This window comes from the organism of the source record quoted next, unplaced genomic scaffold (assembly GCF_019419815.1).
Source record: "Pyrus x bretschneideri cultivar Hongxiangsu unplaced genomic scaffold, Pyrus_bretschneideri_v1 Contig38, whole genome shotgun sequence".
Lineage (NCBI taxonomy): Eukaryota > Viridiplantae > Streptophyta > Magnoliopsida > Rosales > Rosaceae > Pyrus > Pyrus x bretschneideri.
The window spans coordinates 223,406-332,315 of NW_025999701.1; the positions used below are offsets into that span (position 1 = coordinate 223,406).

Here is a 108,910-nt window from a genome sequence, read left to right on the forward strand (position 1 = left end):
TCAACACCATTATATTGTTATTGTGTCATTTTCGTGCATTGTAAGTTGCTTCCCCTTTATATATCATGTAAGTCACTTCCTTTTTGTACATCAATCGAAAGTATAAACAAAACCATCGAGAAAACTTTAATGATGTCTAAACTTTAAACATTGTTTCACTTTGTTCTTTGAACTTCCAATTTGAATTTCTGATCTCTAGACTTTCAATTCATGTATGTAAATTCTAATATCCGAAAATTCCATCTCGTGCTATGCACATCACCAAAATTTCAAGGGCATATATGTCAACAACACGCTACATTTACAACGAATGTTATTAAAAGTATACATTTACATACTACAGTAAATTCAAAGGTTTTTAATGTACAAAACAGACAAAAATAACCCTCAAATTGACAAGATAATTAACAAAAACCGCATGAAGTGTTGGCACAAATTGAAAGGTCAAGGCGCATAGTGAAACAAGGTCTATGATTAATGGGACATAACTAAATTTCCCAATGTTCTTTTGGGAAAAAATTTTGCTTAATAATTTGAGTGTTATACCCACCAAATCATGGGACAATATTTCATTTTATTGAAATTTAAGCTCATTCTGAATTTCATTTATTATTAATCCATATTGTACTTACATTTGCGTAGATATATCATTTGATCAACAAAATTAGCAAATAAATTTAGTATAACAATGTTGTTGATATGTAAAACTTATGTTTCAGAAAAGCAAATGTATACACCACAACAATTTTGAGAAATTGATGGATCAAGTTGTCAAAGGAGTTGCTCCAAAAATACTAACACAGGTCAAGTTCATAAACATTCATATCATACAGAACAAATCTCACTTCAGAATGAAATGGTATTTTAAATTTACTAAGTAATGGATGCTTGGTAAAATATGATTTATCCCCAATACTATATCACATTGCATTTGGTCATTAACATTAAATCTCGTTCTAAAGACGCGAACGAATGAAGATCCTTTTCTTATTGTCCTGCAGAAGATCTGAACCCTGAACGCCTTCATCCGGCATCTTCTTTGGATGCCCTTATGTCTTACATTGTTGCTTCACAATATCCGTGCCTTCCTGCATCTGCTCCATGTTCGCGTGCATTTCCTCCAACACCAACTTAAGATCTTCCGGTTTCTTCTTGTCATCAGGAGATGCTGAAAGGGGTGGTTGATCCTTTAATCCTTCCTGTAGAATCTGATGCACTTGCTTCCTACCTGCAGCGATAGAAAACAATGAAAAAAATGGAGAACGAGAAACAATCACGAGTGCGTGTACCAAGAACTCAACCAATTTTCTGTCCAAAATATCCACCGTCGTTAAATGTTATTTGATAGTTATTATTTGTAATCCTGTTGACACGCTCATCCATCCGAGTTCACAAAGAACGTAGTTAGGATCTAAATTAACAGCTCAGGCATTGCGAAGAAGGAAAGAGCAATGAAATTATGAAGGCAATTTTTCTTTTCCAATCCAAGGAATATATACAGAGAATGAACTGTGAAGAATTGAAAAATATCAAATCCAGGACACACATTATCAATCTGTTGAATTTTATAGAGGGTGCAACATAAATATATAGAGTTCAGTTCCAGTAACCTATTAAACTCACTTCCCAAATTATATGTGGGGATTTGTTAACATGGAAATATCAAGGGAAGAGCCCTCCCTTTTCAGTGTATCCAGATACTCAGCTGAAGGTTGTGCCCTTGCAACTTTGGCAATAGCCTTGTTTTCTGCATCTGTCCCTCCCTCCAAAAACGCTCCCACAATCCTCCCGTCCTTGATCCATGCTGCTCCAAACTTCGGTTGGTTTGATGCCGGATTGGGGTCCCCAAACAGCAACAGATCGCCCACATTGTCTCCATAAAACGTCCACGACAAATCAAAGGCACGGGAGTAGAAGTACGGAACATAGTCATACTTTTCAATGCATTTCCCTTCCTCGCTTGCCCTGATAGCTCTCACAGCATGCTCAGCTGATTTTCTGGCATGGTCAACATGCTCAATTCTTCTCATGTCGTCATACAATTTTATAGGGAAAGTAGCAATGTCCCCCACGGCGTATACATCAGGGACATCTGTTTCGAACATTCCATCAGTTTGGATTCCGCCTTTCTCTTCACCGACTTGCCCTTCAAACAAATCAATTAGAGGCTTTGCGCCAACACCAACAACAACAATGTCAGCTTGCAGCACCCTGCCATCCTTGAGTTTCACTGCCTTTACCTCTCCGTTCGTGTCAGCATCGAACCCTACTGCAGTGGTGCCCTTGATCATTTGAACTCCTTTATTGGCGTAGTAACCCTCGTAGAAAGCGGCTATCTCTTTAGTGAAAAGCCGAGGCATGCACCACGGTTTCGGAAAAACCATGGTGACATTGAACTTGTTGATTCTAATAGCTGCTCCGACTTCAAGACCAATGTACCCTCCTCCAACAATCACTACGTTTCCGTTTTTCTTGGTTCTAATTGCCTCCACAAGTTTATCGGCATCGCTGATTTCCCTCAAGTAGAAAATGTTTTTGGCATCATCTCCTTGCACACCAAATTCTGTCAACCTTATTACTCTGGAACCAGTTGCAATGATCAAAGTTTCGAATTCAAACATTCCCCCGGTTGCACTAGTGAGTATCTTTGAATGAAGATCTGCTTCGACTATTTCTGTGCTCAGAAGTAACTCAATGCCTTTCTCCGCATACCACTCTGGAAGCAGCTTCTCTCCTCCACTTCCGACACAGGCGTGGAACCCCGGAAGCCTTGCAGCTCCCTCAGGAAGCAGATAGCCCTTACTAAGTGCCGGACGTTCATAAGGTGCAACGGCTTCTTTGGATATGATCGCTAACTCACCTGGTTCAAGCCCTTGCTTGACAAACTCCCTTGCTGCGTATCCAGCTGCAACTCCACCACCGATGATCACATACTTAAACAACTTCTTACTGGAAATCTCACTAAAGAGACTACCCTTTTCGAGCAATTCTTCAACTTCTCCAATTTTTTCATCAACAAGCTTTGCAAGATGTGCAATCGAGAGAAATTTCCGTTCGCCGAGTTTTTCAATAGTTAGTATTTGAGTTTTGATCCTTTCCACATTCTCTAACCACTCATAGACTTCATCGCGTTGCAGTTTACTTGGAAGGAGAGGCTCGGCCTCTATTTTTTCGATTATATCTTCACCTTGGCTAATTAGATCTTCCAACATTCCTCTTAGAGTGTTCATATTATTAACTTCAAAGTTTTGTTGATACTTTAACCATCGTGTAATCAGAGCCCATATGAACATTATTGGTTCACAAATCGGTGTCAGAAATCCCATAGCTTCCTGCACATCACCAGAACAATGCAAGATAATTTTACTCTGAATATACGGTACCTCGATGCATATATTTTTCAACAAGCAATTCGATATATAGATGATCATTAATCTGGTTTTCGAAACTGTGGTTAAACATTTTGTACCATATCATATACAGGTCGAAGCAACATCTTCGTCTACTTATGTATTGAGGTTTAATCACTTTTAGTGAAAGTCGTATTAACTTCATTAGCACCAGCCTTTTATCTTTTTTTCATTTCCACATGATTTTCCCGATATTTGTCAAGATTTTTGTCGAAATTATACTCTTCCCGATTCTCATTTGAAGAGCGGGGAACTAGCAGTAATTGTATCTGTGTACGATGGCTAGCTCTTGGTTGTTTGGGTTTGATCTAAAATTAGTTGTTAACTGTTATCTGATTAATTAACTAAACTATCCGAAATTTGTGACATATAAGAAACTAGCAGTCGATAATTTTCAGAAAAGAGAGCGTACCTGGCTTCAGTGACTGCTAAAACAGGTAAAGGTCGCGTCTTCTGTGAAAAGAAACCGAAAACCAGAGCAAATTAAAAGTAACTTATGTGTGCGAAGGATTGCCTTGAAAGGCTAAGCCCTTTATAAGAGAACTGAAAACTCAAAAGCATAGAGTTACTGAAGCAAAGTATCTGCTGGTCTTGGTGCTAAGGGAAGCAAAGAATGTCTTTAGAAGCACCGGATAAAATGGCACTCTAAATCTTGGATAAGCACTTTCTGAAGTTCAAGTACTTTTAAAAATTACAATCTGATGCTAAGCCTTTTCTTGAAACAAGGGCAAGAACAATTATGTACAGTACAACCTTTCAACACTGCCATATGACACGAACACCCTCACATCAGATTTGCTTCGGACAAACGCAACTGTTGTGGAAAACTCACATCCCAACTATTTCGAGCTACACTAATCAACCAAATAAAAAGCTTTTGGCGAAATTTTAAGTCTAGGCCCCTCAATAAAACAGATGGAACTGCAAAAGCACTTAGAGACACACAGCAGAGCCGGCCCTGAGGGTGTGCAAAAGGTGCCACCGCACAGGGCCCCGATTCGGAAGGGCCCCCAAATTTTCATTACATGTATACAAATGCATATAAAATAGATCAGATGCAAAAGACAGCCATATTTGTGATTCTAGAGCTAGCGGTTTAGCTCTTCTTCCTTTTGGGTTAACAAATAGGCATCCAACATGTATCGAACCTAGGACCTTTAAACGTAAGGAAAAAAATCTGGCCGATCAAACAACTTATTTTTGTTGCAGTAACTTGTAATATTTTAATTTTATAGACGAAAAAATTGAAAAAAACATAATAAAGAAATACAACGTTAAAAAAAAAAAAGAGCCTCCATTTAAGTTTTGCATAGAACCCTGAAAAACTCGGGTCCGGCCCTGATACACAGTACAAATTCATGACTAATAGTGATCATGGCTCCACCTATCTTCACTCGGCACCTGGCGTTGCCTTCTATTTCCTATGGTCTTCTTAGGTTTCCCGGCGAAAAAACAATTAGATCGTCGAAGAAATGCCCGCCCATAAACTCCTCCATCACATCTTCGAATGAATCTTATCAGCTGGCTTCAAATCTGCACATGGCTTATCTATCTCCTCTTGTTTGTGTAATTTCCTGTTTTCACTGAATTCCTTCTTCAATCCGTCTAGATCAAACTGTACCGCCTTCAAATAATGATGTGAAAAAATACACCATTCCATGAAAGAAATTAGAAAATACATTGAAAATTGATAGGGTAGGTATGAATCCGACCGACCTGATTAAACCAGCGATCCGAACTCTAGTCGACAATTTGGAGGGAAATATTCAGGTCCAATCTATTTCAGTTGACTTCATCATCACAACTCACTCTTTTAACTAGACTGTTTTTTACGGAACCGGATTTACTTCGGATCCAAATAAACTGAGCCTAGGGCCTCTTTAAGTTATAATAATTGTAGTCGTTGGATCAAATTTCAATAGTCCGAATCTTTTACTCAGAGGGCTTGGTTTATTTGGATTCGGAGGAGACCCGGTTTTGTTTTTTACTTTCAATACTATCACACATGGCAGGCATAGTGCTACATAAGTTTCTCTCGGTTTGATGGAATGCGACTTTTTATGTTAGTACAAGCAATATTATTACTTTATTTACGTTAAGAAAAGGGAAAAGATTTAAACTCGAAATGCAGTGAGTCAAAGAAGAAGATTCTAATCATTAAGACAATTTATGAAAGTCAGTCTCAAAATTTAATAGAATTTGGCAGATTCATTTTTCCATCAATTTAAGGGATTAAACAATACAAAGTACAACTTAAACTACTACATTGGCACATATGATCAAATCTCGAAGTCTAGGCATCCCAACCAAAAGAGATGCAGAAGCAGAGAGAAAAAACAATTACATAGAGAAAGCAAGACCTAATATTTAAATCCGCACTTGCCTTATTTATCCTATACTCGCAGAGTTGTTTCTCCAATCTGAGTTGATCAGCAGCCAATGCCTTCACTTCCACTTGTAGCTCAGCTACTTCCTTCTTGTATTCCTTGAACTCTTTCTCCAACCGGCGTACATCTGCCCGCAGTGCCTTCACGTCCACTTCTGTTTCATCAGACCCGTTTAAGAAGCGGAGTGATCTCGCAACAATTTTGTAACCTACACGTCCACTTGCAAAATCAGTAGAAAAGCAACCGAGACTACAGACTAGAGTAACAAATTCTGTATTCATGCATTACTATACTGATGCTGGTGTAACAAACATATAGATAAGAAGAGTGCGATGAGGAAGTAAAACCTGGAATACCATTAAGGCCCTCCTCAATTGCGTGTTTTACGATGCTGGTGCCCAACCGGACCATCTTGGCCTGGGCATCCTCGTCCTGAAATAAGTGGTTCAAGTTGCCCCTGACGGCGCGATCCATTTCGATTGGTAACGAGCGGTGGAGCACAGTGTTACCTCTCATCTGTAGGGCTCCTCTCTTAGCTCAAGCACAGGCGTTTCTCTTTGTAGTAATTGGTATAGCAAGAGATTATTTGGAAGGGTAAACAACCTTGTGTCTGATATGGGTACGTAGGTCGATGATGCATGGGTCATATGAATAGCTAGGCGGCCTTGTGTTTATTGCAACGATACTCATTGGTTCGCCTTGGTAAGCACATGCTAGGAAATGAATTCCGCTTTGCTCTTTAGTATTCCCATTCTTGCATTGGTACATGCATTGTGAGTGGTGGTTTAAATTCCATTCTCTTCAATGAATTACCATAAAGAGCTAGTTTGAAAATGTTTTTTGTAAAAAATAATTATGTTTGTATACGCTTATATTAGAGAGGAAAATGGTAGAACGATCATTTTTTAGATTATATTATGTAAATCATGTGGCTGTTGTTGGTTAATTTTTTTTTTTTTAACAGTGTTCTAAAAAGCCTTGCTTAAGCGCTAGGCGGTTGAGTTGGGTCTTTCATGTTGAACGGACCACACCTTAAATCATAAGATTGCATCTCTTGTGCTAGCCTTAGACCATCTTCAAAGGAGATGTCAATTTGTAAACCTAAAATTTAAATTTGAAGGCTTACATGGCACTTTGACATCTTTTAAACTTTTGCTCTCCAACCAATGTGTCAAATTTTAAACATAAAATAATAATTCATGTACTTTCGTTGCATTGGGAATGAAAAAAAACAAAAGGATAATGCTTTAAACTAACAAAAAATTAATAAAAAGCATTTAATAATTAATTAAAAAAAATTGAAGGTGCTGTCAAATTTAGCAGCAAGGGGGAGAGATATCAATTCATGTCATGCCGTATCAAATTTGGCTTCTCGGTTGGAAAACATTAATGCTGTCTTTTGTTACCGTTATTGCTGATTTGGATAATTTGACATTTCCTTTGAAAATGCTCTTATGCACTAAACTTTGTGAGCCATAGATTCTAGTGATATAGATTTGGAAGTTAGTGTTGTCGATTCATTTGATATATATTTCAAACTAGACTTGAGAATCGAGGCCAAAAGTGGGTAAGAATGAAACGTAGAAAGTTGAAAATTAATGAGAAGTTGTCAATGGTACCCAGCTAGTCATGGAGACAAGTATATATTCCAATAGAGAAAGCAAAATGTTGGTATAATCTTTGGTTCTGGTGATGGCATATGTTCTGCACTGAGTTGAGTGCATATGTTCTAGAACGATCATTTTTTAGATTATATTTTGTAAATCATGTGGTAGTTAATGGTTATTTATTTATTTATTTTAACAGTGTTCTAAAAGCTCTACTTAGGTGCTAGGCGGTTGAGTTGGATCTTTCATGTTGAACGGACCATACCTTAAATAATAAGATTGCATCTCTTGTCCGCGAGCCTTATGTGCTAAACTTTGTGAGCCATCGATTCTAGTGACATAGATTTGGAAGTTAGTGTCGTCGATTCATCTGATATAGATTTCAAACTAGACGAGAGAATCAGGGGCAAAAGTGGGTAAGAAAGAAACTTAAAAAGTCGAATAATAATGAGAAGTTGCAAATGGTACGTAGCTAATCATGGAGACAAGTATATATATTCCAATAGAGAAAGCAAAATGTTGGTATGGTTAATATTTTTTTTTAACAGTGTTCTAAAAAGCCCTGCTTAGGCGTTAGGCGGTTGAGTTGGGTCTTTCATGTTGAACGGACCACACCTTAAAGAATAAGACTGCATCTCTTGTGCGCTAGCCTTATGCGCTAAACTTTGTGAGTCATCGATTCTAGTGATATAGAGTTGTCGTCGATTCATCTGATGTAGATTTCAATCTAGACGAGGGAATCGAGGGCAAAAGTTGGTAAGAAAGAATCTTAAAAAGTTGAAAAATAATGAGAAGTTGCAAATGGTACCTAGCTAATCATGGAGACAAGTATATATTCCAATAGAGAAAGCAAAATGTTGGTATAATCTTTGCTTCTGATAAGGGCATATATGTTCTGCATTGAGTTGAGTGCATTTCGTTACCACAAGTAAGAATACCCGCACTTCGTTGCAGGTTTTAAAAACGTTAAAGTTGATAAATGAATAGCTAGAAACATGAGACCGGTTTTGTTCATTACTTAAATAGTAGACTATGTACATGGTAAATTTGTATCTATTCCACAATAAAAACCTATGTACAACCAAAAAGGCCTATACTCAATTTCAAGATTGAGTTTAAAATCCTAATACAGCAGTAGCAAAGAAATCTGACATTTTAGTAGATGGGGGTTTGTTCAAAAGAATAAAAATTCTTCCTCGGTTTTTTAAATTAGACACTAAATTCTTCAAGAGGCATAATTAGATAGTATCCTTGTATATATTGATTACGTAATACATATTATTGACTATTTATGATTCAATATTTAGTTCTCCACAATACATAGTTAATATACGATAATTACATAGAGATCAATAAACCATAAATATGAGATAATTTTGTAGAACTCATTAGAGTTTCTTATTGTGCCCCCATTGTGATTTAATCCTAGCTCCACTGCACAGAACAAATTTAATAAAAAAAATTGAGTTTAAATCCTTTCACATCACCTCCTTGATGAATAGTCTCAATGGATGAAGTAGCAAGATGAATATTATGAGAAACACAGAAAAACCGAAGATGAAAAGTACCAAAATCAGGGACGTCAAGAAAAGAGGTCCAACTCCTTCATCAGTTTCTGATTTGCAACTGAATGAATGTTGGCTGTGTTTGGTGACTTCAAATCCACACTTGGCTTATCTAGCTGAACTTGCTTATGTCGTTTCCTGAGTTCACTGAACTCTTTCTTCAATTTGCGTAGATCAGCCTGCATTGCCTTCACATCCACTTCCTGTTTATCGGACTCATTTAAGTCACGGATTGATCTCGCAACAATTTTGTAACCTACACATTCCGCTTGCAAATTAATAGAAAACAACTGCTGGTAGACTAGTCAAGAAACCCAAATCAATATGCTACACCATAGTTCTGAAGCTTTATGAAAACCAAACTTCACAAATTTTGAACAAAAGTTATGTTGGCACAATTCTATACAGCAAACCTACACAAAACAGATACGTGAACCGTTATCCGCACCAACTCGTGCATGAAAAATTATCCAAAATAATGAATTATGGCTTATGACTAAATGGGTGTGGATTTAGGCTAAGCCACGCACAATGGACAACCAAAATAATTAGGTATTGAACATGTCATTCAAGTGAGTTAGAACCTCCTCACTTAGTAGAGATGAATGTTACATGACCGTAGTTTAGCGGCACATCCATCGTGTTTTAAGACAACATCAACATCGAGTGTGTTCAAAAATCAACAATGTAGTCTATGTAGAGTAACTAGGACATATGTGGTATATGTATGTAGAGTAACTATGACATATGTGGTATATGTTCGGGTTTCGCAAAACATCGTTGGCGCAAGGAGTACCGGTCGTCAAGTAAATTTCAAGCAAATTCTTTCTGGATTTTTTCCCCAATTTTATAATAAAGATATCAGCACACCAAATAATATAAATACTTGCTTGGCAAAAATAAATATATCAATTTTTGTACATAAATATAGCAGTATTCAGACACTTACCTAAGGCTATATCTATTGAAGTATCTATTATTATTGGTGGTAGGGTTGTCTAGTTGTCATTGTACTCATTGTCATCTTACTTTCTTACTTTCGGCTAGGTTCCCTCATCATGTAAAGCTAGGTATTAGTTTAAGTTAGAGATAGTGCTTCAATTATGCTTGCTGAGCTGCCATCTCAATGCTTGCTGAGCTGCCATCTCAGTCCGCACCTTTCCTCTACTTTCTGTCTAGTATTCCACTTCTATTTATGGTTGATCTTGTAAACCATTTTCATACATGAAATATACATCAGATTTTCCACATGGTATCAGAGCAGTGATTCCACTTGGACCTGCTTCTGTGTTCCTCCGAAAATCCCACCAAACCAGTTGAGTCATTATGGCCATACCAGCAGAAAAAACTTCAAAAAACGAAACCATGGATACCAATCCAATTCAACGTTTGAGCTCAGTGCTTCTAAACGAATTCAACTACCTGCCCTGGTCACGAGCCATTTCTCTCGCTCTTGGAGGACGTGGAAAGCTTCCATTCATTCAAAGGGATGACATCATCCCCGAAACAACTGCACCAGATTATGCAGCATGGGTATCCCAAGATCAACTTATCATGTCTTGGCTGTTAAACTCTATGGAACCAAAGATGGCTGAGATTTTCAGCTACTCAGTATCATCTCACCAACTTTGGAACTCCGTACGAGACATGTATGGAGATCTAAACAATGCTGCGAGAGTCTTTCAGCTGAAGAAAGATCTTACGGAATTACAACAGGGAAATCTCTCTTTTGTTCAACATCTTGGCAACTTGAAGGCAAAATGGAATGAATTGGATCTCTACAGACCTCACACCACGGACACAATCATTCTTTTAAAGCGTGCAGAAGAAGACAAAGTGTTCCAGTTGCTTGCCAGCATTGGACCAGATTATGAAGATCTTAGAAGCCATCTCTTAATGACACCTGAACTTCCCACTTTACAGATGGTCTGCAACGTTATTCAACGTGAAGAAGTAAGAAAGAAGGTCATGAACGCAGACATGGTCGTTGGAGAATCAACTTTTAGGCCATCAGAAGCAAGAGCCTTCACCTTCTCCAGACCATACAAGGGGAAACGACCAGACTTAAAATGTTCTCACTGTGTGAAGATCGGTCGTACAGGTATTGGACACATAAAAGAGAAGTGCTGGATTCTTTATCCAGAACTTAAACCTAAGTTCAATGACGATGGAAGAGCACCAAGAAACCAAATGAAGCCTGCCTACACCCCTAGAGGAAATCTTGTTTGCGAGAATGTCTCCAATAATGTGATAAACTCTTCCTCTAGTCCCATTGCTCTCATAAATGAATTCGCTAACTTCTTGCAACAGAAACAAGGAGCAACAAATCATGAAACTCCTTCAGCCATGCTCGGCAAGTTTGCTGGCTTCCTCGAACAATCAAACTCAGTGTCACAAAATGACATGCCAGGTATTATTGCAACTATCTCCACTGCTTTGGATCTTAGTAGTAGTTGTGATTTTTGGATAGTTGACTCAGGAGCTACAGATCACATGACTAACGATGCATCTTTACTAAATGATTTTCAAAAATTTTCCACCCCTTCTTTTGTCTCCGTAGCTAATGGCACCAAAGTTCATATAGTAGGCAGAGGGAAACTCAAAATCTTCTCAAGTCAAAAAGAGTCCCTTGTCATGCATGTCCCGTCTTTTCCTTTCAAACTATTGTCAGTAGGAAAAATAACACATTCGCTAAATTGTCTTGCAATATTTTCAACTCACTCTGTGATTTTCCAGGACCAAGTTTCGAAGGAAACGATTGGTAAAGGGTTCTTCCTCAATGGACTGTACTATGTCAAATTCTCTTCAAGTTTCCCAAAAAGTTTCTACGTAAACTCAAGCACTGTAAACAAGGAGCAGCTGTGGCACATGAGATTAGCTCACCCTTCTTCACATGTTATGTCTTTTCTTTTCCTTAGTTTCTGTAAAATGATTCCAGATTGTGAAGTTTGTCAAAAATCTAAGTTCACCAGGTTACCCTTTCCTCACTCTCTCTCTAGAGCTACCAAAGCTTTTGAAATAATCCATTCTGACATTTGGGGACCTGCCACCTTAGAGTCCTTTGATGGTTACAGATTTTACATATCGTTCATTGATGATTTCTCTAGAACTACTTTTGTGTATTTACTTAAATTCAAGCATGAAGCTTTCCAGTGTTTCAAAAGTTTTCATAAGTTAATTCAAAATCATTTTAACTCTAAAATTGGCATCTTAAGGTCTGATAATGGGTCTGAGTACACTTCCAAAATCATGACAACTTACTTAAGTGAGCATGGAATTTTGCAACAAACAAGTTGTGTAGGAACGCCACAACAGAATGGCATTTCAGAAAGAAAGAACCGAGATTTGCTTGAAAAAACACGATCACTAATGTTACAAGCAAAAGTTCCAAAGAAGTTCTGGTCTCAAGCTGTACAAACCGCTGCATACATCATCAATCGCCTTCCTAGCAGAATCTTGAAGTTCAAATCTCCCTACCAAATTCTCAAGGGGAGAGAAATTGACATAAGTCATCTCCGTGTGTTTGGATGTGTATGCTATGTGCACATTCAAACTATTCACCGAGATAAACTTGATCCAAGGGCTATCAAATGTGCATTCATAGGTTACTCAACGTCCCAAAAAGGATACAAATGCTACGATCCTAAGACCAGAAAGGTATGTGTATCCAGGGATGTGCGTTTTGATGAAACTCACTCTTTTTTTCAAATGCATGATGATGAATCTCAGGGGGAGTCCTCATATGAAGTGTTTCCTACTCCTCTCTTCCTTGGTGATACAAGGCTGTCAACACCACAAAATGAAGATGTTGAAGTAGAGCCAGCTTCTGAAAATATAGAAGCAGATAATGAAGAAGTCATTCTCGAAAGGAGCGAGCCTCAACTTGAACAACCTCCTCCTCCACGAAGGAATCCTTCTCGAAACAGACAACCTCCAGCCAGGCTTGATGATTTTGAAATCTACACGCCTAGACATCCTATTGGACAAATGGTTTTTCATAGCAAGAGCTCTTCATCTCATGCTGCCTTTGTGACCAGGTTGTCCCAAAATTCTGAGCCTCGATCCTTCGAAGAGGCACACCAATCTCCTGTATGGAGGCAAGCCATGCTTGAAGAACTGAAGGCACTTGATGAAAATCAAACTTGGAGCATTGTTTCTCTGCCAAAAGGTCAACATGTGGTTGGGGCAAGATGGATTTATAAGACCAAATTTCACTCAGATGGAAACATAGAGCGGCACAAGGCAAGGTTAGTTGCAAGGGGCTTCACACAAACCTTCGGAGTAGATTACAAAGAAACCTTTGCACCTGTGGCAAAGATGAACACAGTTAGAGTGCTTCTTTCGGTGGCTATCAATTCAAACTGGTCTCTACATCAAATGGATGTAAAAAATGCCTTCCTACATGGAGAGTTAGAAGAAGAGGTATACATGCGACTACCACCTGGTCATGAACGAGAAAAGGAACAAGGAATAGCCTGCAAGCTTCACAAGGCTATTTATGGTCTCAAGCAATCTCCAAGGGCTTGGTACTCAAAACTTAGTTCTGTTCTTATGTCATCTGGCTTTAAACGAAGCAATGCAGATTCTTCAATGTTCACTAGGATTGGTATGCATGGAAGATTGGTGGTACTTGTTTATGTGGATGATCTTATTGTCACGGGAGATAATCCAGAAGAAATAACTGCCCTCAAAGCCACACTACATTCAACATTCAAAATCAAAGATCTTGGCAGACTTCGATACTTTCTTGGAATCGAAATGGATCAATCTCCAACTGGTTTGTTTCTAAATCAACAAAAGTACGTTCTAGATCTTTTAGAAGAAGCAAATATGTTGCATTGCAAGCCTGCCAAAACACCACTACCAACAAATTTCAAGGATGAAACCTCAGGCATCCAGTTTGAAAATGTATCGGAGTATCAAAGGTTGGTAGGAAAACTTATCTATTTGACTATAACCCGACCTGACATTGCTTATGCTGTTAGCTTTGTCAGCCAGTTCATGCATTCTCCCTCATCTCATCATTTGCAACTAGTTAAAAGGATCCTTCGATACTTGAAAAGCTCAATATCTACTGGGATTTTCATGCAAAACAACGGACACTTCACCATTGAAGGATACACAGACTCTGATTGGGCAGGCAATGTTCTTGATCGCAAATCCACAACTGGTTACTGCACTCTTGTTGGTGGTAATCTCGTTACGTGGAAAAGCAAAAAGCAATCTGTTGTAGCTCGGTCAAGCGCAGAAGCTGAGTACCGTGCAATGGCATCGACTGCATGCGAACTTATTTGGCTAAAGAGGTTGCTACGTGATCTTGAAATCATCTCCTCCAAACCAATTCTTCTTCACTGTGACAATCAGGCAGCAATGCATATTGCTGCCAACCCCGTCTTCCATGAACGCACAAAGCACATCGAGGTTGACTGTCATTTCGTTCGCAACCAAGTTCAGTCCAAGCTATTACAAACTGTATTTGTTCGCTCCAGTGATCAACTTGCCGATGTGTTCACCAAGCTTCTGCCTTCTGCACAACTTGATCGTCTTCTCTTCAAGCTTGGATCCAGAAGAACTCTCGATCCAGCTTGAGGGGGAGTATTGAAGTATCTATTATTATTGGTGGTAGGGTTGTCTAGTTGTCATTGTACTCATTGTCATCTTACTTTCTTACTTTCGGCTAGGTTCCCTCATCATGTAAAGCTAGGTATTAGTTTAAGTTAGAGATAGTGCTTCAATTATGCTTGCTGAGCTGCCATCTCAATGCTTGCTGAGCTGCCATCTCAGTCCGCACCTTTCCTCTACTTTCTGTCTAGTATTCCACTTCTATTTATGGTTGATCTTGTAAACCATTTTCATACATGAAATATACATCAGATTTTCCACAATATCGACGCGATTTAATTTTCCAAAAAATGAGAAAATGACGAGGAAACAAAACCTGGGACGGTTTTGAGGCTCTCATGCGCTGTGTGTTTAACGATGCTGGAGCTGAACCGGACGATCTTTGCCCGGCCTTCCGTGTCCCCCAAATAATAATTCAAGTTACCCCGGACGGCCTTGTCGATTTGGGTAACGGCACCCGCACCGTACCCGTAAGCGGTGGAGCACAAGTTCTTGGCAGATGTTACATCGGGTGTGATTCGTTTGACCGAATCGGGTGTCGGCCACCGAGGTCCGAAGCTTTTCCGTTTCAGCGAATCGGTTGTCCCGGAGATGTAATCCCAAATCCCCATTTTGTCTCTGTAGCTCAAAGCTTCAGGCTTTCCTCTTTGTCTTGGTCGCTTTATGAATAAGTGGGGAAGTTTGTGACTTGACTTTAACGCTATTATGTTTTAAGATGTAAAGAACTCTATTTTTATTTTTTTGTTTGTTCGGGACTTACGATTGTGTATTTCTTAAGCCTCAAGCTGCTGTTGTTTTGAAAAAAAAAAAATGGCTTAAAGTAATAGTGCAAGGGGTTTGTGTGTTCGAGTTGTATTCCCTTAATATCGCTTGTATAAAACCATATGCAACTATACTCTCTGTTAGAAGTGTTTTTTAATATTTTTAAGGGTTTTGAATTTGTAAAAGCATTTTAGTCAAACAGTTGTTTTTTTTTTTTTTTTAATCAAGAAGAATAAATTAAGAGGAAAAACCACGAGTACAACTGTTCCTTACATAATCAAACTGAAGGGCATGAAGAGCAAATGAATGAGTACAATGATCCAAAATATGACAATCAGTAATAATAAGGTCATGGCGAGCGAAGACATCCACTACAAAGTTAGCCTCTCAATTAATATAAAAAACAGTTTTTTCTTGTTACATCTGGTGTGATTCACCGCTTACGTATTTCGTTTTCAAATGAATCACACCCGATGTAACATCTGCCAAGAACTTGTGCTCCACCGCTTACGGGTACGGGGCGGGTGCCGTTACCCAAATCGACAAGGCCGTCCGGGGTAACTTGAATTATTATTTGGGGGACACGGAAGGCCGGGCAAAGATCGTCCGGTTCAGCTCTAGCATCGTTAAACACACAGCGCATGAGAGCCTCAAAACCGTCCCAGGTTTTGTTTCCTCGTCATTTTCTCATTTTTTGGAAAATTAAATTGCGTCGATATAGCCTTAGGTAAGTGTCTGAATACTGCTATATTTATGTACAAGAATTTATATATTTATTTTTGCCAAGCAAGTATTTATATTATTTGGTTTGCTGATATCTTTATCGTCTTTCCTTCACCTGTAAATATGTTGCTTAAACTTTATAAAGTCTGGGTTCCATGAGTTTCCAAAGTGTTGGTGTCATGCATTGATGCGGAGTTTGCTACAAGCCTAGCCGGCATTTGTTTTCTACTAACTTTTAGGTGGATTTTAGGTTACAAAATTCTTTCCAAATCACTTCGTGACGTTAAAGAGTCCGATAACCAAACTTCTCAAAAGGAGTCTGATAAAGAAAAAGTGCATTTGAAGGCGGTACAGGTTGATCTAGATGGATTGAAGAAGGAATTCAGTGAAAACAGGAAATTACACAAGCAAGAGGAGATAGATAAGCCATGTGCAGATTTGAAGTCAGCTGATGAGATTCGTTCGAAGATGTGATGGAGGAGTTTATGGGCGGGCATTTCTTGGATGATCTAATTGTTTTTTTGCCGGGAAACGTAAGAAGACCATTGGAAATAGAAGGCAACGCCAGGTACCGAGTGAAGATAGGTGGAGCCATGATCACTATTAGTCATGAATTTATACTGTGTATCAGGGCCGGACCTGAGTTTTACAGGGTTCTGTGCAAAACTTAAATAGAGGCCCTTTATTTTTTTAATGTTATATTTCTTTATTATTTTTTTTCCAATTTTTTCATCTATAAAATTAAAATATTACAAGTTACTGCAACAAAAATAAGTTGTTTGATCGGCTAGGTTTTTTTCCTTACCTTCAAAGGTCCTAGTTTCGATACACGTTGGATGCATTTTTGTTAACTCAGCACATGGGCAATCAGGAAGAAGAGCTAAACCGCTAGCTCTAGAACCACAAATATAAATATGATTGAATGAAAATTTGGGGGCCCCGTGCGGTGGCACCTTTTGCACACCCTCAGGGCCGGCTCTGCTGTGTATCTCTAAGTGCTTTTGCAATTCCATCTGTTTTATTGAGGGGCCTAGACTTAAGATTTCGCCAAAAGCTTTTTATTTGGTTGATTAGTGTAGCTCGAAATAGTTGGGATGCGAGTTTTCCACAACAATTGCGTTTGTCCGAAACAAATCTTATGTGAGGGTGTTCGTGTCATATGGCAGTGTTGAAAAGTTGTACTGTACATAATTGTTCTTGCCCTTGTTTCAAGAAAAGGCTTAGCATCAGATTGTAATTTTTAAAAGTACTTGAACTTCAGAAAGTGCTTATCCAAGATTTAGAGTGCCATTTTATCCGGTGCTTCTAAAGACATTCTTTGCTTCCACCAAGACCAGCAGATACTTTGCTTCAGTAACTCTATGCTTTTAAGTTTTCAGTTCTCTTATAAAGGGCTTAGCCTTTCAAGGCAATCCCTCGCACACATAAGTTACTTTTAATTTGCTCTGGTTTTCGGTTTCTTTTCATAGAGGACGCGACCTTTACCTGTTTTAGCAGTCAGTGAAGCCAGGTACGCTCTCTTTTCTGAAAATTATCGACTGCTAGTTTCTTATATGTTACAAATTTCTGATAGTTTAGTTAATTAATCAGATAACAGTTAACAACTAATTTTAGATCAAACCCAAACAACCAAGAGCTAGCCATCGTAAACAGATACAATTACTGCTAGTTCCCCGCTCTTCAAATGAGAATCATGTTAAAAGTACAACACCAGCCCAAATAATAAAGATTGGCCCATGATGAAGAAACAAAGGAGACAGCATTCATATGCTAGAATCTTCTAGCATAAGTGTGTAGGTGGGAACAAGCTAGAATTGTCTAGCTATTATAACAAATGTGTGTATGTGTGTGTAATAATATGCTAGAGAATTCTAGCATCATTTAAGTCGGCAAGGCTGATATGCAAAGCCTAGGTTGGTGTAGTGTGTGCATGATCATGCACTAGAAAATTCTAGTGAGGCCATATGTCGGCAAACATGCCTATAAATATGTATGCATGTGTGTTGGTAAGAAAAACAAATCAACAAGCAAGCTTGTAAGCAAGCAAGCAAGTGAGAGTGAGAAGAAAGAATAGTCTTGTAAGAGTGTGAGTGCTCTAGAGTTTGTCTCTAGAAAGTGAATGAGTGTCTTTGATAGTTTGTGTTGTAATATTTTGTTTGTGTAATATAAGTAATTTGTTTACTTGTATTGTCTCTCCAACACTTGTGCTAGAGTTGTGTACTCTAAGTTTTTTTACCCTAACAATTGGTATCAGAGCGGTACGATCAGGGACCGTCTCTATTAAAGCTTTTGAGAATCGTGAGAAGTTTAGTACTTCGTAAGATTATTCGTTAATCTTGTTCGGCTTATCGAAGCTCTGCCGACACGATGGGAGACCTTCAAGTTGTTGGAGGAATCAAGAAGTTGAACAACAAAAATTACAACACGTGGGCGACGTGTATGGAGTCTTACCTACAAGGCCAAGATCTTTGGGATGTAGTCAGCGGTAATGAAGTTACGCAGCCAGAAGAAGACACTAGCAGCGCTTTGAGGAAGTGGAAGATCAAGGCAGGTAAGGCCATGTTTGCCTTAAAAACCACAGTTGAAGATGACATGTTAGAGCACATACAGAAGGCCAAGACACCAAAAGAAGCATGGGACACCTTCGCCACACTCTTTTCAAAGAGGAACGATACAAGACTGCAGCTTCTCGAGAACGAGCTATTATCAGTGGCCCAAAGGGACATGACGATTGCGCAGTATTTCCACAAGGTAAAGTCTATTTGCCGTGAAATTTCTGAATTAGATCCTAGTGCTGCTATTGTAGAATCCAGGATAAAAAGAATAATTATCCATGGATTGAGACCCGAATATCGAGGCTTCGTTGCCGCTGTACAAGGATGGCCGACCCAACCATCACTTGTTGAGTTTGAGAATTTGCTTGCCGATCAAGAAGCTTTGTCAAAGCAAATGGGAGGGATCTCGTTAAAAGGTGAGGAGGAAGCGCTCTACACCAAAAGTAAAGGCAACTTTAAGTAGCGTGCTGGTGGTGGATCTAAAAGAAATGGTGACAAGGAAAAAGGTCATCAAGGAGGAGGGAGTTCTCGACCAGGGGGAGCTCCGAAGTATCACGGCAACCGTGGTCAGTCCCAGAATAATAAAAGATTTGAGGGCAAGTGTTACAATTGTGGAAAGAATGGCCACATGGCGAAGGATTGCTGGTTCAAAAGGCCTGCAGAAAGTAACGTCGCCAACTCAGAGAAGAAAATTGAAGATGATTGGGATGTCGTTGCGTCTCTAGCTGTGGAGGAAGAATGTGACGCAGAAGCATCATTTTGTTGGTGCTCAGAAAATGAGGCGTCGCTTGACCCAAAAGAGTTTGAAGATACGTTGCAAGGGAAACTGGGAGACCAAGCTGCCCAAATCCAATCAAGTCCAGATGAGCCTGAAGATTTGCTTGCTGGAGACGATGTTGAGCAAGAAGTACCTAAGAGTCCTGGGCAAACAGGTGTGTACCAACAACCACAAGAAGTTAGACCTAGTAGAGTAGAAGTATCAACTCCACAATCACAACTAAGAAGGTTAACAAGAGTACGAAAGCCAAATCCTAAATATGCTAATGTTGCCATAATTGATGGAGCACCAAAAGAACCTGAGGTGTTTGAAGAAGCATCACAGAGTTCTGAATGGATAAAAGCTATGGAAGAAGAAATCACTGCGCTTAAGCAGAATCAGACTTGGGATTTGGTGCCAAAGCCAAGGGATGTGAAACCCATATCCTGCAAATGGGTGTACAAGATAAAGCGTCGTCCTGATGGTTCAGTTGAAAGGTACAAGGCTCGGTTGGTGGCTCGAGGCTTCTCTCAGCAATATGGACTAGACTATGATGAAACGTTTAGTCCAGTAGCAAAGCTTACAACCGTACGAGTCCTACTTGCACTTGCAGCTAACAAAAATTGGAATCTATACTAGATGGATGTGAAGAATGCTTTCTTGCATGGAGAGTTAGATCGGGAAATCTACATGATGCAACCAATGGGCTTTGAAAGTAAAGTTCATCCTGAGTACGTGTGCAAGTTGAGGAAAGCACTCTACGGTCTAAAACAAGCACCAAGGGCGTGGTACGGTAAAATTGCAGAATTTCTAACGCAAAGTGGTTACTCAGTGGCGCATGCAGATTCCAGCTTATTTGTTAAAGCTAATGGAGGAAAGTTAGCTATCGTGCTGGTGTACGTGGATGACCTAATCATCACTGGCGATGATGAGGTTGAAATTTGTCGAACAAAAGAAAATTTGTCAGTTCAGTTCAAGATGAAAGAGCTTGGACAACTCAAGCACTTTCTTGGATTAGAGGTTGATCGCACACAAGAAGGCATATTTCTGTGTTAACAAAAGTATGCAAAAGACTTGTTGCAGAAGTTTGGGATGCTTGAATGCAAGCCAATCTCAACACCGGTGGAACCTAATGCCAAGATGTGTGCACATGAAGGCAGAGACTTGGAAGATGCAACAATGTATCGACAATTGGTAGGTAGTCTGATCTATCTGACTTTGACTCGACCTGACATTTCCTATGCAGTTGGTGTTATGAGTCGATACATGCAAAATCCAAAGAAGCCTCATCTAGAAGCGGTTCGACGAATATTAAGATATGTAAAGAGTACAATTGACTATGGTCTCGTGTACAAGAAAGGAGAAGATGGTAAGTTGGTTGGCTATTGTGATGCAGATTTTGCAGGAGATCACGACACCAGGAGATCGACCACTGGGTATGTCTTCAAAATTGGTTCTGGAGTAGTTTCGTGGTGCAGCAAGAGACAACCAATGGTGTCTTTGTCAACCACAGAAGCAGAGTATAGAGCAGCAGCAATGGCAGCTCAAGAGAATGCATGGCTGGTACAGTTGATGAGTGATCTACATCAACCAGTAGATTATCCAGTACCATTGTACTGTGATAACCAATCGGCAATTCGCTTGGCGGAAAATCCAGTCTTTCATGCAAGAACTAAACATGTGAAGGTACATTATCATTTCATTAGAGAAAAGGTCTTGCAAGAAGAGATTGAGATAAGACAAATCAATACAGATGAACAAGTTGCGGACTTGTTCACTAAAGGTTTAAGTACCGGCAAGTTTGAAAAGTTTCGTCATCAACTCAGCATGGAGAGAAGAATGAGCTGGTGTTGAGGGGGAGTGTTAAAAGTACAACACCAGCCCAAATAATAAAGATTGGCCCATGATGAAGAAACAAAGGAGACAGCATTCATATGCTAGAATCTTCTCGCATAAGTGTGTCGGTGGGAACAAGCTAGAATTGTCTAGCTATTATAACAAATGTGTGTATGTGTGTGTAATAATATGCTAGAGAATTCTAGCATCATTTAAGTCGGCAAGGCTGATATGCAAAGCCTAGGTTGGTGTAGTGTGTGCATGATCATGCACTAGAAAATTCTAGTGAGGCCATATGTCGGCAAACATGCCTATAAATATGTATGCATGTGTGTTGGTAAGAAAAACAAATCAACAAGCAAGCTTGTAAGCAAGCAAGCGAGAGTGAGAAGAAAGAATAGTCTTGTAAGAGTGTGAGTGCTCTAGAGTTTGTCTCTAGAAAGTAAATGAGTGTCTTTGATAGTTTGTGTTGTAATATTTTGTTTGTGTAATATAAGTAATTTGTTTACTTGTATTGTCTCTCCAACACTTGTGCTAGAGTTGTGTACTCTAAGTTTTTTCATCCCAACAAATCAGGAAGAGTATAATTTCGACAAAAATCTCGACAAATATCTGGAAAATCATGTGGAAATGAAAAAGATAAAGGCTGGTGCTAATGAAGTTAATAGGACTTTCACTAAAAGAGATTAAAACTCAATACATAAATAGACGAAGATGTTGCTAGGACCTGTATATGATATGGTACAAAATGTTAACCACAGTTTCGAAAACCAGATTAATGATCCTCTATATATCGAATTGCTTGTTGAAAAATATATGGATCGAGGTACCGTATATTCAGAGTAAAATTATCTTGCATTGTTCTGGTGATGTGCAGGAAGCTATGGGATTTCTGACACGGATTTGTGAACCAATAATGTTCATATGGGCTCTGATTACACGATGGTTAAAGTATCAACAAAACTTTGATTAGCCAAAGTCAAGATATAATCGAGAAAATAGAGGCCGAGCCTCTCCTTCCAAGTAAACCGCAACGCGATGAAGTCTATGAGTGGTTAGAGAATGTGGAAAGGATCAAAACTCAAATACTAACTATTGAAAAACTCGGCGAACGGAAATTTCTCTCGATTGCACATCTTGCAAAGCTTGTTGATGAAAAAATTGGAGAAGTTGAAGAATTGCTTGAAAAGGGTAGTCTCTTTAGTGAGATTTCCAGTAAGAAGTCGTTTAGGTACGTGATCATCGGTGGTGGAGTTGCAGCTGGATACGCAGCAAGGGAGTTTGTCAAGCAAGGGCTTGAACCTGGTGAGTTAGCGATCATATCCAAAGAAGCCGTTGCACCTTATGAACGTCCGGCACTTAGTAAGGGCTATCTGCTTCCTGAGGGAGCTGCAAGGCTTCCGGGGTTCCATGTCTGTGTCGGAAGTGGAGGAGAGAAGCTGCTTCCGGAGTGGTATGCGGAGAAAGGCATTGAGTTACTTCTTAGCACACAAATAGTCGAAGCAGATCTTCAATCAAAGATCCTCACTAGTGCAACTGGGGGAATGTTTGAATTCGAAACTTTGATCATTGCAACTGGTTCCAGAGTTATAAGGTTGACGGAATTTGGTGTGCAAGGAGATGATGCCAAAAACATTTTCTACTTGAGGGAAATCAGCAATGCCGATAAACTTGTGGAGGCAATTAGAGCCAAGAAAAACGGAAAGGTAGTGATTGTTGGAGGAGGGTACATTGGTCTTGAAGTCGGAGCAGCTATTAGAATCAACAAGTTCAATGTCACCATGGTTTTTCCGGAACCGTGGTGCATGCCTCGGCTTTTCACTAAAGAGATAGCCGCTTTCTACGAGGGTTACTACGCCAATAAAGGAGTTCAAATGATCAAGGGCACCACTGCAGTAGGGTTCGATGCTGACACGAACGGAGAGGTAAAGGCAGTGAAACTCAAGGATGGCAGGGTGCTGCAAGCTGACATTGTTGTTGTTGGTGTCAGCGCAAAGCCTCTAATTGATTTGTTCGAAGGGCAAGTCAGTGAAGAGAAAGGCGGAATCCAAACTGATGGAATGTTCGAAACAGATGTCCCTCATGTATACGCCGTGGGGGACATTGCTACTTTCCCTATGAAATTGTATGACGACATGAGAAGAGTTGAGCATGTTGACCATGCCAGAAAATCAGCTGAGCATGCTGTGAGAGCTATCAGGGCAAGCGAGGAAGGGAAGTGCATTGAAGTGTATGACTATGTTCCGTACTTCTACTCCCGTGCCTTTGATTTGTCGTGGACATTTTATGAATATAATGTGGGCGATCTGTTGCTGTTTGGGGACCCCAATCCGGCATCAAACCAACCGAAGTTTGGAGCAGCATGGATCAAGGACGGGAGGATTGTGGGAGCGTTTTTGGATGGAGGGACAGATGCAGAAAACAAGGCTATTGCCAAAGTTGCAAGGGCACAACCTTCAGCTGAGTATCTGGATACACTGAAAAGGGAGGGCTCTTCCCTTGATATTTCCATGTCAACAAATTCCCACATATAATTTGGGAAGTGAGTTTAATAGGTTACTGGAACTGAACTCTAGCCCCGTACCCGTAAGCGGCGGAGCACAAGTTCTTGGCAGATGTTACTGTAGACATCGAAATTTCAAATCTTTCGTGTTCACAGTTACATCGGGTGTAATTCGTTTGACCGAATTGGGTGTTGGCCACCGAGGTCCGAAGCTTTTCCGTTTCAGCGAATCGGTTGTCCCGGAGATGTAATCCCAAATCCCCGTTTTTTCTCTGTAGCTCAAAGCTTCAGGGTTTCCTCTTTGTCTTGGTCGCTTTATGAATAAGTGGGGAAGTTTGTGACTTGACTTTAACGCCATTGTGAGACTCTGAGATTGGGACGTTTGGCGCCAATAATAATAATAATACGTGTTTTGTGTATATTGCGTTTGTATCATTATTATGAAACGATATGGATACCGTATATTTGTTCCAAGTAAATGATTATAGAGATGAAGGCATGCTTAAAACTGCCCTTATAAGAGGTGGAGATGCCAAATTGTCCACATAAGGTATAACAGTAAAAAAAGACATCCACTATTGTTTCCAACCGAAATGTCAAATCTTATGCAGCATGACATGGAATAGCAGCAAAAGGGTTTGCTGTCAAATTTGACAGCAGCTTCAAATACATTTTAATTTATTATTAAATGCTTTTTATTAATATTTTATAGTTTTAAAACATTTATTACTTGTTGATGATGATGAAGAGTCAGTCTCAGCTGATGATGATGAATCGGAACTACAAGGCTTGGCCTCAGCCGATGCCTTAATTCGCCGCCCAAAAGCCGTCGCCGTTGAATCTTAGCCTCATTGGGTTCACCTTGTGCGATGACTCCGACTATTCTGCCCATGCCCATGTTTCACCTTTGAGGGAGATCTTAAGAGATATGGCGAAAGCGGAGTGGGTATTGATGGGTATGGGTCAATGAAAGAGTTGATTTGGCTTCCTTCACCTGGAAATGATGACGAGGAGGGTGGTTGCTGATCAAGTGAGAGGGATGTGGAGGACCATGTGGAGGTGGAAAGGAGGTTGGATCATGATTTGAGTCGGTTCGACATGGTGTACCCAAACTACAGTGGGGTTGCTTGTAACAATGCTTTTGGATAGGGTGGATGATCAGGAAACCCATATTGTTCAATTGGAGGAAGAGAATCTGACATTGAAGGAGAGGCTTTTCTTGATGAAGAGGGAGTTGGTGGATTTGAGAAGGATGATGCAGTTCATTGCAAGAGGGGACCATGTGATGGGCGAGGTCAACAAAGAGGTGGTGGAAAAAAGATCTAGATAATGTCAAAACAAAAATTATGAAAAATAAAATAATAATTTAATTTGACATATCAGATGAAGAGTAAAATTTTAAAATATGTCAAAATGCAACATAAGCTGTCAAATTTAAATTTTTTGTTTAAAATCTGACATCTTCTTTGAAGATGGTCTAGGAAGCACTTTTTGTCCATAATTGCTTTTTTCAAATTTGGAGGCACTTATATTTAGAAGAGCTTTCACGCTTTTCTCTGTTAGAAGTGTTTTTAATATTTTTAAGGGTTTTGAATTTGTAAAAGCATTTTAGTCAAACAGTTCTTTTCTTTTCTTTTTTTTAAATCAAGAAGAATAGATTAAAAGGAAAAACCACGAGTACAACCGTTCCCTACAGAATCAAACTGAAGGGCATGAAGAGCAAATGAAGGAGTACAGTGATCCAAAATATGACAATTAGTACTAATAAGGCCATGGCGAGCAAAGGCATCCACCACAAAGTTAGTCTCTCAATTAATATGAAAAACAGTTTTTTCTTGTTGCATATAGTTTTATACAAGCGATTTTAAGGGAATACAACTCGAACACACAAACCCCTGCACTATTACTTTAAGCCATTTTTCGTTTTCAAAACGACAGCAGAAATACACAATCGTAAGAGTCCCGAACAAACAAAAAATAAAGCTTGGTTTAAGATGTAAAGAACTCTAAAGTACAGTTCTTCAGAATCACACAACAAAAACAAACAAAAAATGAGTTCAAATCCTTTCTCATCAACTCCTTGATGATGAACAGTCTCAATGGATGAAGTAACAAGATGAATATTATGAGAAACACAGAAAAACCGACAATGAAGTTACCGAACTCGGGGACGTCAAGAAAAGAGGTCCAAAGTTCATCATGCCGATTCTGCTTTCGTAGAATTGCATCCATATGAAACCAAGGAATGCTCCAAGTCATTAACTCCAAAGTGGCAAATGGAATGCCAAGTTGATGATATAATCTCCAGGATCACTACCATACACAGATTTCTACATCACAAAAACATACACTAGCACCACGTCAAGAGGCAAGGATATTACAAGAGTAAGATGTTATTAGTGTGCCAAAAACGTACATTGGTATAGCATATATGGGCACAGTATTAAGTGATCCGAAAAGGCAAGGAAGGTCGTAACATGATCATGTCTTCCAACTAAGATAATTACAGTATCACTGCCGAGAAAGGTTTAGTTCAGATAGACAGCCCAGCAAAAACCAACCCCAACACAACATTTCTCTTCTAATTTTAAACAGAATCATATACAAAAAACAACATTCCATATTTCATTAACCAAAAAAATTAGTAAATTAAGAGCCCAATAGACAACCATAAATAAATAAATTAGGTAGCTAGGCAATTTGGAATTTTAGTTTCCATGTCGTGTCGATCATCTAGAATACCAAATTGAGCAAAGGAAATTCAAATCCCTCCGTTAAAAATAAATAAATTAAAACATTCGAATTAAAACAAAAACTACCCTAATGAAAAGCAAAAAAAATGTTGGTTCAATTGGAACAGTCCAGCGGGACATAGTGGATCCGGGTGGCACCGACCCGTTATCCTTCCACTGCCGAGAGCGGGAGGTAATCGTTGCTCTGTGAAGCCAGCCTTACGCGGTGCCCTCCACTCTAGGAACCGTGGAGCCTGAGCCTTCGCTCAAGCCACACAGCCCAACTCCCAGCTTGGAATGGGCGGACCAGAAGAGAGCCACGACGGATCCGACCCGCTGAGACTGAACCAGCGTCCCAACATCTTGTTGCCCCCACTTGGGTTATAAGCTTTCGTTAGTAAGCTCGGCGATGGGACCTACATGCACAATCTATATAAAGGGTTATGTTTATCTGTCCGTGGTCGATGTGGGACAAATTCTGTTCTGAACTATGACCGTGTTCAAATTAAATTGCAGTTTTAAATGGAAATTTCTGAACATAATAGTTTAAATCCATTGGGTAGCGGGCGAGAGTTAATGGTTAAACTACGCTTTATACAGTAAACTGAAAATTCGACGTTTGTGCACCTGAATGGACAAAAGCTGGAGAATTTTGTTGAGAACCCGCAACCGGTGAGTGACGTAAGTGCTGTGTGCAGGCAGCTTCTGCATTCTCTTCACTTGTTCGTGCACTGGCGCCTCCTTCTCCCCATGCCCTGTTTGCTTCCATGGAGCTTCCGGCCAACTTTCCAGAAAACCTCGAAATTGTTATTATTTGGAAAGCAAAGGTAGGCGTCTCTCAGATTTGCACAGGGAGAAGCGAAAGAAGAAGAAGAAGGTAGAGAGCGGGTGGTCGATAGCTTATCCGGCGTTTGACAGTGACAGAAGGCAAGTTGAGAGCAACGGAAGCAGAGATTTTCGAAAGGGAGAACTGAAACGGATGGACAAATCGAGAAACTGCAGCCAAAGTAGAGGTTTCACACGATGATGGACTCGTGGCCAACGCGGACAAATGCGTAATTTCACTGTGCCAAGATGGAAAAACAACGGGTCAAGGAAAGCTGATTGGGGGCGATTCCACCATTTTACTGTTGATAAACAGTACTTTTCCACTGGATTTTAGTATATAAATAATTTCTTAAGTTTAACTATAAAAGCACAATTTAAACAACGTAGGTAAATAAAAGTAATTGGCAATAAGAGTTTTGAAAACGATGTTTGAACGGTTAGGACTTTGACTTTCATCTCTAACTTTTTTCGCCAAAGCAACTGATACATACTATCATATAAAACAGATTTTTTATGCTTTACGTTTGTCTACCTAAAGGCATGGTATTTACTCTTTAAGCTATTGATTTCCCTAAACAACAAATTAGGCATGGGCGTCTACACTAACTCCTTTCATTCTCGAAGTATTTCGCATGGTATCTATTTAATTGCACTCCAAGAAAGCATAATACAATGGAAATCGACAAACACACGAATCCTAGAACATGGTATCTATTCCGGTTATTCGTGATAATTAATTCCAAGAACCGTAACTAGTTCTCTTGTCACTCGGCATAGGTACAAGAATCGATCATCCAAATTTACCTATGTAACAAACTCAATTACAAAGCTATTCTATGATGATCAATCATAAAATAACTCAATAAGATTGGAATTAAAACAAGAATTTATCACTAAAGCATCAACAAATTGTCTTATAACAAGATGTATCGAAAATTCTCAAGGAAACATGATTAGACTTCAACGAAGTCCCAACTATGAAATTTAGTTACTCATAATGTAAATGGGCAGCAAAGACAAACAAAACAGAAAGTAAAAGGAGAAGAAGAAACTCTTCAATGACGAATTGCAGAACGGTGCTCTGGTCCTTCCTTTTTCTCCCTTCTGTCGTGGCTGCCTCCTCTTTTTTAGTGGCTGTTGCTTACACAAGTGAAAATGAATACTATTAAACTGTAGTACTAAGTAGCACTGCAACTTGAGGCTTAAGAAAAACACAATCGTAAGACCCAAACAAACAAAAATAAAGCATGGTTTAAGATATGAAGATACTTAAAGTACAACTCTTCACATTCACATAACCAGTAGTGGAGTCGAATTGGGGTCAACGGATGCAAGTGACCCCAATAAGCTCTTATTTTCACACAACCAATAATAGTCCCGACCCCATAATCAATCCAAACCCAGCAAAGTAAAATCCCTTACCGATCAGCCAAGCATAACCCCTGTATGAAGCTTTCTTGACCGCTGGTTCATTCCCAAGGCAAAGCCAGCTATAAAGCCATGGGAGAAAGGTCTCATACACAAACTGAATAAATGGAATAACTTATGTTCCATTTTAATATTTCCTGGAGAACTTATTGAGTTTCTTATTGTGCCCACATTGTGATTTAATCCTGGCTCTCCCACTACACAGAACAAATAAAAAAACCTCCTTGATGAACAGTCTCAATGGATGAATATTATGAGAAACACAGAAAAACCGACAATGAAGTTACCAAAATCGGGGACTTCAAGAAATGAGGTCCAAGTTCATGCTGATTCTGCTTTCAGAAAGTAGCATCCATATGAAACCAAGGAATGCTCCAAGTCATTAACTCCAAAGGAATTGCATCCATACACATATTTCTACATCACAAAAACATACACTTCCACCATGTCAAGAGGCAAGGATACCAGAGCAACAAAAAGAATATTACAAGCTTGGTTCACAAAAAAAAAAAAAAAAAAAAAATTATAGAGAGACGCATACAAAAGATAGTCACAAGAGTAAGATGTTATTAGTGTGCCAAAAACGTACAATCTTCAGTGTCCTGGAAAAGACCCAAACTCGTGTCTTCTCATAAACACAAATATAAAATATAATTGGTATAGCACATATGGACACAGTATTAAGTGATCCGAAAAGGTAAGGAAGGTCGTAACATGATCATGTCTTCCAACTAAGATAATTACAGCATCTAATTCCAGGAACCGGATCCCCTCCTAAGCATAGGGTGGGGATCCTCCTGACCGGGTTATCTGGATCCTTGAATTTTGATCAAACGGCTACAAACAAGGAGATCCATTAAAAGTTATAATTATTGTAGCCGTTGGATCAAATTTTAAAGGCTCAGATAGCCAAGTCAGGAGGATTTTCACCCTATGCTCAGGAGGGGATCCGGTTCCTGGAATTAAAACATTCGAATTAAAACAAAAACTAACCTAATGAAAGCAAAAAAGATGTTGGTTCAATTGGAACAGTCCGGCGGGCCATAGTGGATCCGGATGGCACCGACCCGTTATCCTTCCACTGCCGAGAGCGGGAGGTAATCGTTGCTCTGTGAAGCCAGCCTTACGCGGTGCCCTCCGCTCTAGGAACCATGAAGCCTGAGCCTTCGCCCAAACCACACAGCCCAACTCCCAGCTTGGAATGGGCGGGCCAGAATAGAGCCACGACAGACCCAACCCGCTGAGACTGAACCAGCGTCCCAACATCTTGTTGCCCCCACTTTGGGTTATAAGCTTTCGTTAGTAAGCTCGGCGATGGGAGCTCCATGCACAATCTATATAAAGGGTTATGTTTATCTGTCCGTGGTCGATGTGGGACAAGTTCTGTTCCGAACTATGGCCGTGTTTAAATTAAATTGCAGTTTTAAATGGAAATTTCTGAACATAATAGTTTAAATCCATTGGGTAGCAGGCGAGAGTTAATGGTTAAACTACGCTTTATACAGTAAACTGAAAATTCGACGTTTGTGCACCTGAATGGACAAAAGCTGGAGAATTTTGTTGAGAACCCGCAACCGGTGAGTGACGTAAGTGCTGTGTGCAGAAAGCTTCTGCATTCTCTTCACTTGTTCGGGCACTGGCGCCTCCTTCTCCCCAGGCCCTGTTTGCTTCCATGGAGCTTCCGGTTGAGCGCCGCCGCCATCTTCCGTAGTCACATCAAGCGTACTCCTGGCCTTACAAGGATCAACTTTCAAGAAAACCTCGAAATTGTTATTATTTGGAAATCAAAGGTAGGGTTTTGGGCGGAGTCACAAAATTGAAAACTCAAATGCAAAACCCCAACATCTCACTGTTTGTCCAATAGTATTTCGCTCATTTTCTCGGCAACCAAACAAGACCGCGATTTGGAAAAAGATGTAGGACAAAGAGAAGAAAACGTAAAACCCTACAACAAAGGGGGACTTACAGACTTTTTGTAGTTATAGATTCCTCGTTAGAAGCAATTTCGCGCTGGGGAAGAAGAAGCGGTGGAGATATTGCGGGCTGGTTTGGAAGTTAAATTAAAATGTTTGAGAGTTTTTTTTTTTTTTTTTTTGGTTGAAAATGATTTTGGAAATAATTTTTGATAAAAAATAACTTTAAAAGAAAAATTATAGTGCATTTACAAGAAGCACACAACGGAATATTCTTGAAATAAAGCACTAATTATTTTGGGAATTTAAAAATATCTTCTTTAAAAACGTTTTTAGATATTTTGAAAGAACACTTGATTTTATTTGAATTGGAGAAATCAGACAACCAAGTTATAAAAATAGATTGTTGGGGAGAGATAACAGAATTATTTTGAAGATGACATCAAACTACCTGGTACTGTGTTCCATGGAACTAACCATAATGCTAACCTATTGGCACCTGGTAAAAGGAAAGGGATTCTCTCTAGATTCCTTCCATCAAATCCACCCAATCAATCAATTTGGGTTCTTGAAATTCGATCTAACGGTTACAAACAAAGGGCCTCTTTAAAAGTTGTAATAACTTTAGCCGTTGAATCAAATTTCAAATAGCCGGATTAGGTGATTGGGTGGATTGGATGGATTTGATGGAAGGGAAACGGAGAGAATCCCTTTCCCTGCTAAAAGGCTACTCTCGTTCTAATATGAGCATTGGGTTAAAATGTAAGTTGAAATGAAATGCAAAATTTTTTTATGAAATAAGTTTGTTAACAGGTTGAGTTTAAGTGACCTATTAACTTAACAGATCGGGTTGAAACCGATCCAAACCCAATAAAAATAACTAGTTACATGGTCAGCCCCAAAATGTTTGATAATTCCGACTTTATTAAGTGGGATGGATTCCCACTAAATAATTCTTCCACCTTTTGTGATCACTCAACACAACTCATTACCTGCAAGACTCAAACCAGCTCCCCCCAAATAACAATTGACATTTGCAAATTGATTTGTTAAATTGTTTTGTCTGCCAACAATTTCACTTTCCCATTCTCATTCATAGGTTTGGGTAGTGGTTAAGTCACATTCACACTCTCATTGTCTTCTGCACATCTTTTTTTATTTCGTTTAAGTTAGTCAATTCAATAGTTTTTTTTTTAATTACAAGCGATATTACTACTTTAAACTAAATTAAGAAAATAAAGAAGATTGGGACTAAAACGTAATGGGTTGAAAATAACGATCTATCTACTAAGACAATCTATCACTTGGTATTAAATTCAAAAACTAGAAAGAACAAAAAAATTGCCCATAAAAAAAGTACTACGAAAATCGCTTCTCATTTTCGAGAATCTTATACCATCGGATCTCTTAGTTTTACCATTTTTTTTTTGTTTGTCCAAAACAATAAAGAAGTAGTAGTTATTGTGGAGCTGTTATTGCTTGTTTAGTTATGTTGAAGTTGGGTGAACCGCACAGCAAGCATTGTCTGCTACTACCCAACCAATTCCACTAACTTGGAAGCCACCTTGAAAGGATGAATTATGCTTTTCTTCTCACCTTTTTCAAATCAAATCACTTTTATTGTATGATTAGATTAATACCGGCAACGATCACATAATATGATGATTTTGCCACTTAGTACTACGGTCTAATGATATTATTTTTTATTTGTAAGTGAGAGGTCTTAAGTTATATTATTACCAAAAGCGAATTTGAACCATATTATTACTAATCCATTGAAAGGCTTAGCTCACTCTCCTACCTTTTAATATAGATAATATCGTATGTTTACGAAAAATACAATGGTCTTAGGCCATCTCTAACCGATGGCTGGCTAGAGGACTCATTTTAGCCCTCTGGTTCTCCAAGATTCTCTAAGATATTAATATTTTAATGAACAGTCACAAGGCCATATTTGCTTCCGTCTCCAACCGAGAGCCAAGGGCCAGAAAGCTCATTTTAGCCCTATCACAAAAAACCATCTCCAACCGAGGGCCATAGGGCCAAACATAATTTATTATTTAAAAACTACAACTTAAATGTTGTATAAGTTTCATGTTGCTAAATGTTTTTTTTTAACAAATATGAAAAACTAGAAATGTTTTTTAATAATTTGTTAAATGTTGTTAAAACTACAAATTTTGTAAAATGAAAGTTATAGGAAAAAAATAGAACTTAAAAAAATTGAAAAATAGAAGTTATAGGAAAATTTTCGTAAATAAAAAAAATAATAAAACTGTAAAAAAAAAAATTTCAAATCAATCTTGTCGATTAAAACCGACAGTAATACATTTATATTAGTAATACAAACATAAGCAAAAAACAGATGGCCGACCCGGGGTTGGCTGGCTGGCCGGAAGTGGCCAACCTTCTAGCCCTTTAGCCCTTTGGGATTCCGTGGGGCCCTCTCAGATACCAGAGCCTTTTGGCCTAGCCCTTGGTTGGAGACGTTTTTTAGACTGTTTTTGGCCCTCTGGACCTTAGGCCATCTCCAACCCAGGGCTGGCTAGAGGGCTCGTTTTAGCCCTCTGGCCATTTAAGATATTAATATTTTAATGAACGGTTCAGGGTTATATTTGCTTCCATGTCCAACCGAGGGCCAAAGGGTCATAAGGCCAAACATAATTTATTATTTAAATTTAAAAACTACAACAACTTAAATGTAAAAAACTATAGCTTAAATTTTTGTTGTATAATTTTTATGTTGGTTAATGTTATTTAATGTTGTTTCATATTGTTTAATGTTGTTTCATGTTACTTAATTTGATTTAATGTTACATAATGGCTTCAGAATTTATATGAAAAAAATAGAATTTAAAAAAAATGAAACAAATTTTGTAAAATATAAGTTATATGAAAAAAAATTTGTAAATAAAAATAAATAAATAAAAATGTGACATCCTACATCGCCCCAGGGGAGTGATCCTTAAATGTATATTCTCATCCCTACCTAGCACGAGGCCTTTTGGAAGCTCACTGGGTTTGGGTTCCATGAGAACTTCAAAGTTAAGCGAGTAGCACGCGAGAGCATTCCTAGGATGGGTGATCCATCGGGAAATTCTCGTGTGAGTTCCCAAAAACAAAACTGTGAGGACGTGGTTGGGGCCCAAAGTGGACAATATCGTGCTACGGTGGAGTTGGGCCTATGAAGTGGTCCCGCCTGGACGGGAATGTGACAAAAAATGTAAAAAATAAAAAATAAAAAAAAAATTCAAAAATAACAGCTAGCTGACGTCGGCTAGTCGTTGGATTCAAAATTTTCTTTAAGCAATCTTGTCGATTATAACCGACAAGAATATATTTTATATTAAATATACTTTGTCGGTTATAATCAACAAGATTGCTCTAATCTTCTGGCCAGCCCGAGTTGGCTGGTTGCCTGCATGCGTCCAACGCTTTGGGCCTTTCAGATTCCATGGGGCCCACGAGTCATCTATCCTAACCCTCGGTTGAAGACGATTTTCGGGTTATTTTCGACCCTTTGGACCTTTCGGTTGGAAATGACCTTAATTTCATAATTTGAGCCAATATCAAACCACAATTTTGTTCTCTCTCCTACCATCCTGTTCTCTTTCTCCCATTTCTCTCTCATTTCTCGCTCTTTCGATCCTCCCTTTGAATTTCTATGTCTAGCCAATTAAATTTAGTAGTAATTTGCAAATTCACGAGGAGTTGTAGTAGACATATTTGTTTTTTTAATTATTAAAATTTAAAAATAATTTTAAATCTCATATCAAACAAATTTTTTAATTTAAAAAAAAATGTTCTTAAAAGATGTTCTTAAGAAATTATAATTTTTTTTTAATACGATACCGAATAGATCTTTATATTTTTATTCTCACCTTGATTTTTCAAATCAAATCACTTTTATTGTATGACTAAATTAATATTGAGAAATGCGATCTGATATGGTGGACTTAATTTCATAATTTAAGCCAATACCGACCACATATTTTTTTTATTCTAGACTAGTACTTGCTAGAGGAGCCAAAAGCTTCACACCATCTTATGTCATTTCTAGCTTTCACATCAACATTACCATCCAACAAAGTGGAAACAATGATACAATGTGCTAATGTGGAATTATGTATTGTTTTACCATTTTTACTAGGGATATAACTTGTTTAAGCTAAAGCATTTGCAAATTCAGTAATGTTATTTCAAAATAGAAAATTGACCATATTCTTATCGTACATGAGACTTATCTTGATTAGAAAATATGTTAGCAATAGAGGTGGAATTTTTTGCCAAATTACTATAGCAATCGTACCATATCAAAATTGTGGCAAAAAATTTGTACCATTGGTAATGGTACAGTATTTATACCGTACTATACATTTTTGGTACAGTAATGGTATTTAAAATCATTACCAGTGGTATACCGTACCGTACTACTACTATTAATATTATATCATTTATTTATTCTTTTCTATATAATTAGGTATTATTATCATTATATATGCACTTTATATTTTTTTCCTAGTCATTTATCCAATTATCTCACCCTTTAACCTCCACTTTCTCAATTAAAAAAACCTAAGCCTTCTTACACTGCAACTTTTCATCTTTTCACTCATCTAGCCACCTACTTTATATTTGTTGCTCCATTTCCAGCGACTCTCTCTCCAAAGTACATCTCATCTTCTCCTTCATCAAATTGGGATGTCTTTCTCTCTGGCTTCGTCTATTAAGTTAATTTTTGTACAATTTTAAAGAATATAGATATGAAATTTAATAATCTTTGTACTACTTTTTTTAGAAATATTGGGTTCTTTCAACAATTCTTCCATCTATTTACTTCTTGTTTCTTAAATGAATCTCTATAAAATTCTCATAATTATATAAAAAAGTTTTAGAAACCCAAAGGGAGTGGTCAAAACATGTTTGGATCTTGAATTGGGTTGAAAAAAAAAATCAAATTACCATTACCATACCATACCAACCGAACTATTTGGCATGCCGAAATTCAGTATGCCGAAAGTTTAGCACGATAATGGTAATAGATTTTGTCATACCAAAAGTTTTGTATGGTAATTGGTACATGAGTTTTGGTACGGTAATCATACCAATACCTCCCCTAGTAAGCAATATAGAAAATTTGATTGTTGATTAGTAGAAGAGCTTCGAAGAGTTGAGATGATGTAGAGTGAATCCCTCTCAAATTGAAATTTAGAAAATCACATGACACCGCCATTGTCACACCTTCATGAGCAGCCAACAACGCTTCTACGTGTTAGGTTCAAGAAAATGTTATCAAAATAGTTAGCAAGTCTAAGAGCATTGTAAAGTAGATGTCAAATTTTAAATACAAAATTTAAATTTAAAAGCCCATGCGGCACTTTTGATATTTTTTAAAGTTTTGTTCTCACCTAATTTACATTAATTACATTTTATAATTGTAATAAATATTTTCAGAACAAAAACAATAATAAAAATAATGAAGCCATTTATTAATATTTTTTAAAATTTTGTTCTCCACCTGATTTACATTAAGTACTTTTAATAGAAATAATAAAATTTTGTTCTCCATGTCAGGCTACATAAGAATTGGCGGTTAGAAAACACTAATTTTTTTTCCACTATTATTTCTGATACATACTTTGTGTTTGTGATATTCATTTGGAAATGTTCTAATTTTTAAGATTGAGGAAGAGTTCCTCTTCAGTTTATTTTGTATTTATAATTAAAATCGTTTATATTAAAATCATTTTGTAAAAATTTCCAAAAAAAATAGTTAAAATCAATGTTGTTTAATCAATGATAATAAATAAATAGATGGTTGATAATGTTTTTACTGAATTTGTGCATTTTTTTTGTAGGATTATATGATTTCATATTTTATCGATTTTTTTGCAGAGATATCCTTATAGAATGGTTTATAATATTAACAGTTTCAATCATAAACTTGAAGTTTCTTGAATCAGCCCCCCAAAGTTAATCAAGGAGGAACTCCTCCTCAGCTAATGAGGAACCAAATTAATTCTTAAAAATATTACTTGACTTATCACACACACATTTTTAAATGTCAGTTCGGTTTAGACTAGTTTACAATAATATAAAATCAAATTTGATCATATCACTATAAATTGATTTGATTTATGACCAATCGAATTTCTTATTCAAAATTAAATGATTTCTAACCAATCGAATTTCTTATTCAAAATTAAATCAAACCATTCAAAACGGTTCAAACCGGTCGGTTTGATCGGTTCGGTTGAGCTTGACGTCTCCTCCACTCCTAGTATGTGATTTTGGGTCTTAAAAATGGGAAAATCAGGAGGATCCTGTGATCGTGTCATTTCATCGTACATCGTGCGGTCAATTTTTATTAGGTATTATTTATATTTCATTTTAAATTTTAAATTTCAAATAATTTCTAACCGCACGATGTACGATAAACGGACACGATCACGGAAAAATCTCTAGAAAAAGGATCCTTTTCCTTAAAAATGAAAGGGGGGGAAAAAAAAAATGTGAACAGGGAAAAAACAGGGGGAGTTAATAGCAAAGACTCAAAAATAAAAGTCGAGAGCGAATCTGCTTCGACCTCTCTCCTCTCTTACTTTCATTTCTCTTTGGTGGTCGCATAATAATCCAGAGAGAGAAAGGAGAGGGAGAAAGAGCGCAAAAAGACCAATTTGACCTTCGTCCGCCCGCGGAGCTGCAGCTGCTTTTTCTTCTTCGTCTTTCCTCGCGTCTGCTAGTTTTGCTGCTGTACGGTCGCCTCACCATGAACGAGAAGGCCAGCGTCACCAAGGAGCTCAACGCCAAGCACAGAAAGGTCTCGTTTTTTTTTTCCCGTTTTCAAATTTTGGAAATTACAATTTATGCACCCAGAATTTCGAATTTGCCCCCCCCGGCCCCCCAATCCTGTTCATTTCCGTGCAAATTGTTTCGGATCCTCGACTATGAATTGTGGAATTGGATTTCTGTTTTTGGGTGTAATTATCCCTTTTGTTTGGTTGCTGAGAATTGAGGGGAAAACGTTTGAGAATCTGTGCATGGTTGGAGTTTGATTGGATTTGATTAGATTTGTACATTTCAATTTGGATTCGTGGATATGAATTGCAATATTGAAGTGGTAGATTTGACTGGATTTGATGAGATTTGATCTATAGTTATGGGTCATGATTCGATTTATCTGAATTTGTTTCGATTCACCAGTACCTCTACTGTTTTTCCTATGTGTATGAAATTTGGTCATAGGTTTAGATGATGAACTATCGAAATGGGCAATAATGGTAGTTTGCATTTGTGCTTTAACAGTTATCTGTAATTATCCGTGTATGCTGTTATTTGTTAATATGTGAATTTTGAAGCTTGGAGAAATTATTCTTGAAGAAGATCCTTTCGAAGCATTTATTGTCAATTCTGTTTATGTGTGATTTCCAAATCATTTTCTGCTTTGATTTCTTTTATAAAAATGAAAATCGAATTTGCCTTATTGACATTCCATGTAAGCTGTTGCAGATCGTTTGCAACATTATGATTGTCATCCTACTGAGTGTTAAATCACCCAGTGCGCTATTTGTGCGACTAGTCATTGGTCTCTCTTTAAATAGTTACACTTTCTTTTTATTATTATATTCAGTGGTTGCATGTATTTATAATTTTCGCATATTTGTTTTATGATGTGCAGATACTGGAAGGACTTCTTAAATTGCCAGAGAATAGGGAATGTGCTGACTGCAAAGCTAAGTACGTAAGCATTCAAAAGAGATGATTTGCATTTCATGATACTGAATAACCAAGCATTGAGAATGAAAAATGATTTAAGTCATAACAGCCATGCATCTTAATCCACGCATAACAAGTGTTGTAATAAGCTTTCTAAATTGGTGAACGTATAATATCAATTTTAAATGATGAATTGTCTTCTTCACAGGGGTCCAAGATGGGCTAGCGTGAATTTAGGTATCTTTATATGCATGCAATGTTCTGGGATCCACAGAAGTCTTGGCGTACACATATCGAAGGTGATTTTCATCTTTTATGTGGCTCATGACAAGAATACTTGGTGAACTAATTGTTAGGGCCGTTTACATTTCTCTTGGTATGCCTCTTCGAATTTTTGTTGACAGTAATATTAAGGTCCAGCAAATTATAATAACGGGTGAATAAACCTAACATTAGGTCTTGGTTTTTGAAAAATATCCTGAAAATGGATTTCATTAACTGCCCCTTGTTGGTGGCAAACGGCACTGTTGTGTCTTTTCATGCCTTCCATTCTTATCCATATATTTACATGGACAGGCTCCAAAAAACCGTAAAAAACCCATAAAATCCCCTTGGTTAATAAGATTTCTAATAAACGATAATTTAATATCATGAGGGTAGAACGGTAAACAACTAATTTTTTAAATTAACAGAATTTGATATAAAATCCAAGAACAACCCATGTAGTACAGTTGTAATGCGCTGATTTGAGTGTTATTGACTTTTTCTGCAGGTGCGGTCTGCTACTTTGGACACATGGCTTCCAGAGCAGGTTGCTTTTATTCAATGTAAGTTGGTCTTAGGACCTGGGCTTCTAGTTTGTTTCTCTGTTGATTGATGTCAATTTTCTTATGTTTAGAAAGATTGTTTGATTTTATACAGCAATGGGAAATGAGAAGTCAAATAGTTACTGGGAAGCAGAACTACCTCCAAACTATGACAGAGTTGGAATTGAGAATTTTATTCGTGCAAAGTGCGTGTCTGGCGGTACCCCTTAGAACTAGCATCTATTTGTCGAGATACAGTTATTGTCTATCATTAGTTTTTATTATGATTTAGGTAAACTCTTTAAAACTGCTTCTGGCATTCTTTTCAGGTATGAAGATAAGAGATGGGTTCCTAGGGACGGACAACCAAAGCCACCTTCTAAAGTGTGGGAAGAAAGGACTAACTTACATTGGCCTCAACCTGCAGAAAAAAGTGGGCATGGTTATGTTGGAAATTCTGAAAAGAAGGTTGAGGAAAGGAAGAACATTCTAGCGACTCGTACAAAAGAAAGTGTTCCTGCTGCAAGAATTAGTCTTCCTGTTCCTCCGAAAGGTCCTGAACAGGTATTTAATATGGTGTTTCCCTGTAAGCTTATGTTTTTTCTGTTTGTTTTCATGTTGTTGCGCCTGATTGATTTCTTATTGTAGATTGGGGTTCTTGTTGACAAACTCAGTGTTAATGATTTTTATGTCAGATCTACCAATTGTTTTGCATGAACTGTATTGTTTAAGAAACAAGAAAATATATGATGGGCAGATATTCTTAGTAAGAGAGTTTTTTTTTTTTGGTCAACAGTAAGAGAGTTAGTAAAGCAACAAACATGACAAAAGAAAGGGAAATAGTAAAATTAAAAATGGAAAGTTTTATTTAAGGGGTGTGCTACCATGTTACCATGTTTTCATGGAAATCATCTTCCTTTAAAAGAAAAGAGCATTGTTGAACGAACTTGCGTTTGATAATTGGTAGCAAGAATGGACAAAAACATGTGATATGTTGGAGATAATGCATCATTCCGTTGCTGGCATGCAGAAAGCTTGCAAAAATTAAGTATCAATGGTGTCATAGAAATATTGAATTGCCTTTGGCATTTGGTAACCCAGAGTGTGAATATTGGTGGGTCACTAAAGTGGTAATTAGAGCGTAGAGGTTCAAGTAGGTGTCATAGAGAGACGTTTCTCAGGGACTTGTTGAGTTATTTTTTAACCTTTGTTCCACATCATGTAGTAGGGAGAAGATTCATTTCTGGAAGGATTTCTGGTATGAGGATTCCTCTTTCTGCGTTCCTTTCCCCTGATCATACTAGCTTCCCTTGTCTCATAATGCATTAATAGCTAGTTCGGTGCTTCCTCTGCTTCATCTTTTGTGGTGGAACTTCAATTTCTTTGGGAATCTGAGAGATCAGGAAATTGTCCAGATTTCTGCTCTTCTTTTCGATTGAGACCATATCCCTTTCCCCTTGAAGAATAGCCTGGATGGCCATGCTTGGAGTTCAGTCACCTTTTTGTGTAGATCACACTGTCCATGATTTTTATCCCTTGCTTACTATGGAAGGCTAAAGTACCTATATTAATGAAAGGTTGTTTTCCCTTCAATGGTGTCCCATGTGCAAAGGAGCAATTGACAGTATCAACCGCCTTTTCCTTCTTTGTGCTGTTTTGAGTTCGGTGTCATCTGAATTCAGAAAATGTCATTTTCTTCATTCTAAACTTGGATTGTGAAGCTGCTATCTCTTCGGGTGGGATGTTTTACATGGTCATTTTTAATTTGCTTGTTGCTTGGTTCCTTTTGGTTTGACCTTTTCCATTTAAAGTGTATTGATTGATGCGCTTTGTCTTTTTTTTTTTTTTATTTCTTCTCTCAGTATGTTTCAAGTCCTGTAAAAAAAATTGCATACTTTGATTTTATTGGCCCATTTCCTTTTTTTTTTTCCATAGTATTTGTTACCTCGTTTATTTTAGAAAGAGTAGTAGACCTAAAAGTTTTGTCATGGTGTATCCAAATTTTGACAGTTTGTACATGACTCAAGACCACAAGATGTTCAGAAAATAGAACCAGCTGTTGAGCCAGCTGAAGCAACAAAGCATGCTGTTGATGCTGCTCCTACTGCCCCTCCAAAAGTTGATTATGCTACTGACCTTTTCAACATGCTTTCAGTGGATGGTCCAAGTGAGAATGGATCGGATGTAGCATCAGCTGAGGATAATGATTGGGCTGGTTTTCAGTGTATGTCTTTACTCCCCTCCCATCATTCCAACACGTTTTCCTTTACTGGGATCATCCTATATAAGTTTGATTCTGGGGGTTAAGAGATATGGTTGCCTTTATCTGCAGCTGCTGAAAAGGCATCGACAGCTGAGAAAACTGGTCCATCAAATGCAGCAGAGAACAATGTCAAATCTTCATCAGGAATTGAGGATCTATTTAAAGATGCACCTTCGTTAACACCTGTTTCAGGGAAACCCCAGAAAGACGTAAAAACTGACATTATGAGTCTTTTTGAGAAGGTATGTGCTGGATTATCATGAGAATCCGAATTATTGTTTGGAGAATATTTAAATGGTTTGATAAATTCTTTTTGTTAGTTGGACAAAAATGGATCTGGCTTTTGCCCCATAATCCATTATAAATTTTGTACAAGGTTGATTTATTTAATTTAAAATTAAGCCTTACAAAATTAAGTAAAATAATCTTTTTAAAAATTACTTTGGTTTTGACTAAATCGAATTATCGTTTTCTTGTTCCGTTGCATAACATCGTTTGTAAATGCACGTTATATTATTTAAAGATTTGAATATCTGCAGTCGAACATGGTGTCACCCTTCTCAATGCATCAGCAGCAACTAGCAATGCTGGCTCAGCACCAGTCTCTTCTCATGGCTGCAGCTAAATCTGGCACAGATCAAAAGTTTCCTGGTATTATTCAACAACCTGTGTCCAACGGAAGCAATTTACCTTCCCAAGGTTGGTCAAACGTTGGCTACCAATATCCTGGATTGGTGATGCCTGTAGATGGGCAGGCTGATCTACAGAAAGTTCCACAGGTAGAGTCCACAATAAGGCTTCATTACGGTATAGTTTTTTCATTCATCAACGTTGAGTGACATTCTCATTGTGTATATTTCCTTTTGAGTCAGAGTCAGACAAAGACCATGGGGCAGGCACATCCACTGGGGACCTCTGTTCCGTATTCAGCATCTAGGTATGTCATAAATCTCTGCCTGTCCTAGTTTTAGTTGGCACATTTGTGATGGGATTTTCTCTCTGTTATTTGGGTGTGTAAATGGTTAGCAAATGAAAAAAATTCCAAAGCAAATTGAGCTCATATTGGTCCTTGTGGTTCATGTTTCACAACCTTGATTGCTGCTGTTATGCAATAGGCTCCTTCTTGAACTGAATTGGTGGTGAATCATTGACTGCCATGTCAAACCCAACCCCCCAAAACCAACACTGACAGGAAGTGAGCATGATGTGAACATTGAGCGTAAAACCTTAAGAAGATTTACCATGATTTTTTTTTTTCTCAATTTCCGTTATGAATCTAAGGCCGTACCTTTTCTTTGTGGAATATAATGAATCCGTCTCTTTGCAAGCACTGTTCTTAAAACATATGGGCTTAAGTTAGTTTACCAATTAGACGAGCTTACACTGGAGAAATGGGGATGTAATGCATCAAATATTCATCATTTCGTGCTAATGTTACATTTAGTTTTGCTTCATTAGCATAATAACACACCTCTTATCTGGTTCCCAAAGGTTTTCGGAGTTTCTAATTGGATTCTATACAGCTAATATTAATGAATGAAACGTTTTACCCCTAGTATTTTCTTTCATCCATACTACTGCTTCTATTTTGTAGCTTTTACGGTATGGCCCAAGTTAACCCAGTTAATGGCGTGACAAACGATGGGGCGAAGAAGACTCAATCACCATCTCCAGTATCATCTTCAACTTCTGCACAATCAGGAAAAGATTATGATTTCTCTTCTTTAACACAATTGATGTTCGCAAAACCCTGAAAAGTCTTTGGTCCCAGCCTTGTTATACCATACAAAAACAGTCGAATTACGGAAGGATATGACTTCTTTTCTTCCCATCGTCTGTTCCACCTGTACTGGGGTTCGTAAACTATTTTGTAGAGGGAGTACCACTTTTTAGCTTTTCTCTGGGTGGTCACTTCATTTGTATGATTAGGGCTATTTGATTAATAAGATGGGTTTAGATTGATCAAAACTATTTTGTTCCCAGTTTAATTTGTGTTCTTTGGATGAATATTTTTTACCTAGGGAACCTCAAGAACAATGTCTGTCGATACATCGTGTTTGTAATCCCGGAATTCTTACATCGTTCCGTTTCTCGTTATTATTTTCGTTCGTTTTTCGGTAACAAGGATGGGTAACATCCCAAACACCAGCAAGTTCTAGCCAAAACTCAGGGCAAGTCCTCTTGAAGTCCACTGTTTTATGCTCAATAACATGAACTATAAATCTCGAATAAGCACGCTAAATGGTCATGGTTTTGCCACAAGCAATGAAATCATGCTGCAATTGGGATAGGATGGTGGTTTGAAACCTCACCTACGTGAGAGAAACTTCAATACGCTACATGATTAGGACAACTCTCATATTGAGCTAAATTTTCGTGGGAGTTGAATGAGATTAATACAAGAAAGATCCAACGCTTTCCTGAGAGAATCATGATAGGATGGTAGTTTGAGGTCTTCCCTATGCTAAGGAGAGACTTCAATAAAGCTGCTTGATTAGGGCAACTTTTACACTAGGTCATAATAGCTGGAGTTGAATGAGATTAAAATACAAGAGAGAACCATTGCTTTTATGAGAGTGATATCATCGTTCACATGATCAAGTTGCCCTACTAAAGTGTTTCTCTAAGAGCCACAATAATGTTAAAGACTTTAAGGGAATCTCAACTTCATCTACCAAACTCCAAATGTAAAGATAACCTAACCTTTGTAATAAAAAGAAAAATAGAAAAGGAAAGGCCAATTTCAAGCAATGAGTAGTATTACGAAGTCACGGAATACAATAATTCATGGACAATTTGTCACCCAACGTTTTCAATATTTTTTTAATTTCTTATTCTTATGAAGATGTTCAAGGTCATGCCTGGTGAACAATGATGAAATAAAGTTCAGACAACTATGACCATCATAGCACAACTCTCTTTTTCAAAATACTTTGATAGACTGTTTCAAAAAAATATTATTGTTTGTAACCAAGAATATTTTACATAATATCTCTCTCATAACGTAACACATAATGAAATAAACCCAAAATACTAATACGAGGACAATTTTTATTTTTTTGATAGAATATAAGGACGACGTGCCAAAAAAAGAGCAAAAAAAACTCAAAATACACATGACAACATGTCTTGTTCTTGCCAATCGGTCATCAGAGCTTTGGTGTACTTAGCCAAGTGAGCCAACATCTTTACGAATTTGGGTACATCTTGAAATTTCCCTACCAAAATTAGGTACAAAATGTTGAACTTGGAAAATACCAAATCGAAGTCCCCTGCAATGGTTGTAAAATTTGTAGTATTAGTTGTTCTAACTGATAACCCATCAGAATACAGTACCGGTAGATGGCTAACACTTGTCAATCACCCAACAAGTGGACGGTGGCATGAGAACACAGATGAATTTGTGGTAGTACAAGGCCATAAGCTACAGCTCCAAACCCTCCCAAATATTATCATCTTTGACTCACTTGTGCCAACTTGGTGTCCAAGTGTATTAGGTCATCACCGGCCAATGGGAAACCACCACGTGTCGACTGCAAGCATGGGTTTTGAGAGAGGCCGACTGAAGATGATGAGCTGAATGACATGCATGCATGCATATATGCTCCATACTTTGCTTGATGCAATATAAGATCATGATAATGTCTTAAAGTTCTAACTCTGTGTGTGTGTGTGTATATATCATTATATTATATATTGTTGACGTAAGCTCCTGGAGATTGAGAGCCTGGTGTGGGGATTTTGTTTCTGCTTCGGTGGGGCTTTCATCAGAGGAAGGGGACAAGTCAAAAAAAGCTAGGACCAATGAGATTGCAAAAAATGAATCATCGGGAGTTTTAGAGAAAATTGGAGCGGAGCGTGAACGATTTTTACTTCGAAAAGTGTTTTAAGTTGAAATGCGTTGAAATTTTACTAAGAGTTTTTTTTTTTCAAAAATACTTGAAAGTACTTCTTGAGCATCTGTATAGAAAACACTTTTACATATAGGCACTTCTAATTAATTTGCAATTAAAATTGCTTTAATTATCAGAACACTCTTTTTTCATTTTCAGAAGCAATCTGAAACACGTCTGAAATCTATGCATGACCTACAAATTTGTACTTGGAAAAAGAAACAATTACGCAATTGTAGTTCATGAGATTTAAACTTAATAACTTTGCTAATAAAATAAAAATAACTGTCACTGGACTAAATAATAGTCAGATAAAATTGTTGAAATAACCTTACGCACAGTTGATATTCAAGCTATCTAGTTGTTGGCGCCTAACTGTTCCTGTAGTTGTTTCGGCCTATTAGGCGGACACAACAACCCATTAAGGGCCACAAACCCTCCCATTAATTTTCCTAATCTCTTGTTCATGTTTCAGGGTGTCATCCGGCCACAAACATGACGGTGATCTACAAATGTTAAGCATAAACAACTTTTTATGCTTACATCTTCTCAATTTAATTGAAAGTTTGTAACTTATATTTCTTCTCCAGCCGTCGTATGTAGTTTGAGAGGAGAAATGGCTTTGAAAATCATATAATGGGCATATTTATACAAATTAGTAATGTTCTCTTGACATACAACCTAAAATATTGATATTGCTTGATAGTCGATGAACATCATTAGTTAGGTTAAATCATATTTAAATATTAGTTGATTAGGTTGATCTTATCAATCTAACAACATAACTTGCCAAACAGTTTTGACGTGATAACATTTCTCTATTAAAATTCATTCTGCAATGGGATTTGCTCAATCTTATTAGTCTACTCCGTGTTATATCTGTTAATGTCCTCCTCGATCACATTTCTATGAAATTTGTTGCAAAACAATCATATATTACGACTTTTGCATGCTCGACCGTCTCTTGGCTCTGAGTCATTGCCATCCAATTGACTTTTATGACCATTTTTTGGATGTATATGCATGCAGCCTTACTTTGTAGGACATGTCGACTTCTCAAAAACGACTTGATCACTGTCTCTCACTTGCGTATAGTTACACTAGCAATATATATATATAGCTAGCTACGGTTAAATAATCTTCCCACGTCGCACTCTTGCATTTGTATGTTTCTGGTGAGGAAAACATGCATGCTTATATTGACCACAGACAAATCAAGACTCTTTAGGTACACACATTGCCTATCGAATTAATAAAACATGCACATCATGATTATATTCGTTGTTTGGACTACTGCAAAAACAAAAATGCTTGGTGCTTATTGGTTGGTCGGCAATCTTAACACATGAATTAATGTTTTATTATATGCTAATTAATTTAGGGTTCTTGAAAGTTAAGCCCTTGCGGTACTTATTTTTTAGACAAAAATCCATAACGTTTTAAACCTCTAAATAAAACCCAAGTTTCAAATTAACTCCCAAGTAGACAAATAAGTAACCTACTATTTACTAAAATATTTACAAATGTGTCATAACTGTGACATCCCACATCGCCCAGGGGAGTGATCCTTAAATGTATATTCTCATCCCTACCTAGCACGAGGCCTTTTGGGAGCTCACTGGCTTTGGGTTCCATGGGAACTCCGAAGTTAAGCGAGTAGCGCACGAGAGCATTCCCAGGATGGGTGACCTATCGGGAAGTTCTCGTGTGAGTTCCCAGAAACAAAACCGTGAGGGCGTGGTCGGGGCCCAAAGCGGACAATATCGTGCTACGGTGGTGGAGCGGGCCCGGGAAGTGGTCCCACCCGGGTCGGGATGTGACAATAACACTTTAATTACGTTAACATATTTAATTACCTACCATGATTATGGCAAATAAGTGCCTTATTATTATAGAAATTATCCACTCATGAGTTTCTCACGTTATTTCAATACTTATCTTTCACGTCTTATTTTTTTATTTGGTGACAATCGTTATAGGTAAATTATTTTACATGTTTTATTATTTATTAGGTGTCACATCCCGACCCGGGTGGGACGACTTCCCGGGCCCGCTCCACCACCGTAGCACGATATTGTCCGCTTTGGGCTTACCATTCCCTCACGGTTTTGTTTTTGGGAACTCACGAGCAACTTCCCAGTAGGTCACCCATCCTGGGATTGCTCAAGCCCTCTACTCGCTTAACTTCGGAGTTCCTACGGAACCCGAAGCCAGTGAGCTCCCAAAAGGCCTCGTGCTAGGTAGGGATGATATATACATATAAGGATCACCCCTGGGCGATGTGGGATGTTACAATCCACCCCCCTTAGGGGCCCGACGTCCTCGTCGGCACACCACGGCCAGGGTTAGGCTCTGATACCAAAATTGTCACATCCCGGCCCGGGTGGGACGACTTCCCGGGCCCGTTCCACCACCGTAGCACGATATTGTCCGCTTTGGGCTTACCATTCCCTCACGGTTTTGTTTTTGGGAACTCACGAGCAACTTCCCAGTAGGTCACCCATCCTGGGATTGCTCTAGCCCTCTACTCGCTTAACTTCGGAGTTCCTACGGAACCCGAAGCCAGTGAGCTCCCAAAAGGCCTCGTGCTAGGTAGGGATGGGATATACATATAAGGATCACCCCTGGACGATGTGGGATGTTACATTAGGCACATTGCAATATTATTCTATATGTGTGTGCAATAATTTACCTATACTTTATGTAAACTATAAGTAAATTAATTTTGAATCAAACAATTTTTTTATTTATTTTGTAGGTAAATTATTGTGTATATATTATTAGATATACTAAACACATTTTATTATTCTTATATATACGTGTGTGTGTGCGCAAATAATTTACCTATATTTTTATGTAAAATGTAGGTAAGTTAATTTTGAATCAAGCAACATTCTTTTATTTTGTAGATAAATTATTTTTGTATGTATTATTATATTTATTAGGAACTTTTATTGTTATTACATATACGTTGTATACAATAATTTACCTATATTTTTTTAGGTGAATTTACCTATATTTATAGGGTGGTGCTACATATATCAAATTTGTGCATAAAATAATGTGATACATTCTAATTTGTATTATTTAAATTGAGAAATAAACATTAATATTCAATATTTTTTATAATCATTGATCAAATTAATGATATCTTTCAATTTCAAAAAAAAAATCATATTTGATATTATATATGCAATGAATTTACAACATTAATGCCTTTTTTCTCCTTTTTTTTTTTTTTTGTTTGGCAAAGTCATTAATCCCGCTTTACAATTTGCATATAATTAATTGTCTACATCAAACATGCAATAGGAGTATTTTAGGGATCCAATAACTGTAAAATCTGTAAAGCATAATTATTGAATTTGTTGATGTCGATCCTAGTCATTGAATTTTCTTTGCGTAAAAAAAATGATATTGAGTTTTTGTGGAGAAAATTAATTATGAGGGGCTAAAGTTTTATTTTCAGATTAAGGAGGATCTATCCAATAATTATTTTGGGGTTGGAAATGCATAATATTAAAAGATTTTAATTGATTTTTAATATTTTTAGAAAATATTAAATGAGTATAAAAGAAATAAAAACATATAATTAGATAATTGAACTCACTCTTAAAAACACTATGTTTTTGGACCTAGATCTAAAAGCCCTATATTCAATATGTTCATATACTACTCTCACGAAATCTGGAGATACATTCTTGGATCCTGTTGCTTGTAAGTGCTCGTTTCTTAGGTGAGAAGTAAATATTGTATGAGGAAGAATTAGTGTTATACTAACTAGCTTATGTTATAATAAGTTTATTATAATATATCTTACACTTCTAAAATGTCACAATTTTATAACACATAGATTAGTACATAGTATGACAATATTTCGGTCCCATTCAAAATTTTTCGCAATGCATCTTGCATGGCTAATGGCTTTCGCTGCATTCTAATTAATTTGGTTATTGTACCATATTTGGCCTTCCCTTGTGTCACAATCAATGTTTGAGATTTCTTCAATTTGGTTGAGATTAATCAGAAAAAGATATGGAAAGGGGGTGAAGTTGACTTCACTCTATATCAGATAAACTCTTAAATTTCGGCTAAAATCGACATATTTTTTCGGTAAATCTAGCATATCGGTTAAATGTCGACAAACTGTCGTATCGTATTCTCTAAAATTTCTGTTTAAGTTTCCACGTTTTAGCAAATTCATCATTTCCATCAAATGCAACTGATATCGATATATTCATCGTATTTTCATAAATTTACATATCAATATTTTCACCGACTAATATTTTAAACATTGATTATGACACACCCCGAACGAGATCAGGGCGTGCTGGCCGTCACGTGGAAGTGACGTAGCCATGTGCACAGTGCGGAAGCTAATAAAATAGTAACGTAAAAGTACGAATAAATAAAAACTAGCATACATAAGTTAAAAGTAATAAGTGCTAGCGTAAGTGAGACACTAAGTTCAGAGCTAAAATGCCTAGAGCAATCCAAAAGGAAAAGATACGACAACAATACACCCGCAGGTGGCCCTACGCTGGTGAACGTCTGTCAGAAATGCCGGGAAAGCCCTCTGGGACACCACCAACCTTGCTAGCTAGCTAGAACATGGAGGGGCGCAAAACAAAAGCGTGAGTGGGCAAAAACAAAGCTTTTCGAAAACCATTTCAAAAACAAGATTCTAACCCCTCGCCGTAAAACCTGTATACTTCCCAGAAAATAAACATATGTGCGTATAAATAGATATGCCAAATCATGCTCAATAGTATGCCATACCAAATCTCACGATGAAATGCAAGTGCTCAGGTATAAATCACATCAATGATATATAGTCTGGCAGCCGGAGTCACCTAACGTGACCTGTACGGCTGCATCTAGAGCTCAAATCTCAATAGCAATAACTAAACCTGCCCACGAGTCGGAACCACCTAAAGTGGTCTGTACGACAGGCCTGGGTGTAATACATATAAACGCTCTAGTGCTACGATCACCTGAAGGCTGTGCGAATAATCACAGGTCACCTACGAGTTGGAACCACCTAAATTGGTCTGTACGACAGGACTGTGCACCTAACTTGGATCCAAGCTGAGTGTGTGGTGCGGGAGGTGAACAACACGTGAAGGACTGTGCCCTACTCTGGGCGGGAGCACTAACACCGGGGGTGCAGGTTATGAGCTCTTTAAGTATCTCAAATCACTATTGAATGCAAATATGAAATAACGTTTACCTGGCACTTACCTGTGCATCCACAGCACCAATTATGCATACATATATATATACGATTAATAAAGCCACTAATGATGCATAAGGAACGATAATATAACACATGGCATATAACTAATAACATTTAAATCAATTTCCGGGAAAATAATAGTATATAGGTATATACGAAAAACCAAAAGCCCACTCACTGATAAGTGGAAGGGTCGTAGCCCCCTGCCTCGAGTGACCACGCTCGTCCTCGGGATACGTCTCACCTATATGCGAAAATACTATAAAAACGTTAATTTTAAAGCACATAACCTTCCTTTCGTAATAACTTCTCATACATTGCTCAAATTGGACAATTGAATATACCAACGTGCTCTACACAACCTCAGGATCACACCCATATTTTTAGAAAAATTTTCCACCGCCGCACGCGCCGGCCACGCGTAGGCACGTGCCTGGCACGCTGACGGCGTCAACTGACGCCGTTAGGAATATTCCGTCAGTTTTGACAGATTCCGTTAACGGCGTCAGGAATATTCCGTCACCTTCTCCGGCGAGCCTCCGGCGCCGGAAAACTGGGAAATTTTTAAACTTTGATATCTCGCTCGTTTTTCGTCCAAATTTCATGAAATTACTACCAAATTGAAGCTTAGACTTAGGAGAACACAAATATACCACTTTTAAGGATTAAAAACCACAAGATCTCACTTGTCCACACAATCAAATTCCGGCCAACTTCGAAACCAACGATCCCGACGTCCAATTTCTTCAAACGAACTACTCCGAGCCTCCTTGGGACCTCACCAAGCTATCTACAAGCTTCATTTCCCCTAAAACGTGAGAAATTACGTTTGCATGAATAGTACCCAAATCGGACATCGTCGAAACGACGTGAAAACGATAGAGTTCTCACCTGAAAATGGTACGACTGGACTCCCACGAGCCTCACGAGTTCGAATGTGTGCTTGGTTCCTTCGATATGTGGGTGTTTGATGGGTTTTGGGTGTATGTCCGTACGTATATGGTGAATGGGAAGGGAGAGAGAACTCGGGACAGATGTAGGGAAAGGGACAGGGAGGTGATGGTGTGTGGGAGAAGGTGTGTGGCCCAAAACATGCCAACACACACACAAAAACAACCCAAAAACGTAACAAAATCGAACTAGGGGCAAAACTGTCTTTTCACACGTACGTTTTAAATTGTTTTTGGGACGGGCTGTCACAGATTAACAACTCACGAATTCTTTCTTAATTACCTTCTAAACACGGTCGGTTAATGAAGTAGGGTGGCAAGCGTGTGGGCAAGCTCAAGATTAATTAAGAAAAATCCATTACCCAGTCTCCAAGGGTGAGTGAGTGAGTGGTCCAACGCGATACCCATGGACCCGGGCATTTAGGATCCTTCACGATCAACACACCGCCGGAGTTAACGGTCACATTTATAAAAATATAGCCGTTGAGATGTGGTAGTGGTACCTTTTAAATATTAATTCTTCCTGTACAAAGATTAAACAATTAATCACCTTTTTTATTTACTTTTATGATGAAATGATAATTAAGTAAACAAAGAAATTAAAAAAAAGGGAAAGAACATGTCCCACCTCCCACCACCAGAACGGTCTGGAGAAGTAGAAACTGATTATTTATGGACACGAAACTTCTTATCCAAGAAATAACAGCTAAAAGTCACATCTATTTTTGTGTATGAGAGACCCTAATCCAAGAAATGGCAGCTGAATTCTTATTTATGTATCCAAGATCATCACTTAAATTGTTAAAACTAAATTATTGAGCTTGAAAAATCATAGGATAGATAAATCAAGTGCTCCTCAAGTCACAATTTTCGTATCGGGGTTTTGCAACTACTTTAGCGAGAAATACTTTTGCTCTGTGTGCTTTGGTTAGAAGTGCTTTTATAAGAAACTTATAAAAAAATAATTCTAGCTTTTTCTGTCAAACGCAACTAAAAATACTTGTTAGAACGTATTTTTAACGATTTCAGAAGTAATCTCAAACATGTCTTAATGGAATGTTAATAAATAATAACATTTGCTAGTGTAATGATTCTAAACCCACTTAACCTTAAAACGATTTATTATTATTATTTTAATTTTTTATAAATATGACTTTTTTGGTTTGATGCTTATAAAACTAAAAATATGAATGATATTATTCATAAATATATAGTCAAAATAATCATTGAAATTGACATAAGTACTTACTTTGGTCGTTGGGGTTTAAAATCTATAGAAGTGATCTCTGAGTTTGTCCACTATCAATCATTTTGGTCATTCTATGAAAAACTTCTATTAAATAAGTATCAAATGACAAAAATGCTCTCAATTTTTGTCAAATCATTTGGGCACATTATTTATTAATTAAGGGTAATTTGTCATTTTGATCATTTTCAACATAATTCTCCCAGAATGACCAAAACGATTGATGGTAGACAAACTCATGGATTACTTCTATTGATTTCAAATTTCAATGTCCAAAATGAGGGTTATGCAAGTCTAGTTAAATGTGTTTGTCGTGTCAAAATCGAGTCACTGATGCTGATATTAGTGTTATGCATATTAATTGGCAACGTTGTGTTGATATTAGCATCATGCGTATTAATTGGTAACGGCATATTTTTTTTAGGTTCGTTAATTGTGGTCGTGTTGTGTTCAAAATTATCACTCTTAACTAACTCATTAGCATGTGCTTTGCAGTGTCAAATAAGAGAAAATCTATTTAGTTAGGAAAGAGATGGTATTTTATGTGTTAGATGGCTTCTCATTGGTAAGTGTAAGATGATAGAACTTATCAACTAGCTCAAAATTTAGCACTTTATCAATTAGTTCTAACTTTAGTAATATAAATCTTTTTAATATTCAAGGAGGAGCAAGAGAGACAAAAAATTTATAATCTATTGTGGATCATATTATATGCGATTAATTAATGTGTTTTTTTTCATAATTATTAAAAAATAAGTTCCATTATTAACCGTCACATCACTTATGTCGATGGTTTCAATCATCTCATTTTCCCTAGCATTCGAAAACCCCAATGCCACGTGGAAGAAACCATTACATGCTTACGTGTCACCCATTCTCGTTTCGTCGCAAAAACTCACTCTCCCCTCCGCCCCTATTTATAATCGTCCTCCTCACCCCTTTCACTCATTCCTTAAACTTCCTATATAGTGCCCTCGCCGGAAAAGGTAAGATTCCGATCGATTCCCAACCTGCGTCGCCGGAAAAAAAATGTCTACGAGCACGAGCAACACCTGGTTACTCACTCTAAAGGTTGCGCTGATATCCACTGGTGTGGTCTCCATTGCCGTGGGGCTGAAACTCTCAGCTCCAGTGGTCACCGACGCCGTCACCTCCCATGTCCCTTCTCTCTGGAGCTCCGCCGTCTCCTGGCTCAGACCTCCGTATCTCTACATAATCATCAACTGTATCATCATCAGCATCGTCGCCTCCTCCAAGCTCCACCCCAAACCCGAAGATTCGACGCCGGTGACGGAGCCGGAGCTGGTGAGGGTCTCTCCCGTGACGACAGCAAAGATATCCGCACAAATTAGTCCTGACTACACAGCGTACGATGGCATCGTTCCGAGCGAGTCCGATTACGATGAGAATGTTCTGACGAAGGTGTTGGATTCGTACGGAGGAGTGCTAGTAGAACCAATGGTTTCGGAGGTGGTGAAGGGGAAGGAGGAGAATAGCGAAGATCTGGCGGCGATTGAAGGCGGAGATGAGGCCGCCGCGGTATCGACGCCTGTAAAGACGAGTTTGCAGAGGAAGGACTCTATGGAGTTCTGGTTGAACGAGAACCAGAAACCGCCGGTTTCCGCTCGTATCGGTCACAGAAGATCCGTTAAAGCCGTTAAAGCTAGCCATGAAGGTACCACTCTCTTTCTCTGTGTACGACTTGTCGTATAAGCCTTGGAATATTCGGATAGGAACAAAGAACCGGACTGGCCTGACCGCTTAACCGTTCGGTGGTCAGAGCGCCGCCTGGATTTTGCTTTTGTTATTATCGTGTAAATTCAAATTTATTTCTGATTGTAAAATATCGAAATTGACCTCGTCGTGTGGGTGCAGAAGTGTAATTGAACTGTGAAATGCCCGGCATAGAATTTGAGTAGACGATGTCACAATGGTAAATTAACGAGTTTGTTTTGGCAGGGGGTAAGTCGTTCGGAGTGTCGAAGCCGAAGCGGAACGACACGCTGGAGAGCACGTGGAAGACGATAACGGAAGGGCGGTCGGTGCCGTTAGCAAGGCACCTGAAGAAGTCGGACACGTGGGACACTCACGTACAGGGGATAGACGAGAACACGCCGCCTCCGAAGCCCAAGATGAACAAGTCGGAGACGTTCCAGGAGCGGAGCAGCGCGAACTCTCCGCCTCCGAACCCGCAGATGAAAAAGTCGGAGACGTTCCAGGAGCGAAGCAGCGAGAACTCGCCGTCGCTCGCTCGGTCGTCGGGGTCGGGGCGGCTGAGGAAGGAGCCGTCGCTGAGTCAGGACGAGTTGAACCGGCGGGTGGAGGCGTTCATCAACAAGTTTAACGAGGAAATGAGGCTGCAGAGGCAGGAGTCGTTGAATCAGTACCAGAAGATGGTGAACCGCGGGGCCAAGGCTCCAATGGCTCATTAGTTTAGTTATCTTTTTTTTTATATATATATTATAATTATAAACTTATAGAGTAATTGGATTTAACGGAAGACGTGACACAGAATCGAGCGCAATAACGTTTTAGGATTCATATAACCAATCCCACTTAGTGGGAATATGCTTTGTTGTTGTTTGTATTTATAATTATAAATAAATAAAAACATGCAATGTTGTTCTTGTGGGTTTTGAAAATTGCAATCAACTCCAACGGTTAAGTTGTAAAGATGTTTGAAATCCAAATCAATATCTGCATACTCAAGTGTAGCGAAATTGGTTAGACAACATGCTTTTTTCCCCTTAAGTTGGAGTTTCATTGTCCAAAATTTTGAATTAGATTACGTTAATTGTAATATTATTCGAATTTTAAAAAACTTTCAGGTCAATGATCAGTATTGGTAGATTCAGAATTCTAACATTGGGTATTCCTAATCAAGGTACAGTAAGCGCAAATGGGATGGGGGGGCTATTAAGTGTCTATTTACACTTAGAAACGATACTTGTATTGAGAATGTGCGTTTATTATTTTAAATGAGCTAGCAAGTGTATATTTACACTTAGAAACTATACTTGTATTGCGAATTTGCGTTTGTTATTTTAACTAGGTGTATTATTTAACATATATATGACATACAAAAATATCATAATTTTTTCTTTAGTATTATAGTGAATTTGATGGTATGAGATGAAAGATCATTGGGAGTTCATAGTACTTTACGAAAAGTTTCCCTTGCATAGCATCTACACAGTCATGGTAGCTTTCTTTCTTCCACTACTTGCCCAGACTGTTGGATGGTTCTCATAGATCCTCACAAGCGTTTCTTCGGACCTTGATGATCCCGAGACCACTCGGGTCCATGGATGGATCCGCTTCTGGCTATGACTGTGAGCCCTTCTAGATTCATTTGTTTACCAAAACACCTTCTTGAGGAGATCAAGAATAAGGTTGAGACTTGGAGGAATGGAAATGAGATCAATTACTTGCTAATTTTCAAGTGTTGATTTATCGATAGCAAGTACTTAATAACCTGTGTTAGTATAGTAAACACAAAGAAATACAAGAATTATAGGGCGCGTTCACTTAAAAAAAAATAAAGCTAAATAGTATGAGTATCAGTCCTGCTCATGTGTTTACTAATGGATTGAAAAGTAAGGACATCTCCAACCGAAGGCTGGCCAGAGGGTTTGTTTTAACCATCTGGCCCTTCAAGAAATTAATATTTTAATGAACAGTGCAAGGCAATATTGCTTACCATCTCTAACCGGGGGTCAAATGGTCATAGGGCTCATTTTAGCCCTATCACAAAAAACCGTCTCCAACTGAGGACCAAAGGGTTATAGTATGGCATGTAAAGAATTGAAATAAAATCAAGTAAGATATTATGGAATAATGAAAAATATGTGAGAAATGGTGTAAGAAAAGAAAAATAAAAACTAAAAAAAAAAAAAAAAAAAAAAAAGGGCTGCTAGGCATAAAAACAAAAAGTGGGCTGGGATCATAAAAAAAACTAAGCCCTAAACCCTAAAGTGGGCTGAGCAATGGAAATGAACAAAACAAAAAGAAAAAGGACTCGGCTAATGGAAAAGAACAAAAAAATAAAAATAAAAATATTGAAATTGGGCTAGCTAGCGGGCTGGCTAGCTCACTGAAAGTGGCTAGCCGGTTGTCCCTTCGGCCCTTTCAGATTTCGTGGGACTCACAAGCCCTCTGGCTTAGCCCTCGGTTGAAGACTGTTTTCGGACATTTTTCGACCCTCTAGATCCTTCGGTTGGAGATGGCTTAAGTGCCTTCTATTGGTTTGATATGGCATGCCTAAAAAATGACAAGTATCCTATTAACGTACGGAGTTATTTACCGCATACCCAATCATTCTCGTGCCCATAATGCTTTCAATACAAGTATTTTTCGTCTAGTTCTAAGCCCTACTCTGAATTCCTTTCATCAATCACAGCAGCCAAAGCATTTCAAATGCAGAGATAATGAGATAATGAGATCATGAAACATTTACGGAGTAAAACCCTAGGGAGAGAAGAAGACATCATGTTAGTATCATAATTGCGAAGGCGGTGGGTGGTGAGGTAAGTCTAACCCCAATAAATATTTAGCCTAAATTTGGCACAGTGGATGTGGCCGAAAAGCTTGGAAAATGTTTCTGCTTCTGGATAAGCACTTCAGAAAAAAGTACACCTCCACGTACTTGTAGTGGCTAATCTGTTAAGTGCTTTTTATAACCACGTAAATAAAAAATATTGGAAATTTTGTTTTGGCTGGCCTAGAAAATCTTCCATTTCAGACTTGAAGAAATAGTCGAGTCTGCAGACTCCACCAGTATCCACCGTTTGGGCTTCCCTTACCTTGTATTATACAGTTGCCATCTTCGTGGACCACATCGTTTCTGATTAATGATGTCATTTTTCCCAATTCCTAATATGAAGGTTATCAACTTATCAGGCCTACACAATTTAGACATCGTTTTCACTCTCCTTTGTGTCAATAGTAGAAGAAAATGGCTACCATCGGCCAATTCAATCGACAGAATACGTCGACGATTTTGCGGTGTATGGAAACCGTATCCATTTTTAGAAAAAAATACATCATACGAGTTCCGGAGTTATTGGGCGCCCCTTTCCTTAGGTGCTAATAATACTTTGCTACTCAAAATATGAGTAGGAGTTCTTACCCAGAATTGTTCGTTGTCAATTTGAAACTTTGTATTTATGATCAGAATCATTCATATTGTAAGTCACTTTATAAAGATCTTCTTTGCAAAAAAAATCACTTAAAACCAAGATTATTTAGTCATCGAGTTTTATAAGAATAGATGAACGGAATTGGTAAAAACTTTGTGGACCGTCTAAGTATTTGCTTCAATAGATTGACTAAACAATCTTAGGGGGCGTTTGTTGCGCCGGACTATTTCGGACTGGATTAGCTTCAATGACTAAGCTGGACTAGCTTAGACTAGACTAAACTGGACTAACTTAGTGAAGCGTTTGGTACAGTATTGGACTAAGAAGCTGGATAATAACAAATTATAATATTATATTATTTAATATATAAATTATTAATATTTTATTATGATCTTATCTTTTTCTTCATTTTTTCCTACCATTTCCTCGTTAAATTGGATGAAGTTAGCACCGTCAAAAAATTCATCACCATCCCTGGACCGAGATCTTAGCTTTGAATGCTCGAATCGGTCATGGATTTGAAGAAGCCCAAACAGGCCGAGACTTCCAGGCCATTTTCCAGCCACATTCGACCACATTTTGGCCTCGATTCAGGTAAAATCGTAATCTTGTCACTCCCAACTTCAATTTGGTATATTTTGTATGAAAGTTAGTTGTGAAATGGATCTGAAAGAGAGTCGGAAAGTTAATGATTGATCTAGGTGACCGGAGATGACGATGAGTCTATTGAGAGTGGTCGTTGAGCGTGACGAGGACGAGAAAGAGAGGATAGTCTTAGCTAGTCCCATGGTTATTGGGGGGTCTCGCTAAGACCTCTTAGTGAAGGGTTTTGTCCATGCTAGTCCCCTTTAGTCTCATTAATGTTAGTCCCAGCATGGAACAAACACAGTATTGGACTAATAGTTAGTCCAGTCCGGTCCAGTCCAACTTAGTGAGGGCAAACAAACGCCCCCTTAATCTTTTACTCATTTTCTACAAAGATGACTTTACAAGTGATTAATATTATAAACAGTTTTCTAATTGTAAGCACAAAGCTCAAAGCTCCTACTCATTCTTAAGTAGCCAGGTATTGCTCGGTTTTTAGGGCAAGTTCCACCCATGAGCTCTTAACAATGGCTAAGAATCTCTACCTAATGGCCAACATCCAAAACCTCTCATGCCATAATGTCATTTAACACCTTTCTTTTGTCAAGAGAACGAAAAAAGTTCGTTATTCTTCCTATTAAGTTCAAAACTAACATGATTTGATAAAGCCACTTAGTATTACGACCTAATGATATTTCTCTTTATTTGTAAGTAAAAGATCTTAGGTTTGATTTTCGCAAAAAATGAATTTAAACTACATTATTGCCAATTCATTATAAGGTTAAACCCACCCCTTCCCCTTAGTGTAAATAATATTGTTTATTCGAAAGAAAAAAAAAATGATTCGGTCAATTGACTGCTGATGGTCTTCCGTAGAGGATTCCTATTTACCTCAGTTTGAATGATGAAATCAGAATACTTTACAAAGGATTCACATTATTTTCACTCTTACCATCTTATGCAATTTTAGTATAGATTTACACATAACTAGAACTGTTGCATCCTGTACAAGTGAAACCGCGAGCAAACGGAGTTCAAAGAAGAACTTAATGCCGCCATTCTGGAAGTGTTTCGACGTTTATTTCATTGAGCAAATCTCTACATTGCCATTGTAACTGGGAAAAGCCTATCCAAGAAAGTATACACACCCCCTCCTAACAGAAGTGCACCGCTGTTCAAACAACAAAATTCAAATATGTTGGTGAAAGTCGGACAGCGACCCCGGGTATTTGAGAAATGAGCAAATAGCTCATAAGACATCTTAGTTGCCTTGTGATGGCCCGAGAATCACCAAAGTGCTCACTGGAAGCGGGTTGAAAGTTGACAGACTTGTACAATATATACCACCTCAACAGTCGATTACTAATGATGGAGCTTAGTTCCTATAATTTGGGGGAACTCAAATGTACTAACAAGTTTTCGAAGAATTAAAAACAACAAGGAAAGGTGTTAAGTGTTACCTGATTGGGTTTATCCATGCTGAAAATTTGCGAAATGAAAGTAGGCTCTGCACAAAACATATATAGGTTTTGCTCAGGAAAAAGGAAAAATCCTTGAAGCAGAATACGATAATTATTTACTCTTAATTAATCACGACTTTGAAACAAAAAATTAAATGCATAGGTTTCCACAGAAATGATTATGATCTCATTTTGAGTTCCCATGAACGTAGTTTTTTGTCAGTTGATATGACTTCTATTATTGTGTTCTTGCATATTCTTTCTGATTTTTTTTTTCTTTTCCAGACTTCCGAACCATTCTTTGTTGTTTCTTGTGATTTAAATTCATTCAATATTCAACTCACAATTACAGATGAAATGGAAGGTTAAAGTTGCCAACATTGCTAGGCAGACTTTCCAGAGACATTCACACATAAGTCTTGAATCTTTTAGTATGAGGCCCGTCACAGGTGGGAGAACGCAATAGCAAAGAAATATACCGGAAGCATTCACTAACTGTTATGTTCTAACAGAACTTACAACATATCTAAAAGGTGCTAGACCACATACCTGCAGTGCTCCAGCAAAAGAAGCAGCAAGAAGTAAAGGAGCAACATAACCACTTGTGTATGTCAAAAGTAAGCTGCCTCCTATCACTGGATTCTGTAATAAAATTTCTCCACTTAAACTAAAAATATCCGCTATGTATGTACATAAACTGCGAAAGGCACAACTTAAGCTGGCAAAGAGTACTGAGAGCATCAACTGTTTTGAATTTGCATGCTATAATATGATATCAGGATGGATAAAAAAATTTCTTATATATGACATTCCAGAGATGATTGACTGAGACCAATAAGCAACATCGAAGGAATTTACAATGACCCTCCTACATCATCTGCCTAACTGCAACTGATCTACACCAATAAAATATGAAGTTTTACTCCAAAAATGTGATCATCCATAACATCCAGTTAACAAAGGGTTTGAGGGAGTCCAAGAGCATCAGCCGACTCTCACAAGCATTAGTGAAGAACATGTACTGAAAATCTAAAGATTCTTCTGCATCTATCTATCTCCTTTCAAGAGTAAGAGATTCTGAATATGCCAGGCTATTAACGCATGCACAAATGTAAAGCTACTGCTTTTGCTATCAGTAATCTCAAGCAAACTGAAAGCTAAAAAGAAATTCAAGACCATCAAACATTTGAGTTTACCTTAGACGTAGCAACATATCCAAGCAGAGTGGCCAGCACTGGCGTACTGCATGGCGAGGCAGCTAAAGCAAATGTAAGCCCAGCTAGATATGCTTGCACACCTAATACGTTCAAGTTGAAACTTGTAAGATCAGTTGGACAACCAGCTTTTATCTAAACCACAAAAGTCTATAACATTATGGTGGGTAGTTACTTGAAGGGAAATTAGCAGCAGCAGCCCGGGGATCAAAATTGCTAAAAAATGAGGGGAGCTGTAGTTCAATTACCTGCAACATCAACCCATATGGTGATAGCATAAGACTAAGGGATAGCATATAATCAGAAAGACTAGGCAATCAAAGTGAAAGATAATATCCAATAAACTAAGCGCATTCTAGGCAAAAATAAAAAATACAAAATGTTAGCACATGAATAAATACCTCAAGGAGATTCAGGCCCATAATAATAGCTAAACCTGAAGCAGTCAAAGGTAACCCCTGCCCTGTCTGTCCATATGCCTTTCCAGCAAATGAGGCTCCTATGCCTAAGAGTGCAAGTGTAGTTGCCAATCCTAAGGAGAACGCAATTGAATTCCCAAGAACCTGACCAATAAAGGAACATTAACCTCATGCTATAGGAATATGTGTGTGTCAGCTGTCAGAGAGAGAGAGAGCGAAAGAGAAAGAGAGAGTAACAAAGGCAATCAAAAGTAGCAAGTTATCACCTCTGCCTTGCTTTTCCCTGAGCCAAATGCTCCTGTATGATTCAAATAAATTCATATAAGCATTACGCATGATATATGCAAAAGAGTCACTGTCCATCTTAATGCAAAACGACTCCTCTCCCCCCATTTGTCTCCATATCCATGAAATAAAAGACATAAATGCTTACCTATGTAACCTAGGGTCAGAGGTAAAACGCTAAGAGTACAAGGAGAAAGGCTGGTCACAAGCCCAGCCCCAAAGATAACTGCCAAACTGCAAAGACGAACAAGCAATGGCAAACAGTGCATATTCCAAGGCAGTAAATCATCAAAAATAGAATCGTAAATGAAGACGTGAAGGTGGGACTGAACCTAGAGAAACTGAGGGCTGATAGCTGGTCTTGAACAGCTTCATTAGCATCTTGTCCAGCAGAAAATAGGAAGCCTCCAAACCATTCTCCGGGGCCTCCATCAGCCAAGGTATATACTGAAACAGCACCATCCTGACTTGGAAAAGAATTCTAGTTCCTCAGATTATATATGAGAACTATAACTAGGATACAGACTTTAAAAGTAGTTCTGGCCCAGGTACTGACAATCTAAACCATCATCATGAAACAACACAACTACAAAAACTATAAGGACTGTGCAGCAAAATGATACTGAAATTTTGAAAAGAAAAAAAAAATACTGAGAAGGTATAATGGGATCAGCAATTAAGCAAATTCTCACCAACATTTTCTCCGTGCTAGCCTTTGCCAAGTCGGCAAAGACCAAATTCGCCGCTGAAAAATGAGAAACAAAAAACCAACTCAGTTACAAGAAAGTTTATAGAGTACATCCAATCGCTTTGAATCAACTGAGAATCACAGGTAACATGGAAGATTTCCTTCGTGCCATGGCTGTTAATTAATGTAATTATCTACATGTATATTATATAAATATGCAAGTGAATCAATAAAACGTAAATGTTAAAATGAATAGCCAAACCACAAATATAAATGGAAGATTTCCATAACTTATTCGAAACTAACACACTTTCAAATTTCAACAAAAAAAACTTCCGAACCCCACAAAAAAAACCATCAGGAAACGAGTGAGCTAAAACAACAGCTAATTTCTCACAGTTCGAAGAGTATAAATAGTCACGAATTGTGAATGGTATCCAGAAGACAAAGGAAATCAAAAAGCTCCCGGCTAATTATACGTCTCTACGTTTGAAGTTAGACCTATTCTATTCATTAATCATATGAAAGTTCACTTCTTGGGGAGAAAATAAACAGAGGCAATAGAAACAGAAGTTAATCCGTGTTAAGCGAAGCTGCAAAGGACGAAGGCTTGTTACCTGCCATGGAATTTACGAAAGTCTTAATTGGGAAGCTGCTGGTGCTGCTGCTTCTATCAGTCTTTGCCAATGATGCAGAATCTTGGCAAGCATCCTGAGGTGTAGAAGTAGAAGCAGGTCCCTTCAGCATTCTGCTGGGCACCATATATTTTTTACCTTCAGCACACGAATTTGGGAGACAATAAAAATGCCACAACATGCATTAATTAGTATTTAGTAGTAAAACCCACATGAAATCTATACAAATACATACAAAAGATTCAGCGCTTGAACTTGATAATATATCCCAACATGCAAAATTATAATCACAGTTTACTCACTGTGACTGATTTTCTGGCCACCCTTGCAGCTTGAAATTGTGAAAGGATTAATTCCATAACTGCCGCAATTGTTGATAGCCAAATTCATCTGCATACAGAAATCTCAAAACACAAAAATTGAACACTGGAAGAAATGATCGGGAACCCAGAAAATTGTTCGGCTAAATTTTCAATCATTGGTGGATTTGAGCAGAGAAAATCTCAAAGCTTTTTGCTTTTACCTCAAATTTTTCGGATTTGGTTCACACAGCAGCAGTGGAAGCAAGCAAGCAAGCAATCATTGGCAGAAATATCAACACAAACTTTGGAAGAAATAACATCACCATATATGGGCTTACTAGGCTAATGGGCATCTCAAGAAACACCCGACACATTTGAGGCCCAATAGTTGTTTTCAGACGTGTATAGAGGCATGAATTATAAAAATAGTCAGACATTGGTTGTAATTACTTTTTAAGAAATCACTTTTGCTCGTAAATGCTTATGTTAGAAAGCGACCTTAGTATACACACACGTGATGTTTTTATTAAAAGCTCTAAGTGTAGGTGTGTTTTCAAAAAGCGCTTTTATGAGCTAATAGCATTTTTAGATTTTTCTGTCATAATCATAAGCTTTTTTTTGTTGCCAAAAATTATTTTTAACTATTCTAGAAGCAAATTCCAAATTGACTCACATTGTTAAACTTTGGTATTACTTTTTAGCATTAGTTAACTGAGACACACCACCATTGAGATGCTTATCCAAATGGTTAAGAACATTATCTTTATAGCTGAAATTCTAAGAAATTGTCTTTAATTCCTCTCTTCTAATACCAACTGTATTAAAGAACTCACATTTATCCCCTGTGTTGGTTTCATGTACAAGTACGCTTTTGTTGAAGATTGCTCAAACTTTTTTCTGGAAGTATAGCATGTGTTTCTTCAGTGTCGTAGAACTTGATACTTAACGGTAGTGTTTTTTCAAGAAGTTCTCCTCTTTTTTTCCCGTAGAATGGAGTCAATGATTTATTACACTATCAATTCCCCTTTGTGCACCCCATAACAATCTCAAAGGTGGATTGTTTTGTGAAAATTATGGAATGCCTCTTTAAACATTTTGATTCGTCATTTATGATATAAAGAACCCAAATTGTACATGAACTAAATAAGGAAGTTTTAACGAAAAGCCTACGGTACTATTCACTTTAACGAAAAACCACATTTTTACACTAAAAAGTCAATCCTGGTACTATTCACTTTACTTTTTATTTTGTCCTTATTGTTACAATTCAAAGTTTTCAAGCCATTTTTATTAGTTTTCCTATAAATAATCGTTCTATTATGGGCTAAACTCTATTCATAGTAAGAACATATAATTTGGAAACCTCTTCTACAGATAAGTTGTTTGTAATTAATTAATTGTAGACAGGGTTATTGAATTTGCGATCCTAATGTCTTGTCCGAATATTTCTTACAAACTGGTGTTCAGTGACATTACATGGAATTGCTTCCGAAGGGAAAGCTTCAAATTGGAACGATAAAGGCTGCTTCGTCTGATACGCCTGCTCTAGCTTAAGGTAAGTGTACAACACAATGCTGGATTGGAGACGACGAACCTGCCACAAAGTATTTATAGATGAAGATCTGGGATTAGCTCTGTAGCTCAAGAAGAATCAATTAGAACTAAGATGGTTTTCTGTTTGCTCTTCTACAAATTCATGCCAAATTCCTGCGAGGCAGAAGGGACCAGACACACGAGAGTCCGGCACGAGTCTTTTGCTTTCATGCTTGTACAAGTCAACTAGCAAAATTTCAACGTCAAGACCCGAAAACATCCATCTAATTACATTCATTGTCAATATCAATTGGGAAAGAAACTTAAAAGGAAACTGATACAGGGATCATAAAAAAGTTGAATCTTAATACTATCAATATGGGCGACCAGAATCAGTCATACAGCAACTTTGCAGATTGAGTTCTCAAGGTTTTGCTTTCATGCTTCTTAACTTTCTCAACAGCCTTCTCTGTTTTAGATATAGCTCTCACTACGGCTTTTTTCTTTCGAGCATTTTTTGATCTCTTCATTTGTCTTCCCTTTATCTTTCTGTCACAGAAATTTTCACGATTAAAAAGGTGTACGAAACAGAAAACAGATTGCTTCGGGAAAACAAAGGATTTAGAAATAAAACGAAACCAGAAAAAGGCATATTACAAAAACATAAACGAGTAACTTGAACAGACAACTTAAGACATCACAGAAAGAGTTCATAAGAAAGAACAAATAAAACATCAATCGAAGGGGAAAGAAACTACGAAGCCACCAAAATACTAAATACTTGACCCTATTTTCAAAGGACAAAACATAATCAAATCACAATCACGTGACGCATCAATGAACCCTCCCTTCCTCAATCTCTTCCCATGATTTGAACCCTATATTCCTGCACCTGTGACATGAACAGTCACAGAGCAGTATCACCTAGCGACAAAAACAAGTCTCCTCATTACCAATTCTAGCATGCTCAACTGACCCCCAAAAACATAGTAATGTGGTAAAACTGATTTTCACAGCCCCAAAACAGGAAAATAAGTAATCGTGCTAGCTTGTATGCAACAAATACTCCATAATGAGAGTAGCAGAGATACCCTCTGTTGAAGAACTTGGGACTAGAAAACCATCATAAGTTGACAGTAATGCCACTGATCACTGTCCATAATAAAACCATTCGAGCCATCTGAGCCATTTAAGGAACAATCTCGCCTAAGGACTTAACAAAACTTTCATACATACGACATTCAACCAAGACATGTTCTGATAGAATTCTGGAATTACTCGCAATATGCACATAATTGGGTAACATCTACCGTGTAAACCAAAACAATATAAATTCCAAGCTTAATTCATTAAAATTTGAAATTCTGCACCATTTTATAAAGTAAACACCGATATTCTCACACAAAAGAAGAAGACAGATAAACATGCATTGAATGCATACAGACATAAGTACATACATACACACACATATACAGGATAATGCTAGGAAGACTAAATTTTGTATACTAAATGACATGAAAGCTGACGATTAGATTATTACTTAACTATTGATTAACGTGCTTATTTTTATTGATGACACATCATTTAGTTTGCAAATTTAGTCTCCATATATATATATATATATATATATATATATTCATTTTTTAAAATTAAAACCCATTAATCTCACACATAACCATACAATAATACCATCTCAATCCTGCACAGAATCTAGCATACTTTATCAGAGTGTTAATCAATTCATTCATTCACATGGAATCATGCCTTGACTTGTGATTAAGGTTTAGGGTTTCAATTTGTGGTCTTGATTGGCAGTCTGGAATTCTTCAAAAAATTAAAAAAATTAAAATTGACTGCTTTTTTATAGTTGATACTTACAAATTGGAAGCAGCAGCACTTGGGTTATGAGCTCCAGACTCTGACGTATCCATTGCTGCACAAAGATCAAAACGATCAGAAATCCAAATTTCAAAACCATGGAATTTGAAGGAATTATAAAAAAAATGATTCCAAATTCTCGTGTGTCTTCTTCCAATTCGATACCTTGAGGCAGATCTGAGACGGGATCTTTGGCGATGTCCATTGAAGCGGCGCCGGTTTTCTTCTTCTTGTTCCTGTTCTTCGCCATGGCTAAAAATCTGAGAGAGGTTTTAGGGAATAATAAACCCTAGCTCGTTGCACGGAGAGAGAACCCGCGGAAAGGCGGGCTAATTGGACCTTTAACTACCTTATACCTTGTTGGGCCATTGGCCCATGAGGATTTTGGACATCTAGCCCATTATTTTTTTCTGGGACATCTTGCCCACACTTACGTAAAAAAGTAAAAAAAACAATCTCTCTTTTCAAAAGTTTTTTTTCTTTTTAAAAATTTGATTCAAGTAGCCCTTGTAGAAAACTACCTTTCAAAAAAGCCTTGTTCCAAAACGCTATCTTTTCCCCCTATTATCCTCCTACTCATGACACGCCCCGACCCCGATATTCCCCGAATACCAGGATAGGCACGTGCTGGCCGACACCCGAGGGTGACGAAAGCCATTTAGTAAGTGCAAATGCTGAAAATAAAGGATAAATAAGGTTTATAAATATAAAAGAATAATGAATATGCAAACAAGGACCGTGTTCAGAGCACACCACTAATCTAGAACACTAAAAGAAAATAATATAAAATTGAATGAAACAAAGAAGTGGGTCCTACACCGAGAGGACTCGAAGATGCCGATGCGGAAAGTGCCTGGACGTCGGGATTGTATGCCTCGATTCTAAGTCCTGAAGGGGGCGCAAAACAAACATGAGTGGACCAAGTTGACATATATATATAATAAAACAGTTATCAACATACTAACCCCCAGGTTTTATGAAAACACATATATAATGATAAACATAGGTTTTCCGAAACCTAGCATGTCGTGCAATGCCTCAAATCATAATTCGCATAAATAATAAACACTAGTGAATGTCCGATATAACACTTCAGGCCCCATGCCGGCTTCCCGTCTCTGAGCACACAGTCAGAGGAAAATACACTTCAGGCCCCTTGCCGGCTCCCCGTCTCTGAGCAGACAGTCAGAGGAAAACACACTCCAGGCCCTATGCCAACACCAAACCGTCGCCCGGGACGGACTGGATCTATCCCTACGTCCCGTAGCGGAAAGGACCACTAGGTAGGTATAAAACCAGTGAACATACATATATTGAAAATCAACTTCATAGTATAAAGTCATCCATCATCTATACTATAAAGAGGTGTTCTAAACATGTTCTAAATATCATATCGTCATCCATCAGATATTCTACAAGAACATGGGTTATAGGAAAAATAGTAATAATTCAAACTAGCCTCAGTAAGCATGTTATCTCGTAAAACGTTTCATAAAACATAATCATCAAATCATGCTTTTCATGTATGCATTTATACTATCAAAACATGCATTTTTAGAAGGGGTCCACTCACAGTACTTCGCCGTCGAAAAGCCACGTCATCTAGCGAAGAAGGAAACGCCATCGATAACTGCCCCTAAGCACATAAATGGCACATTTAGTCAAACACTACTCAAACGATTGAATTTGGGAAAACGGACACCGGAAACGGGTTCAGGACGTCGAAATTAGCCTAGGAGGGGTCCCGCACGAAAACCGAAAAAGTCAACCCGGAGGTCAAAGTCAACGTTGACCGTTGACCGGTCAAAATCAACGCTGACCGTTGACGGGTCAACGGGTCAGGTCCGGGTCAACGGGTCAGGGCCACGGGTTTGGGCTTTAGGGTTTGGGTTAGGGTAAATGGGTTTAGGTTTAGGTGAATTGGGTTTGGGTATTGGGTTTGGACTTGGGTTGGATCCGGGTTGGGCCTAAAGGGTTTGGGTTAGGATAATTGGGTTTGGGTCTTAGGTGGGTTGGGTTTGGGCTTTAACCTCACGGCCCAATGGCCCAAATTAAAAAGGGTTTTGGGCTTGGTTCACACGGCCCTAAGGCCTAATTAAAAAGGGGATATGGGTTTGGGCTGCAACCAAGGCCCTAAGGCCTTTGGGTTTGGTGGTCGCCGGATTCCAAGGAGGGGGAAAGCCGGATTTCGGCCGGAGAATTCCCAAGCTCCGTTGGAGCTCAAAACTCAACCAAAACATGTCATTCAATATACCAAATTGAAGCCCCGAAGGTAAGGAATCGAAATATACCCTTGGTTCCCGTCATTGTGGCCTGAGTTGGCCGGAAAACAGCCTGGAAGCCACGGGTGTCCGCCGGAAACTGGGTAAGATTCAAATGAGCATAACTTCTTCAATACTCAATGAAATTAGGTGAAACAAAAAGGAAAGTTGTAGTACTCAGCGAGACGAAGAGATTGATACCTCGCACGCCGGCCAACTCGCCGTGGTTTGGCCGGAAATCGCCTCGAAAGGGGCGGTGCTCGCCGGAAAACTGAGAAATGTCTCCCGAGGTGGTTTCTTCGTGGTTTGACGTCCCAAAACACATCCACGGGGTTAGAAAAGAGTTATAGGCGTGGGCATGGGTGTGTGTGTGTGTGTGTGTGTGTGGGTGTGTTCTTGTCGGACCGAGAGGGGGGGGGGGAAGGAGAGAGCATGGAGGAAGAAAGAGAGAAGAGAGAAGAGACTTTTCAAAAAAAAAAAAGAAAAGGGAAAGGGAAAAACCGGGGAACAAAAACAGGGGGTGGGCCCCTTGGGCTCACCAATTAAGGCTCAAAAACAATTTTTAAAAGAAAGGTATCCCCAAACTTAGTGAAAATACAAAAATACCCATTTTCTTACGTAAATTTCGGGACGGGTTGTTACAATCTACCCCCCTTAAAAGAATTTCGTCCCGAAATTTAAAATCACAACTTAAACCGAAATACTCGAAAATAGGAAGAAGAATATATGTATAATGAAAATTCAAGTCAGAGTGGGTGCATCAAAGAGAAAATGTCACACCGTCGCGAGCGGTTTGCCAAATCCTCTATCATGCCTCCAAGCTCTTACTTTCTTCCCCATCAGTGTAAAAGTAGAAACATACTTTAATAAGATATAAGGTTGAAAACATACATAGACGTAAGTTAAAAAAAATAAGTACGCAAAATACTATAGCGTCAAAATAGTCAAAATAGATATGTACTAACATATAGGTCGAAAACTCGCGTTTAACTTAAAACTGAAAATGGAAATACTTCCCCCAAAACATTTGTAACGTCAAAAACAAATAATTAAAGAAAAGGAAGTTAAAATACTTACTGAAAATCAAAACTGAACTCAAAACTGAAAAATGAGAGTGGGTCTCGCCTAAGCATACGAACGTCACGTACTCCGAGAAAAGATGCGTCTCTAGGTCAAGTCCTAACAATAGCAAATCCGTACCAACTGCTGAAGATGAATCTTTCTGCCCACTTGCTTAACGAACCCAACGAATAAGTTTTCAATACCACAGTCGGCCGCCCGTGATATCGATCACACATTTGTTGTCTCGATAAGCAAGCAATAATTTGCTGAGGGTGCACAATTTCACGCGTCGTAAATTCAATCTCTCGAATACTAGTTCACAATACTCCTTTGCTAACCAGTATTGCCTGTAGAGCTCTCGTACCATGTCGCAAAAATGGCGTACTCAAACCGAACAAAACAGAAACTGTCGTCAAAAACTCTATCCAGTATCAAACATCTTATCCTCCTCAATTCTTCCAAATGTGACCAACTACTCCAGTGTTTTGCCAACCAAAGAACTCATTTGAAAACTGTACCTCGGGATTTCAAAGGAAGTGGCTACCATGTTAATAGTAGATCCCAAAGCTCGAGTCAAGCAAGCAGAAAACGAGAAGTCATCTTTCCCAACAAGCAGTATCTCTTGGGAATCACTGTAGTGCTCGAACCACCTTTCCAATTTTGCTTAGTTGCAGATTTCTAATAAGACAAGGTCAAAGTTGATAGAAATAAGGACTCTCAAGTAATCAACCTAAAACAAATGAAAGTACACACCTTTCGAGAGAAGTGTAAAGATTATCCAATTCTCGCCTCGACCACGCTGGGGTGCCAATCCAGAGTACACTAAACAGATTGCTAGAAGCGTTTCAATAACCACGTACTCACAACAAAAGAGTCTTGGAGTGAAACAGTGAAAAGATGAGTTGAGACGGCACATAACATTGGAAAATAACCGATGTGATGCCTATGAATTATAGTAAGATGATGATACAATCCGCTGACCTTCTGTACTCAAACCTTCATCCAACTCTTACTAAAAGATCGCACAAACATCACGCTCACGTGCTCACGAACTGAAGGATCCTGGTGTCAAGGTAGTGGAAAGCTACGTTGAGGCGAACACATCACATCATCGAAAAGGTCTACCAAAGTATGATATGATGGTTATGAATTGTAGCAAGATAACGAGTGGTGACCATTCAATTCAACATGAAGATAATGATGCAATCTGCTGCTCACCTGCACCACAATCTTCACCAACCTCCTACCACAAGACGACTCCAACCTCACACCCACATGGAACTCTTTCTGGTAAGTAAGGTAAGCTTGTGAAAAGATCATGCTCCCCACATTTCTGTCTGAAATGATAAGAATTGGGCACAAACTCCCACCAAATTTTCAAAAGGAGTTGCGATTCTTTTTGTTGTTGTAGTTGGATTTGGTTGATGAAGATCCATACTTGTTTGGATAAACAGAGTTCTTGAACTTCACTTAGGTTTGGCACTAGGCGGTAAATCCCAGCACCTTGTCCACGTACTTTTCAGTAGAAGTGAACTTAGCCTCTTGCGTGTAGCCTAACTGACCAGTGCTCTTATCCATTAAATGTTCAGCTTTGTAACTTTTCAATGTAATGGCTTGAGACTACCATATTCATCATTGTACGAAGATCGAGCTTTACTTTGAACTTCTCTGGACTCATTGAGCTTTGGGTTGCTCAAGGGTATTACTTTGAGTTAGCCAATCGTGTCATTGCATGCTTACACAGACTGCTTTGTATCTTTCTTCTTCGTCATTCTGTTGATTCAGAGGTTCTATGTTTAATTTTTGAACTTTGAAACAGCTCTCACAAAGTATTGTGAATTTCGAAATGTCTTTGATCTCGTCAAATCTTATTAACAGTTCTTGACTATTTCTTGAGCTTATACCTATTTCCTTTTTGGCTAAGGAACCAGTCGACCTTACCGTGTTGATTAACCAAATAATCATAAACAGTGACTTCTATTTCTGCATCTTTACCTTCCTTTGCTTGTTTGTTCTTGGCATGATTTCTCACTCATCCGGATATCTTGTACTCTAGTTTTAATAGACTTGTTTTGATCCTCAAATTCTTGAGTGTTTTTTTAGCCTTCTCTACATGGTTTCTTACTCAATCAGTGAAGAATTCACGATTGATCAATTTTATATTATTTTCTTTTAGTGTTCTAGATTAGCGGTGTGCTCTGAACACGGTCCTTATTTGCATATTCATTATTCTTTTATTTTTATAAACCTTATTTATCCTTTATTTTCAGCATTTGCACTTACTAAATGGCTTTCGTCACCCTCGGGTGTCGGCCAGCACGTGCCTATCCTGGTATTCGGGGAATATCGGGGTCGGGGCGTGTCAACTCATCTTCACTATTAATGGGCAATTGATCACTAACACCCCGTTTGCCATAATCATGCTTATAGATCAGACACTCTGTGAGATTTAAAGACTGTATCTTGGAGTTGTAGATAGTCGTTATACCGGCACGTAGGGAGGCATCTATGGCGGACAACACGATTCTTGATATCACACGCCAAATCATTCCTTACCTTTTATTTTTACTGCTTTGTTTATTAATACTAGCATTTACCTACACACTTTGTGTGTATAAACACATTTTTTTAGAAAATGAGAAGGAGAGAGGGAAAGAGAGAACGTGGGGGGAGTGGGAGGTTATTTACGGATTTGGATCCTCTCCGGATCCCCTCCCTGGAGATCCCAGGGATCAAGGCACAATGACCGTTCATCAAAGATCGTGCGGCCACAATTAAATGTTTTTTATATTTTTAAAAGTAAAACAATCTTGTGTCTTGATCCCCGGGATCCCCAGGGAGGGGATCCGGAGAGAATCCAAATCCATTATTGCCCATCAATTTTTTTTTTTTTTTTTGTGATAGAAGACTAAGTAGTCTTTTCATCCTCTTTTGGTTGACAAAGAGAGTTTCATTAATTAATAGAGATATGTGTGTATTATGATTATAATCATTTATATTATCCTACAGAAATAGCCAGCCTTAATTTTCTTCAATTAATTTCTCTGTCTTTGGTGCTCATTGAAGACCTTTTGGTGTTCATGTTCGAGTTGCATGGTCTTGAATACGTCTCTTTGCAGTTTTCTTCTCCGTTGGCATCTGGGAAAGCGGATGCACTTTACAGGTTAGCGCAGCCTTCGTCTCCTACGGCGGCAACCTCTTTTCATGGTCAGCAACTCCTTTTCTTTCTCTGTCTCGCCATTGCTCGTGCCTGCTGCGATTTTCCCAGTGGCTTTGGCAACGTCTTTGATCATTGATGGCGTCCTCCTTAGCAAACAAGTATGGACCTTTAAAGGAGCCAGCCCACTCATACATTTAGGAATGGATTTGGGCCTTTCTTTGGTTTTATTTTGGCCCTCTTTTAAGTTTGCCAGTTAAAATTTGTGTACATAAATATTAAATACCCTCATTTTGCCACATGTGTCCCAATTTGATGTCTATTTTTTGGTAATGGGTATACTCAAGAGATAAGTTTGGAATTCGACCTCTCCTTATACGTGGGTTCATGGACGACTCCTTTTTTTGTTTAGGATAAAGGAATTTAAGTTTAATGAAAGAGAAAGTGGATCTACATTTATAAGTGTTTTCCTAATGGTCCACTCTAGTGGGAAAACATCAATTGAAATTATTCATCAGGTGACTAATTTCTAACTGTAGGTTCCTATGGGATTCATATTTGGGGAAGCTTCTGAAATTTTTTTTTTATTTTTTTTTATTTTTTTAATGAACGATATTATCTACACTAAGGGAGAGGGGGTGGGCATAGTCTCACAATGGGCTAGCAATAATATGATTCAAACTCACATTTGGCAATAATCGAACTTAAGACCTCTCACTTATAAATGAAAATAAATACCACTAAATCATAGTACTCAGTGGCCGGTACAAGCAGGTCAAACTAGCATATACATAGGAAGACACAAACTACATCAATGAAGCAAATGATGAGAACCGATGTTATATTGAGAAATTATCAATAATTGGACTATGACATAGTGATGACTTATCAATTTGGTAAATGGCAATGAGGAGAAATATAGATCCATTGGGTTTTGAGAGATGAGAGAAGGACGACGTTGCCAACGGCGACTTGGTGGATGAGAGACAAAAGTGAAACGAGTTTGCGTTTTCACGTTTATAAACATACTAGCCTTTCTGCATGCGCTTCTGCGCATGTGAAATGTATTTTCTTTATCACGGTCCACTACACACGACTTAAATATATTTATTCATGTTAATTGTTTTGCTCTTGTGCATGCAAAAGACCCCCTAAAGATCATATGTTTGGGCGAGAGGGACATCAAAGTTCCAAAAGAATTAAGGTCAAATTAGTAAGGAACGAACTAAAAACTATTAAAGAAGAAAATAACTGCACTTTGTAGGCATTATAAAGGTTTGTGAATGAAGGTATCAGTCATTCATAACTCCCACGCCTTTTGTAATAATTATGTAGGGCATCTACCTAACATTTCTAGTGCATTCAAGACTAACTTGACCTCATTAATCCCTTGAAATAAGTTCATTACTCCAATCATTAAAAGGGTGTCAAATACGAATACAAAAATGAACTCAAATTATTTTCAAAGTCATCATGTAGAAAGAGACTTAGTTCTCATGGAAGACAACAATAAAGTTGCAAATGATATCATATTACTTCGAAATCACCAACTAATTCAATTCATGTTCTTATAATACTTGGTTGAATTTGAAAGCAAATCCTTCTCCTATAATACATTGTTCCCATACTCTACAAATAGTGACGATTTCATGCATTTGCGCACTTTAATGACAATTTTAAGAATGCAGTGAAGTATTTAATACTTGCTCTTCACTCCACATCCCCCACTATTGTTGGCCTTGCATCCTTTGGTACAGGTAAACATTTGTTCTAGTGAAATAATGTACTTGCAAGGATTGATATTTTTATCTAACTTGAGCAATAATCTTGAGAGTACTCAAGCTTGGGCAAAAGGAAATCAGCTACTTGTTGAACCACCTATCAAAGTTAGTTACGAATATGTAATTAATTGGTCCAAGAATTGACCAAGGCATATAAATAGAGTAAAATCGTTGAATCTTATATTACTTGCAATGAACGGATAAACAATTTGGTGTAAGAATCTAATAAGAATCTCATTCCACAAAACTTCAATTTGGGCCTAAACAAATGAAAGCAAAAAAATTCTCAAGATACATACTTTCATCCAAATCATCCACTGTCATTAACAAAACAACAACATATATCTTCCTTCAGCTAAGATAAAGCAAAAACTCAGATGCCCCGAAATCAACTGGCTATTCAGTGATGGCTGGACTATTTTTTAAAAAACTGTCAATTTGGAACATGTTGAAACCAAGTTTGGTACCAAAAGATTTCAAACTTGAATTGTTTGTAAATAGCAACTTTCATCCCCATGAACGTGAAACATTACAATAAAACACAACTTATTAACTATTTGACTTTGGCTTATAGAAAGGTAATTACTTTTCGCAACATTACAAAACCAAAAACTGTAGTACCTTATCAGATATGGGAATCACGGATTTCTTCCCTCTTTCTTCTTCATAGACATCCAACACCATTGCAAACTCTATAATTATTCTCTTATCCTCGCTTTCTACAACCTAACTCAAGTAAATCCCAGTTCTGAAAAAAAGCATGCCAAAATAACATAAAAAATAGTCAGTAAAAAACTTCCACTGCAATGTATTGCCAATTAAATTTTACCAATTGGGTAAATATATGTAGGGTTCTAAGTTCTAAGCTTCCACTACAATTGAGATCGTCTACCCCAAACAGTGGACAAAAAACTCAAACCTATCCACTCCAATCCTAGCCTAACCAGTCTGAAATACAAATTCCTATCAAGTTCGTTCCACCAAACATGCCCCTAAGTGGTTGGACCGGTATTAATCACCCATCACCATATATCCTCCTTTATTTTAGCCACTTGGCACAATTGGTTACCAATCTTGTTAGCAAAAATCCAACCCTAATCTCAAGGCCTAGTCACGTCAAGTTTTCCAAAGTCTGGCTTTAGTTGCACCTTTGATTAAAATGAGTCCCATCATTTTCATTTTGGTCCTCATAATCCAGATGATGATCCTTCGAAAATTTTCCATTGTTATATCTGCACGTGCTTGTCCATTGTTGTGTCAAACACTAATTGTAATGTGTAGAGTGTTCGTGTGTTTATAATAGGGGAGGGAGATTTGAACTCGGAAAGAAAAGTATAGGTAGATTATGAGCTAGTTGATACTCATAGTCGATTAACAGACAATTTCGAAAGATTTAACAAAAAGCTAATTTCTTATGCCCTGATACAAATAAATAAGTGAACAAATCAAGTTAAGTGGCTACTACTTTTTTATTTTTTTTTTATTTTTTTTTTAACAAACAATATTATCTACATTGAAGAGAGGGTGGGCTTAGCCACATAATCACAATAGGCTAGCAATAATGTGGTTCAAATTCGTCTTTGACGAGAATTTAATCTAAGACCTCTCACTTATAAGTAAAAAGGAACATCATTAGACTGCATTACTAAGTAGCTAAGTGGCTACTACCTAAAATAAAATAAAAATTTTCCTTTTGCACACTCTTGTATATATATATTTTTCTTTCAAATCTTGTTTTGATTTGTACAATCGAAAGACAAAAAATAAACAGAGATGTGCTGAAATATAAAATAAATGTACGAAAATCACACCACCTTCAAATAATACTGTCTAACACAAAGGACATGATGCAACATACACATGTTTTGACCTTCTGGCATGGGAAATTTTAACGAAAAACTTTCAATACTGTTTATTTTAATGGAAAACCACATTTTTACACTAAAAAATCAATTCTAGTACTATTCACTTTACTCTTTATTTTGTCTTTATAGTTAAAATTCAAAGTTTTCAAATCATTTTTATTCCTCTTGCATGCGCAGTACACAGCTAGACAGGTTTGGTTTTTTGTTTTTGGCAATTTATATTTTGTAATTTCAAATGGGCCAGGACTTGTTACACAATGATCAATTGGGTTCAAATTGTACCAAACAAGAAGCCCAGGAGGGCCGACAAGAACAGAACAATCAACCGACAAAACAGCAAGAGCAACAGCCAGTGCCCCGCTTTTATCAGACCACATAATAGTGTGAACCTAATTCACAATCATATCACTAGGCTTTCATGCCTTTTTTTTTCTTTTCCCCTTAAATATTATGGGAATTGTTTAACATAGAAAATGATTCAAAATATAAATTGATGAATTGATGTTTTTGACTTTTCAGGCTGTACAGGCTATGGATTTAAAAGGAACGATAAGATTTATAAGATGCATTGGGTTTGCAATGAGCATGTTAAAAACTCGGTAGAATGCCTTGTCTAAATAATTAACATTAGGTTTTTAGAGATTTTAAGAAAGTTTGATTTTCTTGAAATTTTTTATATTTATTGTCCTTGAGTCAGGGTTGCTTTCTTGGTCAACAAGTAGTTATGAATATTCTGCAACCTCTATGGTATCCTATGAATTACGGTTTTTAAGTTTGTTTTATTTAATCCAACTTATTTAACAATAAAACTATAGAGTTTTCTCTATTGCTAATGCATTTAGGTTTATGCTTTTCCAACAGGATCCTATCCGGATTTTTATGGTGAGAATCTTAGAGATTTGTGAATCGTATTCGTTCATCGTACATTATGCGGTTAGTTTTTGTCAAGTATAGTTTATGTTTATTTTGAAATAAAAATATGTAAAATAATTTCTGACTGCACGATTTACGATGAACGAACACAATTCATGAATCTCCAGACTCCTCACAAAGAGAATCCGACGATGATCCAGACTCTATGCTTTTGTTCTGGAATTTTTATTGTAAATTCGGTTTAGGGCTTTCTAATTTACTAATGAATTCAATGTGATGAAACTGTTTGTACTGGCATTGTCCTTCACCTTAGAAACTACTCAAGCAAGCAAGATCACAGAGGAACAAAAGCCGCTCAGAAGTACTTAAGTATGGAGAGTTGGCAACCATTTTTAAGGAATTGGATCCCAGATCCATTTTGTGGAGATCATAGGGATCTTCACATTTTAATCATTTATCGTGTACTGTACGACCAGAAATTATTTGATTTTTTTATTATTTAAAATTAAACACAAATAAAATCTGATAAAAATTAACTACACGATATACGATAAACGATTAAAATATAAGAATTCTTTTGATTCTCACAAAATAAATCCGAAAAAGATCATTTTCTCATTTTTAAGACCAAAATTTGATTGAACATTCCCTCCCACCAGACATCTCAGTGGTTGTCAGAACTTTACCTTTCACCAATAATGACTAAAGGGCTTTCTGTTGTCCTGCATGACAACATGGAGAAGGTAGGGGCAGCCAATGACATTGACGCATGCTCTCTCGTGCAAAAGCAATCCATACTCCATTTTTCTGTCTTCTCTAATTTCAAGTCTTGTTTTAGGGTAGTGTTATTCGGGACACTATTCTTTATTTTTCATGCATTTTTATTAATTTATTTAATTCGATGATTAAAAATTAAAAAGGATGTATAAAAGAGATAAAAATGGTTGTTTGGAATGTGGATAGCACTACCCCTTGTTATATTCAACCAAACTCTTTTTATTAAATTTTATTCACCAAATGATGTTTTAATATGTTATACATTCATCTAAGGAGTATTAACTTTAGACTTCATTTGTTTTTACTGAATAAGACTCAGGATATACTATTAGATGAGTTAATAAACTTGATGAAGAAGTTGGAGTCTCTCAAATTACGAGAACAAATTATATGGATTGAGTATACTACGTGATGGCATTTTGGTTGAATAACACAATTATATATTAAGACATTATGTTTTTGGACCAAATTGTTAGGAAAATGCTAGGAAGACTAAATTTTTAAACTATTTTTTGACGACCACATGATGTGGCAATTGATGGTTGGACTTATTTTTTTAATGATTTGAAGAAAAAGTCCAACCATCAACAGTCATATTATGCTGTCTACAAAAAATAGTTTACAATTTGATCTCTTTACTCTCTAGTATCAACCGAATTGTTATTATGAAGGTATACCTGGTTCACTCAAATTCCTTGTCTAGAAACCTTAATTAAGCAAATGATGACCCTAAACTTTTTAAATTCCAGTAATTACTTCAGGGCTGAATTATTGCCAATACCAACTTTCAAGGCTTTTAAAGCTTTTAGGTGCAATTGACATGCATAAAAGGGCATTCGGTTATCATAAAAATCAAACTATGTGGACATGGTGCATGCCCTAATTATTGGTCTGCTGCTGAAGAGAAATGTCGAACATGTAAAAATTGGGATTGAAGTATTATTTTTAAACTGTTTGTCAGTTTAGATCCGCATCGTTAGGTAAGTTAATTATCATATTCCCAGACAAACTTTTTGGTATATTGCCTTTGGGAAACACTATCATCGAAATTAAGCAAGTGGCACGTTCATAGGGTTTGGGATTTTGTTAATTAATTGAAAGCTTTTTGGCTATGCTGTCGTAACTTTTCAATTTGATCATTGAGATTTAAAATCAATTGAAGTAGTCTCTTAGATTGTCCATCATTAATCATTTTGATCAATTTGTGAAAAATCTATATTGAGTTAAAGAAACCACCAGTTCAAGGGAATAGGTAGATTTTACAAAAATACTCTTAATTTAACGGAAATTTCTTACAGAATGACCAAAATAATTGACAGATGAGAAGCTCAAGAAGTGCTTCTATCGATTTTAATCCTAGGGATCAAAGTGAGGAGTTATCAAGAACCATTTTAGATAAAAATCATTGATTGAATGAGTTTGTTGTTATTTTAGAGGCCAAACTTGTCACTTTAAATATATCAAAGCTCCATCTCAATCCATATATCAGGTTCATGCTATGATAACCAATTAGGATTTCGAGATTTTGGAACTACCACTACCAGTTCATCGAATAAGCAAAACGTTTTTCTCTTTTCCTCTTTTTCTTCAGCTTTGCAGAGAAAAATTAAAGATGCCGTTTGCCACAGAAAGTAGATATATATGCATATGGTACAATGCCAAAATGTTTATGAAAAAAGAGTTTTTACTTTTATTTTGTGTACAAATGTATATTTTATATTACAAAGGTGGAGGAATTTGAGCTGTCACACAATAAAACCGTCATAATAATATGGTATACTCATTAATTATTTATGAACCAAATTTAGATCTCGCACTTAAAGAATAATACTTGCATCCCCCCATGTGGGGAATGCACATATTTCTCCATTTGCAAATAACGTATCTTGACCGAATAAAATCAACAATCGGAATAGTCCAATTTATTAATCTTTATTTAAATAGACGGTTCATCATGAATATACTTGGTACCTAAACCGTCAATCTTTTTTAGAAATTTGAATGACTAGGTTTCTCCTATTACATGATTTTTTATATCGGTGATCTTCAAATTAAGAGTAATAGATTGAACGTTTCAGATTGTTGATTTTATTTGATCAAAATACGTTATTCACAAATGGGGGAATGACCTCATCCCTTCAAAGTGGAATGCAAGTATTATCCATTTTAAAATAAGGAATTCTTATTTGAGTTTTATTTTGATACAACGATATTATGAGAAGGGAGTTGGACTAACCTTCACAATCTGACAGGAGTATTATCGAATCGATCTCACCAGTCGAACCTAATATCTTTTATTTACATGTGAAGATGAATTCTTATTTGAATTTTTAAAATCTATTATGCATTCCTCTGTCACAAAAGCATAACAAAAAAAAAAAAAAAAGATTAAAACAGTGATATATCATGATAAGGTAAGATGCGTACAAAACCATCACAATTAAGTCTTATTTGAACATGTACGTGATATGATCTTGATTTATATGATACCTAATATATATATGATCCAACTGTTTGTTCAGAGGTCGACAAAAAAAAGCAACTGTTTGTTAAGAGAATATTATATATGTAATCCTCTAAAAGATAAAGTATATATGATGATTACTAAAAAAAGTTGTGTTGTGTTTGTGTCTTAAAAAACAATCGATCGAACTTTCTTTTAATCGCATTACATTAATGTGGCTATATTTAACGACATGCAAAACCTTATTGATTAACGAACGCGCTGCTTGCATATATACATGCATGCGTGCATTCCAACAAAGATGATGGTTTGTCCTTTGCCTCGCCTGAAGAGATTAATCACAGTCTTGAGTCTTGCACATATAAGATCGATTGGCTTTTGCCAAAACCACTTCCTTATGATTGTGGTAAGCATGTACTAGTTCAAAAACAATAGTTTATGTTGTAACAGTTGTATCTCTTTTTTGTATTTTAAGCCAAATTATATATAGCCATAGTAATCAGTAAATTTGTATCGAACTTGCCAGTCATAATATTTAAACTTAAGACATTTTACTTACAATTAAAAAGAAAGATCACTAAATCATACTACTAATGACAAAAACTATTGTTATTAAATTTTTTATTTAAGCATTTAAGTGAATGAAGGAGGAAACTAGTATAGAAGCTAACTTTACTATTGAATTAAGAAGAAAACTCCCACAAAATGAGTTTGAAGTTTCTTCTATATTTTTTTTGTTTTTCCATAATAAACATAGATTAAATGAAGAATCATCTCGTCATTTGGTAAAGAATGCATATTCACTCACTATTAAATTTGATTTGAATAGTTAAGATTAGAACAATTTTTATGGATAAGATTAAAGCATTATAACGCATCTATTTATTTCCACTTTTATTGATTAAATGTTATAAGTTAAATTCAATACTCTGTGACCATGAATTCCTGGTCACTAAAATAGGACTCGTACGAGAATTTATATAAACTAAAAGAAAAATAATTACATTTCAAAGAAAAATAATTACATTTCAAGGGACTATATGTGCTAGTGTATGCAAGCATGAATCTCAATTCAACCTAATACCATGACTCTAGTTCAACCAAATGGGGTCACAAATTAGATTGATGTACGTAGCATCGCATTGAAAGGATTTGGCAATTAAAAAAGGGAAAGCAGCTATAGCTTTAAGTTGCAAAATCCCCTGCCCCAGGAAGAGAAATAGGTATGGTAGTGTTTGCTGGGCCATGATATTATTTTTTCAGGTAATGCTAAAGAGAATAAAATTTTGAATAAAATTTTATTTAAATTTTTATTTACGTACTTATTTTTTATTAATGAAATATTATTTTATTTGTAAATTTAATTTATTTAGTATTCCCTTTATTTTTCAACCTGTTTTTGACTTTCATCAGTTTCCTTTCTGCCCTAATTAGCGCGAGCCACGTTACCGTTATGATTGAATCCCCTCCATTTAAAATATGAATTGATTGATGCGTGCAACTTGGGAAGGTCAAATGACTCATGTACCCTTTATGTGGATAACATAACTCTTCAATGTCAAAACTTTTACAAAATCTAGTTCTTCAATATATTAACTAATTTGATTTTGAGCGTCGTCCTGTTTAATTTTTTTTTTTTTTCAAAATAAAAGATAATTTTATCGGTCGAGTAGGAATAGCAACATTAACATCAATAGTCAGAACAAAATAAATTAAATTATTCTTAAAAAACAATTGGTGTGACTCTGATCTATGAATTAAGATAAAAAGTTTCAGCTGTTGAATGTCCCACATCGGCCAGAGAAAGAAAGAAATAACAGTTTAAATATTCTAACTTCACTTCAACTAATACTGAGGTGTTTTGTGACAAAAATCTCACATACGACGAATTGTGCAGGTGTTAATTAACAAGTTAGAGACAATATCGATATTTTTGAAAGTGAGCCCTTCATCCATCTCTTTGATAATTTGACATTTCACTTCAAAACAGAATTTCAGCTTGTCTTGGTATTACTTGAATTTAAAAAAAAAAAGTATTCGATTACTTTCGAAATGATTTGCTAAGCATTCTTAGCAAGAACTTACAAGAAAGAAATTAACCAACAAAATGAGTTTATATTTTTTGCCATATTGTTATTCTAAATTTCTTATGATATTTTGGACCACTGCTAAAATGAAGGGTTGTACCCCAAAATTGTAGATCTCATTCACAAATAGAAGCACTTATATATAAAGGATATGTAAAGTAAAGCTTTGAGTCGCATCCAAATTTAATTCAATAGGTAGGGCTCCATCAATCTTAAATAACCGAAGATAGAAATATTTCCAAAGTTTTCAAGATGTGCCATTCTTTTCCATATATATGCTAAGAAAACATGCACGTAGTACTCGTTTAAGCTTGATATATATTGTTGGGACCAGATTGATGAAGTTTGGTTCATCATTTGACAAGTATAATGTGAAGTGTGGTCCATACGAAAGAGAAAATTGAGAGTATACTTGTTTATTTCGAAAGCAAATGCCATTCTATGATACTTGGGTTTTAAGTCTTTCACCTAATTATATATTTGTACAAGTTTCTCATATTTGTTTGTTTCTTAACCTAAGTTTTACTTCATAACATATTTTAACGCACCCTAACCAAAGTTCATTTTCTTTAAAATTGATCAAACAATTGTCTCTTAGGACTAGAGTCTAAAAGTACTCTTCTCTATTTATAAGTAAAACTTTTGTAGATGTCAAATTCTGTACCAAATTTAAATAAATATATAAGAAATTTAACCAGGAGTTGAAATAGGTGCTTTTATATTTTTACTAACAAACAAATTGACACTTTTATTTTTCTTTACACAAGCAGTATTCTAAGAGTTTTTTTATGTAACATATTGAGAGTGGGGTTTGGATTGGTGGGCTAGTAATAATTTTGTATCAAAAATCACTTAGAATGGTGAGGAGAAATATCAGCATCATAATTCTAGTGATTATGATACTCTACACGTTTTTTGCTACAATAACGATATTCTACACGTTAAATGCAAGTATTTAAGATTTGACAAATAAAGAAAGTACAAGTTTTTAAGAGATGCTAGATATCAAATTTCACCTAATTAATTTTTAAACATTGTCCCCTTGAACTTCAAACAAAAGAAAAGAAAAAAATAGAAAAATGGTCAACCACCTTTGTACAAATCATTTTCTCTCATAAATATTAGGGATTTGTGAAGAAAAAATATATTAGAAAGGGTTGTGTTATCCACACATTTCTTCTTACTTCTCATACATTCCTTACTAATGTCTGTCATTTGATATTTTTTAATTCATCCGATCTGACGATTGAAAATTAATAGAGTGTATGAAAAGTGAAAAAGGGTGTGATCCACACACACTCCGGTTAGAAATTTAGTTTAATAATGGTCAAATTGACATTTTCAAGTTTGTTGGGTGTGATTATCAAATTGTACGTAAATAGAAAATAGAAATACACCAAACCCTATCCAACAAAATATAAAAAATCTTTTACCTTGGTAACAAATAAAAATTGACCAAACCAAAAATAGTATGATTCTATTATTGTAATTTCCTCAAAATCTCCGTGCTAATCCAAAACCCCATTAACTAACAATTACCACTGTGGCTCAGTAGGTCCCATTTTATTCAAAATTTGCATCTTTTAAATCCCTAAATTCTATCGGATCCAAACGGCTCTCTGAACTGGAAGAGGCAAAATTTTGGAACCAATCTGCAGAGAAATAAAAAATTAAATTTAAATTCAAACCTAAGAAAATAACAAACAAAACAATGCTTTGAAGCAAACCAACGTATATACTAATCTTCTTCGCACGCTCCAACTCAAGAGTGGGTTTCCAATTTATTTATTTTTTTCAAGTGGCTCTCTACCATTATAGTAGAGATGAATGCTATCTTTGTATCACGGAATGATTTCAAATTTCTTTAACTCTTAAATCTAAGATTTAAATTTCTAATATAATAAATTTATCGTTTGATAAAAAAAATTATTTATTTATTGCTTTTCAAAAAACAAAGAGAGGAGAAGAAAAACAAACAGAACAGAAACAGGGGCTCGTCTATCTGTTTTCATACAACAAACAGATTGTCCATTTTCTTTCCTCCATTTTCCCAACTCTCTTCTTCTTCCTCCTTCACACCCCCCCTCTCCTCTCTCTCTCTCTCTCCCCCCTCTTTCTCTCTCTAGAAAAAGAGGTTTGTCTCCTCAACAAACTCAACCTCCCCTTTCCTTCTAGTCCTCCTTCTCCACCTCCTCCCCCTCCCTTCTCTCCTCTCTCTTTCTCTCTCTAAACCTCGTAACTTAGGCTTTCAGCATCGAAATCCCCAAAACATAAACCCCTCGATTAACCCAGTTTCGGAGTTCGTCTCCCTCGGTTTTTCTTTCTCCCCTAACAAGAAAAAGATTGCGCATTTCCATTTCCACAGCTCGCCGTCCGTCCAATCCCCAATTGGGTTTTTCTGTTTCAGTCTGATGAGAGAATTTGAAGAATTGGGTCGCTGTTTCTGGACACTTGGATCTTCGGATTTTGTGGGTTCTTGGTTTTCTTCGCCATGCGGGGTTTGAATTGGGTCGGGGTCCAAGTCTGAGGGATTGAATTGACGTTTCGAGGTGTGAATTTGGGGGTTCGGGAGGTGTGCATAGACTGAATTTGTAGCTTGTGGTTGTGAAAATGATGGTTTCCGTGTCTCCGTCGATGATAGCGAGGAGCTCGTTGGAGGAAATGCTGGAGTCGCTTCAGCGAAGAGATATGGGGGAAAAGCCGAAGGAATTGCCGCCGGCATTACCAGCTCGGCCGCCTTCCAAGGCTCGGCTGCCGTCAGCCCGCCGCTCTATGCCCAACAACTTCAGGGTCGAAAACGCAGAGGGTTCTCTGGAGTGTTTACCTAGTTTGAATAAGAGAAAAGAGGGGGACTTGGGGTTCAAGGCAGGTCATTTTGGTGTGAAGAAGACGGAGAATGATCAAACTGTTGAGTCGCCCTACGGCGGGTCACTGGAGGACTGTCGAACGAGGCCGGAGAAGATTGCAAAATCGGATTGCGATGACAACATTGGTTATTTCATCAAGAAGGTAATTAGGAGGGTGACAGTTAGTTGGCTGATCTCCTTTTTATTTTTATTTTTTATGTTTCTTTACTCTTACGCATTGCTTTGTGTTACAGTGTTATTTCGAGTATGGTAATCCAAGAACTTTAGTCCATAAGATAAGTTTTGGGTAATGTGATAGAGCTTGGATTTATATGATTGCAATGATTCCGCAGAATTTGGATTTTGGTTATGATGAACACCTGTACTTTCAAATTAGAGGTCAAACCTTTTTGTTGAAATGTCATAGATCCATAAGAAAAAAAAGATTTTTGTTCGATATCATTTTGTAAATATAGCATCTTTGTTCTTTGGGCATAGGGAATTTATTTGTAAAACATGAATTGATGTTGAAATTTTTGGTTTCAGAAACTTTGTGTTTGGTGTCGGCTACCTAGTGGGCTGTGGGAGTTAGGAACGATACAGTCAACTTCAGGGGACGCCGCACTTGTTTCACTCTCTAGTGGAAAGGTAAGTTCATCAGTTTTTGGCTTCACCCCAAATCCCATTTCAACTGCTGAAGGCACTTAGATTGATGGGCTGTTTATGCCCTTGTTCTGTTACTGTAGGTAATCAAAGTGCATAGAGTTGAGCTCTTACCTGCAAACCCAGATGTTCTCGAAGGTGTGGATGATCTTATACAGCTTAGTTATTTGAATGAGCCTGCTGTTCTTTACAATCTTCAGTGTAGATATTCCCAGGATATGATTTATGTAAGTATCACATTTTCCTGTTGCTGATGCATTCGTTTCAGATTCATGTCTTCTTCTCTTCTCCTTTTACACTCTCGTGTTTTTATTCTGTAGAGCAAAGCTGGGCCAGTTTTGATTGCAATCAATCCTTTCAAAGATGTTCAAATTTATGGAAAAGATTCTATTAGAGCTTATAGGCAGAAACTAACAGACAAACCTCATGTCTATGCTGTGGCAGACGCTGCTTATGACGAGATGATGACAGGTGCATGACACCTATTTTATTTATATATTTACTTTTATGCCGAATATTTTCTTTTTATGGGTGCATTGTTTAACTTGTTCTGTAACTTGTTTTTGACCGTTTTCCTGGATGTAAATTTTATTTTGCAGATGATGTAAATCAGTCCATAATCATAAGGTTAGAACCTCTTCAAATTGGTTTCTGGTATATTAGAATCTTCTTTGTGAATCACACTTAGTACTTGTGCACTGTGTTATCCTATACTAGATCATAAAGTTCATTGTTAAATCAGAATGTAGTTTGCAAATAAATAGTCAATAAATTTTCTTTTACAGTGGGGAAAGTGGAGCTGGGAAAACCGAGACAGCAAAAGTTGCAATGCAATACTTGGCTGCTCTTGGTAGTGGCAGTTGTGGCACAGAGCATGCAAATGCAATCCTTCAGACCAATTGTATACTAGAAGCGTTTGGAAATGCAAAAACATCCAGAAATCAAAATGCTAGCCGATTTGTAAGTTACTTTATTTCTTTCTTCTTTTTGAAGTTTTATTCAAAGTTATTGCCTGGAATTGGTTATTTATTTTGTCAATGATATCCATCCCTTGTTTTTCATTACTTAATTGAGGTCTAAAGGGTATGCACTTTAAACATGGTTTCTGCTTTGCTTCAGGGGAAATTGATTGAATTTCATTTTAGCACTGCGGGAAGAATATGTGGTGCTTTTATCCAAACATGTAAGCTGTTTAAATTGAATAAATTCCTTTTCTGGTATTCTATTACCTGACTTGCATTTCAATCAGAGTAACTGACTTGATTTTACTACCTCATTCACATGTCAACTCCAATGCGGCTATCATGATTGTGAACAGTTTTTTTGGACAAGGTAATTAGTTGCCCCTTTTGAGTTTAATCAGCTTAGTTTTAGCTGTCTAAATATGCCTTATCTGACACTATAATATCTCATTTGAGCAGTCCAGAGTTGCTCAACTAGAAAATGGTGAGAGGTCGTATCATGTCTTTTATCAACTCTGTGCTGGCGCTCCATCAACGCTAAAAGGTAGGGAAGTTTTATTTTAATCATCAATTCTAGTTGCTTGTTTCACCATATATGGCAAAATGGCAAATTCATGCCCATTAATCTCTTTTCTAAATTTATGTCCTCTTTATGGGATGCCTAGATTTATAAATTATAGTGTCACATCATAAGTTCGGGTGTCTACTTTGTTGAAATCTTGCTGTATGACCCATGAGCTTTAACATAATTGGCATGGGTTGAGGTTAATCTTAGGTTGAATTCCTCTTCTAAGCAAGAAAGGAAAACTATATAGTAGTTGGCAGGGAACCTAATGTTTGGAACCACTAACCACATAAAAATATTGAGCTCCAGGCTAGTCTTCTTGATTCCTTTTTACAAAATTGGTTTGTATGGTGATTAGCGATGATCAGTTATCAGTAATGGCCCTTGCTTGTGTTTCAGAAGCTGGCAGGAAACGTATTAAATGGGTTCATTACAAGTTCTATGATAACCATTTGCCTTTTAATGTTTAGTTCTGTTATTAGACAAAATTAGAGCCTTCAACAGTTCTGCTGTACAAGTATTGGGGAATCATTGTTTGTTTTTTATTGCAGAGAGGCTAAACCTTAAAAGGGCTAGTGAGTACAAGTATCTTAATCAGAGTGATTGTTTGGAAATCGATGGTGTAGATGATGCGCGAAAGTTTCATATACTTGTGGTAAGTAAAGAGATAGTTGTTTATATCACCATTCATGCAATCAATATACTTTCTTTTCCAGTTTGTTCCTTCTATAACCAAAGTGTCACTTTCTCCCATGTTGTATTGTTTTTGCATCTCCTCAGGAAGCGCTAGATGTTGTTCATGTTTGTAAGGAAGATCAAGAACACATGTTTTCATTGCTGGCCGCAGTGTTATGGCTGGGAAACATATCATTTCAAGCGATTGACAATGAGAAGCATGTGGAAGTGTTAGCTGATGAAGGTAAGAAATAGGTCATTCACTTGGTGATCTTTCCATAGGATATTTTGTATAGAATGCTTGATTCTAAGCCAGTTGCATTCCTGGCTTGGATTTTTAATGATAGTTCTAACTACTAAGGTTTTCTATTTGGTCATTCACTGGATCACTGGAATGGCATTTTGGGGTCCGCTACTGCAGTCATATTATTGAGCAGTGTTAAGAGTGTTGTGCACATATATGTCCAAAAAGACCTTTAAAATTTTGTCTATCCAAATTTTTGTAAGAGTTTTCCCTCGGTGTCTGATTTCATTCCATGTCAACCATCTGCGGTCTCAGAATGTGTTTGTTCTATTAAGTCAAACATTACTTTTAGACTTACACTTGAGCACATGAACAGATGCCTACATATGAGTAACTTCTCTTTGTTTTTCCATTGGGCAGCTGTAACCATTGCTTCCATGCTGATGGGTTGTAGTTCCCAGGAGCTAATTCTTTCTTTGTCCACCCCCGAAATCCATGGTGCCAAGGATAGTATTGACACAAGGCTAACACTGAGACAGGTTTGTTAATTTCTGTAACAATCTATGCTTGAGTCCTGACAGCCTTTAAATGCACTTTTTGATGAAAATAAGGCTTATTTTTTCTTTCGTTCTTTCGTATTCAGGCAATTGATGCAAGAGATGCGTTGGCAAAATTTATCTATGTTAGCTTGTTTGACTGGCTTGTAGAACAAATTAATAAGTCACTTGCAGTGGGAAAATGCCGTACTGGGAGATCCATCAGTATACTTGATATTTATGGGTTTGAGTCATTCCAGGTACTAATATATACTTCACTTTTGGTGATGTTTGCAATAAGATTTGTGTATTTAGTAATGATCTTAAGGGCTATTTTTCAGAAGAACAGCTTTGAACAAATGTGCATTAATTATGCAAATGAGAGGCTGCAACAACATTTCAACCGACATTTATTTAAGCTTGAGCAGGAGGTGAGCATCTCAAGTGCAATGTAGCATTAAGGTTGCTTAGTGTCAGACTACATGTTATGACTAAACGTGTGAATTGTGATTGCTTATTCCTTTTACTTCAGGAATGTGAATTGGATGGGGTTGATTGGACTAAAGTTGATTTTCAAGACAATCAAGAATGCTTGAATCTGTTTGAGAAGGTATTTCATTGAGCCTTCTATATCACTGACCTGCTAATTTTTCATCAGAATTTCATTAGAGTCATCTTCACTGTATAGTATATGTGACATTCAAATCAACTTGTATAATTTGTGATAATTAGGGGTTGGGCCTTCACATTTTGTTTTACCTTGATTAATGCTTATGATATCTTAATAGAAATTCACATTGCATGATTGCTACAAAAGCAATGAATTACGTGGTATTAGTCTTCTGTTCTCTTTATATGTTTTAAAGAAAAACTTCATTAGCTCAGCTGGAGGAAAACCCCTCAACTATCCACTTGTATGTTCTAATTGATTCTTAATTGTAAATTCATTTGGTTCGTTTCTTCTCAAAAAAAAAAAAAAAAAAATTGTAAATTCATTTGGCGCCCTTCTCCCATTGCAAAGTAAGAAGGGTGTATTACTGATCATAGTATTTGCCTCTATCATTAAAGCCACTTTTTATTGTGTTGTGGGCAGAAACCTTTTGGGCTACTATCCGTGTTGGATGAGGAATCGAACTTCCCTAAGGCAAATGATTTGACCCTTGCCAATAAATTTAAGCAACACTTGAATGCTAATTCTTGCTTTAAAGAAGAAAAAGGAAGCACTTTCAGTATTCGTCATCATGCTGGAGAGGTTAGTTTTTGTTTGAGCATGTTCCCAAGCTTTAGTTGTGTGCTGACTTCATTTGCACTGTTGTATATGTACGCACCAACTTAAGAATTGTTTTGACTCTGCTTTTTATCATTCTTTCTGCATGCTCTGAAAGTAGTGCATAGAAAGTAGCTAAGTGAATCATGGAAAGGTAAAAATAACAGTGGTGACAAATTATGATTGTCACTGTTTCGGCCTTCTTATTGGAAGATTTCTGAAACAACTCTGGTCTTCGGATTCACATCGAAGGTGTCGGACATTAACATCACGCCAAGGTTTCTTGGACTCACTCCTAGAGAGATGCTAGAAAATTTCTGGCATCACTTCGGAGGTGCCTTCAACTCAACCCAGGCAACTCATCCTTTTCACAAACTTTACTTTGATTATTAACTGCTATCCTCATCGTCATCACCAATCTTCATCCTCTTCAAGGAACTATTGTTAATTGCAAGTTTGCAACCACTTGATTAACACACATGTTTCCTGTTGCCTCTGCTTTATTGATATGAAGGGTGTCTTCAATCCACCCCAGACAACTCATCCTTCCCAAAATTTTTACTTCTTTGATTCTTAACATTTATCCTCATTCTCATCACCAATCTTCATTTTTAATTTGAGTCTCCTCAAGCTACCATTGTTAATTGTGAGTTTGCAACCACTTGATTAACACATTTTTTTTCCTTATGACTGGTTCCTTGGCTTTATTAAATAACTTAAGCCTTGACCATAGGGAAGGACTGGCTTATGAGACATTGCATTGGTTGCTCTTGATTCTCTTAAATGTAATTTGAGGATAGTCCAACTTATGTTTTCGTACTAGGCAATACATGATGTAAGCCTGTACATATTGATGCAAGTTTGATGACCTTTATTTCTATAAAATTGCTATTGGTTTTCATAGTGTAATAGTTTTACTAACATTTGTATTTTTATTAGGTTCTATATGACACAAGTGGCTTCCTGAAAAAAAACAGAGATAGGTTGCCTTCTGTTTTCGTCCAACTCCTGTCATCGTGCAGATGCCGGCTTCTGCAGTTGTTTATCTCCAAAGAGCTTAAGCAGTTCCAGAAACCTGAAAATGATTCGTACCAGATAGATGCATTGGACCCTTCAAAATCAAGCGCTGGTATTGACTTCAAGGTACATATGCTTGCACAAGTTTTAGCTGGATATAGGAGTAGCTTTTGTATGCTTAGATCAGATGCCAAAATTTTGAATGTCATCCGAGTAGGATGGGGCTTTGTTAGATGAGTTTGGATGATAGTTTTCTTTTGGTAACAGATGGGGGTCGATGATCTTATTTGTTCAGAAAGCTACATCTCATTCTAAATTATTGAACGGTGGCTGAGACATAGCTGTACTGCATCGTTTAAAGTTTAATTGTACATCATTCATTCCTGTAGGGTCAATTGTTTAAACTACTGCACCAGTTGGAGAGCAGCACCCCTCACTTCATTAGCTGCATAAAGCCAAACAGTAAGCAGCTTCCCGGCATGTATGAAGTAAACCTTGTTTTACAACAGCTCAAGTGTTGTGGAGTTTTGGAGGTTGTTAGAATATCACGATCTGGATACCCTACTAGAATGGCACATCAAGAATTTGCAGGAAGGTTGGTATACATTGAACCGGAGTTACAGGTTTTTAGTTAGCACTGGCTTTCTCAACTATCTTTTCTCATGTGTCTTTTGGATTAGGTATGGTTTTCTACTTTTGGAGGACGATTTACCTCGGGATCCATTAAGTCTATCCATTGCTGTTCTAAAAAGATTCAGTGTCCTCCCTGAGATGTACCAAATTGGCTATACGAAAGTGTTTCTTAGAACGGGGCAGGTGAGCTCCTTTAAGAGTTTTGAAAATTTTCTCTTCATTTCTTTCTGTTTTTTTTTTTTAATTTTTTATTTAAAGCTTATTTCTCTGGTGGCTTTCCTAATGTTGCTGAGTCTGGTTGTTCATAGATTGCATCATTGGAGGATAAGAGAAAGAAAGTTCTGAGAGGAATAATTGGTGTCCAAAAATACTTCCGTGGTCACCGGGCTCGTTGCCACTTTGATCAACTTAAGGAGGGAGTCCCAAAGATACCATCAAGTAATGCCTACTAACTTTTATAGTTTCATTTGATCAAGACATTTACCTGTTTTTATCATATATTACAGCATTGTTTGGTACAATTTGATACTTCTTCTGAAAAACAAAATCCTGGTTCAATACAAATTTTGGACTCTCTTCAGGATGTTGTAGTTTGGCTGACCATACTGTTCTTTATGTTATGAAGTGAACATGCTTGAATTTGTGGTTCAAATTCCATTTGTTGCCCAATTCATGTATAATGAAAAATAATCTCTTTTGACTACCTTTTAGTATTAATGGAAATTACTTTTTAAGATGCAGACGGTCTTGGTGAAAATACTGGAAGGAAAGCAGGTTCTTGTGAAACTCTTGATGAGCGTCAAAATTTGAAGAAGTCACATCCTGAGAATGGGAAAGGTAAAAGGAAGGCTGGCAGGAAGATGTCAGAGGTGAAGGTACTTCCGATAAAGTAATTACTTGCTAAACCTGTTTCCTTTGCCTCATCTCCTTATGAAGATCTTAATGCTGAAAACACACTGAAATTTGACTAGTCATTACCCAATACTTGCTCTTTTTAGCTGATTTGTCAAAAAATTTGTTCAACAGTTATAGTTATAGTTTTACTTTTACCTAACCACATGAAACAATCTAACTTTATTTAATAGAACCAAAAACACGTCCGGTAGGTTGAAGGTTGATTTTTCAAAAGCACTGCATTAGCTGTAATCTTGAGTTTCAGTTTTAAATAGAAGTCTTTTCCAGTGTGGTTAAAGAATTTTATCTTCCTTGGCTATTGAATTTAAGTCGCCCCACTGTATAGACAAAATTCTCCAAGGCTTGAAAAATTTAAATTGTGAAAATCTGCTCTTTGAAACAGTATGATTACACTTAAAGCTGAAAATTGCAAGAAATACTTGTGCATTTTGGTAAATTTTTCTTTTTGGAGGTTTCGTAAATGAAAGGTCGACTATTTTCCACTCTCTTATGTCTCTGAGGTTTGCGGATCTGAATAACTGAACGTGGAAATGTTTTCTGAACAGGATTTGCCATCAGATTTGGCAGAGCTTCAAAGGCGGGTGCTTCAGGCTGAGGCAACTCTGGTGCGGAAGGAGGAGGAAAATGCTGAATTACAGGAGCAACTGCAACAATTTGAAACAAGATGGTCAGAACATGAATCAAAGATGAAATCGATGCAGGACGTGTGGCAAAAGCAGATGGCATCTTTACAGGTGAGTTTTCTTGTGTATGCTTGATCTTAGTTTTAAGAGATATGCACAAGTAGTATTATGCAATTTATGCTTATAGAACCAAAAGCGAATCCTGAAATGAGTAGAAGAATTGGGGAAAATGATGCAACTTGTATGGTTGGTATTATGCAATTTATGCTTATAGAACCAAAAGCGAATCCTGAAATGAGTAGAAGAATTGGGGAAAATGATGCAACTTGTATGGTTGTTCCGACTCACAGTCAATCTGAATATTCAGATCTGAAACAGTAATGGATGCTAAAATTATGCAATTTTAATTTATTCTGTAAAACTGCATTATAAAGCTGCACAAGAGATGGTCATCTTCATCCAATTAAAATCATATTCTTGCTGCATGTGATGAAAACCCAAATTGACCAGTGAGTTTGTTGTTCTGGTGACTTGGAGATGATTATCCAGTTTATGTCGACTTAGAAGAAGTCAACTGTTAACGTATGTTATTAAGTTGAACTCGATAGGGTGTTGTGTTTGTAGTTTGTACCCATGCGTCATGGGTTCGAAACTCCCCCCTCCTAATTTATTGTAATAGTATTGAACTCTCCCCCACTCCCCCCTTGTAGTATTAAAAATTTTGAGAAAAAGAAAATTGAACTCGATGAAGTTTTTTGAACCCCCACCTTTTTTCGATCAACATTGTTGAACCGCCGCCACCTTAGTTGTAAGCTTTTGGGATCATAATTTACTTCACCACAACCAATGTGCATGCACATGCATCTTCGCCTTATATTTACATTTTGTCTCCTTTGAAAGAAATGGATGGTTCCTCATTGGTGATTGACATCTTAGATTGAACTTTGCATCACCTTTAATACTCTCTATTATTATGCAGACGAGTCTTGCTGCAGCCAGAAATAGTCTTGCATCTGACAATACTGCTGGTCAACCTGGAAGACTAGGTTCTGTTTCATCACCCCGCTACGATTCTGAAGAAGCCACATCTATGGGATTCAATGGAGCAGGGCGTGAGGCTAATGGCAGTTCAAATGCAGTCAGCAGTCTGGTGAAGGAATTTGAGCAGCGGAGACAGACATTCAATGATGATGCGAAAGCTCTAGTTGAGGTAAAACCTGGGCAGTCAGCTGCAAATATGAATCCTGAGGAAGATTTACGAAAACTTAAACACCGGTTTGAGTCCTGGAAGAAAGAGTACAAGGCAAGATTACGGGAAACAAAGACAAAGCTTCATAAAATTTGGCACTCAGAAGAGGAAAAACGACAGAGAAAATGGTGGGCAAAGATAGGCTCAAGAGCATTGTAGTATCTTGTTTTTGATGATCAATCACCATCTCATGGTGGACCAAGAAGGAGATACCTAAGAGGATGATTGAAGAAAGGAAGTAACTTTCTCAGTAAGCTACCTCCTTCTTCAGTAGCTACTCCTCTGTTTATATATCTCGCATCACATATCGGTGAATCTTGGTGTGGTGTAGTATTATGGAGAGAAACTTGTAGATTTACCAAATTTTTGTGACTTTGTGGGAATGTTGATGATCAAGTGAACAGAAAACTAGGGACTTTTAAGTGGTTTTCAGCCGCTATTTCTTTGTTGATTAGTTTACGTAGTTTGTGTATATTCTGTTGGCATTGATGTAATGTGCTACAGTGTAGATCTTGTTATTGAAGATGTGGGAAAATATGTTCATATTGTCTCTGTATGAACTGATTAGTACCTGATTTTCCAATGTGTTTTTATCTTTCTAAAAGCAGATTTCATATATAATTGTAGGGTTATAGTCATTCTATTTCAACTCCTTAGCAATGTGTTTGTGTGGGGGAGTTTGGTGCCTAGGATTGGATTGGATAATTTTATAAGTTTAAAGTATATATGTTGAGGATAGAGGTGAATAATTGTATATGTAGAAGTGATGACACCTGAAAGAAACTCATCCTTCTTATTGTATCACTTTGTATATTTGAGAGGTCTCAGGTCACTTAGTATTACGGTCTAGTGATATTTTTCTTTACTTGTAAGTGAGCGGTCTTAGGTTCAATTCTCGGCAAAGATGAATTTGAATGACATTATTGCTAGCCTATTGTGAGGCTTAGCTCATTCCCACATCCCTTAGTTTAGATAACATCCTTTGTTAAAAGAAAAAGAAAAAAAAACAATCTGCTTGGATGAGTAATTTATATTTTGACTTGGGCGCAGCTAAAGGGCTTGAGCAGTCTGCTCTCTCCTTGCACTCAAGTTTGATATCTCCCTCTTGTTATTTAGATTAAATTAAAATATAGCTCGAACAAAAGAAATGACTCAAAGTCGATCTGAAATGATGGAACTAAGAAGATTGGATTATAGTTATAGAGTTGATATTCATAGTGAAATTTGGGAAATCTGATCAATTAAAACGGCAAGTATTAACATCTCCATAAAACTTTTCATTCAATTACATTCTCCCAAACAAGATTAATAATTACTAACTAGAGGAACTGAAGATTAATTTATGATCCGGGCACAAACTTGGTGGCATAGACCCATGCATTGTTAGCTACAGGGTTGTCAAGGTGGTCCAAGAGGTTCTCTAGGGGACCCTTCCCAGTCACAATGGCTTGGACAAAGAACCCAAACATGGAGAACATGGCTAGCCTCCCATTCTTGATTTCCTTCACCTTGAGCTCGGCAAAGGTGACAGGGTCATCGGCAAGGCCGAGGGGGTCGAAGTATTGCCCTCCGGGGTAGAGGTTGTTGCCCTCTCCTACGCCATCAAGACCGTTGATACGGAATCCTTCAACGAGACCCATGAGGATGACTTGGAACCCAAGCACTGCTAGGATGCTCTGAGCGTGGACTAGGTTGGGGTTGCCCAAATAGTCGAGGCCGCCTTCTGAGAAGATTTGAGCTCCGGCTTTGAACCACACTGGCTCTTTGAAGTCCACTCTCACCCATTTCTCGAGAACTTCTGGGGTGATGCAGCCTAGTGCTCCAAGCATAGCCCACCGGCCATGGATCACCTAAAGTTGCACAACATTACTAAACCTCTACTTCCAAATCAATGCAAAGTAGTATAATCGTTAACAACAACAATCTCTCGTCAGATATCAAAAAAGTTATGTTATCAAACTGTGAATTAAGACTGCATCGTCAGTCTCCACTCATTTTGGTTTTGAATTGCGAATAGAAGGCAATAACATGCATGTATTTTTGAAAAATATGCTTAAAGTCTGGCTTCATTAATTCTTAATCTTTTGTAACTATTTGGGTTATTTGGGGAGTGGAAAATTAACACTAATGGGAGTGAAAAATTAACAGTACTTGAAGTGTTGAAATACCTCAAGAGCCCGGTTCTTAGCAAAGGCCTCTGGGTCAGCTGACAACCCTGCAGTATCCCAGCCGTAATCACCAGGAAATTCTCCGTTCAGGTACGAAGGAGTCTGAGCAGAAAATGGTCCCAAATACTTCACTCTGTCTGGTCCATACCACAAATCATTCCCCTATTCATGCCACAAACCCCGAATATTAGACATGCATTCTGTAGTTTAGACTAATTTAGTGTAGACCATCTCTCGAATAAAAAAAAAAAAAATTACATAGATACGTACGCACCATGGTGTATTTGCCAGTTCCCACTGGGACAACATCTCTGAGAGTGTTAAAACTTGGCCCTCGGCTTTGGCCAAGAAATGGGGTTGTTTTTAGAAGAGTGCTTGAGCTAGCAGCTGCTGCCATGACTTTCCAAGCTTTCAGAACTTAATTCCGATGACTTGATTTGTGTTCTGATGAATTAATTGGTGGAATTGTGTTTGAAGCTTGGAAGTGTGTAGAAAGGAAAGCTGTGTGTGCAATATTATGCACAGATGGGTGGTTGAGAATGCAGGAGTGGGAAGTAATGGTGGGGATTCTGAGGGTTTGAATCAACCAATGAGAAGGTTTCAAAGGATTTTTAAGCATCTCCAACTCATATCTTTCTATCCACATTTTATCTAGCCAAAGGCACATCACAAACTCACAAGTCCTTAATATTAATTTGTTGGGAAAACTTGCACTGTGTGGCACAGATGGATTTAGTGTTTGTATGGGGCCCTACGGCAAATTCCTGATGGATCAATGAATGGTGGTTGTGATGGTTCTGATTTAACGTCTCTAATTGCTCGGGAGTAACTTACACAAAACGGGCTAAATACTATACCGGATGTTGTGGTTAATAATATAATATCAATTAACAAAAACTTACACATGACATGTTAATTGTATAATGTATATTATATTATTGGCTTGGGATGCCATAGTAGCTATGTACCCATTCCATGTTAGTCATTCTCCAAACTGATAGGGACATGTTGCCCTTGCTTGGGGGAAGGGGCTTGAAACAACACATTTTATTATATAATGATAAATTTACACTAAGGAGTGACATAATTGGTTTCAAACTAGCCATCCATGATATTCGAACCCCTTACCTACAAGTAAACGGATAATGAGCCAACTAAAGATCATGTTTTATATGCAGCTACACAAGTGCATAATGAGCCAACCAGTAAGTTCTTGTTATGAATTCTTTAATCTTTCTCGAGTAATTAAGGTTATATACGTACAAGCATGGTAATGGCTTTACTCGTGCTGGAGTTTTTCTTAGGTCCCTTGTCAATTAACTATTGGACTTGAGGAGACGCGATGAACGGCGACATTAAGAGCCCTTAGTCAGGGGACTCTTAGTATATATCCTCGATGATCATGGCCTGTGAGGGGCCATGATTTGCAAGATGATTATCTCGTTAAAATGATCCCGAGATTATTTGACTATATTAACAGGGCTTGATAATGGAGGTGGTAGTGCTAGTATGGGCGGTGACAATAGTTGGGAGGAGGGAGCAATGGTTGTGGGAGTCATGATGGCAAAGGTGGTGATGATAGCAGGCAGTGGCGGCGAAGGCAACTATATCGATGGTGGGATGTGTGGTGGTGGTGAGGGTGGTTGGGAGGTAGTGGAATTGATGGTGCTATAGATGGTGGTGTGGCAGAGATGGAGGTGTAAATGGTCCGAGGGGAGTGATGATGTGATTGTGGTGGTAATCGCAATGGTGGTTGAGGTGTCCATTGTGATGATCATTATGAGGTGGTGGTGTCGTATGTTTGTACCATACTTCACTAATTTCAAAACTATTGAACACCAGTCAATTTCATACCTTTAGGAATTCACTAAAGGATTAGTGTGGAGGCACCCTTACAGATGCTCAAGAGTTTCTCGCTAACCAAGAAGCCAATTACAACGTGACACATTTTAACATCAGATTAAAGTTCCTAAAGTCTCACATTGAACGTGGACGAAAGCATGAGACTATCCTCAACTCTAAAAGAAGACTATTCTCCTACAACTAATCCCTAATTGTTGTAATTATGGATGCCCACTTGCTCCCATCTATTATTTGGTTTGAATGGATGACTCACACCTTTACAACATTGTCAAAGAGAGTGGCTTGGTAGGTTTGGCAAGTTTATCAGACATTTTGCTTGATTGAAGAATAAAGGAAAAAAGAGAGGTGAGAAACATATGGAGGAAAAGAAAGAAAAGAGGAAAGGAAGAGAGAAAAGAAAGAAGAGATAGAAAGAAAGGAAAGAAAGAAAGGAAAGAAAGAAGAGAGATGCATAAGAAAATACCAGTGAGCCCGATTAGAGAAAAAAAAGATAAAATAGTGATAGTTATTTTGTACTTTTATTATTTTAGATAATGAAAGAAAGTACTACCGCTGCCCCAAGGACGTAGGCATTGCCGAATCACATAAATATTGTGTCTTATTTATTTTATTTCACTGCACACATATCATTAATTTCAAACACTAATGTCATTATTCTACTTAATTCATTATTAAAACTCACTAATAATAATTATGCATAAACCTTTGTATCATGTAAACTCTACATTATTAATGAGAACTCCTTTACTCTTGTGGACATAGCCTAACTTAGAGTCAACTACATATATCTAGTGTTTGCTTCCCTATGTCTATCTCTTTACATATTACCTACATTTGGTGATCGAAACAACCTTGTAAAGATCACACCTTGACATTTTACATTGTTCCAAAGTCAATCCGATTTTGTGCATCAACATCGTACATAATTTTTTTTTATTATTTCTTCTTAAAACATCAACTTTGTCTTACAACCTAATTTAAATATTGCATGTTGTGGTAATTTTTTTTTTCTAACTTATTATTTTAAAATAGTATACCAAACATACTTTACACTCGTTTTTGTATGTCTAAAATGAAAAATCGATTTGTAAAACGTGACCAACCAGACCCTTGATCATCCTCTAAAATACTATATAATCCATTATTTTGCATCTCACAAAGAATTATTTATCATGACCCGATTGGGAATAGACATTTTATTGATTTAAGAAAAAGAAGTACACATAGTCAGAAGAACTTAATCGATGGTAGATTCAAATTACTTAATCGAAATATGGTTTGGACGGCAGGTACTATTTGAAGGCCATGATAGGACCACACTGTCCTTGAAACAGTTTTATAACGTGACTGAATCCTTAAATATACACACGGTGACACACTTCAGCAAGAATATGGAATAGCCACAACTTTAAGACGATACTTTCTACGTAGGGCTGCACCAATGTTTTCAGTCACGTCTAAGTTCTCCCTTCTTGTACTATCAGGCAGCTGTCCCTAGTCGAACTTGTGCACTAAATTTGCTAAAGCAATCTCGTTAATAACCATGGCAAACCGAATCCCTGGGGCAGCCTCGTCTTCCAGCGCCGAACGGAATGAATTGGAAGTCGTTCTCTTTATAATCTGTAGTACTATCCAAGAACCTTTCTGGCCTGTACTCCTCCGGTTTGCCATGCATTCACCAGAACTTGTGTGTTGCCTTTAATGTCGTAACCGTTTATTTTCACATTTTCAGAGGACGTCCTTGGCAATAGCAGTAATGGAGCTGGAGGATGTAAACGGAGACTCTCCTTGATCGCTGCCTTCAAGTGGTGCATTCCAACCAAATCATCCTCAGTTAAAATGTCTGTTCTCTTACCTCGCTCTGCAATTTTTTCAGGATTCTAGGATGCCTAAGAAGCTCAGACATCGTCCACTCTAGGGATGTCAATTGCCACATAAGGTGGTATGAAATCATGGTACATTTAATGGTAATAATAACATTACTCTTAGACTATGTATTATAAGCGAAATATTGTTTGTATTGTAAGCGACATTCTCTACTAATCTATATTCAGGGGGAGGGGAGAGGGTTTGAATTTGGGGATTGAAGAGAAAACCATAACCACTAGAGCAATCAACCATCTGCATGTGGAATTTTTTTTCTTGTTTTTTGAGGATGGATTGATTTATTGGAATTTTAGGGTTAAGAATACTAAATATACATGTTTGGCACACCATAATTGATTGAAAACCCAAAAATTGCAATTCAAAACGTTAATAAAACAATTAACATTACTTGCCTTGATTAATGAATCGCCTACGCTAGAAGGGTAAAATAGGTACAAAGAAATAGAAAATTGCAACCGAAATAGAGAGCTACTAGACCCATCCCGTTGTCTTATTTCCTCACCCACGTTATATTTACACCCACTATAAAAAGTTAAAAAAATTAAAATGTTATTTCCCCACCCACTATTATTCCTAAAATAACCCTTTATATATATAATTTTTTTTCATTTTTTTTTCAACTTAACTATCTATGCTCCACTTTCACCATTTCTCAAGTCATGTTGTTTTATTTTTCTAATTGATTCACGTTTTCGTTATTTTATCGAACTGAGTTTAGTCAAGTTAATTACAACACCATGCTTCATGTTTCTAGTTCGATTGATCACGATACACTATCCATTATTGCCAAATTGTACGGCAACGTAATATGAAATCGTAGATACAACACATTCAAATAGGAATCAATTCGATGAATGATTCAAGTTCGAGTTGCCGTGCTGTTGAATTGTCTGATCGGATGGACATAAAGGTTAATCAGAATTTTACCCTGTCAACAGGTTACCGTCATCAGGAAATACCACTGAACTTGAACAACTTCCAGTCTCCAGGGCATTGAACTATTTTAAAAGTAGGTAAAATCCTATTGTAAAAGTAGCTCTCCCACTTCTACCACCTGAGATTTCATCAAAAAGGGCATACCCTTGCATCAATTTATGAATAACAGCTCAGGCTTTAAAGACACTGCATACACATACAAATAATCTCGTCTTAGACCCAACATTCGAGCACTTCTTTATTGTCCAAGTAAACCTAAAATAAAAAGCCATTCCATTCGATTTCTGAAATCGGGCTGTGTAACATGAGACACAAAAGTGATAGTTACAAGACCTAATACATTTGTATTTCTCCGAGAATTAAAACTTTCATCAATTGCATGTAAAATAAAAACCCAGAAAGGCAAATGTTTAAATCCTAACAAATTGCACACAAAAAATTATTCTTTTACCTCTTTGATGGAAACATAATCCTTTGCTTCTTCCATAAAAACGTCATCTTCTAAGTTCATTCTGTTTTCTTTCTCAAAATGAAGAGAGATGAGAAGGATGAGAGATGGGAAAGATGAGTTAGGGTTTAAGGAAGACAAATAGTCTAAAGAGTTATCAAACTCAAACTTTTATTTTTTATAACAAAAAATAATGCAAAAGAGGGTAACTAAGGTCCTTATTAGTCATTTTACAAATGGACAAATTTGTAATTAAAAAAGTCATTAAAAGGTGGGTGGGAAGATAAGACATTGGGGTGGGAATAACAGCTCTTCTGAAATATCATCCGACTCATCACCACTAATTTGAAAAAAAGTAATGCTAAGGAGACTAAATTTGTAAACCAAATTTTTATAAATTAAATGACATAAAAGTTGATGATTGGATTATTACTTAAGTATTAACTAACATGCTTGTTTGATATTGATGACATATTATTTAGTTTGCAAATTTTGTCTATCTAGCATTACCCTTTAAAAAATTAAAAAGTTTTAACATTTAGAGTTTTTCCTAAGACATGGCATTGTTTTTGAGTTTATATAAAATTTTCTATATCGATAACTATATCGTATACATTAACGACAATAGTTTGCATAATATCGACTGCATACAATGACATATCTGCAGTTAATATATGCACCCATATACAATATTTCTACAATAAGATGTCCATATTGTAAGAAAAATATGGACATCCCTGTATGGCTACTCCACTATGCATTCAATGATAAAAAAAATTGTATGTACTTTGGTGTTTATTTAAGTGTCATCCATGCAAATAATCATCCAAATTCATAAATGTTTACATCTTTACCGAATAATCATCCTAAATGTGCAAAGGAACATAATTTGTTAGTTTGAAATGTGATGTGCATAATCAGACGCCTAAACTGTGATGACCCAGCGTGAACTTCAAATTTCACATTGCTTGAGTGATGGAATGTGATGTGGTTTATATGTGCACATCTAATCATTTCATGATGGAGTCAAGCAAATGTTCATAAAGTAAAATTAGGTCGATGGGCTGGATTACATGACTTTAAATGGAAATGCATTGGAAATGTAAAGTAGTAAAAGCCCTTAGCAAGCTTCAGGACATGAAGGGAAAGATAATGCTAGAGGACCGAGATCACTGTCTTCGGAATGGACTTAGTACAAAACATACTCCTTAGAGAGGGAATTGCACATCAACCAAATCATACCATGGGGTGATAGAACTATAACAATTTAGATCTTAGGGGTAATAATCAACGTTTGCTTCGAAGGAAGGCTTTGAGTTTGTAGCTAAAGAGCTGAGAATTCCTGCTGAAGAACAATAAGGTTTGTGCTAAAAATAGTTGGGTTGATTGAAGAATCACTCAAGGTTTTGAATAATCATAGAGATTAGATTTGACGAAGGTCGTCAGCTTGAAAATGCATTAATTACATTAATATTAAAAGTTAGGAACTTCGATAAAAACAAAAAACCAATAAGGTTTCAGTCAAAGGACATTAGTGGTTAAAGACCACATCCAAAGTCTCCTTGCTTTTTAATTATTCTATCAGTATATTGTTCGTTTGGGCCTTTACACTATACTAGAGTTGGGTGTTTAAAAAAAATATTGAGATTTAAAAACTTACTTTCGCATAACCTAATATTAAATATTGACGTTTTTATAGTATTTTTGTATATGTGTACTAATTAAAAAAAAATGGGGGCCCTCTTTCATACGGGCTCAGGTGGTCGATCTTCTCACTGTTGCTCAGAGCATCTTCATTGGAGTCCCTAAATAGGGACAACTAACATATAAAATGGGCATAAACAACGGGAATTGTTATTAGCACTCTAAAAATCTCATTTTACACTCATCACACTTGTATTTTTCTTTCTAATTATGGAAAGTTTGGAGTGTTAAATGAGATTTTTGGAGTGCTAATAACAATTCCCTCAACAAATATAGGGACAATGAATCTCCAATGGATCGTAAAGTGAGTCCCTAAAGTATAGGGACACTAGATACATAGTGTATGTACTTATTTATAGGGACAACAATGAGTAAAAAAATGTGGCCCACCACCTTGAATGCTGTTGTGCTGCTAGATGGCTACTTGCCTCACACGCGTGATTGATGCTAGACTCGCCAAACAGCTGCTGACACAATTGCAGGCTGGGGTCCTAGCATAATGGCCTTTTCCTTTTTCTTTTTTTTTTTTTTTTGTTTTGTTTTTGTGTGTGTGTGTGTGGTTAAATTAGAAACTTTCTTAATTAAAAAACTATTACATGAAATAGAAAGCCCAAAGGCAGTCTAAATACAAGTATAGTTCAAAAGGAAATACATCATAGATGCCCCAAAAGAGCAAGTCTACAACAACAAAAACCTTAGATATGGAAGATTGCTGCCTCCACCACAATAGTCGCACCACCACCAAGATGAAGAACCCACGAACAAGTTGGATGAACGGAAAATGGGGGTGAGCGAGCCACTCGCGCAAAAAGCACTCCCATAATCGTTCCAATTAGTGCTAAAAGGACTTTAACAATCACACAACACCAAAGTGTGCCGCTGTTGAGAGACATGTGACGTGCCGAGTAGAAAAGGTCGGCAGTGGAAAACTGACAATGGGGATAAGCGACGGAGGAAGAAAGGGGCATATAAGCTCAAGAAAACTAGAAATTAAGAACGTTACTAGAAACAAGCAAGAGAATAAACCATGAAAATTGAGGAGAGGGACCAAGACCAGAAAATATGGGAGGGAAGAGAGAGGGCTTGTGAAGAAGTAAGTTAGAGAGGGACCAGATATGAGGGAAGAAATTGTTGAAATATCCCACATCGACCGTATCTCAGTGAAAAGAAGAGTTTAAATATCCCAACTCTTCTTCAACTAATACTGAGGCCTTTTGCGATAAAACCCCACACCTGATGGATTGTGCAGGTGATAGTTAACAAGTTAGGGATAATATCGGTGTTTTTGGAGGTGGGAATTTGGTTCGTCTCTTTAATAATTCAATATGACATCAAAGCCAAGAAGCTGGCCCGTACCATACTGCCACGTGATAAGTGGGTCCTCTTGACCCCATGCGTTGATGGTGGGTCCCTTGACCCCAGGTGTAGGGTGAGTCCCCTTGGCTCCACGTGGTTCTCAATGTGTGGATCTGCCACGTGTGACCCACCAATTGGTCCCATGTGATAAGTATGTTGAAATATCCTATATCGATAATATCTCTGTGAAAAGAAGAGTTTAAATATCTCAACTCCATTCCAATGAATACTGAAACCTTTTGTGATAAAACTCCACACCTAACGGAATGTGCAGGTGGTAATTATCAAGTTAGGGACAATATCGGTGTTGTTGGAAGAGAGTATTTGGCCCGTCTGTCTGATAATTCTATTGAAAAATGATTTGAGGGAGGGGTAGAAGGCTACATAGGAGAAGGAAAAGGAGAAAGAGCAAGTAAGTTTTCCTACCGACCCCAACCAGAGAGGAAGGAGTCAGCGGTTAAGTAGGGATTTTGTTTTGGGAGGGGGCGGCGGCTTCTGTGTCAAAAAAGAGGGGATAGCGGCTAGGCTTTGCTAGAAAAATTTTAAACGTGGAAAAAAAAAAAAAAGAGCTCATCTTTTCTTTCTTTTACACCGATTAATAGGATGATGGGAGACCCTTTTTTTTTTTTCTTTTTTTTTTGTTTTTTTTTTTGTTTTTTTTTGTTTTTTTAGGGGTGATGGCATTTTATTATTAGGATGATAGGAGACTTTTTGTTTTAAATGTAGAAAAGTTTTAAATGTAGAAAAGTTTTATATTCCACAAAAAGTTATAAAATCGGTGATATGTGTGTTGTGAAATATAAAATAAATGAGACACAATATTTACGAGGTTCGGCAAGTATGCCTACGTTCTTGGGGTGCAATAACAATACTTTCTCTCTTTATGCGAAATAATAGAAGTACAAAGATAATTCTCACTATTTTCTCTTCTCTCTCTAGCCTAGCTCACTGGTAATTTATTCCGCATCTCTCTTATTTCCTCTTCTCTTATCTTTCTCTTTGATGTTGAATTGTGTAATTACAATGAACGAATGAGCCTCATTTTATAGAGGCTTTCATCCAACAAAATGATGTAGCAACACTATTCACTTTACAAAATTTCTTCAAATGAATATTGCATAAATAGTAATCCATCTAATTTTTCTTCAGATTAATAGCAAAGAACTATTCATGTGGGCCATCCACCTATTACATTACAACACTACCCCTTGGATGGCTATATGTTAAATTTGGTTGCCTCGTTAAAACCTGTTCTGTTTTGGATGCTCTGCCTGATGAGTATCTCTCTCTGATTTCGAATTCTCCAATTTGACTAATTACTAAGTTGATGTAATCTGATATCATGCATGATAGTTGAAGTGTTTGCTTCTGAATGTGGATTACATGTGCTCCAAATTTTAATAGGCAACAAGTATCAGCCAAACACATTCATGACTAACTTCATGGAGATAAGTATTTCCGAGAAATATGAAGATGCAGCAAATGATCCTTGCTTCATCGATCATTGCATAATCAATATATTTCCATATGTAAATACAAATCCTTTCCAAGAGCATTTTGTATGCATGCTAGAAAGGTATTCTGATTTTGCTTGCCCAATAAGACCATGGCTATTAGTGACTTTATTCGAATAGAACAAGCACATGTCTGTAATTTCTCGGAGATATCAATAGATAAGCTTCATTTCATTCCAATACCTATATGTTGGTATTGTGCCTCAGAGGAAATGTTTCATTTGATTCAATGTGTTGGATAAATACAATAAGGCACATACTTCACTAAGATGTGGTACTTCTGGACCAAATATCAATTCACACGAGGATGAATGATCTTCCTTAGTGTCTAAATATCAATTAATCAGTTGAGTGTTCAACTCATGACCTTTAATCCACATGGTTCTTTAACCATAAAACCCTTTTGGTGGATAAGAATCGTGTTGGCATGTTGTTTGATTTGCAGCTCGAAAAATATTCCTTTTAACACTTTATAATCTTTCTAGACTCTTCACGAGTCCCAATTTATTATCATCAACTCTTATAAGAGATTAGTATGTTGCAATAATATTATAATGGTAGTACTCACTAAGGTAATTTATACCATCCATTGACATTGAGTACATAATTTGTGCTTGACCCTTTTAGGGCTTACTTCAAGCTATTTGAATCCTTCAGGGATTTTCTACACTTCATGACACATTCTCCTTTGGAATTTTATACAAAGCAATTTGCTTCCATGTATACTTGAGGGAATTACTTATGGAGATATGCTTCGGGCATATATATAATTCTCCATTAAAATGAATAGGTTTCACAATAAGAAACCATGTTTAAAGGAGTGTATTACAATTTCAGGTTTTGACTATGAACCTGGTGTCATATCATACTAGAGTGTTTCATTGTATCACAAATGCTCATATATAACTTTCTAGGTTCAACATTCTTTGGCTATTTGTACAATATATATGTCCATTTTTCTACGTTCTTATTAAACTGTAATGAAATTTCCTCTCCATTTTTACCAATAATTTTTCCTTTTTTTCATTGATGAATAAAAGAACGTGTCTCAATATCAACACAGCTCATTGATGAATTTAGTAGCTATTGTAAAACCAAAATTGACATTGGCAATCATCAATTCGTGATCCTATAATTCTCACGTGATTTATGAGCATTTCATTACTTTGAATATCCTTGCCTCTTCAAGGGCTTTACATTGTCTCTTCTAGGATAGTCATCGCTTATTACATGAATTGTTTGAGAATTTGGATCATAATCTCCTCTAGAGTGTTATAGAACTTGAATTTGTAATCTCCACTTATGGGGAGTTGGATCATTGGAACCTACACATCGATCATGCTCCAGGCATAAGATATATTAAAATTACCATGTCCATGGATTATCCTTTTGGAACTTGAATTCATGCAGCGACTATCATGCTTCAGGTATGCAACAGTTCAGTAGTGTCAAGTTTATGGATAGTCTGACTAAGACTTCAATCGGTGCGGCATTTTTGTAACTTGTAATCAATTAGTAATTTTCATTACCTTTTTGTACATTATGTGAATCATATAAACTGGTAGTGTTTTTAGGGTTGTGAGTAGGATTCCCATCATTGAACTTTGGTCTTCCATTCATTCAGTTAGCCACCAATT

The 108,910-nt window shown here is 37.3% G+C and overlaps 10 protein-coding genes, 1 long non-coding RNA gene and 1 pseudogene across 19 annotated transcripts; 6 read left to right on the top strand and 6 right to left on the bottom strand.

The window, feature by feature from the left end:
- Nucleotides 1–1,457: 1,457 nt before the first annotated feature.
- On the bottom strand, nt 1,458–4,302 carry LOC103934424 (monodehydroascorbate reductase, seedling isozyme-like). The gene is made up of 2 exons (XM_018644294.2): nt 3,823–4,302; nt 1,458–3,332 (listed from the first exon to the last, which is right to left on the bottom strand). Exon 2 carries the CDS (start codon nt 3,324–3,326, stop codon nt 1,632–1,634), a length of 1,695 nt encoding a protein of 564 aa, XP_018499810.1. The 5' UTR covers nt 3,327–3,332; nt 3,823–4,302; the 3' UTR covers nt 1,458–1,631.
- Nucleotides 4,303–5,598: 1,296 nt separating this feature from the next.
- Nucleotides 5,599–6,914, bottom strand: LOC103934425. 2 transcript variants are annotated; one of them, XM_048564095.1, is made up of 2 exons: nt 6,154–6,914; nt 5,599–6,005 (listed from the first exon to the last, which is right to left on the bottom strand). In XM_048564095.1, exons 1-2 carry the CDS (start codon nt 6,311–6,313, stop codon nt 5,704–5,706), a joined length of 462 nt encoding a protein of 153 aa, XP_048420052.1. In that variant the 5' UTR covers nt 6,314–6,914; the 3' UTR covers nt 5,599–5,703. The 2 variants fall into 2 exon arrangements, with proteins under 2 accessions (XP_048420052.1, XP_009342440.1); XM_009344165.3 differs by having other exon boundaries at nt 6,145–6,902.
- Nucleotides 6,915–18,515: 11,601 nt separating this feature from the next.
- Nucleotides 18,516–19,094, top strand: LOC125468398. The gene has a single exon (XM_048564079.1). It carries the CDS (start codon nt 18,516–18,518, stop codon nt 19,092–19,094), a length of 579 nt encoding a protein of 192 aa, XP_048420036.1.
- A 165-nt stretch (nt 19,095–19,259) lies between these two features.
- LOC125468399 lies at nt 19,260–20,853 on the top strand. Its single transcript, XM_048564080.1, has 4 exons — nt 19,260–19,802; nt 20,028–20,321; nt 20,472–20,687; nt 20,785–20,853. Exons 1-4 carry the CDS (start codon nt 19,260–19,262, stop codon nt 20,851–20,853), a joined length of 1,122 nt encoding a protein of 373 aa, XP_048420037.1.
- Nucleotides 20,854–22,107: 1,254 nt separating this feature from the next.
- On the top strand, nt 22,108–23,840 carry LOC103934427 (annotated as a pseudogene).
- Nucleotides 23,841–25,515: 1,675 nt separating this feature from the next.
- LOC125468397 lies at nt 25,516–31,126 on the bottom strand. 2 transcript variants are annotated; one of them, XR_007250775.1, is made up of 5 exons: nt 30,248–31,126; nt 29,003–29,132; nt 28,710–28,912; nt 27,087–28,421; nt 25,516–26,057 (listed from the first exon to the last, which is right to left on the bottom strand). It is a non-coding gene; the product is annotated as an uncharacterized LOC125468397 (long non-coding RNA). The 2 variants fall into 2 exon arrangements; XR_007250776.1 differs by lacking the exon at nt 30,248–31,126 and adding an exon at nt 29,709–30,226.
- Nucleotides 31,127–37,204: 6,078 nt separating this feature from the next.
- On the top strand, nt 37,205–43,473 carry LOC103934428 (ADP-ribosylation factor GTPase-activating protein AGD5). The gene is made up of 11 exons (XM_009344169.3): nt 37,205–37,448; nt 38,307–38,365; nt 38,553–38,643; nt 39,117–39,171; nt 39,266–39,356; nt 39,480–39,714; nt 41,161–41,374; nt 41,483–41,655; nt 41,953–42,192; nt 42,286–42,350; nt 43,008–43,473. The coding sequence occupies exons 1-11, from the start codon at nt 37,398–37,400 to the stop codon at nt 43,165–43,167; spliced, it is 1,434 nt and encodes a 477-aa protein (XP_009342444.1). The 5' UTR covers nt 37,205–37,397; the 3' UTR covers nt 43,168–43,473.
- Nucleotides 43,474–53,704: 10,231 nt separating this feature from the next.
- LOC103934429 lies at nt 53,705–55,365 on the top strand. Its single transcript, XM_009344170.3, has 2 exons — nt 53,705–54,413; nt 54,698–55,365. Exons 1-2 carry the CDS (start codon nt 53,768–53,770, stop codon nt 55,168–55,170), a joined length of 1,119 nt encoding a protein of 372 aa, XP_009342445.1. The 5' UTR covers nt 53,705–53,767; the 3' UTR covers nt 55,171–55,365.
- Nucleotides 55,366–59,313: 3,948 nt separating this feature from the next.
- LOC103934430 (cytochrome c-type biogenesis ccda-like chloroplastic protein) lies at nt 59,314–63,831 on the bottom strand. Of its 3 annotated transcripts, none has more exons than XM_009344172.3 (13): nt 63,686–63,831; nt 63,465–63,552; nt 63,145–63,300; nt 62,532–62,584; nt 62,172–62,302; nt 61,988–62,073; nt 61,821–61,852; nt 61,537–61,698; nt 61,311–61,383; nt 61,118–61,218; nt 60,471–60,563; nt 59,922–59,968; nt 59,314–59,632 (listed from the first exon to the last, which is right to left on the bottom strand). In XM_009344172.3, the coding sequence occupies exons 2-13, from the start codon at nt 63,550–63,552 to the stop codon at nt 59,560–59,562; spliced, it is 1,095 nt and encodes a 364-aa protein (XP_009342447.1). In that variant the 5' UTR covers nt 63,686–63,831; the 3' UTR covers nt 59,314–59,559. The 3 variants fall into 3 exon arrangements, with proteins under 3 accessions (XP_009342447.1, XP_048420141.1, XP_048420140.1); XM_048564184.1 differs by having other exon boundaries at nt 63,145–63,275; nt 63,686–63,727; XM_048564183.1 differs by lacking the exon at nt 59,314–59,632 and adding an exon at nt 59,684–59,843.
- A 1,261-nt stretch (nt 63,832–65,092) lies between these two features.
- On the bottom strand, nt 65,093–67,201 carry LOC103934431. The gene is made up of 3 exons (XM_009344173.3): nt 67,041–67,201; nt 66,876–66,930; nt 65,093–65,546 (listed from the first exon to the last, which is right to left on the bottom strand). The coding sequence occupies exons 1-3, from the start codon at nt 67,123–67,125 to the stop codon at nt 65,390–65,392; spliced, it is 297 nt and encodes a 98-aa protein (XP_009342448.2). The 5' UTR covers nt 67,126–67,201; the 3' UTR covers nt 65,093–65,389.
- An 18,061-nt stretch (nt 67,202–85,262) lies between these two features.
- LOC103934432 (myosin-2) lies at nt 85,263–95,972 on the top strand. Of its 5 annotated transcripts, none has more exons than XM_048564148.1 (23): nt 85,263–86,211; nt 86,595–86,696; nt 86,795–86,938; nt 87,032–87,182; nt 87,311–87,338; nt 87,497–87,671; nt 87,831–87,894; nt 88,030–88,043; nt 88,133–88,217; nt 88,790–88,893; nt 89,019–89,157; nt 89,578–89,696; nt 89,801–89,953; nt 90,035–90,124; nt 90,226–90,303; nt 90,787–90,945; nt 91,900–92,103; nt 92,367–92,572; nt 92,658–92,793; nt 92,919–93,048; nt 93,346–93,499; nt 94,071–94,259; nt 95,128–95,187. In XM_048564148.1, exons 1-22 carry the CDS (start codon nt 85,813–85,815, stop codon nt 94,213–94,215), a joined length of 2,979 nt encoding a protein of 992 aa, XP_048420105.1. In that variant the 5' UTR covers nt 85,263–85,812; the 3' UTR covers nt 94,216–94,259; nt 95,128–95,187. The 5 variants fall into 5 exon arrangements, with proteins under 5 accessions (XP_048420105.1, XP_048420106.1, XP_048420103.1 ...); XM_048564149.1 differs by having other exon boundaries at nt 85,264–86,211; nt 93,352–93,499; XM_048564146.1 differs by having other exon boundaries at nt 85,265–86,211; nt 93,346–93,479; nt 95,128–95,972.
- Nucleotides 95,973–96,638: 666 nt separating this feature from the next.
- Nucleotides 96,639–98,041, bottom strand: LOC103934433 (chlorophyll a-b binding protein 13, chloroplastic). Its single transcript, XM_009344180.3, has 3 exons — nt 97,840–98,041; nt 97,566–97,727; nt 96,639–97,247 (listed from the first exon to the last, which is right to left on the bottom strand). The coding sequence occupies exons 1-3, from the start codon at nt 97,960–97,962 to the stop codon at nt 96,738–96,740; spliced, it is 795 nt and encodes a 264-aa protein (XP_009342455.1). The 5' UTR covers nt 97,963–98,041; the 3' UTR covers nt 96,639–96,737.
- Nucleotides 98,042–108,910: the final 10,869 nt, after the last annotated feature.

Bases quoted from the DNA above. Each gene is read 5' to 3' on its own strand.
- LOC103934425 (XM_009344165.3), bottom strand. From the start codon at position 6,313: ATGAGAGGTAACACTGTGCTCCACCGCTCGTTACCAATCGAAATGGAT. The intron at 6,006-6,144 runs GTTTTACTTCCT...GTGGACGTGTAG, and splicing joins GGGCCTTAATGGTATTCCAG to GTTACAAAATTGTTGCGAGA.
- LOC103934432 (XM_048564144.1), top strand. From the start codon at position 85,813: ATGATGGTTTCCGTGTCTCCGTCGATGATAGCGAGGAGCTCGTTGGAG. The intron at 87,183-87,310 runs GTGCATGACACC...TTTATTTTGCAG, and splicing joins TTATGACGAGATGATGACAG to ATGATGTAAATCAGTCCATA. The intron at 93,049-93,345 runs GTAATGCCTACT...TTACTTTTTAAG, and splicing joins AGTCCCAAAGATACCATCAA to ATGCAGACGGTCTTGGTGAA.
- LOC103934428 (XM_009344169.3), top strand. From the start codon at position 37,398: ATGAACGAGAAGGCCAGCGTCACCAAGGAGCTCAACGCCAAGCACAGA. The intron at 38,644-39,116 runs GTGATTTTCATC...CTTTTTCTGCAG, and splicing joins TTGGCGTACACATATCGAAG to GTGCGGTCTGCTACTTTGGA. The intron at 39,715-41,160 runs GTATTTAATATG...AAATTTTGACAG, and splicing joins CTCCGAAAGGTCCTGAACAG to TTTGTACATGACTCAAGACC.
- LOC125468398 (XM_048564079.1), top strand. From the start codon at position 18,516: ATGGAGTCTTACCTACAAGGCCAAGATCTTTGGGATGTAGTCAGCGGT.
- LOC103934433 (XM_009344180.3), bottom strand. From the start codon at position 97,962: ATGGCAGCAGCTGCTAGCTCAAGCACTCTTCTAAAAACAACCCCATTT. The intron at 97,728-97,839 runs GTGCGTACGTAT...TGGCATGAATAG, and splicing joins GAACTGGCAAATACACCATG to GGGAATGATTTGTGGTATGG. The intron at 97,248-97,565 runs GTATTTCAACAC...GTGCAACTTTAG, and splicing joins CTAAGAACCGGGCTCTTGAG to GTGATCCATGGCCGGTGGGC.
- LOC125468399 (XM_048564080.1), top strand. From the start codon at position 19,260: ATGGCGAAGGATTGCTGGTTCAAAAGGCCTGCAGAAAGTAACGTCGCC. The intron at 19,803-20,027 runs GTGCCAAAGCCA...AATCTATACTAG, and splicing joins AGAATCAGACTTGGGATTTG to ATGGATGTGAAGAATGCTTT. The intron at 20,688-20,784 runs GTTCGACGAATA...ATTGTGATGCAG, and splicing joins AGAAGCCTCATCTAGAAGCG to ATTTTGCAGGAGATCACGAC.
- LOC103934424 (XM_018644294.2), bottom strand. From the start codon at position 3,326: ATGGGATTTCTGACACCGATTTGTGAACCAATAATGTTCATATGGGCT.
- LOC103934430 (XM_009344172.3), bottom strand. From the start codon at position 63,552: ATGAATTTGGCTATCAACAATTGCGGCAGTTATGGAATTAATCCTTTC. The intron at 62,074-62,171 runs GTTCAGTCCCAC...TCGTCTTTGCAG, and splicing joins TCAGCCCTCAGTTTCTCTAG to TTTGGCAGTTATCTTTGGGG. The intron at 59,633-59,921 runs GTAACACTTAAC...TTGTTTGAACAG, and splicing joins GCATGGATAAACCCAATCAG to CGGTGCACTTCTGTTAGGAG.
- LOC103934429 (XM_009344170.3), top strand. From the start codon at position 53,768: ATGTCTACGAGCACGAGCAACACCTGGTTACTCACTCTAAAGGTTGCG. The intron at 54,414-54,697 runs GTACCACTCTCT...TTGTTTTGGCAG, and splicing joins CGTTAAAGCTAGCCATGAAG to GGGGTAAGTCGTTCGGAGTG.
- LOC103934431 (XM_009344173.3), bottom strand. From the start codon at position 67,125: ATGGCGAAGAACAGGAACAAGAAGAAGAAAACCGGCGCCGCTTCAATG. The intron at 66,931-67,040 runs GTATCGAATTGG...ATCTTTGTGCAG, and splicing joins CGTCTCAGATCTGCCTCAAG to CAATGGATACGTCAGAGTCT. The intron at 65,547-66,875 runs GTAAGTATCAAC...TTTCTGTGACAG, and splicing joins AGTGCTGCTGCTTCCAATTT to AAAGATAAAGGGAAGACAAA.